This window comes from Pinus tabuliformis, chromosome 7, assembly GCF_031772625.1.
Source record: "Pinus tabuliformis cultivar Carrire ecotype Pingquan chromosome 7, CPIR1, whole genome shotgun sequence".
Lineage (NCBI taxonomy): Eukaryota > Viridiplantae > Streptophyta > Pinopsida > Pinales > Pinaceae > Pinus > Pinus tabuliformis.
In genome coordinates this window covers 680,118,307-680,262,485 of record NC_142293.1, presented here as the reverse complement: position 1 = coordinate 680,262,485, position 144,179 = coordinate 680,118,307, and positions in this window count along the sequence as shown.

Genomic DNA, 144,179 nt, shown 5'->3' with positions numbered 1-144,179 from the left:
CGCATGACAAAAGAATTTGCTGCTAGTACCAGCAACACACTAAAATTGTTGACTGACCTCAATGCAAAGATGGATGTACCAGCTCAATGACTCGGGATAAGTCATGATGATTGTGTTGGGGGACTGTTGGGTAGCGAAAGCCCCATGGAATGAGTATGGGGTGCAAAGCCTGGAATTTTGGGTAATGTTAGGGTATAAGACTCCACGGAAAGCACGGAGCACGAGCTATAGTAGGTTGAGTCAAAGGGTAGTCCACCCGAAAATAATGTAAAGAAATAGTAATAGAGTCAGGCCACGGTGGGATCGTGGGCCAAGGGAAAGTATAAATAGAGTGAGGCTCTATGAGGGAAAAGGAGATCAGTTTTTGGAGTTTTGGTCCTATGATGTAATGGGTGAATAGTCTACGAGCAGTTGTAAGTCTGAGTCAAGGGAGTAGGGTAGAAGGTAAAGGCTCTGCAGCTATGTGCGCAGAGGCCTGATAAGTCCGTAGCTGTGTGCATAGACCCCTGTAGCTGAGTGCGCAGTGTGGATCTGGATTTATTGGTGAAAATTGATAATAAAGATAAGTTTATTCTGAATTCTGTGCTAATTGTGTCTTCACTGTTTTATGATAAATGAACTATTGTGGTTTTTGCATTTGCTATGATTAAATACATGTGAACTAGGTTACTCTTGATGCACAAAGTAACCAAAAATAATAAATATTTGCTTAAAGACCGCTTTGACTAGATCAAACTAGTAATAAGTGACTCAATCTGTAATAAGCGCGATTAGGATATTTTGATCTATGTGGATTTGGTGTAGCGTGAGGCTGCAGAACAGCATGCGAGCCCCAACCTACATCCAAGACATCCCCAGGGTGCAGAAACCTGGTTCCAGCACCCTCCCCTGCTACCTCGAGTGAGACCTCAGTCTGCGCTTCACAGGTTGTTGCCGAAAGGGCCGGTAGCTGTGGGATTTGTTTGTCCAAATAATTCTTCCAAACCCAGGTCAAGCCCAAATAAGCCAACAAGGTGCTACCTTCTTTTCGCAAATTTGTGCTATCAGCATGGAGAAATCTAGCAGCTTGTGATTGAATTGCTCACAATACGGACATGATATTTGGGTCGGATTGGTACAATCTCGCGCATAATGTCCCGGTCCTCCACAGTTGTAATAGATTAGCTGCCTGCGACCCCTTCCTAATACCATTCCGCACCGTCCTCAACCCCATCCTGGGAACCCACTGTGCCCAATCGCTGTGGTTGGATCTTGACCTTGCCCCTCAGTCTACATTCTATAGGCAGGTGCCTAGTCCATCAACATTCGATAACTACAACAATCCCTTTCCTCGTGACCCACTGATCTACAAAAGTTGCAAAAGCACTGCTGGGGGGTCTAGTTGTATTTTGGTAATAGATGACAATTATCCGTGTTGTGCTTTCCTCCTACCTGACAAATTGTGCACCAGAGCGGGGCGACCATGCCCGGCTCTATTTGTGCCTCTGGTCGCAATGGTGTCAGTCCCCCTGTGACCACAAAATTCACTGCTACTAGATAATGATGCTTATCGTGTCCCTGGCCTTTGCACTTGATGCACCATACTTCCTCCAGGATTTTTGAATGCGACGTTTGGTCGTGTTTTAACTTTTGTATCTCCAAACATAAATTTTGGACCTGCACTTGGATTTGCTAAACTCCCAACCCTGGGTCCTGTACTAGGGTTTCGTGCAGTCGCATTGCCACTTCTAGCACTTCCACTTGGGTTGAGATCTTTTTTTGTGACAAAGCCGTCTTTAGATATGGCGTTAACGATGTGACGAACCAAGCGCAGTGTTGTGCATCCGTTAGGGTCATGTTGGCCTGGTGAATGGTGCTTTTCAACCTCTAATCCAGATCCCATGGAGTCTTGCCAGGCATCATCGTGATCTCTTTGAATCCTACAACTGATTGTGCTTCTGTCTTTGGCCAACTAAACTCCTTTTTCAATTCAGTATGGATATCTGCTATCCCCGCCATTGGGTTGGTGCTTGAATACTTCATGTACCATATTAGTGCCCGGTACTGTAGCGCACTGAATGAGATGGCTTTCTTGATGTTATCATCCGTGACTTGTTGCATGTTCCATACTGATGTTAGCACAAACCAAAATTGTTTCGGATCTTTGCCTCTGGCTCCCTTAAATACAGGTAATTGAATTACATTCACCATTGCTACTCTTAATATATCATCATCCCTGGTTTTCTCAAATTTTTCAACATTCTTTCTTTATTGGGTCCCCGTGATCCACAACTAAAAACCCTTTAGGCAGATCTTGGTCCTGGCAGCGGAACCATTTGTTGGCTTGTTTGGGCCTGACCTAGGTTCGGAAGAGTTATTTAGCCAAACAAATCCCACAGCTACCGGCCCTTTTGGCAACAGCCCGCGGAGTGCGGACTGAGGTCTCACCCGAGGTAGCAGGGGAGGGTGCTGGAACCAGGTTTCCGCACCCTAGGGATGTCTAGATGTGTACTGGAGGGTTCGCGCACTATTCTATAACTCCGCACTGCTTGACCTTCGCGCTGATCTAGGGTGATTATAATTTTCTTATTCATGTGCTATTCTACTTGAAGGAAGTAGTTATGATTCAGAACTATTCAACAGGGTCTTTAAGCAAACATTTAACCAACATAATTTATTTGCACACAAAATGAACCCAGATTTGCACACATTCATCACATTTGCATTAACCAGATATAGACAGATAAACCATAAAGACAGATGCACGATAATACAGAATTATAGAAGCGAACTTTTCTTTATTATTATTCTTTCACCAATACATCCAGATCTACCCTGCGCACTCAGCTGCAGGGGTCCGCACACATAGCTGCGGACTTTCTAGGCCTCTGCACACACAACTGCAGAGCCTCTACCTCCTACCTAAACCCTAACTCAGACTTACAGATGCTTTCGATCTTTCTACTTCAAGTACCCATTACATTTCATGCCAAAAAGAACTGCCCTTCCCTCATAGAGCTGTGCTCTATTTATACCCTTCCCTGGCCCATGATCCCTGCGCGGGCCGACTCTATTTACATTACTTTTATTATTTTCGAGTGGACTACCCTTTGACTCAATCTATTACAACTCACACTTCGTGCGTTTAGCAGAGTCTTTATCCTAACTTTACCCAAAATGTCCATCTTCACACCCTGTAACCATTGCGCAGGGCTTCCGCTACCCAACACCTGTCTTATTTCCTAGAGGCTCAATTGGTCCTACAAAATCAATCATCCACTTCTCAAATGGCTGTAATGATAGCTATGGATTCAGAGGTAGCTCATCCCTCCACGATGGCTTGCCTGTCCTCTGGCATGCATCACATGCTTTACAATAAGCCTTGGAATCCTTATGCAACGTCGACCATCATAACCCAATGCGTAAAATATTTTGCGTTGTTGCTTTTCCTACATAATTTCCTCCCGTGGCTTCTCCATGAGCTTCAGTGAGGATGCTTCTTCATTCAAACTCAGGCACATAACATAGCAGTATTTCATCTGACCCCATTTTATATAAGTGCCCTACAATGACAGAAAATTCTGTCGTGCGCACCACCAACTCCTTTTGTTGACTAGTATACCTCTTCGGAGCCATCCCCATCATTAGGAAGTGTATGATATCTGCAAAGTGATTATCCGTGACACGCACTGCAAAGAGTTCCATGTCAGGCAATCCTTCCTCCAAATTAGTGGGCTCCTCTCCTGTTTCAATGTGCAACAGATGATCCAGTCTGGCATTCAATCATCTTGGCTTCACAATAACTTCAAAGTCATATTCCCAGAACAACAGTAGCCATCTTCATATCCCCCCCAGCACAAGCTTGTTCACCAAGTACTTCAATGCAGAATGGTCTGTATACATCTTAAAATGTCCTCCTAGAAAGTAGTGTCTGAACTTTTGGAGCGTGTATACCATGGCCAAACCTTCTCATTCTATTGTTGAATAATTCTTCTTAGCTTTTGACAACTTCCTACTCGCAAATGCTATAGGGTGATCCAGTTCTCCCTCACGAGCTTGTGTTAGTACTACCCCGAGTGCAATACATGACGCCTCCACATGCACATGAAATTCCTTCTTCCAATCCGAGAAGACTAGGATCGGTGTGGTGACCATCTTCTCCTTTAACACATCTAAGCTTTGCTGTAATTCTTCATTCCAATAGAATTTTCTATAGGACCCCATATGCCCCAACGTTGTGCACATCTATTTCACACTTCTTCATGCCTAGTTAATTATAACTGTTATCTTAGCTGGGTCAACCATTAATCCTTGTTTGCACACCACATGGCCCTGTAAGATTATGAAAGGAATACAGAACAAACATTTTTTCAAATTGAGCATGATTTGATATCTCTGCCATGTATCCAGCATAAATCGTAGGTTGGCTACACAGCATTTCACCAACCCAAACAACGTCCAATCATCAAAGTATACCTCCAGAAACTTGTGAATGAAGTCCTCAAATGCTGTGATGACTATGCGCGAAAATATCGTCGGCGTGTTCTTCAATCCAAAAGGCATTACAGTATACTGGAAGCACCCCCACTCTGTGGCGAAGGTCATCTTACTTATATCCTTCAGTGCGATCTTGATCTGATCATACCCCAAGAACCCATCTGCGAATGAATATGCCTCTTGTCCTCCTATATTATCTAGCACTTTGTCAGTGAATGGAGTTAGAAAGGGATCATGTATGCAAGCTTCATTCAACTTCCTGAGATCTACACATATCCTTATTTCATCCTTCTACATCTTTTCCTAAAATACTATTGGGCTCACCCAATTAGACTCTTCTACTGGTTCAATAATACCCGCCACAAGAATTTTATCCAACTCTAAGCAGACCCTTTATTTATATTTTGGGTGTTAGAAAATTATATATTACAAAGCAATGGAACACCTAGAATATTGCAGAAATATAAACACAGAAAACGCATAAAACCAGAGAGACACAGATATACGTGGTTCACCCAGTTTGGGATATGTCCACCCCAAACAGCCAGTCCTTCCTTTCTATTATCCAGCAAAATGAAGAGACACAACCTACAACAGATCCGCTGTAATATTTGTCTTCTCTCATAGTCTCACCTCTCTGTTTCTCACTCGGAGAATACACATCTATTACACAGACTCAATACAATGCCCTCATACAAAGAGAAGGGTTGCCTTCTAGGGAAAAAAACCCTAAACTAAACATAAGTTCTACTGTCAAATCATCCGCCTAATAAATGGCCCAGATTGACTAGAAATTATATAGTTTTACAAGGCAATTTTACACCTGTTTTTAGCTTCGGGGGCGCTGCCCTCGAAACCCCTGCTGGGGGACCGCTGGCCCCCAGACCCCCCGATCCCCCCTGAACCCCCACGGGGGGGACAAGTCCCCCCCGTAGCCCCCCACGTGGAGGGGTGTACAAACTTCCTGGGGTATACATCCGGCTAAAACAAAGAACTCTAAACAATCACGTTCCATACTCAACAATCTCCCACTTGGAGAATGATTATAGCAACTCCATCGCTGCTTCATTTGCTGGACAATGACTCCTCTTTGGACCTGGTTGTTTCTCATCTTCATCGTCATCCTTGAAGACCAATTGAAACTAAGCATATTCTCAGTTTCTCCCTAGTTACAACTTTTGTTAGCATTTCTGCAAGATTCTGGCTAGTGTGTATCTTTTCCAGCTTCAACTCTCCATCTTCCAACACTAATCGTATGAAATGGTACTTAAGCTGTATGTGTTTAGTCCTGGAATGAAATGCTGAGTTCTTTGCAAGATGAATGACACTTTGGCTATCACTATATAATGTTCCCATATCATGCTTCTTACCCAATTCACCCATAAACCTTTGTAACCAAATCATTTCTTTACTAGCCTCTGTAGCAGCAACATACTCTGCTTCTGTTGTTGAAAGTGCAACAACACTTTGGATTTTTGAAACCCAACTGACAATTGTTCCACCTACAGTAAATACATATCCTGTAGTGCTCCTCCTGTTATCTTTGTCACCTACCATATCTGCATCAACATATCCCTGTAGAGAAATATTTGAACCACCAAAGCATAATGATTGATTTGTGGTACCTTTCAAATATCTGAGAATCCATTTCACTGCCATCCAATGTTCCTTTCCTGGATTTTTCATGTACCTGCTTACAACTCCCACTGCATGTGCAATATCAGGCCTTGTGCAGACCATTACATACATTAAGCTTCCAACTACTGATGCATATGGAACTTTAGACATATAATCCATGTCTTCTTGGATCTTTGGGCACATTTCCTTACTAAGTTTGAAATGGCTAGCAAAAGGTGTACTAACTGGTTTTTCATTGTGCATATTAAATCTTTTCAACACCTTTTGTATGTACTCATTCTGAGACAATGTTAATTTGTGATTTTTCCTGTCTCTAGTTATTCTCATACCAAGGATTTGTTTTGTAGCTCCCAAATCCTTCATTGCAAATGAATTTGCCAATTTTCTTTTGAGCACATTTATTTCCTGCATGTTATACCCTGCAACAAGCATGTCATCTACATACAATAACAATATAATATGGCTGCCATCATTTTTCTTTTTTCAGATAAACACAATGATCAGAGTGACATCTAGTGTAACCTTGTTCAGACATAAACTTGTCAAATTTTAGATACCACTACCTTGGAGCTTGTTTTAAGCCATACAAGCTCTTCTTCAACCTCCACACTAGTTTCTCCTTCCCTTTTACCTCATATCCTTGTGGCTGCTGCATATATATCTCTTCCTCCAAATCCCCATGGAGAAAGGCTATCTTTACATCTAACTACTCAAGATGCAAATCTTCAACTGCTACTAGACTTAAAATAGTTCTGATTGAAGTCATTTTAACAACAGGAGAAAATATTTCATCAAAATCAACACCTTTCTTCTATGCAAACCCCTTCACCACAAGTCTAGCTTTGTACCTCTGTTTTCCTCCATCTTCTTCCTTTAGCCTGTAAACCCATTTATTTTGCAATGTAGTTTTACCTGCAGGCAACCTGACTAAGTCCCAATTCTGGTTATGCATTAAGGAGTCCATCTCTTCTTCCATGGCTAGCTCCCACTTCTTCCTGCTTTCAACCTACATTGCTTCTTCATAACATTCGGGTTCACCAAAATCAGTCAACAATAAATAATATAATGAATGAGAGTATCATTCAAGGGGTATACTTATTCTGGTAGATCTTCTAACACCACTTTCAGGTGTTTGGGGTGCCTGTTGCTGTTGTGGTGGTTGTTGTTATTGTGGTTGTTGATTATTATTATTTTCAGGCACCTTTACCTTTTCAGTGATTTCATCAAGAACTGTGTATTCCTTGTTTTCATTTTCCTATTTCTTTTCCTGCAACTGATTCTTATACAAGACCTTTTCATTAAATATTACATCTCTGCTCCTAATGATTTTGTGGTTTTCGTAATCATATAAGTGATAACCAAAATCATTAACACCATATCCAATAAAGGTACATTTCTTTGACTTTGCCTCAAGCTTTGTTCTATTTTCTTTATTAATATGGACAAAGGCCTCACAACCAAAAGGCTTTAAAAAAGAGTAGTTTACCTTTTTACCTATCCATGCCTCCTCTGGAACACAACCATCCAAGGAACTTGAAGGCCCTCTGTTTATTAGATAAACAGCAGTATCTACAACATCTGCCCAAAATTGTAAAGGCAATCCTGCATGCAATCTCATGCACCTTGCACGCTCCATGATTGTTCTGTTCATCCTTTCTGACACACCATTTTCTTGTGGTGTTCTTGGAATTGTCTTCTCTCTGTGAATTCCATGCTCTAAACAGTACCTATCAAACTCTTTGTTGCAATATTCACCTCCATTGTCTGATCTGAGACACTTAAATTTATTTCCTGTCTCAATCTCAACCAAAGCTTTCCATTTCTTGAAAGTATCAAATACATCAGATTTATTCTTAATACAATAAATCCAAGTTTTTCTAGTTGCATCATCAATAAAAGTAACATAATAACGAGAGCCACCGAGAGATGATACCTGAGCAGGTCCCCATACATTTGTATGCACAAGCTCTAATTTTTCGCTCTTCTTTTCTTTCCTAACTATGAGAAATCTGACTCTCTTCTGTTTTCCATAAATGCAATTCTCACAGAGGTCCAAATCAACATTCTTCAAACCCGGCAACAAATTACTTGAGTGAAGAATATTCATCCCCTTCTCACTCATGTGTCCGAGCCTATGATGCCATAATGCTTCATCTACTCCTTTGGAAGTTAAAGCATTAACAGAGTTAGAAATACCATTGCATAAATACAATGTACCAACCTTTTTACCTTTTTCTATTACCAAGGCTCCTTTGGTGACCTTCCAAGCTTTATCTGTGAAAGTTGTCACACAACATTCACCGCCTAACTGCCCTGTTGAAATCAGATTTTTCTTCAAATCTGGAACATGCCTTACCTCCTTTAGTAGCCATTGGTTTCCATTCTGCTGTTTTACAAGAACCTTACCCATTCCAACAATTTTATAGGGTTTATCATCACCCAAACGAACTTGTCCAAAATCTCCTTGAACATAGTCATGAAAATATTTCTTATCAGGTGTGGCATGGAATGAGGCCCCTGAATCTACCACCCAGGAATCAGTAATATTTTCGAAAGAAAGAATCAAAGCATCTTGTAACACCTCACCCGTCACATTTGCTTCATGATTTTTTTCTTGTTGTGCATCTCCTTCTTTTCCCTTCCGAGATCTACAGTCTTTCTTTAGGTGTCCTTTCTTTCCACATTTCTAGCACACTATCCTTGATCTGGACTTGGATCTGCCTTTCCTTGATTTACTGCGATATCCTGAGCTCTTTCCTCTTTCTATTTTTCTTCCCTTAGACTCTGCACTCAAAGCATTACCCGATGTCTCACCGGAGCTTTTCCGTCGCATTTCCTCACTAAGGATAGCACCGACAACATCATCAGACTTTAAAGTACTAGATCCAAAAACAGAGTTACTAATGGCCATTACTAAACCATTCCAACTTTCTGGAAATGAGCACAAGAATAACAAAGATCTAACTTCATCATCAAAGTTTACCCCTACAGAACATAACTGACTTGTAATAGTATTAAAATCATTTAAATGGTCTGCAACATATCCACCTTCCGACATCTTCATATTAAATAATCGTTTCATAAGAAATACCTTGTTTGAGGCCGAGGGTTTTTCATATAGTTTCTCTAACGCCTTAATCAAACCCTTTGTAGTTGTTTCCTTCGAAATGTTGAAGGTGACCGACGCTGCGAGGCACAACCGTACTATTCCGAGTGCCTTTCTATCGAGAAGGTTCCATTCTTCATCTATCATACCCGTCGGTAACTTTGTTTTTCTGCCCAATGGTAGGTACAGATCTTTCTGATATAGATAATATTCCATCTGCATCTTCCACAGTGAGAAGTTTTAGCCATTAAATTTCTCGACCCTAAACTTACCATCTTCCGCCATTTCTCCCACTCAAACGAGGAACCCTTCTTTCCTGCGAGTTTATCAGCCAAATAGACCTTCGGCTCTGATACCAGTTGTTAGAAAATTATATATTGCAAAGCAATGGAACACATAGAATATTGCAGAAATATAAACACTAAAAGCACATAAAACCAGAGAGACACAGATATACGTGGTTCACCCAGTTTGGGCTACGTCCACCTTGAACAACCAGTCCTTCCTTTCTATTATCCAGTAAAATGAAGAGACACAACCTACAGCAGATCCGCTGTAATATCCTCTGTTTTCTCTCATAGTCTCACCTCTCTATTTCTCGCTCAAAGAATACACATCTATTACACAGACTCAATACAATGCCCTCATACAAAGAGAGGGGTTTCCTTCTAGGGAAAAAAACCCTAAACTAAACATAAGTTCTACCGTCAGATCATCCGCCTAATGAACGACCCAAATTGACTAGAAATTACTATACTTTTACCAGGCAATTTTACATCTATTTTTAGCTTCGGGGGCGCTGCCCCCAAAACCCCCGCTGGGGGACTGCTGGCCCCTGGACCCCCCTATCCCCCCTGAACCCCCACGGGGGGGACAAGTCCCCCCCACACCCCCCTGTGTGGAGGGGTGTACAAACTTCTTGGGGTATACATCCGGCTAAAACAAATACCTCTAAACAATCATGCTCCATACTCAACATCTGGTTGAGGCGGTAAGGCCTCTACTTGATCGGCTTTGTGTCCGGTTTCAACATTATTTTCATAACTCTTAGGTCCCCTATTATCCCCTTTAGCTCTTGATAACTTCGTAGGGAAAAAGTCCTGGTATTCGCAGAGAAATTTAGTAGCCTTATGTACTGTTGCGTCATCCCAGTAATCCCCAATCTTTGCAAACTTCGGCTTTGCTTCTGTTCCAATGTTCACTTGTCTTGTTTTTAGCAGCGCGGTGATATCTAGATTTTCAATTTCGCGGTGATCTTCAATTTCTGGAATATTAATGTTCCTCGGGTCCTCTTCCTCTTCTTCGATAGTCACATTGTAGCACTCCAACGTGTGGAGTAGCTGGGTGATCCAATCTGGTTGAATTAAGTCCAAGGGATCCTGCGATACTCTGAAGATCGTTGCCTTAACTTCCTGCAATGCCTCATTAATACTTTCAAACCCATCCTCAAAGCTAAACGTCATCAAGAATCCTTTTGCAAAATGTCTGATTCTTTAGTGCCATGGCAGAGCTTGGTTTCCAAGTACCAGTTCATCGGTGTTACATCCAAAGTATGACAAAACAGATGCACCCATTTAGGCTAAGGCTCTGCTCCATAAACGTTAGTCCATTTGGCCAGGTGATCGTGTAGGTCATTCCTTCTATCACATTTCTTTGTTAGTCAAACTTGTGGGTGATTGAACCACAATCTCATCATCTTTTTGGACATGCACCAATCATCAAAATTATCTTTGTGCATACCCCACCATCTCGCAGGCGTAGCGCCCAATCTAAGGCCTGGAAACGATGCTTCTCTAGCACTTCCCTTTCAAATGCATCCAAAAATTTATCGACATCTATTAAACCATCATAATAGGGTAGACTCCTTACCTCTGATGATACACAACGTAGTGACTTGGTCATCATATTGTAACGCAACGTATATACTGCATGTAGTCGGTTATGCCACTACTCCAACTCCTCATCTAAATCTGATGTGCAGGAAATTTCGTAGTCCCAGGAAACGCGTACATCTATTGTTAGATTCACCCAACCGTGATCTCACACCGTTATCTTATAAATCTAGTCCAGATCATCATCACTTTCATAATCGCGAACTGGTTTAGTATAGCATGGTCTTTCTACAGGGTCCAGGGGCACTACTACGTGGAGAGATTTCTTCTCAAATATCATCTTCCACTTCTTCAAATTGATTACCCCATTCATGTCAATAGCCCAATCAATCCCAAGGAGCGTAGGGTAGGGATTGTTGTCATCCATAATCTCTATCACTTCAAAATCAGCCAATGTGCTCGCACCCTCAATATCAATTGTCACTCCCTGCAATCTTCCCATGGGGATGATTTTTTGCTGATTTTCCATTCTTAACTAAATCAGAGACCACTACAGCACAGGTCTCCCCATCCTCTCCCATGTTTGTTTAGGCAAAACATTCACGTCCGACCCCAGATCTAGAATAACTTGATCCATCTCATATTCTCCTATCTGCATAGTGAGCCTCATCTCACACCCTGTTCTTGCCTTATGCTTACCAATCTTCCTGACTTTGTGCGGTCTGTCAGGAGAGTTTTCTTTTCCAGCGCATTTATTTATCAACTCCTGCAGTCCTTTCACAACCTTGTTATCATGCAATAGCTTCATACAGGTCTCTAAGAAAGTAGTAAGCATGGAAGGGTCCATCTCTTCAACTGGCTTATCCTGACTTCCTGAGGTAGAGGCCTCGGTGAAGCTTTTCTTTGCTTCCATAAACGTTTCCTTTGCACATTCTAGATCAAACCCGATCTCCTTTTCTAGTGCTTTGCGGACCCATTCACCTTCTTCAGGCTACTTCCCCTTATCTTTGCCAGTTGTCATTCCACTCCACAGCATAATATTTACCTTAGGATCCTCCTCGCGAGGCTCAGCCCTCATCATCTGCAGGTTTTGAGTCGGCTGCTGAGGTTGTGCCCCCTTTTCATGTATCTTAGCTAATAATACAGGGAAATCCTCCATCGCATGGTCAAACTAAGTACAATATCAGCATGACAGATGTGTCGGGTTTATTCAGTCATGCGCATAGTGTCCTGGTCCTCCACAGTTGTTGCAAATGACCTGTCCTCGACCTCTACCAGGTCCTCCACCTCGGCCTCGTCCGCGTCCCTGATACTCGCCTCACACTCCCCCAGCGCTTTGGTCTGGAGGTTAGGTGTTTGCCTACACCCGATATGCAGGCGTTCTATCCATAATTAGCTCATAACTATGACAATTACGCTCATCATGACCTACCGATTGACAAAAGTTCCAGAAGAGCTATTGCAGTGTTTGTACAAATTTCTGTAGCAAATGGCAATTGTCTGTCTCATGTTTTCTAGTTACCTGATAGATATCACACTATAGCACGGGCCCTATACTTGTCCCTGCTTGAGCTTCTAGCCTCAGAGGCATTGGTCTTCCTGCTGCAACATAATTCGTAAAGACTGGACAGTGAGCTTTGTCATGCCCCTGACCTCTACACTTCAGGCACCAAACTTCTTCACGCACCTCTTTCCAAGCTGTTCTATCTTTCTTCAAACTCCAAAATTATAGGCATAGGTTCTACAACTACGTGTGAATCTGCTGAACCCCTAAATTAGCATCTTACATTAGTGTCTCATGCAATCTCATTGCAATCTCCAGGGCTTCTGCCTGTGTTCCAATCTTTTTCTATGACAAAGCAACCGTTAGATGAGGCAAGAGCGAAGCCACAAACCATTCGCGGTGTTGCCCACCCGTAAGATTCATGCTGGCTTCACGGATTGTGTACTTCAACCTCTAATCCAAATCCCAAGGTGTCTCGCTAGGCTTCATCATGATTTCCTTGAATCCCACAATTGACTGTGCTTTAGATTTGGTCCTGTTGAATTCCTTATTCAGCGCAGTCTGAATATTTGCTAATGCAGCCGTCAGATTACCAGTGTAGTAATTAATGTACCATGTTAGTGCATGTTCCTACAAAGTAGTGACCAATGTTTCTTTCCTCATCTGATCATCTGTAATACCTTGAGCTTCCCATACAGGCTTCACGATGAACCAAAATTGGTCTAGGTCCTTAGTTCCTGACCCCTTGAACACAGGCAATTTTACTAAATTTTCCATATTGGATGGTGGTGGAGGTGGCGATGGTGTGGGTGAAGGTGTATGTGATGCAGGTGAAGATGGAGGTGGTGTGGGTGTATGGGGTGTTTGTGGGAAACATTGTCTTATCAGTTGAATAGTGCTCTGTGGAGAAGCCTATGCTGCTTCCTCATCATCACTCAGAGGAGATCCATTCAGCGGGCTATATTCAGGGCCTGTTTTACCTCTATCCCTAAAGATCTTTCCAATTCGCATAGCTTCAGACATCAAGGTAGCTGCATAACCTACTTTTCACACAAGATCATCTTAATCCATGTATTTAAAGACCTTAAATACTTACCTCGCGGTCCCTTAAAGAAGCGGCGCTCTGCTTCACTGTAACTAGCTGAAGTATTGACCATGAACTCTGTCACAAATACTCCTATGATACAATTGAGCCAATGATTGACATCACGTGCAATCTTGTCTTCAGAGGCTTCCAATCTTTTCACTAACTCTGGGGTCCAAACTATCGGACCGTCAAGTCTCCACCTTCCTTGGCCGTCTACCAATTTTGTATAATTCAACTGGGAAGGAACAAAAGAAGATTGTGTTTATCTCTATCCATAGATATATGTCCAACCACTGTTCTTTCATCAATCATGGATTGTTGTTCTCTTGTGCCACAAATTCATGGATATTTCTATCCAACCAGCCTTTGATCTCCTTCTTAGTTTGATTCCAATGATGAGACATCACACATCTCTTTATGCAGATCCTGATCCTAGCAACAGAACCATTTGTTGGATTGATGGGCCTTGACCCAGGTTCGGTGTTAATTAGCCAAGCAAATCCCTACACTACTGGCCCTTTTGGCATCAATATGTAAAGCATGGACTTAAGTATCACCTGAAGCAATATGGGGGGATGCAGGAACTAGGTTTCTGCACCCAGAGATGGTAGTGATGTCGTTTTATACCCTAAAACTTCCTTCGCACAGGTCGATAAGACTTTTAGGGCTTATCGATATACTTCTCTTATTCATCCTTTAGACCTCCATGAAGGTCTACGATCGTCCTTCGCGTACCCTAGATAGGCGGATCAAGCACTTACGCACCTCTATAATTACTCTTTACTTCTGTTTTTACCCATATTAGCTTAAGTATTGAATAACTTCACATGCATTAAGATGATATTCGCGTAAACAAATATTCTTACTTGCATTCATATAACAAAGAAAAACATATGGATTCACACATCAATATAGCATTAAAACATAAACCCAGTATTCATCATAACATAATCATATGTAGAAGTAAAACACATCATACACAGATAATTCCAGAATAATTCTCTTTATTTATGCTTCAGATCTTCTTTTATAGACTCTAACAGCGCTGCACACACAGCTAATAGGGGTCCGCGCTCTCAGCTGCAGACTTCTACCCTAGGCCTCTGCGCACACAGCTATAGAGCCTCTTTCCTATGCTAAGACTCTTCGCTCTTAGCTCTCACAAACCCATAAAGGAATCAAGACATATCAAGACTCAACTGAACTGAATTGCCTTAGACTCTTCTAAGACTTCGCTTTTTATACAATCCCATGGTCCGTGGACCATGGGTGGATCTCTTAAAGCTGACACAAGTTACATAAAAGAAGGGCAGAATCCCTTGTTGACTCTTTACATCTTCACACTCTGCGACCACAAAATGTGGAGACTTTACATTTCTTATACAAAAATTGGGCTATTTACCCCAAAAATTAGGCTTTTAACCCTAAAAATGACCCTATGGGACCCATTCCCAACACGTGGTATCACTTGAGAAATTGTATGACCTGCAGAACTACTTCCGAGTGCCAGTTAATGCAAAAATCCATAGCTCAACATCATCGCACGAGAAAATCAATCTTGGAACAGAGAAATATATGAAAATTTTCAATCTCAGTACTTATTGTACAACAAAGGAGCGACAATATTTCATCCACTTATTAAAGAAGTACCTAGATGTTTTCATATTGATGTATGATGAGCTCAAAACTTATAGCACATGAATAATCCAACATGTTATTCCAATCAAAGAAGCAACCAAGCCTTTCCAACAAAAGCTACGAAAGGTACACCCAATGCTTGAGCCTTTGATTCAAAAGGAGTTAAGGAAGTTGTTGGATGTTTAGATCATATATAAAGTGTGACATTCTACCTGGGTATCAAATCTGGTCCTACTAAGAAATAATTCCAGCAAAATCTACTTATGTGTAGATTTCCACAACTTGAATTGCACCTCAGACAAAGATAACTACCCTATATTGTCTATGGAGTAGATATTGCAGACAGTACCGGGGTCAGAGATGTTTTCTTTGTTAGAAAGATATTCAAGTTACAACAAGGTTCTGGTCTCAGAGCTTGATAGGCTCAAAAAACCATTCTGCACGAAGTGGAGCATGTCCTCATTTATAAGAATGTCACTTAGGTTGTTCAATGTCGGTGCGACATTTCAGTGCACCATGGACATCACATTTCATTGACTCATTAGGCAGAGCATAGTGGTCTATTTGGATAATGTTACAATGTTTTCTAAAAGGAGATCTAACCACCTACGTGATTTGAAGAAAATTTTCGAGTGATGTCGTAAATACAGGATATCGCTTAATCCCAAAAAGAGCATTTTCACAGTGTTCGAGGGAAATATCTTGGTCCACATTATCTCAAAGATTGGGATTAAGGCAAACCCTGAGAGGGTCAAAACCATCACGTATATTCTCTTCCCAACCAATAATAAATCTATGCAATCCTTCATGTGGAAGATTAACTTCCTCTACAAGTTTATCTCTAATTATGCTCAAATTGTTAAACCCATGCAAGAGATGGTGAAGAAGGATGTGATATATAAATGGGATAAAAGGGAAAATGACACATTCTCTCGTATTAAGGAAACCATTGCAGAAGCACCCACTTTGTATAGTGTAGATTTCAACAAATATTTTCTGCTCTACACCTTCGCTTCTGATACTTCTCTTGTCGCAGAGCTTACTCAGAAGAATGGTTAGAATAATGAGTGGCCAATATCTTTCATGAGTGCCAGCGTTCAGGGTCCCAAATTAAACTACCCCGCCATTGATAACTTGGAATATACAGTTTATAAGGCGGTGAAGCACTTCTGGCCCTATCTCTTAAAGAACCATTACATTATCTTTGTGCCACACCCAAAAGTTAGATCATTGTTTTTTTAGCAAGAGATGGGTGAGAGAAGAGTGAACTAGATGACTGGTTTATGAAAGTATGACTTAGAATTCAAGCCATTTGATATAATCAAGGGCCATGGTCTTTGTCGGCTAGTAGAAAAAGTAGTAGATGCGAAAGAAGAAGATTCGTCTAGTTGGGAGCATGAAATCGAAATGTACAATGTTGAGCGATCTTCCCCCACTACTATTACGAACTCTTCGTACATGGATGTGTGCCAGTATCTCGAGCATGACACCTTTCCCTCTCACTTATATGAACAGAAGAAGAGAGCACTCAACTTAAAATCATTATCTTATCAGTTGGTGCATGGGGTGCTTTTCAAGAACCACCATGACAGAGTTTTTCTCAGATGCTTGGAAGCGCACAATTCATAGAAAGTATTGTGTGATATCCACAACGAATCATCTGGGGAACACTTTGCAAGTAACACAACTGTGCACAAGGTTATCCAGGTCAATTTGTAGTGGCCCACATTATTCAAATATTCTCATGCATATGCCCTCAAGTGTCTAGTCTATCAAAGGTGTGTCAGCAGAGGAAAGAGGTCAATTGCCCCATTGCAACCTATTGTAGTGAAAGAACCATTTCAACAATGGGGCTTATATGTGATTTGTGAATTTTTTCCACACTCATCAAAGCAACACCACTACATCTTCACTCCTACATAATACTTAACGCGGTGGATAGAAGCAGTTCCACTCAAACAAGTGAATGATCAAGAAGTCATCAACTTCCTTAAGCAGAATATCATTTCCAGGTTCGAAATTCCGACTTCACTTGTTTTTGACAATGCAACATATTTCTCATCGTTAAAATTATATTAATTTTCATTGGAAAATGGAATTGTATTGAAAAATAACTAGTATCTGCAGGGAAATGGTATTTCTAAGTCTACAAACATAAACCTCATTTGCATTATCAAGAAGGCCATTTTCTCTAAACAGAGGAATTGGCACTCCGCTTTGGTGAATTCTTTATGGGTTGACCGAGTCATGAAAAAACCTTCTCTAAAAACCTCTCAATTCTTGTGTATGGAAAAGAAGCCTTCCTACCCCCAAACATCTACTTTCCTACACTTCAACTTTCAGAAGAATCCTATGGAAAGCTATGCTTATTAGTTTAGTGTAGGATAGACACTCTTCACAAGCTACAGGAAGAAAGGAAAAAAGAAAAAGAAAAATGTTCACTCACCAGAGTCATATCAAGAGGTGGTTCAACAAGAAGTCTGTCAAGAAGAATGAATTTAGTTTGGGTGACTTAGTGTTGAAGTGGAACAAATCCCATCAGGACAAAGTAAAACACTCTAAGCTCCAATCCCTATGGATCAAAACATTCACTATACATGAAAAGCTTGGCCAAAACATATTTCATCTACAATCACTAGACGAGAGGATTAATGCTCTTCATGTTAATAGCTAAGACTTAAAATACTACTTTAATGGGGTTTGTACCCTACCCTATGTACATAGTTTCTTTTCTTATTTGTTTGTTTGTTGGTCTCATTTTGTTTTCGTTTGTGTAATTAAGTGTCATGTGTGAACGTGTTTTCCAACTTCTTTGAGTGTGGCTGAACTAAAAAGAGTCTAGTCACACCACAACATTTGGCTAACTTTTTTCATCCTTATTTTTTATGGGTCACATATTTTGGTTAATGAAGTTCCAATGAAAAATATGATCCATCTGTAAGGAGATTTTTTTCCAAACAATGATCCTTGTGTCTATTGTGGAAACCTTATGCCACACTTGGTTCTTATGTTTCGATGTTTTCACGCTTATCAAATCAGTAGATGAGGAAAAGGAGAAAAAAATATAAACGAGCAAGACCTAAATTAGAGGTCTCTATATGCTTCTCTGAAGGAACAACCTCTCCTGATCTCAATAAGTCAGGATCCCTCTTCTGCCCACAAAATGAATAAGGGTCAATTTATGGTCCTCTTAAATATATAAATAAAGGCGAAAGAAGATAAAGCCTTCTTGCATAGAGAGGTGAAGTAGGAAACTCCACCAAGGTACTATGCAGGCTCATTGGCAATAGAGAAATTTTTGTGTTCTTGTAGTGACTACATCAGGGTACTGTCTAGGCCTGCTAGCAATGAAGCAACACGAGAGATGAAAAAATATACTCTAAAAATCTAAAGCTCGTGAATTTCACTACCCTTTTTAATTTTAAACATTACGATATGGATGAATCTTATGTTGTGTTTAACCAATAAAGGCACAAAGGGGGCCCTGTTTATTCATAGGGTAAGTGGGGAAGCTATAGTGATCTACATGATGAATCAATACTCCCTAAAGAAATGAGACCCTACACAAAAACATTAACCTAGACAGAGAAGTTGGAATTCCACTAGTGTGTTTCCAAGTGTTTTCGCTGCTACAACACCCTCCAAAATTTTGGCCTGCACCAAATTTTGGAGCCTACCTTGGTCTTGTATATTTTCGTTGCAAACATTGAAGTCCATTTCATGTTTCTTCTTTAAGTGTTTTGGTCCCTTTTATAAGAAAGGGAAAATGTTGTATTTTCACATGTTAGTTGTTGCATAATGTGTATAAGCTTGTTTTCTTGTTTCAAGGGGTTATATTTGTTTGAATGAGTTGATCTAACCATGTAAACATTCACCACACTCATTCACAAAGTTTTAAGCATTGTCACAAAAGTGTCATCACAAAGTGTATCATTGGTTTCACACTTGTTGTAAGTCGTCACAAAGTTGTCACACTTAGGGAAATGTGTGGTTCATGTGTCATGGATGATATATGTTTTTGTTTCATCAAGTGTTCTAAGTGTGTGGTTTCAGTGTGTGAACTACGCAATCCAGTGTCAGTGTGTGAACTGCACAATCCAGCCCTCCAGCCTGGCTTTAACTATTGCGCAGTCTTTGAGCTCAAGCTCAACCCTTGATCCCCTGAGTTGCAAAATCGTGCATTTACCCAACCTCCTTTTCCTTCTCAAACTAAGCAATAGACTGAACCAGTGTCCATCCCCTCATCTTATCAGATTGATCTCCTAAACTGTGCAATTTCCTTCCTCAATGTAGCCTGAACTGTGCATTGTGCAGTCTCAAGGTTCAAGCTTCACCCCTGATTTCTTGAGTTGCACAATTTCTTAATCACTGAGCCTCCCTCCCAGCCTACCATCTAGTTATGACTCAGTCAATGGATCAACATGTACCATATTAGATTGGGGCTTTAACAGAATAATGTTGTCTCATCCTGAGTGAATTGCAGATGCAGGTACCTTACCATACCATGACAGGATGATGATGAAGGAGATGAAGAAGGGAAACATGCTAAAGGACATATTTTTAGTTGATTATACAAGTTGATAAATCAAGAGAAGACAAAAGGGGAAAGCAGTGTGCGACCACGGCTCAAGACTTGATATCATTGAAGACTCCTTACCTCTAAGCCATAAGGAGGTGGATAGAAGAGCATATGCATGAAGACATGTAGAAAGCAACAACAGAAGTGGCTTGACATTGCCATGTCCTTAAGCAGTCCATGTCAGTAGTTTCATGTCATGAGTTTTCATATGCCACATCATTATTGTGGATTATATAATTATCTATTCAAGATATATTGTAAAGTGGAAGTCCAAATGACACATTTAGGATATGAAGAGTCATGTAAAGTCAAAAAGCATAGGAAGTCAAACCATCATGAGGGTAGTCAAAGAGTCAGAAGAAAGGTGAATCATCACCTCATTGGTTATATATACACCCTCATTGTATGAGTAGAGGACTTTTCACCTTGGCTCCTCCTGCAAGGCATTAGAGAGACAATCTAGTTCTTTTGGAGAGCAGGGAGTGGCTCCAATGCTCCAATATTGGAGCTAGTGGTGTTCATTGTATACACGTGTCTTGGAAATTTTACTTAATATAAGAACCCTCATGGACAATACTTTATTCATGCATGGATTATGAATATTTGGAAAATATTTTGTGGATGTTTGTAATTCATGTTTTCTTTCATCTATGCGAAAGTAACTGAACTATTTCGGTTATTTTAGTACTTATCATATTGAGAATGTGTTTTAATGGTTACTATTGTTGTCATGTCCTTGTGGAATATATTGTAGGATATTAGACAAATCTCTCTTGTTGATTGGTTGTATTGACTATCGCATCTTTATGGACTATTCCGCTGGATATTAGATGGATCCTTCTTGGTTACGTGTGTCTTTAATAGGGTGGTACTATTACCTCTATCTTAGAGTCTCACTTTATTTTCTCCCTCCATATTAGAAGAACCTTGACACACTTACAACCAAACACTCGCCAAACACACTCACTTGCTTTTTGAAGGTACATTTTCATTCCTCTCTCTTGTTGATTGTTAGAGCCAAGGAAAATCTTTAAGAAACCAACAACCTGACCATATCTAGGATGGGGCTCCTATCCCAAATCGTGTGATGTCTAATTGGGACCACATATCAAGGAGACCCCTTGAATGTTAGTGGGTCCAACACCGTCAATAAAATCATAAATTTTGGACAAGAAACGTGTAAATGGGTGATATTGTTTAACTATTATGCTACCTATACATATGTGTGTACACATAATGAACTCTTTCCAAATATTTATGATTGTCTGCTTGAATTTTGTTGAGAAATTGTTAATGTTTATCTATTATATAGGTGAAAAACTAATTAATAATCGGATTATGCTAGTATAATATTTTTCAAATCATTATATAAGACAAAGCCAGTTATATATATTTGTGTTTTGAAACTTTGCGTAAGTGTCATCGCAGAAAGAAACACTATTAGTTAAAATAACATATAAAGTTGTAGCTATCACGCTGAAGGATTTTGATATAAGGACTATAAACGTAATGAATAATGACCATTTTTAGAAACACCTTGGCCATGATATTTCATGTTGAATGTTGATTCATTGCTAGAAAGCATCCATAGCCCCGATGGAGTCATTCACCATGTCATAGTAGACGTGACCTATGTATTCCTTATTTGACCTTATGGCAGTGATCCTCCATTATCTATCTTTTTAGAACAATAGCTAATTGATTATATTTTCTATTTATGAATGCTTGGTTTTACCTTTTGTTTGGAAAGATGGGAAGATTTCACACCAGGAAAACCCAAGGCCACTAACATTGCTCCACTTCTAGTGGGCATCCATAGCCCTAGCGGAGTTGTTATCATACCCCATTGGAGTGACCACTGCATAAAGGGGTGGGAAGATCACACATTGGGAAAACCCAATGCCACTAACATTGCTTTGTTGCCAATGGGCATCCATATCCCCAACAAAGTTGTTAGCATACCCCACCCCAAGAAGGTATAAGCAATTATCCCAGGCATGGTATAAGTGGCGATGAAATATATCATGTGGGGAAAGAAATGGTTCACAACCCATAGTTAATATTTCAAGCAATGAATAGCACCAAAGTTGAACAAAAAATAGAGAATAATGTTGATAATTTTATAATATACCTAAGAGTATAGTTAGTTTTTGATTAAAAAGGCCATGTCTAAATAATGAATTCAAAATATTGACAAGTGATTAGTCCCTTGACTATCATAGTTGCGGCAAACAAAAGTTCAATTATTTTTTATACATATATTAATTTTCATTATTATTCATTATCATTATTGTACATATTTGTATTTATTTATTTATTTATTTATTTTTCTAAAATAATGTTTGAGGAGCTCGCCATCAAACATTTTAAGGGAGAAGTAATTTTCTCCTTCAACCTTGTCAACAATAAATGAACCAAGCCAAACATTGTTGAATTTATCGTGCTTCCTGAGATCTTCACTTCTCTTATCCCGTTTTAATACTAAGTCTCTAGGGAGAAAATTTCTCTCATTGGTTTGCTTGTCAAACAATTTTTTGACATTTGCCTGATTTTGGTTATGCTATTGTATACTCGTTCTCTCTCTTGTTGAACATAAATCAAATGATTAATTATCCTTTGTAAATCATTAGGTTCTTCATTTATTTCTTGCAGAAGTTTCATTACTTTATTTCTTAAATATAGTGGTATGCCAATGTCTATGCCATATACCAAATGAAAAGGAGATGTGGTAGTCATTCTATTATCCCAAAGGGCATATTTTAGTGTGACATGCCAATTTATTTTCTTCATATTAATTGTTTTCTTTAAAATTTTCATAATATTCTTATTTGTTGATTCAGCTAGCCCATTACCTTGAGGATAATAGGTTGTCGAATTTTCAAGGTCGATATTATAATTGTCACAGAAATTGAGAAATATGGATGAGTAGAAAGGTTTTGTGTTGTTAGAAATGATTTTTTGAGGATAACCAGAACGTGAGAAAATTTTCAACTAGAAAGTTCATAACAACTATATCCTTGGTTTACTTAATGTGTATGGCTTCTACCCACTTTGTGAAGTAATTAGTAGCAGTCAATATCCAACGATGTTGATGCTACTATGAGGATGTATTTCCCAAATAAAATTTATTCCCCATTTTTTAAAAGGGGACTCCAAAGGGATAGGTTTTAAAGGTAGGGAAATGAATTTACATTATCCAACAAACATTTGGTACATATGGCATGCCCTTATCTTCATATTAACATTAGAAAATAGAGTTGGACAATAAAAGCTAGCTCTCAAGATTTTCTATGTAGTGACATTCTAGGCATAGTGCCCTCCACAAAACCAATCATGGAACTGAGTTATCAAACAATTGATTTGATCATGCATAATGCAATTAAATAAAAATCCTACTGGATCTTTCCAATATATTTTTTTTTCTATAAAAATAATTTACAGATTTCAATTTAAAAGAACAGTCTTCATATTTTCTCAAGGGAGTTAGGCATTGTAAGGTTTGAAGATAAGAAATTATATTTTCATACCATTTAGAGGTTTCAAAACTGTGTCTGATTGGCATGTTAATAGGGTGTGTTAACAACAACCTTTATGTTATGCAACCAGATCACAAAATAGAAGAAAAGATAGATCAACGACTTCAAAATAAGCCTCTTCAAGGGGGCAACCTCCTTTACATTACACAAATGAATAATTCTTGGATGATTCAAATGACAAAGCCTCCTTTCTATATATAGGAGTCTAAGGGGTCACAATATAATCAGAGTTGACATAATAATAATAATGTAAGGGCACAACAATAATAATAGTGGGTTTCTATGGGGCACAATAATAACAATATGGGGACAACATGGGCACAAAAATAATAATAAGGGAATACACTAGTATTATAGGGGCCTATTAAACCCCTCTCCTTCAAAAAAGTGTTGTCCTCAATGCTTGAGCAGTTCTAGATGCTTCCGTATAAAATTCTCATCCTACCATGTGGAACCTTCAGTAGGTAAGTTCTTCCACTTCATGAGATACTCTGAAATTGATCAACTTCGTAGCTGTCGATTTCTTATTTCTATGATTGCTTTAGCTTCCCATATGATTTTTCCTTCCTCGTCAAATTTTGTCAATATTGTTTGAACTAGGAGCTTGTCACCTATAACCTTTTTTAAGAATGACACATGGAAAACTTGGTGCACTCAGGAAGATGCAGGAAGCTCCAATTTGTATGCCATAGTACCAATGTTTTGTAACACCTTGTACAGACCATAATTCTTTGGTGATAATTTATTATCCATCTTAGCTTGCTTGAGGGACATTTGTTTGTATGGTTGTAGTTGTATAAATACCCAGTCGCTTACATCAAAACTTCTTTCACTTTGATGTTGATCTGCCTATTGTTTCATTCTATTCTGTGCCAAAGTGAGGTTATCGTTTAACAGTTGGAGAACTTTTTTTTGATGCTCGATGTGATCTTCCACTTCTTGAACCTTAGAATTTTCTGTTAAATATGAGGTGATGCATGGTGGATGATATCCATAAAGTTCCATAAATGGGGTCATTTTTGTTGTAGTATGGAAGGAAGTGTTATACCACCATTCAGCCAGAGGCAACCACTTGACCCATTGTGTTTGTTTATAATAGACAAAGCAACTAAGATATCCTTCCAAACATTTGTTCATTATATCAGTTTGCCCATCAGATTGGGGATGATAAGATGACATATGAGCTAACTGTGTACCCAGACAAGAAAATAATTTTCTCCAAAAATTTGTAGTGAAAATGGGATCTCTATCACTTATAATAATCTTTGGGTTTCCATGTAGCTTTTGAATTGTTTCCATAAATGCAATAGCAACTGTATTGGCTTTAAATCGATGAGATAATGCACAAAAATGTACATACTTGGTAAATTTATCAACTACCACCATGATGACACTCTTTCCTTTGAACTTGGGTAAACCTGTGATAAAATCCATTGAAACCTCCTCCCAATGTTAACATGGAATGGATAAAGGTTGTAACAGACCCGGGGTCTTAATTGTCTCAACTTTATTTTGTTTTCAAACAAAAAATTCTACCACAATATTTTGAATATCATATTTAAGGCCATCCCAAAAAAAATCCTTCTTCACCTTGTGGTAATTTTTTAAAAATCCCGAGCGCCCTCCTAAGGGAGAGATGTGAAATTCCAGAAGAATATTTTGTTTGAGTTGGTAATTCTTACAGAGGTATAAGCGATATTTGTACCTTAACAAATCATTTTTACAGCTAAATGTATCAGATGTTTTTGGATCTTGCTGCAACTTTTGAATCAGTGCCCACATTTCTTCGACATTCTTCCATTCATCCCTTGCTTCATTTATCAAATCTGGTTGGATAATAGAAATGATGCAAAACAATGCTTCCACATCCTCATCCTTTCTTGATATTGCATCTACAACAACATTTTGCTTCCTTTTTTTGTAGATGATTTCAAAGTCATAACCCAACATCTTTGTGACCCATTTTTACTGCTCTTCTGAAGATAATCTTTGTTCTTAAAAGTATTTAAGGCTATCATGATCCATTTTTACCTTGAAGTGCCTTCCCATTAGGTAAGGTCACCATTTCTTAAGTGCATGTAGTATTTCCAATATTTCCTTCTCATAAATAGCTTTGTTTAAATACATTCCTTTGATTAGATGACTTTCGAAAGAAATGGGTCTTCCTTCTTGTATTAAAACAACACCAATTCCATTTCCTGAGGCATCACATTCCACAATAAAGGTTTTTGTGAAGTCTAGCATAACTAAGACGAGTTCTTGGCACATTTCTTCTTTAAGATGTTCAAAGGCCTTCGTTTCTTCTGGAGTCCAACAAAATGCATCTTTCTTCAGTAATGTTGTTAGAGGTGTTGCCATTCTCCCATAATTCTTAACAAACTTGTGATAATACCCTATCAACCCGAGATATCCTCGCAAATGCTTTATGGATGTGGGGATTGTCCATTCCTTAATGGTTTTAATTTTGTTAGGGTCTACCTTAACACCTTCATGAGATATAATATGACCCAAATATTCGACCTCTTTTACTCCAAAGAAACATTTGGAGGTTGTTGCATATAATTGTTTCTCCTCAGATAGTTTGAGCACCATGTCAACATGTTGAACATGATCCTTCCAAGACTTGTTGTAGATTAGTATATCATTGAAAAAGACTAACACAGATTTTATAAGGAAAGGGTTTGAAAATGGAATTCATCAAACCTTGAAATGTAGAAGGTGCATTGGTAAGGCCAAAAGGCATGACCAAAAATTCATAATGACCCTCATGAGTTCTAAATGATGTTTTTAGAATGTCTTCAGTCTTCATTCTGATTTGATTATATCCTGAATGAAGATCCAACTTGGTGAAGTAAATTACTTCATCTAATTCATCCAATAATTCATCAATGACAAGAATAGGAAATTTATCTTTAATAGTGAGCTTGTTTATCTCCCTATAATATGGACACATGTGCCATGATCCATCCTTCTTGTGCACCAATAAGACTGGAGCAGAGAAAGAACTTTGATTAGGTTGAATTATACCAACCTCTACCATTTTTGCAACCATACATTCAATTTCACTCTTTTGGGCATATGGATGTATGTAACACCACCTATTGGAATGGAATGCATTGGACTATTCAATAGATATTCTCCCATGGATAGCTTGATATTATGGCACTTTCCAGAGAAATTTAAGGTTCCTCTATTTGCAACCATCACTTGACACTCTGGTGCTGGGTATAGGAAGAAATTCAATTCTTTGGCTATCTTACAATGAATAAAATTATGGGTACTACCCGAATCAATCAACACTATTATCTTTTTCTTATGTCCTTCTATCTTTAGGATTTGAAGAGTGGTAATTCCTGCCAATGCATTACAAGATATGTTCGGATTCATTTCTTCTTTCTCTAAGGTTGTTTCCTGGTTTATATCCTATTCTTTTGACATTTCTTGTTCCTTTTCTTCCTCCTCTTCACAATTTATGTAAAATAATTTTTTCTCGGCATAATTATGACCTTTAATGTATTTGATATCATAATTGTAACAAAGCCCTTTTGCTCTTTTTACTTCCACTTGTTGTGGTGTCAACCTTGTAGGTTGTGGAAGTCTAGGGGAAGCAACACTTCCATATTTATAGTTGTGAGTGGTAGGTTTCCTTGTTGCCATAATTTTTCTATCAATTTTTCTTGCCAACCTGAATGTCTTATCCAATGAAACAGGTTCCCATAGGCAAACCTCATGTTGGATGGTATCCTTTAAAGTCCCAATGAACACATCAATCATATCTCCTCTTGAATATCTTTTACCCTTATATTCAATTTTTGGAAGTCCTCAATGTGCTCCACCATTGAACCCTTTTGTTTGAGATTTATCAATTAGCTAAAGAAGGTGTTGCTTTTTGTATCCTCATAATGTGCTATCATTTCCTCCATAAAAATTGACCAAGTGACAATTTGTTTATGAGAAAAAAGGCATCGATACCATACATACTGATTGGATTCTAAATATAAAGTTGCAATGCATACCTTTTGTGTGTTTTGCACATTATGGAGATCAAAATCTTGCTCCATCTGTAGTATCCATGTTACCAAATCCTTGCCATCAAAGTTCCTCAAATCAATATTTGGAATATGGTGGGTCTTCAATCCAACATTAGAGTCTATGAAATCATGATTAACATTTATGTTGTTCTCATCATGAGTTTCCTCTACTACCTTTTCTTCATTAGGAAGCATTTCTTGTAGCAACTTTGTCAAACCTCCCTTCAAACCTTCCATGTCTTTCTTCAAATACTCAATGTTGCCTTTCATAACACCCATATTTTCTTCCATGCCATCCATCTTAGTGTCCATCTTAGCTTCTGTTATTTTTTGTGAGAGTGAAATTTGTTGCACTTGGTCTCATAATTTTGAAATATCATGTTGCATTTCTTCCTCTTTCTTCATGAGTCATAGTAGAGCTTCCGGGTAGCTTACTAGGTGTTTCCATTTTCTTTCTTCAGGGCATCAATCAATGATAATTTTCTTCACCATTCCCTTTTAATTACTTCAAACTAGTTTTTCAAACAAAACTTATGCAAATTTTAAAAAGAATACACACCTTTTTTATGCTTTATAGGAGCTCAATATTGAATCTGTTGTATCTCTGTAATTTCAAATCCCCAAGGTATGAAATTTAATTTTGTGGTAGTCCTTTGAGTCTCTTTCCAACCCTAGAAGTTTGATCAAGGTTGGATTCTCCAAGAAAGAGTTATGCAAAATCTCCCACGATGACTGGATTATAGACTAATTTAGTAGAGAAAACTTGTACGAAGTGCCACATGTCACAGTTTTGACCTTCGGACCTAAAAATGATATACATAAAATTAAATTCTGTGCTATTTCTATACATTATTACACAATTTCAATTTGATGCTCAGAAATAAATTTATGATGATTTTCCCAAGGTCACCTGTTTGGGATGTAATTCAGGAGCATACAAAAACTCTAACTTTTGTGGATCATATACCCGAAAATATAGCAACAAGATCTGAAATTTGGACCTAAGGTTCATCAATATTTCAGCTCAAATGGGTTTTAATTATAGGTTTTGAAACTTCATATAAAAAAATTATAGCGAAAATTCCACAATGACCTGTTTGGAGCAGCAAAACCCTAGAATCCAAAGCTTTGATACCAAATGTTATGCATCCAGCTCACAAAACATAAGAAAAGATAGATCAATGACTTAAAAAGAAGCCTCTTCGAGGGGGAAACCTCCTTTACACTACACAAATGAATAATTCTTGGATGATTCAAATGACTAAACCTCCTTTCTATATATAGGAGTTTAAGGGGTCACAATATAATCAGAGTCGACATAACAATAATAATGTAAGGGCACAACAATAAAAATAGTGGGCTTCTATGGGGCACAATAATAAGAATATGGGGATAACATGGACACAACAATAATGATACGGGGATACAATGACAATAATAATAAGGGAATACACTAGTATTATAGGGACCTATCACTTTATTTTTTATCCGACTCTTGATATTCAACTTGAGTAATGTGGCCCAGGTGAGTTAGTTGATTAATTCCTAATGCCTCTAAATTTGCTTCAACGAGAAATTCAACAAGACCTTTCCCCTTTACTACCTTGATATATTTTAATTCTAAGTCATACTCCTAGATTTTAGCAATCCATCTCCCTCTCCTTCCTTCGGTGTCATGTTAAGTGAGGATATCTTTAACGATAGGGTTAGGTAGATAGACAACAATATTAGATTGGAGAATATAGTCCATGATGCTATATAATGGTTTACTGAAAAGGTTATGGGTTGTTCATATTATTCATTTTCTTAGAGGACTTTTGCAACAATGTTCTCAAAGGCAAAAGGGAAGACCATGAAGTCCTTTGCATAATTGGGACTCATGAGGACAGGTGCTTCCATTAATAATTTGTTAGTTTGGGAGAAGCACGTTTGGCCTCATGGGTCCATTTAATTTCTTTTCCTTTCTTAAGCATGGTATTTATATTTTAAACGATTTCTGCAAAATTGGGGATGGAACGACACTATTTCCTTTTTCTCCAAAGAATGACTGAATTAATTTTTTTTAGTCCTAGGGAATGATATTCTTTTTATTTCTTGAACTCTCTCAAGGTAAAATCAAACCCCTTTCTTAGATACCATATGTTCGAGAAACTTTCCCTTGGTTATGGAAAAATATAATTTATGTGGATTGAGAGATAGGCCATACTTTAGACATTTTCGAAACACATCTTTAAGGTGGTCCAAATGATGTGAATCGGACTTGGAGTTTACTATCATATCGTCTAGATATATAACAATGAAATGGTATTTCTCATTTGCAAAGTATATATACATGGCTAGCTGGAACGTAGCCCCAACATTCATGAGCTTTAAGGGAATCTTCTCGTACATGAACATTCTGAAAGGGGTAGTAAAGGTGGTCCTTACTTGTCCTCTTTCTGCACAACTATTTGGTTATACCAAGAAAGGTTATCCATCATCAAAATCATGCGGGACTCAAACACTGTCTAGAGAAAGTAACCATTTTAGGTAAGGGGTAATTGTCCTTTAAAGAGGACCTATTTAAATTAAGAAATTCAATGCAAAGTCTAATTTCACCATTCTTCTTCCTAATAAGAACTAGGTTAGAAGCCTAGTTGAAATACCTAAGAGAACTATGATTTTTGCGTCTAATAGTTTCTTGAATTCATTCTCAATAGAGGGGACTAAAAGAGGATTTATCTGTCTCATCTTCTGCCGAAAATGTTTTACCCCTTCCTTTAGTAGTATTCTATGTTCAATTTTTATTTTTTTTATCATAGGTCTTTAGGTCTTCATAGCTCCAAGTTAACACATTTGAGTATTACTTAAAAAGGTATATGTACAAGTCTTCCATTTCTTATAAGATATCAATAATATTGGTCCGTACAAGAAGAGCACGATGCTAGTTCATGGAGGATAGGCACTACTAGGGTTTTGCGCCGCCTGGCCTCTCCCCAAGATGCCCTCGATTCACAGACGTTGTCGCTCCCACTGACGCCACCATGAAGCCACATTCCAAAGGGGTGGGCTCATCCCCCTCTCCCCCCCCAATACAAATCCTAACAAGTCCAATAGCGCAGAGCAAAATGACAGACCTGGTTCTGATCCTTTGACAGAGCAAGACACTAATCCAGGTACCAATGCTGAAGGCGACTTCGTAACCAACCCATCGACAGCTAATGACAAAGGTACTGACCAGAACAACTCCGCGGCAAGACCCAAAGCATCCTCTGCAACATGCATCCCCAAAATGGCAGAAAGAATCAAAATAGATCTCCCCAGTTAGCTCATCAACAGTGAGATTCAATACATGAGGGATCACGCCCTCATAGGCAAGTTTCTAGGTTTCTGGCCTACTGAAAAAGCACTGCAAGGCTGGATTGCCTCCAAATGGAAGCCAAAAGGTCAAGTTACCTTGCACCTTGGACCAAAGGGCTTCTTCACCGCTACCTTCAACTGCCTGAGGGGACAAAACACGCATCTTCGAGGGTGGCCCGTACTTCTTCAATGCTGCTGGCCTGTACCTGCGTGATTGGGTTGAGAGGTTCAATCCAGACAAAGAAGACTTTAACTGGGCTCCAGTATGGATCAGAATGTACTCTCTCCCATTGGAATACTGGAAGGAGGAAATCCTGAAGAACATAGGTAATAGCCTAGGGGCCTTCATCAAAGTCGCAGAGGAAACAAAAAGCCGGAAGTACACCTCATACGCCAGGATCTACGTCCACATGCATCTAGCCAAAGCTCTGACTAACTTGGTAAGCTTATTTCATGATGATTATGAATGGGTTCAAACCATAGATTACGAGCATATTCCCTTTCGTTGTAGGAAGTGCCATGAACATGGCCATCTCTTCAGAGACTGTCCTCTGAATCTGCAGTCCAAAACTCCTGTTACGGAAGCAAGCAAAGATGCTGAGGGTTTCACAAAAGTCCCAAATAGAAGAAGGCATGCTAAGAAAACCCCAATGGATCCTGAGAATCTTAAGAAACCCATAACCAGAAACAGTTTTGAAATCCTGAATACAACGGATAACATAGATGACAACCCCTCGCTTCCCCTCTCAGATCCTTCTCCCTCATCGCCATCTCATTCGCCCAAATCTTCAGATATACCTCAGTCCTCCAAAGCCACCATCGCCCCCGCCTCCACATCCTATGCTTCTCCAGACAAAGACTCAGCTCCACCTTCATCCAACATGGAGTTAGACATAGCTCTGGCACTGAGCATGCAACAGCCTTCAAAAGAGGAAGATCAAAGTACACCGAGCCATATGGAGGAGGAACCAGAGAGTGTGGACCTGGCAGGTCTGGACATACTGAAGCTGGAAGCAGCATGTAGACAGAAGGAATACAGTAAAATACATACTCGGGAGATAGAAAGATTAGAAGAAGTGTTAACCAGAGCTCAGCATCACAAATATTTAGGCATTCAAGCAGGCAGTCCTTGGGATGGAAGGAAAATCTTGAAGGAGACAAAGAAACGTGGGCGAAAAACAGATTTGCAGCGGACTATCATCCTCGGAGAAATGCTGGTGGACTCTGGTAGATTCCCCAAGCTGACCAAGTTCTACAAAACTCTTCCCCACTGTTCCCCATGAAGCTCGTCTCATGGAATGTGCAGCCCTGCAAAACACAGGATGATAAGAAAAATGATTCAGCAGGATACACCATCTATAATTTTCCTTCAAGAAACAAAATGTAGCAGTACAGTTATAGAAAAAATTCTCAATAAAGCATGGCCAGGGTGCAGGTCAGTCTCAGTGGACGCCTCTGGTGCTTCTGGAGGGCTCGCAATTTTATGGAATCCTCAAGAACTATACCTTCAGGACTTTCATGCCTCCCATTTCTTCATACAATCCACCTTCCACCTTATTGGAACTAACAGCCATGGTCATCTTTCCAACGTGTATTTTCCGCAAGATCTTCAGAGAAAAATGGATCTGCTTGAAACTCTTTCGGAACTCAATGCAAATAGATGCTTTCCCTTCTGGATATGCGGGGGTGATTTTAATATCATTACCTCTCTGGAGGAAAAGACAGGGGGATGTCAGAGGCTGGATGAAGACAGCTATAGCCTCAAAGACTTCATTCACCGGAATCAATTGATGGATCTTCAGACATCCAATGGCACTTTCACATGGTCCAATAAAAGAAGAGGTTCACAGCAAATCGCTTCCAGATTGGACCGATTTCTCATGACGGATAATGCCATTCACATGGGGGGAGACTTTCACGCCTCCATCTTGCCTCAAGCCGGTTCCGATCACTGGCCCATAATGTTACAATGGCTGCGTCCGGGTGTCAGGAGCAATAGACCCTTTCGCTTCGAAGAATTTTGGTTTTCACATCCCAACTTCAAAGATGTGGTAATCGATGCCTGGAAATCTTACAATCCCCCAGAAGGAGCCAAAATGTACCAGTTCCAGCAAAAGCTCAAATTTCTCAAACAGGTGATCAAATCCTGGAATCGTACCCAGTTTGGAAATATTTTTAATCATCAGAAGATGCTGGAGGAGCAAATGAACACCCTGCAACAGCGCATCATCTATGAGGGAAGAACTGAAGACTATGCGCAACAGGAGAAATCGCTCCTTACCAAGATTGAAACTCGTAGGAAGCAAGAAGAAACGCTATGGCGCCAAAATTCAAGGGTCAGATGGCTCAAGGATGGAGAGAAAAACACCAAGTTCTTTCATAGATCCACAGTTCAAAGGAGAATGCATAACCACATTGCCTTTATCAATAACAAACACGGAGAACGTCTGGAAAAGCATGAAGAAATAGAACAGGCATTCAAAGAGCACTTTCAGGACATTTTGAAAGAACCCCCAGGAAGCAGAACACAGGCAATACAAGCCATCACGCAGCACATACCCAAGATCATCACGGAGGACCACAACCAAACGCTGCTCCTGCCAATATCAATGCAGGAAATGGAGGAGGCATTATCTCAATTAAAAGACGGCAAAGCGCCAGGACCAGATGGCTTTACAACAAATTTTTTCCACGCTTTTTGGGAGCACATCAAAATAGAGGTATGGGAACTTGTGGAAGAAGCAAGAGTGATGCACTGGATCCTCCCCTCTCTCAACTCCACATTCATAGTGCTTGTGCCTAAGGGGGAAGATTCCAGCACTCCTGATAAATTCAGGCCCATCGCTCTCTATAACGTAATCTACAAACTTATCTCCAAAATATTGGCAAACAGGCTCAAACCTCTCCTCCCTCTTCTCATCTCTCCTGAGCAGACAGGGTATGTTGAAGGGCGCCAGATACTGGACGACATCATTCTTTCCCATGAAGTTATTCACTCGCTCAAGGTGCTAAAAAAGCCAGGTATGATTCTCAAGTTAGATCTTTCCAAAGCATTCGATAAACTTAGTTGGGCCTACATTAATCAAATGCTTTTAGCTTTTGGCTTCAGCGCTACCTGGACGCGTTGGCTCATGAATCTGATCACCTCCCCCAGTTATTCCATCCTTTTGAATGGCTCCCCCTCCTCGCCTTTCCGGCCTTCTAGGGGCATTCGCCAAGGTGATCCTCTTTCTTTGTTCCTCTTCGTGCTCATGGCAAAAGGTCTCAGCCGTCTCCTCCACTCTGCTATTTCTAATCACTCTCTCAAGGGCATTTCTATCCATGGACTTTCCCCCCTCTCGCACCAACAGTTCGTTGATGACACCATGCTCTTTGGCCATCCATCTGTTCAGGAAGCTTCTGCTCTCCTTGACCTACTTAATCTTTTCTCTGAAGCCTCAGGCACCTCCATCAATGCTACCAAATCTCAGCTCTTCTTCTTCAATACTCCCAGTCTCACTCAAAAGAATATCTCCAGAATCTTGGGATTCCCTCTAGCCACGCTCCCCTCGAAATACCTTGGTGCTCCCCTTATAATCTTAGCCAACAAGCATGCCTCCTGGAGAACACTCCTTGACAAGATAGAATCCAGACTTTCCACTTTCACTCTCTCAATATCACCAACAGGCTTATTCTTATCAAATAAGTTCTTCAAGCCATGCCCTTGTATTTATTCTCCACATTGGCAGCTCCCAAATGGGTTCTGAAGAAAATCCGCAATCTTCAGAGGAATTTTTTATGGGATTCCATAGGTCTCAATAGAAAATGGGCGCTTGTCAAATGGACGGAGGCTTGCTTACCAAAGTCAGCTAGCAGAATTGGTCTAAGGGACCCCCTCCACAGCAACAACACCATGGGCGCCAGAATCTGGTGGAAATGGGTTTCCAATCCGCACTCTCCCTGGGCTCGCATCTGGCATGCCAAGTATACTCCAGGAAGGCCCCTGGAAGAGCTAATTCGTATAAGCATCACCAACCTGGGCTCGTTAATCTGGAACGCTGCTAGAAAACATAGTGGTTTCATTCAGGTGCACAACTTTTGGGAAATACACTCAGGTACCACAGCAAGATTTTGGGAGGACTCTTGGCAGCAGCTCCCCAAACTTGCAACTCTCTTCCACAAACCCAATTGGCAAGCTACCATGCAACACAGTGACCAAAACCAGGTGTATCAATTCTGGCAGCAGCACCCCCTTCAAGGCTATCAACAATGGAGATCAGCAGATACATGGAAAGCCAACTGGCAACAGGAAACCTATGAAGAGATCGATCAAGAGCTTGCACTAAGGAAAATCAAAGTCTCGAATCAAAGGCACAAAATCCATTGGGGATACACAACAAAAGGAACTTTCACCACCAAGGAGGCATACCAAATTCTCTATCATCCAGCACAGCTAGCAAAAGATCAGCTTTGGGACAGGATTTGGCATCCAAGTATATGGCCAAAAGTCTCTATATTTCTATGGCTTTTGAGTAAACAGCGAGTCCTCACCTGGGATAATCTTCAAAAGCAAGGTTTCATTGGGCCTTCTAGATGCCCCAATTGTAACCTCCATCCAGAAACTATTCTGCATCTTTTGGATACCTGTTCGCTAGCTGCTGATCTTTGGGAGAGGATTGCCCTATGCAATAGAAGATCAGGAAGACAAGTAGGCAACATTACTAATACTATTAGAAATTGGCCTCAGCAACCCTTCCAGAGCCCGGTCCTCAACTCCCTATGGATCCTCATCCCAGCCTTTGTCTATTGGATCCTTTGGAAGGAAAGAAACAATAGGATCTTTAAAAATCTCTATTCTCCCCTGGACTCCCTTTGGCTTCTTCTTAAACAGAACATTCAAGAAACTCTGGCATAACTCGGACATGCCATCCACTCCTCAGGAATGCCAAGTTTGGGATAATTCGAATCTGAATCTCACCTTCTCTGCTCATTCCACCCGTACTCCCTCCATCCATGCCGATTCCCCCCATCACTGGTCTCCTCCTATCTCCCAGACAATAAAATTAAATTTCGATGGTGCTGCCAAGGGTAATCCAGGGCCGGCTGGATATGGAGGCATCTTTAGAACAGCTGAGGGCTCGTCTCTCCACATCTATCATGGTTTGATAGGTAGAGATACCAACAATGCACTGAGTTGGAAGGATTATGGAAGGGTATCGGCATAGCTGCAACTAAAAGCTTCTTCCCGCTAGTGATAGAAGGGGATTCACAGATTCTAATTGAAATGGTTTCTCGGATCCAATTAGGCACCTCTGCTAGAAAAATCGCCTCTAGTTGGCATCTCCTAAGCAGACTAGAGCAAATTGAAGATTGGCTCAGGTCTCCCCGCAGTGTCACCTTCCAGCATGTTCGGAGATCTGCCAACAAAGTAGCTGACAGACTGGCTAACCAGGGGGCTGATCAACAGCTCCCATTCTTCTCTGGGCCTCTCAATCGATCTAATGATGAGCAACTCAAACAAGAATGCACTCTACTGGTGCAACAAGATCTATCCCTCCCGGATGCGGGTGCACAGGTCAGATGATCGGAGGATGGCGGCGGAAGCAGTCGGCGCGTGGAGTACGCCTCGTGCCACCTGGTTCCACCTGCAGATGGCATTCAATTCTCTGCCAAGTTCATTCAAAGCCGAGCTATCTTGGTTTGACATTCCCCACAGGTTCTCTGGCATTAAATCGATGGCGCATATCCATCTCAGATTTGTTCCCTCCTCTCGCATTTTCAGCCTCCACGCAGGTGCAGAGCTCTGTCCGGTGGAGGTTTCAGGTATCCAAGGTATTCAGGCTCGTGATGCTCCTTCTGTTAAGATTTTACTGGAACGCCTCTGCCCATTCAGCATTCTCCTCCCCTGTAAGCTCTCCAGCTCTCCTAATTCTCTGATAATCAAGTCAATTCTCCCCCTTCTCGTTGATCCTGTTCAGCCCAGTTCTGTTGTCTGCACTATTCTCCATTCTCTGGGCATAATGACCATCCTGAGACAGAGAATGGGTTGCCGCAGAGGAGGAGTTCGTGGTCGGCCCCTGCGCCATGCCTCTTCCTCCTCCGAGGACACCACAACTGAAAGTCCGCCTGTTTGTGGTCGTGGCCGTGGCAGGGGACAACGGGCTGCAATTTCGAATCCTCATCATTCTCATGAGCACTCGGCCCGCTTTCAAATCCCTTGCAGGCTAAGCAACCACTCCTTCGTCGCTACTGTCATGATTCAGCTCAGTGAAGGCGTCGCAGATGTGGCTGCTGCAACTCCGCATGATACTTCAGAGCAGAAGACGAATGATCTGCCAAGCACATCTCAGAATCATCGCCAGCAGTCTCAGGTACCTAAAAATTCTTCTCTCCTGGCTCAGCCGGCTATGGCGCACTCAAATCCTCCGGATGATGGGCATCAGCCATATGATAAGGGCCTTTCCTCTGACGAGGATGACCTCTCCAGTTATGGTTGCCGAATTGTGGAAGAATCGCCCTCCTATGCTCACGATACCTAATCTGGATGTCGTCATCTTTTGGAATCATAGTGTCTGGTCAAAGAATATGCTCAGTGGTTTTCTGTCTTTGTTTAATGGTCTACTGTCTATGTAAACAGTTCGCGTCAATAGTTTTACTTATGTTCAGCAGTTTTGGAACCTCAGTCAGTATGCGTTTTGTTATGACAGTTTGGGTTTAGTCTCAGGCAATCTGGTTTTTAGTTTTTCAAATCCTTCAGGCGAGACAACCAATATCCTGGCTAGACCTCAAGAGGCTACCGCCTCTTTCTAAAATTTTTGTATCAATAATAGAAATAGTCTGATTCAGAGAAAAAAAAAAAAGTCTTCCATTTCTTCTTAAAGAGTTTTAGAAATATTAATGAGATTAGGCTCTTTTTCCGTACCTAAATTTATTTGTTCAATTTCTACGTCCAAAGGTTTTAATAGAGAAGAGGCAGTACTTCCTTTCTGATTGAAGATATTTTTTAGGGGAATTATCCCTCATGGAATATAATTATTTTTCAACTACACTGCATCTTGTTTTCCAATTTTCTATTTAAATTTAGACATTTAAAAGTGTTGTTGATTTTAATTCTCATCACCTTCAATACATAAATTAGAGAATTCTCCAACCAATTAATAAATTTTTGAATTTGTTAGTCATCTTCATATAGCTTACAGTGTTTAACATTATCAGACATAGAAGGGTGGTAGAGGATTTTTATTTCATATTTAAGTTGTGTTTGTTCAAGAGGAACAAAAATGGTTGCAGTCATTGTTAGGGCATCAACCAACTAGTTTTTCTCTCTATGGATAGTGGTGAAATTCATAGCTAAGAAAAAAAATTCCACCAAGTCCTAGACTTGATTTCTATAAGCCTTAATCCTAGGATGTTTAGTTTGACATGTGTTAGTAACTTGTTTGATCACTAATTCAGAATCACAAAAAATAGTTAAGTTTAGGATGTTGAGTTTATGAGTTGCTTCTAGACCTATAACTAGGGCTTCATATTCGACCATGTTGTCAATCAATTTGAAATCAAGCTTTAAAGGGAAAGTAACACCCTCTTGGGAGGTAGAAATCATGACAATGCCTGCTCCATATCTGATTTTGGATGAAGTGTCATCGAAAAACGTCTTCTAGACAAAATCTGTATTATTTACAACTTTCTTAAATGCTTGTTTCTATATAGCTAAATATTTTTCTTCATACTTTAATGTTAAAACAAAATTTTTGAGATTGTCATCAAAAGCATACACAGGAAAGTTAATTGGTTTCTCATGAGAGCTTATTGTACAAGTTGGTCGTGATTCTCACTATAAGCATTGATTTACACCCCCAAAGGTAGGGATAGTTGCATAAGAGCGGTCAAGCTGAAGGGATACCCCTAACTTGGTGCCCCAAGATCTAGAAAGAAACATGTCGTAATTAGGAGGGACAAAAATTACCACAATTTCCATAACTATGCTTCTTATGGGGAGTTGGGATAAAATTACTAGTACATATTTGATCATTTTGAGGAATTTAACCTTCCCATAATCAAACGAGTAAAGATCCTTGAATTCACAGTTTATGTATAGACCTAACTAGTCCATGATTTGGTTTAGCATAAGATCATGTGATGCACCCAAATATAGCATGTGATTATGCAAGGTTAATTCAATAATCTTCACACAAATATAAAATGGGAGAACTAGATTATATTTTTTATTATTATGTAATCTACTAGTGATGATAGGGGCATCGTCATGTATGTTAATCACATCATCTACTTGTAAATCATTGATCATGTCCTCAACTTTCTGAATAAATTGATTAACATCATCCTTATAAGATGGTATTGTAATAATTTCAGTTAGAGGCATGTTTATTTTTAGTTTAGTCAATTCATTTTGCACACTAAACTTTTGCGAAGATCGTGGTTGGTTTTAAGCTTACTTCTCTTTTTCAAAACCTTATTTCTCTATTATTTTTCTTTGTTTGGGAAAGAGTTGTTTCTATAGGTTTTATTTATGATTTGGGTTATCTACTTTTTTATTATCTTTTTGTGGCCTCAAATTATGTGTGTTGGAATAGGGCTTCTAGATGTTGAGTGAATCGTTCAAGTTCAAGAGCCCAAAATTTTGTTTCGAGGTACTGGATATCCTCTTGTTTAAGATATGTTTGACCAAAGTCTACACAATCATTAAAGCGATTAACTTTAGGGTATTCTTCTTCCTCTAGATCTACCTACTAACTTGCTAACTCATCATTATAATCGTCTACTAGATTAGCATTATTTCACAAAGGGGGTTGGACGAGGGGCTCTTCCTCTCTTTTCCCATGTTGCAAAATTTGCAGGTCAAAGGGCTGATGATAACGTAGTTGATTTCAATAGGTCTATGATAACATAGTTGATTTCAATAAGGTTGGTTAGGATTTCTATTTGGCACATATTGTGGGAAATTTTGAGGAGGGAGCGAGTTTTGAGGCATTGGACCTTAGGTCCTATTTCCAACTTCGAGTCACTGGAGTTTATTGGATAATGATTTAATCAATTTTTCCATCTCATTAATTTTTTGGCCTTGGGACTCCTTAGTTCCAAAAGTCTTGAGTATAGGGTCAAATACTTTCTTTTTACCTTCTTTTTAATCTTGTTCTGTATTACACTTACCAGTGGCTATTAAGTTCCCCTCACAAGTGCATGCCTTAGCTTGATCATCTAATAAAGTAGTTGGCTCGCATTCTCTCAACATAAACGAGAGATCAAAATCTAGGGTAGTTGAACATGCCACCAAAGAGGCAATTTATAAAGGTTTTATATCAGTTGGCAATTGATTGTAGAATTTATTAAATTCATTGAAGGATTCACTGGGTCTAAGTTTTAAGGCACCAAATTTAGTTAATCATAAATTATTTCTCTTTTTAACACTGAATTGTTTTAGAAACAAATCGACTAATCGTTCCATCGTATTGATGGAATTTGCATGTAAATTTTTAAACCATTTACGTGTGTCATCCTTTGGGCTTTGCAAAAAAAATATCATACAAATATCATCATATTCAACCCCAATATTTTCATAGAAATCTTGGAATTTAATGAAATTTTCCTCTGCCATACACTCTCCTTCGTTGTCAAATCTAGGAAAGTCTTTATCATATTTATTAGGTAAGTCATGTAACTGACCAACCAAATTCAAGGGGTAGTAACATACATTAACCCATGCATTCATGATCGGAGGAGAAGGAGGAGACGTTGTTAGTGAATGATAAGGGGAGGATGGTGGGATAACCATAGGAGGGGAAGGAAAACTAGATATTGGGTTAGATTTGTTTTGGATCCCTGATAGACCAAGTGTTCCTTTAGATTCCCAAGTAGGGGTCGATGGTTGATTTTTTTTTTTCATTTTCTAGGGTTAAGTGATTTAGGATGTGTCTATCTAAATTCCTCTATTCATTTTCTTCTATTAGCAATGGTTACTAAAAATTTTGGGTCTTCAAGAGCGGAGTAGGTGATATAGATATAGTAATTAGTTTAGGGGTATCTAATTTGGAGTTGCCAAAATATTTCAACTATTATATACTTTATTGAAACATACAAAGGCATACCTATTTGGAGCACCTGATTCTGTAGTGAATATGCATATTCATAAACAAAATCAATGTCTCAGCCTTTCTTTTCGTTGGGGGAGGTTCGGGTTAGGCTACGCTTACTTCTCCTCTTAGGTTAATATTTCCCAGTTCCTCCTGAATTCTTCCTGAGTTATGGAAACTTGCAGAGTCAAAAAATATAACTCGTTTAGAATATTGCGTTAGTCATGTAACCCAAAAGAAATATAAGGTTGAATAGGGTTACTGTTACCCATGAGAAAACACAAAATAATTTGATTCCTCGATAATGGTGTCAAAAGAATGTTGGATTCCTAACTGTTCTGATGACTGAGGAACAATTAAAAAGACATTCACTAAGGACTAGGTCCTCTTGCTTTAGGATATTTGGCATCAATGTTGCCATTTTTCATTACCACTTTCTCACACTATGATAGGATCTTAACATAAGTTCTAACTTATGAGATTTTCCGGTCAATTTGTTCTGATATCTATTTTTTGGCTTCTATCAAGACCTATTTTCCTGTTGAAGTAATTTTATGATTTCTGGAAGGGATTTAATATCACCCTATTTCTCTTTCATAGTGTTTTGTATTTCCTCGATTGTCTCAATCTTTATTTCCACTTATCATGCCTAATCTCTTCCAATTTGTTCTTTCTCAGACTCCAATTCTTTAATCTTTAGCTCCAGCTATGAGTTTTTAAGATCAGAGAATTTTAAACTATCTGCATATGTTGCATCTGTTGTAGTCTTTCCAAGATCCTTATTTATAGCAGCTTTGTACTCTTCAATTGTATTAAGATGTTTCTTTTTCTTTCTTCAAAATCCTTTATGAGTTTATCCATCTTATCTTCCTTCTTTTGGAGTTGACACTCTTTAAAGTCAAGGAATTTTTTTGATGGCTTGCAATTTGTTCTCAATTTCCTCTTTCCTTTAAAAAACTCTTATCAGATTAGTTGCATCATAATTAGGGACCTTTGAAATTTCATTTAAGCTCTTTGTTTCTTTTTCTTTTTCTTCCAATAACTTCCTAATGGAATTGCCATCTTTTGGTTGTCTTTATTTCTTTATTATTTTATCATTAGGCTCATTTACTTGATTGAATTTAGTTCTCAGTGCAACTCATGCATTATAGAGTTGTTGTGTGACTCTCTCAAGCATGCCTTACAACTTTTTGTTACTAGCAGTTGAATCTAATAATCTCTTGGACACAACTTCACTAGTTTTCCTATGCCAATTTATCATATCAGAGTCGGTTAATTTGTCAAGATTACTAGCCAAGGAAGATGCTCTCGAACCCAATAATATTTTATTTCCATCTAACTTTGTCCATTTCACAATAAGATTAAACATATTAGTTTCAAAATTAGTTGAAGAAATAAATCTCAAGTCTGTGGTGGGAGTCATTTCCCCAAGCACAATATTTTCTACCATCTAAGCCTCTTTTGGTAAGAGCGTAAGTTCTTTACCTAGATTATCCACAACCCTTTCTTTAATAAAACTATGTTTGAAAGCTAATGTTTGTTCTCCATAGTATTTGGGTCGTGATTCCTCTAGGGTTTGTTGAATTTCCTTGGATAGTTATTAAGTTTCTCTCTCAAAAGATTCAATCTCATTGTCTTCATGTTCTTTTTCCTTGACTATTCATTCCATTTCTTCTAGCTCCAATGCATCAGACTTTCTTTTCAAATCATTTATGGGTAATACAATCAAGGGTTGAGCATGCTCCACATATTTAGGTTGAATTGTTCTTGTAATAATGATATTATTTGTCCCCCCTTCTCTATATATTTCTTTTTCATTTTGTTGTGTGGCCACTTGCATAATTGCCTGATATTTTCTATTTTGAGGCAAAGGGAAAACATTAGTTATATTTTTAATTTCCAATCTAGGCTCACGAACATAAGCAGATAGACCAACATGTTTCTTTAAGTTAGAAATGATGCCATGAGGATCATATTTCTAGCAAACATCATGTACTAGACCAAAATATGGCATTTCTTTTTCAATCATATCAATAGTTGTTTTATGCCTAGTAATCATAGAGAAAACTAGACAGGGAAAACTAAAAAGTTCCTTCTTATTCTTGGAAACAAAATGAAAAGCATTGACAGTAAGCCTCTTCCTTAGTACTTCATAAGAAAATATTAGGGAAGAAATAAAATTAGGGAGGTGATAAGGTTCCTATTCAAAACCATAGATTCAAATGATGGAATAGTCAAGAAAAAGGTACAAACTTCCAATATTGTCTTCGTCAATTATATGTAAAATTCTTCTTTCGTCCTTTGATATTTTATTTGGGGTTTCTTCTAGAAATTTTACACATAGGTAGAAAAATAAATGGTCAATAAATTGGACATAACTTGCATGGGCTCGCCTGGGATATAAAATATCAATCCAACAATAAACCTCTTTTTGCTTTCCATCTTTGGCTTAGACCCCTTCTATCAATCATGTAGACAGAAAATATGACGGGTAGTTAAATAGGACCAAATGCACTAAGTAGGTGTAGTTCCTATAGACCTTTAAAGTACCTACAATACTAAGGTCGAAAATTGTTCTCCTAACTAAATATCTCAAGAAATTGACAATTATTCCTGCTAGATTCGACAATATGAGCCTAATAGTCATGAATGTGGTTTCATCCATGATAGAGCCATCCACAAGACCAAAAATCACAGATAAAAGGGACATCATCATCTAAAAAATTGGTTTTAATAAGTTGGTGGAAAGGGTAACTCTATTTTCTGGTTTTCAATCAAGGCCTTGAGTAAATTTTGAAAAACATTGAGCTTCTCATCTTCGACCCATGTTTTGAAATCATCATCAAGCTTATTATCCGTAATGTCTATACTAATAGTGGGAAAATTCAACATTTTGGTGAATGCAACTTCAGACATTTCTAAGAAAATTCGATTAGCTGTTGAAGAAGTGATATTCCCAATCTAAGAGTCTAAAATCCAACTATAAGAAAAATATAATCATGGTCGAAATGATTTGCGGGTAGGGTAGCTGAAAAAAATTCCTGATACACTTAGAGTATTTGTCAAGGATAAAATATTAGTATTCTACGCTTGAGTATCCCTAATTTTAGGTAGTTCATTGATATAAACTTCCTTTGACAATTCCTCCAAAATTTCTATAACTATGTCTGTAAATTGCCTTCAAAGTGAATAAATCCAATAATATGACAACTTGGGTACTTCATATACATATCCAAAGATAAGCCTTATTAGAAAAATATATAGATCTTCGTAATTTAGTTTTTTATATCCATATTAATGATACTCTTGTCCCTAATGTTTTGATTGATCTTGGAGCCACGATCAATGTTATGACTAGACAAACCTATTCGAAATTGTTACTAGATTTTGTCTTCATAATGACCTTTTGTGATCATGACATTATATATTTTGTATAAAGAAAGAAAAAGAAAGAAAATAAATTATATTTTTATTCAAAGCATGGTTTCAAGCTCAACTCTAGGTCCAAAGCATGTTCTTTGTGCTTCTAGGTATTTTTAGGTCTTTCTAGGACAAAGAAAAGGTTATGGCATGTATTATAGCCCCATTTGGACTCTTTGTAATAAAGAAAAATAATTATTTAGAGTCACGAAAAACCATTTATTCCTCCAAGGCCAAGTCAGCTCAGGAAAGATGAATTCAGCCCTAAGGAGGGCTATTCGACCCCTCAACAAGGTTATTGAATAGAAGTAGGTCGACTCATTTGAGATACACATCCATCACAAGTTTGATTTGCAATAGCAAAGGAGGAGAAAGAGTTGGAAGGATGAAGAAAATAAGAAGAAGTTGAAGTTCCTTGGGTTTATCTCTTTTTGTCCACATGTGTGATGTTTTTAGGGTTTCTATGGAGCTATGAAGCTATAGGAGGCCAAAATTCCAGGGCCAAAATTCTGAAGTGAAGAAAAAGGCTAAAATTCTAGAGCAGAGCTATAGAAGGTTGAAGTTTTGAAGCTACCTTGAAGAGATATTGTTGAGGGACTGACTTTGTGCTTGGGAGGATTTTGGGCTTTGGGTCTTGAAAGTCTAATTGTAATAATATTCTATAAGAGGATAACTTTTCTTTAGGGGTTTTCCCCTTGGAGGGGTTTTGCCCTGGCTTGGAACCTATATCTAGTGTAATTCATCTCTTTGTGATCTTCATTGTTTTGGTAATTTCTTGATGAACAAGAACTAAATAAGAAATAAAATTCCAACTAAAATCACAAGTAATTATCAGGTTAAGAAAAATCATCTATAATCTACAAGTATCTTTATTTTCCAACATGGTATCAGAGCTAAGGTGTAAGAAGGATATTGAATATCACATCCTGGTTGGCACTATGGAAAGGATTATGAAGAAGGGTTTAAAGCTTCTTATGAATCTCACTGCATCCATCAAGGGTTACATTTTGAAGATAATTTCCAAGCTAGAATTATTGATGGAAGTTTATTTTCCACTTTATTTATGACTTTCAAGGAGTCTGAGAATGTAAGGGTTATTGACAATGGTGCTTCTAGACATATGATAGGAAAATGCATCCAACTCCAGAAATTTTTAAAAGGAACCTCCTCTCATTCAATCGAACTTGGAGACAAGAAGATCTATCCAGTGAAAGGTATTGGATCTATTTCATTGGACCTCAAGTCTGGTGGAAGTATTCACCTTAACAACATTCTATATATTCCAGGTTTGAAGAAAAACTTACTTTATATTTCATGTCTAGAGGATAATGTGGGTGACAAAATTGAATTTGTTGATGGCAAGGTTTTGGTTTGGGGTAAGGACTCTAGTATTGATCATGCTAGGGTAAATGAGATTTTTCAGGGGACATTATATAGACTATTTACACCTCTCACTCAAGCCCTAGTTCACTTAGATGTGAATACTTTCGAACTATGGCATAAAAGGTATGGATACCTTCATTATAATATTTTTCCATCTCTAAATAAAATAGTCAATGGCATCCCCAAATTGAAGGAAGAAAATGAAGGGACCTGTAAGGGTGTTTCTCTAGAAAATAATGTAAAGAAGTCATTTGCAAGAAGTGATACCAGATCTAAAGAAGTTTTAGATCTGATACACTCATATGGTCCTATGAAGTAAAATCTCTTGGGGGTATCAATATTATTGATGATTTATTAAGAAAAACTTGGTTATACCTCATAGAACAAAGATGACATATTAAAGAAGATTCAAGAATTCAATAATGAAGTGGAGAATCTGAATAAAAGAAAGATCAAGACTATGAGGTTTGATAATGGTGGAGAACATACCTTGAAAGAGATGATGGCATTTTGTAAGGAAGCAAGGATTAATAGGGAGCTATTTTTTCCCTATAATCTGGAACATAATGGTGTGGATGAAAGGAAAAACAAATCAATTAAAGAATGTGTCAGATCCATGCTTCATGATCAATATCTCCCTCAATTCATGTGGGGAGAAACATGTGTAACAATTGTATGCTTATCGAACCAAAAGCCTCATAAGATTCTCAATAACATGACTTTGGAAGAAGAATTTACAGGAAAGAAGCCAAGTGTGGATCATTTTTGAATATCTGGATGTCTTGTTTATATACATATACCAAAGGAAAAAAGGAAGTTGGATCCTACCAATGGCATATTTGTTCGGTATCATGCTTCATCAAAGGCATATAGAATATATATTAAAGAAGATATTTGGATTGAAGTAAGTAGGGATGTCAAAATTGATGAAAGTATAGGTTACAAGAAATAAAAAGATGTTCCAGTTAGTTCTGATGAAGAAGAGATACCTATCTTTGAGAATATATCAAGGGATAATGATGGTCAAGATCTGATATCAACTCAAAAAGATGTTGAAGGTTAGTGAGCCTGTGCAACAAGTAATTGTTCCTAGAAATTCAAAGAGACCTACTTGGTTGAGAACTACTCTACAAGAAACCGAAGGTCACACTGCAAAGGGTACCTTTAGAGAAAGTAAAAGAATGAAAAGGTATTTTGGATATGCAACCAATATGAAGATTGTTATGAAACCAGCTCAAGAAAAGATAGAAAAGATAGATCAACGCCTTAGAATTCAGCCTCTTCGAGGGGGCAACCTCCTTTACATTACATAAATGAACAATTCTTGGATGATACAAATGACAAAACCTCCTTTCTATATATAGGAGTCTAAGGAGTCACAATATAATCCAGTCGACCTAACAATAATAATATAAAGCCACAAAATAACAATAGAGGGATTCTATGGGGCACAGAAATAACAATATGGGGGTAATAGGGGCACAACAATATAAATAAGGGGTATAACTACAATAGTAATGGGGTAATCACTAGTATTATAGGGACCCAACATGCCCCTCTCCTTCAAAAAAGTGTTGTCCTCAACGCTTGAGTAGTTCTGGATACTTCTGCATAAAATTCTCATCCTCCCATGTGGAATCTTCAGCGGATAAGTTCTTCCACTTGATAAGATACTCTGAAATTGATCGATTTCGTAGCTGTCGAGTTCTTGTTTCTGTGACTGCTTCTGGTTCCAATATAATTTTTCCTTCCTCGTCAAGTTCTGGCAATATTGTTTGAATTGGGAGCTTGTCACCTATAACCTTCTTTAAACATGAAACATGGAAAACTGGGTGCAATCGAGAAGCTGCAGGAAGCTCCAATTTGTATGCCATAGTACCAATCTTTTGCAACACCTTGTACGGACCATAATACTTTGGTGATAATTTATTATCCTTCTTAGCTTGCTTTAGGGACATTTGCTTATATGGTTGTAGCCGTAGGAATACCCAATCACCTACATCAAAACTTCTTTCACTGCGATGTTGATCTGCCTGTTGTTTCATTCTATTTTGTGCCAACACGAGGTTATCCTTTAAGAGTTGGAGGACTTGTTGTTGATGTTCGATGTGATGTTCCACTGCCTGAACCTTAGAATTTTCTCTTAAATATGATGTGATGGATGGTGGTTGATACCCATAAAGTGCCATAAATGGGGTCATTTTTGTTGCTGTATGGAAGGAAGTGTTATACCACCATTCAGCCAGAGGCAACCATTTGACCCATTGTGTCTGTTTATCAGATACAAAGCAACGAAGATATCCTTCCAAACATTTGTTTACTATCTCAGTTTGCCCATCAGATTGAGGATGATAAGATGAGCTATGAGCTAACTGAGTACCAAGACAAGAAAATAATTCTGTCCAAAAATTTCCAGTGAAAATGGGATCTCTGTCACTTACAATAATCTTTGGGTTTCCATGTAGCTTTTGAACTGTTTCCATAAATGCAGTAGAAACTGTACTGGCTTTAAATGGATGTGATAATGCACAAAAGTGTGCATACTTGGTAAGTCTGTCAACTACCACCATGATGACACTCTTTCCCTCAGACTTGGGTAAACCTGTGATAAAATCCATTGAAACCTCCTCCCAACGTTGGCTTGGAATGGATAAAGGTTGTAATAGACCCGGTGTCTTAATTGTTTCAACTTTATTTTGCTGGCAAACCAAACATTCCGCCACAAACTTTTGAATATCTGATTTAAGGCCATCCCAAAAAAATTCCTTCTTAACCCTGTGGTAAGTTTTTAAAAATCCTGAGTGCCCTCCTAAGGGAGAAGTGTGCAATTCCATAAGAATCTTTTGTTTTAGCTGGGAATTCTTACAGAGGTATAAGCGATCTTTGTACCATAACGAATCATTTTGCCAGCTAAATGTATCAGAAGTACTGGAATCTTGTTGTAGCTTTCGAATAAGTGCCCACACTTCTTCGTCATTCTTCCATTCCTCCCTTGCTTCGTTTATCCAATCTGGTTGGATAATAGAAATGGCACACAACAATGCTTCCACATCCTCATCCTTTCTTGAGAGTGCATCTGCCACCACATTTTGCTTCCCTTTTTTGTAGATGATTTCAAAGTCATAACCCAACATCTTTGTGACCCACTTTTGTTGCTCTTCAGAGGATAATCTTTGTTCTAAAAAGTATTTAAGGCTATCATGATCCGTTTTTACCTTGAAGTGTCTTCCCATTAGGTAGGGTCGCCATTTCTTAAGTGCATGGAGTATTGCCAACATTTCCTTCTCATAAATAGCTTTGCTTAAAAACTTTCCCTTGATTGGACGACTTTCAAAAGCAATGGGTCTTTCATCTTGCATTAGAACAACACCAATTCCATTTCCTGAAGCATCACATTCCACAATAAAGGTTTTTGTGAAGTCCGGTGTAGCTAAGACCGGTGCTTGGCACATTGCCTCTTTAAGATGTTCAAAGGCCTTTGTTGCTTCCGGAGTCCATGAAAATGAATCTTTCTTCAATAATGTTGTTAGAGGTGCTGCTATTCTCCCATAATTCTTAACAAACTTGCGATAATACCCTGTCAACCCAAGAAATCCTCGCAGATGCTTTATGGATGTGGGGATTTTCCATTCCTTAATGGCTTTAATTTTGCTAGGGTCTACCTTAACTCCTTCATGAGATACAATATGACCCAAATATTCCACCTCCTGGACTCCAAAGAAACATTTGGATCTTTTTGCATATAATTGTTTCTCCTCCAATAGTTGTAGCACCCTGTCAACATGTTCAACATGATCCTTCCAAGACTTGTTGTAGATTAGTATATCATCAAAAAATACTAACACAAATTTTCTAAGGAATGGTTTGAAAATTGAATTCATCAAACCTTGAAATGTTGAAGGTGCATTGGTAAGGCCAAAAGGCATGACCAAAAATTCATAATGACCCTCATGAGTTCTAAATGCCGTTTTCGGAATGTCTTCAATCTTCATTCTGATTTGATGATATCCCGAACGAAGATCCAACTTGGTGAAGTAAATTGATCCATGCAATTCATCCAGTAATTCATCAATAACAGGAATGGGGAACTTATCTTTAATAGTGAGCTTGTTGAGCTCCCTATAATCCGGACACATGCGCCATGATCCATCCTTCTTGTGCACCAATACTACTGGAGCTGAGAAAGAACTTTGACTCGGTTGAATTATACCAGCCTCTAGCATTTCTGCAACCATACGTTCAATTTCACTTTTTTGGACATAGGGATATCTGTACGGCCTGATGTTTGGAGGAACACTTCCTGGAATCAGATGAATAGCATGATCATGATCACGCATAGGTGGGAGACCTTTGGGAGTCTCAAATACCTTGGAATGATTGTCCAGGACTTTTTGGAGATCTGGAGAAATAGATGATTCCAATGTGGAAACATCTAGCAACATAATTGTGCAATTACACCTCTTTGCTCCTTTTTTAGAAGCTTTGTCATACCATTAGAGCTGATTATATTTCTTGGTTTCCCTGCAATACCCCTTAATTCAACTTCCTTTCCTTCCGTAGAAAATTTGATGAAAAGTTCTTGAAAATTAAAAGCTATTGTACCCAAGGATTGTAGCCATTGGACTCCTAGTACAACATCAGCACCTCCCATTGGAATGGAAAGCATTGGGCTAGTCAATACATATTCTCCCATGGATAGCTTGATATTATGGCACTTTCCAGAGCAATTTATTGTTCCTCCATTTGCAATCATCACTTGACACTCTGGTGCTGGATATAGGAAGCAATTCAATTCTTTTGCTACCCTACAATGAATAAAATTGTGGGTGCTTCCTGAATCAATCAACACTATTACCTTTTTCTTCTTGATTTGTCCTTCTATCTTGATGGTTTGAGGAGTGGTAATTCCCGCCAATGCATTACAAGATATGGTCGGATTTATTTGTTCTTCATCTAGGCTTTGTTCCTGGAGTATATCTTCTTCTTTTGACCTTTCTTGCTCCTTTTCTTCTTCCTCTTCACAATCTATGTAGAATAATTTCTTCTCAGCACACTTATGACCTTTAGTGTATTTGCTATCACAACTGTAACAAAGCCCTTTTGCTCTTTTTTCTTCCAATTGTTGTGGTGTCAACCTTATAGGTTGTGGAAGACTAGGGGCAACAACACTTCCGTCTTTATAGTTGTGAGTGGTATGCTTCCTGGTTGCCATAATTTTGCTTTCCATTTTTCTTGCTAACCTGAATGCCTTCTCTAATGAATCAGGTTCCCAAAGGCGAACATCATGTTGGATATTATCCTTTAAAGACCCTATGAACACATCAATCCTATGCTCCTCTGGAATATCTTTTACCCTTATGTTCAATTTTTGGAACTCCTCAATGTGCTCCATTACTGAACCCTTTTGTTTGAGACTTATCAATTGGCTAAAAAAAGTGTTGCTTTTTGTATCTTCATAATGTGCTATCAATTCTTCCGTAAAAATTGCCCAAGTGATAAATTGTTTACGAGAGCAAAGCCATTGATACCATACAAACTGATTTGGTTCCAAATATACAATTGCCATACGTACCTTTTGTGCGTTTTGCACATTATTGAGATCGAAGAATTGCTCCATCTGTAATATCCATGTGGCGGGATCCTTGCCATCAAACTTCCTCATATCGATTTTTGGAATATGGTGATTCTTCGATCCAACATTAGCGTCTATGGAATCATGATTAACATTTCTTTTGTTCTCATCATGAGTTTCCTTTACTACCTTTTCACCATTAGTGACCCTTTCTTGTAGCAACTTCTTCAATTCTTCCATGTCTGTCTTCAAATCTATCTTCAAATCTGCCATGTCTCTCTTCAAATCTGTCTTCGAATCATCCATCTTAGCTTCCATTCCCTTTATCTTAGATTCCACGCCACTTATCTTAGCTTCTGTTAGCTTTTGTGAGCGTGACATTTGTTGCACTTGTTCTTGTAATTTTGATATATCATGTAGCATTTCTTCCTCTTCTTCATGAGTCATGCTAGAGCTTTTAGGTTCCTTACTAGGTGTTTGCATTTTCTTTCCTCGGGGCATCAGTTACCGATAATAATGCTTTACTATGCCCTTTGAATTCTGTTAAACCAAGCTTACACAAAAATTTAAAAAAAAACTACACACCTTTTTTCACTTTATAGAAGCCTGATATTGAATCTGATGTATCTCTGTAATTTTGGATCATCTAGTTCTAAAATTGATATCTGTAGTAGCCTTATGCGTCCTCTTTCCAATGCCACAAGTCTGAGCCAAATTGGATTCTCCAAGGAAGAGTTATGTGAAATCTCCCACAGTGACTTGCTTTTAGACTGGTTCAGTAGAGCGAACTTGTACGATGTGCCACGAGTCACTGTTTCAACCTTTGAATCTGAAACATACATAAAAGAAACTACGGTCCGTCCTCTTTTTGTACCTTCTTACGAAATTTCAATCTGATCCCCAGAGAGAAAGTTATGACGATTTTCCCCAGGTCACCTGTTTTGAATGTAATTCAGGAGTCTGCACAAAGACCAACTTCCTCAGATCATATCTCCGCAAATATCATGCGAAAAGCTCTGAAATTTGGACCCAAGGTTTAGCGTGATTTCTTCTCAAATGGGTTTTTTTTGCGACTTTTGAAACGTCACAAAAAAAAAGTTATAGCGAAAATGCCACGATGACCTGTTTGGAGCAGCGAAACCCTAGAATCCAAAGCTCTGATACCAAATGTTATGAAACCAGCTCAAGAAAAGAGAGAAAAGATAGATCAACGCCTTAGAATTCAGCCTCTTCGAGGGGGAAACCTCCTTTACATTACATAAATGAACAATTCTTGGATGATTCAAATGACAAAACCTCCTTTCTATATATAGGAGTCTAAGGAGTCACAATATAATCCAGCCGACCTAACAATAATAATATAAAGCCACAAAAATAACAATAGAGGGATTCTATGGGCACAGAAATAACAATATGGGGGTAATAGGGGCACAACAATATAAATAAGGGGTATAACTACAATAGTAATGGGGTAATCACTAGTATTATAGGGACCCAACAAAGATGCAACTAAACATCAAGAGTGGAGGAATGTGATTTAGGAATAATATCAATAAATTATGAAGAATGATGTTTGGGAAATCGTTCCTGGGCCAAGTGAAAAATAAATATACACTTCAAAATGGATATATAAAATTAAGCATGTTGTGGATGGGAGCATTAATAAATACAAAGCAAGGTTTGTAAAAAGAGGCTTCTCACAAAAATAAGGTATTGATTATGAAGAAATTTTTGGTCCTACAGCTAGATATATAACAATCATATCTTTCATATCTTTGGCTACTACTATGGTATGGAACATCCATCAAATGGATGTTAAGGCAATTTTTTTGAATGGGACTATTGATGAAGAAGTTTACATTGAGAATCCTCAAGGATTTGAAATAAATCAGAGGGAGACTCACGTTTGCAGACTAAAGAAAGCACTATATAGCTTTAAGCAAGCACCTAGAGCTTGGTATGCAAGAATGGATGCATACCTATTGAGACTTGGTTTTACTAAGATTTCTATAGATCCTAACCTCTACATCGGGGTGGTCCAAGGCAAACTAGTTATAATAATATTCAGGGTGGTCCAGGGTGGATCGATATTCTTTGAGGATTTAAGATTGGAAATCCAAGATAGGAATAGTCCTAAAAGAACATACACAGTGAACATATAGATGGGGTATGTTCCTTAGAGGTATTGTGGCGTCTCACGTAAATCCTCCCAGCATAATTCTCTTGAATGAAGATGAGCTTGTTTAGTTACAACCTTCCATGATAGTGTTGGTTATGATATAGATTCTTGAAAGATGGCTTATAAATATAACTCTTCTTATGATAATGCTTCAAGATTGAGATTTATTGTACTTCATGATGGGATTATGAATACCTCCCTAGTTAAGAGGGAGTGTTAGAAGTTGTAACTAGGTTTGGTCTTCATAATGACCTTTTCTAATCATGACATTGTATATTTTGTATAAAGAAAGAAAAAGAAAGAAAATAAATTTTATTTTTATTCAAAACATGGGTTTGATGGTCAAGTCTAGGTCAAAAGCATGTACTTCATGCTTCTAGGTCTTTCTAGGAAAAATAATAATTTATGGCATGTATTATAGTCCCATTTGGATTATTTGTAATAAAAATAAATAAATACTTTGAGTCAAGAAAAGCCATTTATTCCTCTAATATCAAGTCAGCCCAGGCAATATGAAGTTATATTTAAGGAGGGAATTTGACCCCTCAAGAAGGCTATAAATATAAGGAGGTTTACTTATTTGAGATACACATCCATCACAAGTTCGATATGTAATAGTGAAGGAGGAGAAAGAACTGGAAGGATGAAGAAAATAAGAAGAAGTTAAAGTTTCTTGGGTTTATCTCTTTTTTCCACACATGTGAAGCTGCTAGGGTTTCTGTGAAACTGCGAATTTCCAGGAGGCCAAAATTGTGGGGCTGAAATTCTGAAGTGAAGTTGCAGGGTTGAAATTCTAGAGCGAAGTTTTGAAGTTTCCTTGAAGAGATATTATTGGGGGACTAACTTAGTGCTTTGGAGGATTTTAGGCTTTGGGTCTTGGAAGTCTCATTGTAAGAAGATTCTACAAGAGGAGAAGATTTCTTTCTGGGTTTTCCCCTTGGATAGGTGTTGCCCTAACTTTGAGCCTATATCTTATGCACTTTATCCATCTATGATCTTCATTGTTTTGGTAATTGTTTGATGGAAAAGAACTAAAGAAGTAATAAAAGGCCAACTAACATAACAAGTAATTATCAAGTTAATGAAAATCATATATAATCTACAAGTATCTTGACTTTCCAAGAATACCATGGAGCAACTATAGTTTTTTCACCTCCATCCTACACCCATTATTTCAGAGCTAGAAGATAGATCTAAAATTAGACTGGAAGGTGCCTTAGATGACATGATCATTTCACTACAGTCTTGGTAATACCGTACATATTTCATAGCTTTACAATTTAAGAATCCTATAAGAGGGCACCCCTTGATTTTATGACAACAATGGGTTGCCACAAAAGATGCTTACATTGGTTGTCACTCTAGTGACATGCTTATCTTGCATGGGGAGTCAAGAAAGAAGGTAACCTTATATCCCCCTACCAAATCCACTCAATAAAAGCATACCACTCTATGGATTGAAGAAGGTAATAGCGATAAAGATATTCAGTCCAATTCTACCATCAATCAAATTTGTCAATTCAAAGAATGTATTGAAGATAGTGAGTGCCATGATTTTATTTTTAATATTGGTTCCTTGCAAAATTATGGTTTATTTCATCATATTTTTAGTTATAATTTTTGGAGAATTTTGGCCCTAATACTTCATCATTGTTGTAGAATTTAGTGAAAAACATAGATACATTTGAAATCATTTTTGCCTTTGTTGAGATGAGTCTGGGAAAATTCTTATACATAAATTATCAACTCTAACAATCTCAACAAGAGAAACTAATTAAATTGATACAAAAACACACTAGTTTATTTTCCTAAATTTATCAAGATATGAAAGGAATCCCTCCTAAAACATGTACTTATCATATTTATATTTAGGAGGGAGCTCGACCTGTCCAACAACCCCAAAGGTGAATGAACCTCGTGCTCAAGGACATTGTTAAAGAATAAATTCAGAAGCTCCTTGATGACAAACTGATCCACCCCATCTCCGGTGGCCAACAAGACTCCATGTTAAAGGCCATTTTGTCGCATCTGGTCAATCATCCTCCAAACTAGATCAAACAACATCCATGAACACCTCGTCATCATCCCTACACAAATCCCTAAGCACAACTCTCTGAAATCCTATAGTTTTTTAGCTTAACTTCTTCATTTCAGTGTTTTTAAGGCCCGGTGCACCCTGACCATTTATGAACCTGCATCCAACAACAAGTTTCTCAATTCTTCACCTGCTTTGATCAGTAGTAGGTTGTCCCTTGCTGGGGGTGCGTTGATTCTAGAAATTTGGGAAAAATAAAAATAATTCCAAAGCTTCCTCTTCAAAAAGATTTTAGGAGTTGTTACAACCATTTACTTTGGATAATAACTTTGAATCCTATCTGATCCTACCTTGGATATTTCACCTCTTATCCCTTGATATCATCCTCCCATAAAAAGTGGATCTCAAGCCTAGATTGGTAAATGGATAGTAATTCCTAAACTGCCATCCTCTCCTATATATTTACTACCATCCACAAGCTAGGGGTTTTCTTTTGGAGAGTACTCATACCCTCATGTTTTTTCTTTGATCCTAAGAGAGTTATCATTTCCATGCATTAGGGTGACCTTGAATAGTGCATTATGACAAGGAAGGACAAGTCAACTTGGGGAGATCTCTACAAGATAAACTTCCACTTTTGGTTGTAAACTCTCTCCCTTTCATAGTAATACAAAGAGTATATTGTTTTCCTATATGTGTTATGTTATATTTTCATTCATCTATTTCAATTTTTTGTTGATCCATTGAGTAGAGTCATTGGATAATGCTACATAGATGTTGTAGATCTTTGGCTTGTGTTGATTATTTGTGTAGGTTCTAATTATAGAGATCATAGCTATAGTTGGAGCTTACAAGCCAAGAGGAGAGAAGATCTTGTGATGGATCACAAGTAAGCATATTTCCATTCTCCAATTTCTTTAAGGAGAACTTTATAGTCTTTGCTTTATGTTGTTATAGACTAGAACACTAGGTTTAGGGAAGATACTTTTGTCCCTACTCATAGATTTCGTATAAAAAATTGGCAACCATATTGATGAAGTGTTTGATCATAATCCAAATCCAATCAATCCCACTCTCTTTGAACGTGAATCACATGAGTTCATTCCTAACCAACCATTGGTTGAGAAAATGGTTGACTCGATTCCACCTTCAGTTGATTGTACCTTTCCCATAGAGAGTGAACTTCATACCCCTCGGGTTCTTCTCGTTTCTTCATATCCCAATGAAATGGGGAAGAATCCTTCTGTTCCAATGGCACTGGGGGGAAATCCTCCCATTCCCATGGCACAAAAGAGAAGTTCTCCCATTCCCATGGAAAAAGAGGGTAGTTCTCCCATTCCCACGACACCCCTTCCAAGTAGTATGGTCACTTCCTTTGATTGGATTTGACTCACAGGATATCTTCTTCCTCCTTATGTGCCCTTCCAGATCATAGTATAGGAATGTAATATGCCCTTACCTAGCATATTCATAGATGAATGTTCATGGTGGTCTAGTTGTAGGTTTAAGGGATAATCGTTCAAATCCTTCAACGATCTTCTCAAGCACAGGTGGAAGTTCTTCTTCTATTTCCCTTGGAATTTCAATCATCTGCCTCCAAAATTAGATATTCTACTAAAATAGCCGAATTGCTAAATTTGCCCGAAAAATAACAGAACTTCACTTACCCGGAACTGAAAGAAAACAAAGCTCTAGCTTATAATTTCTCGGGTCTGAAACCTAGACTAACCCATGTATACTTTTACCACGTGACCACCGTTGGATTGCGGCCTCCACAACGGAAGGTTACGATCATCCAGACTTCAATGGAATAAAGCCACAGTTGAATTTCTCATTGGGTCCGAAAATTTTATTAACCACTGTTCATTTTTCCACATGATATCCATTGGATCTCGCTCCTCTAATCAGACAGCCCAAATCAACTGCACTATTAACCCAGTTTACTAAAACATCGCATCTGGTTTTGGGTTAAACCTCGATGTTGATTTGCACGTGACTACCATAGATCTAATGGTTCTGTCGATTGGATGGTTCTAGGCTTCTTCGGTTTTCCTCACAAGTTTATCAGAATTTTTCCTCCTTCCGCTATGATTTTATCGCTTTTGCCAGGTTTAGCTCTTCACTAATGAATTCAAAGTTTAGCTAATTAAAGTTCCAGGGGTCGAAACACATTCGAATTAACTTAATACACAGTGAATGAGGAATTTAAACACAGGAACACCAAATCATACATAACTCTAAGTTTACAAACCAAACTGGAATTCAACAATACACAGAGATATTTCAAAGGAGGCGCTTGAGATTGAAAAGAGGCCGAGTAATCTCAATAGAGATGATGGCTGGAAAATTAGTCGGTGTTGGGTCCCAGCACTCTCGACCTAGTCTTCCTTTTTTTTTTTTCTTACCATCTTCTTTCTTAACTAATTTATTTATTTATTTATTATTATTATTATTCTAATTATTTATTTATTTTATTTTATTTTATTTTTTTGTTTCATTTTTATTTTATTTATTTATTTATTATTATTTTATTTTTTTTTCTAACTTACTTTATTTTTCTCGTTTCTTGTTATTTTTAAGTTGACTTATATTATTTTTCTCATTTATTTATTCATATTTTTAACCATCTCTTTCTTTTATATTCATTTATTCATATAAGAATGGTCCTGTTTTTAACTAAATTCCTTCTAATACTAATTTAACTTATAATTTTTAATTATTTATTTTTAACTAACTATTATCATGAATTATTTTTAAATACTAATTTAACATAAAATTTTAATTATTTATTAATAATTTTTAACTAACTATTATCATAAAATTATTTTTTAAGGGATTCTAGGGTAACTTTTTTCCCTTAAATTATTAAAAAGGTTTTGATCCCGGTACCATAGTCAAAAGTAGTTGTTGGTCTTTTTAGCCGTTGGAGGCTCTGCTCTGTCTATTTAACTTGCTAAGCTGGATCTGTTTCTTCAACTTGTCCTGACGATGAACCACACTGGTTGGTTCGAAACGCGTCGACAAATGGTGTTTCATGTGATCTTCGCCGAAAAATCTTTTGTAAACATTTGAGTATTACTTAAAAAGGTATATGTACAAGTCTTCCATTTCTTCTTAAAGAGTTTTAGAAATATTAATGAGCTTAGGCTCTTTTTCCGTACCTAAATTTATTTACTCAATTTCTACGTCCAAAGGTTTTAATAGAGAAGAGGCAGTAGCTCCTTTCTGATTGAAGATATTTTTTAGGGGAATTATCCCTCATGGAATATAATTATTTTTCAACTACACTGCGTCTTGTTTTCCAATTTTCTATTTAAATTTAGACATTTAAAAGTGTTTTTGATTTTAATTCTCATCACCTTCAATACATAAATTAGAGAATTCTCCAGCCAATTAATAAATTTTTGAATTTGTTAGTCATCTTCAAATAGCTTACGGTGTTTAACATTATCAGACATAGAAGGGCGGTAGAGGATTTTTATTTCATATTTAAGTTGTGTTTGTTCAAGAGGAACAAAAATGGTTGCAGTCACTGTTAGGGCATCAACCAACTAGTTTTTCTCTCTATGGATAGTGGTGAAATTCATAGCTGAGAAAAAAATTCCACCAAGTCCTAGACTTGATTTCTATAAGCCTTAATCCTAGGATGTTTAGTTTGACATGTGTTAGTAACTTGTTTGATCACTAATTTAGAATCACAAAAAATAGTTAAGTTTAGGATGTTGAGTTTATGAGCTGCTCCTAGACCTATAACTAGGGCTTCATGTTCGACCATGTTGTCAATCAATTTGAAATCAAGCTTTAAAGGGAAAGTAACACCCTCTTGGGAGGGAGAAATCATGACAATGCCTGCTCCATATCTGATTTTGGATGAAGTGTCATCAAAAAACATCTTCTAGACAAAATCTGTATTATTTACAACTTTCTTAAATGCTTGTTTCTATCTAGCTAAAGCTTTTTCTTCATCCTTTAATGTTAAAAAAAAAAAATTTGAGATTGTCATCAAAAGCATACACAGGAAAGTTAATTGGTTTCTCATGAGAGCTTATTGTACAAGTTGGTCGTGATTCTCAATATAAGCATTGATTTACACCCCCAAAGGTAGGGATAGTTGCATAAGAGAGGTCAAGCTGAAGGGATACCCCTAACTTGGTGCCCCAAGATCTAGAAAGCAACATGTCATAATTAGGAGGGGCAAAAATTACCACAATTTCCATAACTACGCTTTTTATGGGGAGTTGGGATAAAATTACTAGTACATATTTGATCATTTTGAGGAATTTAACCTTCCCATAATCAAACGAGTAAAGATCCTTCAACTCGCAGTTTATGTATAGACCTAACTAGTCCATGATTTGGTTTAGCATAAGATCATGTGATGCACCCAAATATAGCATGTGATTATGCAAGGTTAATTCAAGAATCTTCACACAAATATAAAATGGGAGAACTAGATTATATTTTTTATTATTATGTAATCTGCTAGTGATGATAGGGGCATCGTCATGTATGTTAATCACATCATCTACCTGTAAATCATTGGTCATGTCCTCAACTTTCTGAATAAATTGATTAACATCATGCTTATAAGATGGTATTGTAATCATTTCAGTTAGAGGCATGTTTATTTTTAGTTTAGTCAATTCATTTTGCAAACTAAAATTTTGCGAAGATCGTGGTTGGTTTTAAGCTCATTTCTCTTTTTTAAAACCTTATTTTTCTTTTATTTTTCTTTGTTTGGGAAAGAGTTGTTTCTCTAGGTTTTATTTATGATTTGGGTTATCTACTTTTTTATTATCTTTTTGTGGCCTCAAATTATGTGTGTTGGAATAGGGCTTCTATATGTTGAGTGAATCATTCAAGTTCAAGAGCCCAAAATTTTGTTTCAAGGTACTGGATATCCTCTTGTTTAAGATATGTTTGACCAAAGTCTACACAATCATTAAAGTGATTAACTTTAGGGTATTCTTCTTCCTATAGATCTACCTACTAACTTGCTAACTCATCATTAGATTAGCATTATTTCACAAAGGGGGGTTGGACAAGGGGCTCTTCCCCTCTTTTTCCATGTTGCAAAATTTGCAGGTCAAAGGGCCTATGATAACGTAGTTGATTTCAATAGGTCTATGATAACATAGTTGATTTCAATAAGGTTGGTTAGGATTTCTATTTGGCACATATTGTGGGAAATTTTGAGGAGGGAGAGAGTTTTGAGGCATTGGACCTTAGGTCCTATTTCCAACTTCGAGTCACTAGAGTTTATTGGATAATGATTTAATCAATTTTTCCATCTCATTAATTTTTTGGCCTTGGGACTCCTTAGTTCCAAAAGTCTTGAGTATAGGGTCAAATACTTTCTTTTTACCTTCTTTTTTATCTTGTTCTGTATTACACTTACCAGTGGCTTTTAAGTTCCCCTCACAAGTGCATGCCTTAGCTTGATCATCTAATAAAGTAGTTGGCTCGCATTATCTCAACATAAACGAGAGATCAAAATCTAGGGTAGTTGAACATGCCACCAAAGAGGAAATTTATAAAGGTTTTATATCAGTTGGCAATTGATTGTAGAATTTATTAAATTCATTGAAGGATTCATTGGGTCTAAGCTTTAAGGCACCAAATTTAATTAATCATAAATTATTTCTATCTTTAACACTGAATTGTTTTAGAAACAAATCGACTAATCGTTCCATCGTATTGATGGAATTTGCATGTAAATTTTTAAACCATTTACGTGTGTCATCCTCTGGGCTTTGCAAAAAAAATATCATACAAATATCATCATGTTCAACCCCAATATTTTCATAGAAATCTTGGAATTTAATGAAATTTTCCTCTGCCATACACTCTCCTTTGTTGTCAAATCTAGGAAAGTCTTTATCATATTTATTAGGTAAGTCATGTAACTGACCAACCAAATTCAAGGGGTAGTAACATACATTAACCCATGCATTCATGATCGGAGGAGAAGGAGGAGAAGCTGTTAGTGAATGATAAGGGGAGGATGGAGGGTAACCATAGGAGGGGAAGGAAAACTAGATATTGGGTTAGATTTGTTTTGGATCCCTGATAGATCAAGTGTTCCTTTAGATTCCCAAGTAGGGGTCGATGGTTGATTTTTATTTTTTTTCATTTTCTAGGGTTAGGTGATTTAGGATGTGTCTATCTAATTCCTCTATTCATTTTCTTCTATTAGCAATGGTTACTAAAAATTTTGGGTCTTCAAGAGCGGAGTAGGTGATGTAAATCTAGTAATTAGTTTAGGGGTATCTAGTTTGGAGTTGCCAAAATATTTCAACTATTATATACTTTATTGAAACATACAAAGGCATACCTATTTGGAGCACCTGATTCTATAGTGAATATGCATATTCATAAACAAAATCAATGTCTCAGCCTTTCTTTTCGTTGGGGGAGGTTCAGGTTAGGCTACGCTTACTTCTCCTCTTAGGTTAATATTTCCCAGTTCCTCCTGAATTCTTCCTGAGTTGTGGAAACCTGCAGAGTCAAAAAATATAACTCGTTTAGAATATTGCATTGGTCATGTAACCCAAAAGAAATATAAGGTTGAATAGGGTTACTGTTACCCATGAGAAAACACAAAATAATTTGATTCCTCGATAACGGTGTCAAAAGAATGTTGGATTCCTAACTGTTCTGATGACTGAGGAACAATTAAAAAGACATTCACTAAGGACTAGGTCCTCTTGCTTTAGGGTATCTGGCTGGTCTCCAGTAGCCTCAGGGGGTATTCCCTATATTTATATCTAAAATATTTTCAATCTTACATGTATGATGTTGACTAGGCTAATGATAACATGTAAAAGTGATGTATAATTTGATTTTCAAGGTGTAAGAAACCAATTCACCTAATAAGATCTCAAGACATGTAATAAAATAAAAAGACAACCTGATAGATGACATGTTAATATATTAGATGAAAAATTAAAGTTTATATAGCATAAAGAAAACACTAAAAATAATAAAGAGAAGAAGCTTAACTAAAATTTAAATTATAGAGTGAAATAAATCATCTAAGACAACTAAAGGAAGTACGCAACATCAAGTGTTTCTCCCCTACAATCTAACATCAAAAATGGATTTAATGAATTCAAGAAATGTTCCAATAGTATGATATCAAATATTTTTTGAATTCATAATACGACAAATGTCAACTTATGCTCAAGTCAACAATTTAACACCAAAATATATATTATGATGCAAACAAATAAATAAAATGATGTTATTGAAGTTATAATATTGGACTCTCATCAAAAAAATGAAGTGTCTGACACTTAGTTTATTAATGAAAAATCCTTCCAATTATAATATTGCAAGTAATATAAATATACATGCAAGATTTAAGTTTCAGATAATTCATTAGCCACTCAAAAATTTCCCAAGTCAATATTTATAAGCAACTATCTCTTATTCAATAGTAACAACAAAACATCATATGGGAACTGAAAGAAAACTTATTATTTGCATGGAATGCATGTTGATGCAGCAGGTGTAGTTGAACCTTCCTTCTTAAAAATATAAGTTTCTACTACCCCAAAATTGACCGCCTCAAAATGAGAAACAAGGTCATTTATAGGAAATCAACATAATTGTTTTAAAATAACTACATTTAAGAGAAAACTAACTATTTAATTAAATAAACTAACAAAAGTATCTCCTTTGGGAAATTTTTCCTTTTGCGAACTGTTTAGTTTCCTTAGTTGACGCTTAGATCCTCCCATCTTTGTTCTAGGAAATATGGTCATCCTGAAATCTCCCTCGGCCCATTTCACATAATGTTACTGCATTAGAGGGACTGTCTGTGTAGCAATAGTAGCTTGTAAATTCAAGTTCTTTTTAACTTTGGAAATCTCATCCCACTCTTTCGGTGGAATTTTTTTGAACTTGGAAATAGCTAGAATTAACTTTTATTTAAGTTGATAACGTTTCAAGGGGGTTTGTATTAACTTATCCATTACCATGGAAATATTAAAGTCTCTTCCAAGTGAATCTATCACCAACTGTGTGGAGATATCCCCTTTAGTGACAACTGAGATCCTTCAACTTATCTTGGAAATATTCCTCTGAAAGTAGCCAATTTTCGTTTCCCCAAAAGGAAGAGATAATCTTCATATCCTTCATCTCCAAGAGACAATTATGCTTTTCCTTTACCATGGAGATGGAGAAAATACATTCGTCTATGGAAAATAAGTTCATGTCCTTAATTGTCTCATCCTCAAGCGAGTTGATGGACGTCCTTCAACCTTTCCTCCAACTGAGGAATAAAATTTTTGGCATCAATGTTTCCATTTTTCATTACCACTTTCTCACACTATGATGGGATCTTATGAGATTTTCTGGTCAATTTGTTCTAATATCTATTTTTTGGCTTCTATCAAGACCTATTTTCCTGTTGAAGTAATTTTATGATTTCTGGAAGGGATTTAATATCACCCTATTTCTCTTTCATAGTGTTTTGTATTTCCTCGATTGTCTCAATCTTTATTTCCACTTATCATGCCTAATCTCTTCCAATTTGTTCTTTCTCAGACTCCAATTCTTTAATCTTTAGCTCCAGCTATGAGTTTTTAAGATCAGAGAATTTTAAACTATCTGCATATGTTGCATCTGTTATAGTCTTTCCGAGATCCTTATTTATAGCAGCTTTGTACTCTTCAATTGTATTAAGATGTTTCTTTTTCTCTCTTCAAAATCCTTTATGAGTTTATCCATCTTCACTTCCTTCTTTTTGAGTTGACACTCTTTCAAGTGAAGGAATTTTTTTGATTGCTTGCAATTTGTTCTCAATTTCCTCTTTCCTTTAAAAAACTCTTATTAGACTAGTTGCATCATAATTAGGGACTTTCGAAATTTCATTTAAGCTCATTGTTTCTTTTTCTTTTTCTTCCAATAACTTCCTATTGGAATGGCCATCTTTTGGTTGTGTTGATTTCTTTATTATTTTATCATTAGGCTCATTTACTTGATTGAATTTAGTTCTCAATGCAACTCATGCATTATAGAGTTTTTATGTGACTCTCTCAAGCATGCCTTACAACTTTTTGTTACTAGCAGTTGAATCTAATAATCTCTTGGACACAACTTCACTAGTTTTCCTATGCCAATTTATCATATCAGAGTCGGTTAATTTGTCGAGATTAATAGCCAAGGAAGATGCTCTTGAACCCAATAATATTTTTATTGTCATATAACTTTTTCCATTTCACAATAAGATTAAACATATTAGTTTCAAAATTAGTTGAAGAAATAAATCTCAAGTCTATGGTGGGAGTCATTTCCCCAAGCACAATGTTTTCTACCATCTATGCCTCTTGTGGTAAGAGCATAAGTTATTTACCTAGATTATCCACAACCCTTTCTTTAATAAAACTATGTTTGAATGCTAATGTTTGTTCTCTATAGTATTTGGGTCGTGATTCCTCTAGGGTCTGTTGAATTTCCTTGGATAGTTATTAAGTTTCTCTCTGAAAAGATTCAATCTCATTGTCTTCATGATCTTTTTCCTTGACTATTCATTCCATTTCTTCCAGCTCCAATGCATCAGACTTTCTTTTCAAATCATATCAATAGTTGTTTTACGCCTAGTAATCAGAGAGAAAACTGGACAAGGAAAACTAAAAAGTTCCTTCTTATTCTTGGAAAAAAAATGAAAAGCATTGATAGTAAGCCTCTTCCTTAGTACTTCATAAGAAAATATCACGGAAAAAATAAAATTAGGGAGGTGATAAGGTTCCTATTCAAAACCATAAATTCTAATGATGGAATAGTCAGGAAAAAGGAACAAACTTCGAATACTGTCTTCTTTAGTTATATGTAAAATTATTCTTTCGTCCTTTGATATCCCATTTGGGGTTTCTTCCAGAAATTTTACACATAGGTAGAAAAATAAATTGTTGATAAATTGGACATAACTTGCATGGGCTCGCCTGGGATATAAAATACCAGTCCAACAATAAACCTATTTTTTCTTTCCATCTTTGGCTTAGACCCCTTATATCAATCGTGTAGACAAAAAATATGACAGGTAGCTAAATAGGACCAAATGCACTAAGTAGGTGTAGTTCCTATAGACCTTTAAAGTACCTACAATACTAAGGTCTAAAATTGTTCTCCTAACGAAATATCTCAAGAAAATGACAGTTATTTATGCGATTCGAAATTATGAGCCTGATAGTCATGAATGTGGTTTCATCCATTACAGAGTCATCCACAAGACCAAAAATCACAGAGAAAAGGGACGTCATCATCTAAAAAATTGGTTTTAATAATTTGGTGGAAAGGGTAACTCTATTTTCTGGTTCTCAATCAAGGCCTTGAGTAAATTTTGAAAAACATTGAGCTTCTCATCTTCGACCCATGTTTTGAAATCATCATCAAACTTCTTATCCATAATGTCTATACCAATGGTGGGAAAATTCAACATTTTGGTGAATGCGACTTCAGACATTTCTAAGAAAATTCAATTGGCCATTGAAGAAGTGATATTCCCAGTCTAAGAGTCTAAAATCCAACTATAAGAAAAATATAATCATGGTCGAAATGATTTACGGGTAGGGTAGCTGAAATAATACCTGATACACTTAGAGTATTTGTCAGGGTTAAAATATTAGTATTCCATGCCCGAGTATCCCTAATTTTGGCTAGTTCATTGATATAAACTTGCTTTGACAATTCCTCCTAAATTTCTATAATTATGTTTGTAAATTGCCTTCAAAGTGAATAAATCCAATAATATGACAACTTGGATACTTCATATACATATCCAAATATAAGCCTTATTAGAAAAATATATAGGTCTTCGTAATTCAATTTTTTATATCCATATTAATGATACTCTTGTCCCTAATGTTTTGATTGATCTTGGAGCCACGATCAATGTTATGATTAGACAAACCTATTTGAAATTGTAACTAGATTTGGTCTTCATAATGACCTTTTGTAATCATGACATTGTATATTTTGTATAAAGAAAGAAAAAGAAATAAAATAAATTATATTTTTATTCAAAGCATGTTCTTTGTGCTTCTAGGTATTTTTAGGTATTTCTATGAAAAAGAAAAGGTTATGGCATGTATTATAACCCCATTTGGACTCTTTGTAATAAAGAAAAATAATTATTTAGAGTCACGAAAAACCATTTATTCCTCCAAGACCAAGTCAGCTCAGGAAAGATGAATTCATCATTAAGGAGGGTTATTCGACCCCTCAACAAGGTTATTGAATAGAAGTAGATTGACTCATTTGAGATACACATCCATCACAAGTTTGATTTGCAATAGCAAAGGAGGAGAAAGAGTTGGAAGAATGAAGAAAATAAGAAGAAGTTGAAGTTCCTTGGGTTTATCTCTTTTTGTCCACATGTGTGAAGTTTTTAGGGTTTCTATGGAGCTGTGAAGCTACAAGAGGCCAAAATTACAGGGCTGAAATTCTGAAGTGAAGAAAAAGGCTAATATTCTAGAGCGGAGCTATAGAAGGTTGAAGTTTTGAAGCTACCTTGAAGAGATCTTGTTGAGGTACTAACTTTGTGCTTGGGAGGATTTTGGGCTTTGGGTCTTGAAAGTCTCATTGTAATAAGATTCTATAAGAGGATAATTTTTCTTTATGGGTTTTCCCCTTGGAGGGATTTTGCCCTGGCTTGGAACCTATATCTAGTATAATTTGTCTCTTTGTGATCTTCATTGTTTTGGTAATTTCTTGATGAACAAGAACTAAATAAGAAATAAAATTCCAACTAAAATCACAAGTAATTATCACGTTAAGGAAAATCATTTATAATCTACAAGTATCTTTATTTTCCAACATGGTATCAGAGCTAAGGTGTAAGAAGGATATTGAGTATCACATCCTGGTTGGCACTATGGAAAGGATTATGAAGAAGGGTTTAAAGCTTCTTATGAATCTCACTGCATCCATCAAGGGTTACATTTTGAAGATAATTTCCAAGCTAGAATGATTGATGGAAGTTTATTTTCCACTTTATTTATGACTTTCAAGGAGTCTGAGAATGTATGGGTTATAGACAATGGTGCTTCTAGACATATGATAGGAAAATGCATCCAACTCCAAAAATTTTCAAAAGGAACCTCCTCTCATTCAATCGAACTTGGAGACAAGAAGATCTATCCAGTGAAAGGTATTGGATCTATTTCATTGGACCTCAATTCTGGTGTAAGTATTCACCTTAACAACATTCTATATGTTCTAGGTTTGAAGAAAAACTTACTTTATATTTCATGTCTAGAGGATAATGCGGGTGACAAAATTGAATTTGTTGATGGCAAGGTTTTGGTTTGGGGTAAGGACTCTAGTATTGATCATGCTAGGGTAATTGAGATTTTTTAGGGGACATTATATAGACTATTTACACCTCTCACTCAAGCCCTAGTTCACTTAGATGTGAATATTTCTGAACTATGGCATAGAAGGCATGGATACCTTCATTATAATATTTTTCCATATCTAAATCAAATAGTCAATGGCATCCCCAAATTGAAGGAAGAAAATGAAGGGACCTGTAAGGGTGTTTCTCTAGAAAATAATGTAAAGAAGCCATTTGTAAGAAGTGATACCAGATCTAAAGAGGTTTTAGATCCCATACACTCATATGGTCCTATGAAGTAAAATATCTTGATGGGAATCAATATTATTGATGTTTTCTTAAGGAAAACTTGGTTATACCTCATAGAACAAATATGAAATATTAAAGAAGATTCAAGAATTCAATAATGAAGTGGAGAATCTAAATAAAAGAAATATCAAGACTATGAGGTTTGATAATGGTGGAGAACATATCTTGAAAGAGATGATAGTATTTTGTAAGGAAGCAAGGATTAATAGGGAGATAATTGTTCCCTATAATCTGGAACATAATGGTGTGGATGAAAGGAAAAACGAAACAATTAAAGAATGTGTCAGATCCATGCTTCATGATCAATATCTCCCTCAATTCTTGTGGGGAGAAGCATGTGTAACAATTGTATGCTTATCGAACCAAAAGCCTCATAAGATTCTCAATAGCATGACTCTGGAAGAAGAATTTATAGGAAAGAAGCCAAGTGTGGATCATCTTCGAATATTTGGATGTCCTGTTTATATATATATACCATAGGAAAAAAGGAAGATAGATCCTACCAAGGGCATATTTGTTCGTTATAGTGCTTCATCAAAGGCATAGAATATATATTAAAGAAGATATTTGGATTGAAGTAAGTAGGGATGTCATAATTGATGAAAGTATAGGTTACAAGAAATAAAACGATGTTCTAGTCAGTTCTGATGAAGAAGAGATACCTATCTTTGAGAATATCTCAAGGGATAATGATGGTCAAGATCTGATATCAACTCAAAAGGATGTTGAAGGTTAGTGAGCCTGTGCAACAAGTAATTGTTCCTAGAAATTCAAAGAGACCTACTTGGTTGAGAACTACTCTACAAGAAACCTAAGGTCACACCGCAAAGGGTACCTTTAGAGAAAGTAAAAGAACGAAAAGGTATTCTGGATATGAAACCAATATGAAGATGCAACTAAACATCAAGAGTGGAGGAATGTGATTCAAGAATAATATCAATCAATTATGAAGAATGATGTTTGGGAAATCGTTCCTAGGCCAAGTGAAAAATAAATATACACTTCAAAATGGATATATAAAATTAAGCATGTTGTGGATGGGAGCATTAATAAATACAAAGCAAGGTTTGTAGAAAGAGGCTTCTGACAAAAATAAGGCATTGATTACGAAGAAATTTTTGGTCCTATAGCTAGATATATAACAATCATATATTTCATATCTTTGGCTGCTACTATGGTGTGGAACATCCATCAAATGGATGTTAAGACAATTTTTTTGAATGGGACTATTGATGAAGAAGTTTACATTGAGCATCCTCAAGGATTTGAAATAAATCAGAGGGAGACTCATGTTTGTAGACTGAAGAAAGCACTATATAGCCTTAAGCAAGCACCTAGAGCTTGGTATGCAAGAATGGATGCATACCTATTAAGACTTGGTTTTAATAAGAGTTCTATAGATCCTAACCTCTACATTAGGGTGGTCCAAGGCGAACTAGTTATAATAATATTCAGGGTGGTCCAGGGTGGACCGATATTCTTTGAGGATTTAAGATTGGAAATCCAAGATAGGAATAGTCCTAAAAGAACATACACAGTGAACATATAGATGGGGTATGTTCCTTAGAGGTAGTGTGGCAGCTCACGTAAATCCTTCCAGCATAATTCTCTCGAATGAAGATGAGCTTGTCTAGTTACAACCTTCCATGATAATGTTGGTTATGATATAGATTCTTGAAAGATGGCTTATAAATATAACTCTTCTTATGATAATGCTTCAAGATTGAGATTTATTGTACTTTATGATGCGATTATGAATACCTCCGTAGTTAAGAGGGAGTGTTAGAAATTGTAACTAGGTTTGGTCTTCATAATGACCTTTTGTAATCATGACATTATATATTTTGTATAAAGAAAGAAAAAGAAAGAAAATAAATTTTATTTTTATTCAAAACATGGATTTCATGGTCAAGTCTAGGTCAAAAGCATGTACTTTGTGCTTCTAGGTCTTTCTCAGAAAAATAATAATTTATGGCATGTATTATAGTCCCATTTAGATTATTTGTAATAAAGGAAAATAAATACTTTGAGTCAAGAAAAGCCATTTATTCCTCTAATATCAAGTCGGCCCAGGCAAGATGAAGTTATATTTAAGGAGGGAATTTGACCCCTAAAGAAGGCTATAAATATAAGGAGGTTGACTTATTGAGATATACATCCATCACAAGTTCTATCTACAATAGTGAAGGAGGAGAAAGAACCGGAAGGATGAAGAAAATAAGAATAAGTTGAAGTTTCTTGGGTTTATCTCTTTTTTCCACACATGTGAAGCTGCTAGGGTTTCTGTGAAACTGCGAATTTGCAGGAGGCCGAAATAGTGGGGCTGAAAATCTGAAGTGAAGTTGCAGGGCCGAAATTCTAGAGTGAAGTTTTGAAGTTTCCTTGAAGAGATATTATTTGGGGACTAACTTAGTGCCTGGGAGGATTTTAGGCTTTAGGTCTTGGAAGTCTCATTGTAAGAAGATTCTACAAGAGGAGAAGATTTCTTTCTGGGTTTTCCCCTTGGATAGGTGTTGCCCTGACTTGGAGCCTATATTTTATGCACTTTGTCTCTCTATGATCTTCATTGTTTTGGTAATTGTTTGATGGAAAAGAACTAAAGAAGTAATAAAAGGCCAACTAACATAACAAGTAATTATCAAGTTAATGAAAATCATATATAATCTACAAGCATATTGACTTTCCAAGAAGACCATGGAGCAACTACATTTTTTTCACCTCCATCCTACACTGTTGGGCAGCGGATCCCCCCATAGCAGCTTTTGGGGCTTAAAGCCTGAGTTTTGGTCAATGTAATGTAAAGACCCTGCAAAATGTGGGCACGGAGCGTGAGAGTCTAGGGTTGTCCGCTCTAAAATAATGTAATTTAATATAGAATGTGCCATGGTCTGTAGACCATGGGATTGTATAAATAGAGTGAGGCTCTAAGTGTAAAAGGCAGTCTTAGCTTTGAGAAGTAATATGGGTTTTTGAATGAGGAATTCGCTCTGATTCTATAAGTCTGAGTCTTGGGTCATAGTAGTAGTAAGAGGTTTTGCAGCTGAGTGCGCAAAACCCTGGTAGAGTCTGGTGTTGTGTGCGCGGACCCCTGTAGCTAAGTGTACAGGGCAGAGTTGGGATTGTACTTGAATAGAGGATTATAAAAGATAAGTTGATTCTGAAATACTATGTGTTTATTGCTTCTGTGATATTTATGCATCTTTTTATAGTTTATGATTGCGCACACTGGTTATAAATGTTGAATGATTAATGAGAATATTGGTTCCACATAATTAATTTAAGATCTATAATAAAAGCATAGTAAGTATAAAGGATCTAGAACAACACCTCTTCGTGTTCTTTATAGAATTGCACGAAAGCAGTCGCACAAGCTGTGAATGACAGACGATTGCACAGAGCAGCGCAAGCGTGCAAGATCAGTTCGCAAACTCCCCGGACTTCATGGAGACATCCCTAGGGTGCAGAAATGGAAACCTAGTTCCAGAACCCTCCCATACTACCTCAGGTGAGACCTCAATCTGCGCACCACAGACTGTTGCTGAAAGGGCTGGTAGTAACGGGATTTGCTTGGCTAAACTCACTGTTGAACCTGGGTCAGGCCCCAAGTAGCCAACAAATGGTTCCGTTGCCGAGACCGGGATCTGCCTAAGGGATGTCTAATGTCGTGCCATTGGAACCCTACAAAGGAGGAAATTGAAGAGTGGTTGGACAAGAAGCTTCACGAGTTCGTGACATAGGAAAATAGAACTCCATAGATATTCGAGAAGAGGTGGCTGGATCGCTACGTATATACGGAAATCCATGAGATCTTCTTCGCATCCTTCCCTTCTGAACTGTATGAGTGGATCGCGAGGTTAGCTGACAGCCAGGGAAGGTATAAGCTCAATCAAATGATTGTGTGGACTCCAGAATTAGTGCACAGACTAGATACATCAGGAGATAAGATCGTGTGGGTTGTGGACCATTGGCTCAACTGGATAATAGGGGGATTTATCACTAAGTTTGAAATAGATACAACCGTGAGCTACAGCAAAGCAGAGCGATGTTTTCTTAAGGGATCGTGAGGTAGGTACATTAAATCCCTGAATACCTGGATTAAGATGTTGTTATGTGAAAAACGAGTGATGCGAATACATTAATGTTTGGAACAACACGAAGCGAAAGAATCTACAAAGGTAGCGGGGAATTAGGAAACATTCCCTTGATTTCACCTTCGTGAGAGAGCGAGGAAGAGCTCGCTCAAGTCTCTCTGAGAAGTGCGGTCAGTTTTATTAGGCATCACATTCCACAGTTACCACCTCCACTTACGCCACCACCCGCTTCACCTCCTTCACCTCCATCTCCACCCACTCCACCTCCACCACCCCCATAGTTCAGCATGGCAAGCGCGATCAAGTTACCTATATTCAGAGGAGTAGGAAATGAGGATTCGGAGGAGTTCTGGTTTGTGGTAAGAGCAGTGTGGGAAGCATAAGGGGTCACAAATGACAACATTAAGAAGGCTACATTGGTAAGTACGCTGCAGGATCACGCGTTGACATGGTATATCAAGCACTTGAATGATCACCCAAATGCAGGAATAGCGGAGATCCAGAATGCGTTGAATAGAGAATTTAGCCAGCACAAATCAGAGACACAGTCAATCATTGGATTTAAAGAAGTTGCGATGTTTCTAAGCGAGACACCCTAGGATTTGGATCAATGGCTGAAGAGTATGATCCACGAGGTTAATATGACGCTAACGGATGCGCAGCACTATGCATGGTTTGTGGCCTCTTTGGCACCACACCTGAGGACGGCACTGTCATAGCAGAAGCTTTCAACAGGCCAAAGCATTGGAAATGGTGATGATGTTGCATGAAACACTGATACAAGATCCAGGGCTAGGAGTTCAACAAATCCACGTGCAACTACAGAATCTCTGCCTGGAAATGCAGAGCTTGAAGCAGGATAGGGCACCACGGCCAAAGGCGCGCGAGGAAGTGTGGTGCATAAAATGCAAAGGATAGGGCCATGACAAATACCACTGTCCAGTATTTGTGAACTACTTGGCAGGAATGGGACCAATGTCATTGAGACCGGAGGCACAGGCAGGGCCAAGTGCGGCACCTGTGCTATGGTGCACGATCTATCAAATAGGGGGAAAGCACACAATGGACAACTGTCATTTGTTGCAGTATACACAGACTCCCCAACAATTGTTTTGTAATTTTTGTAGATCGGTGGGCCACAGCGAGAGTACTTGTCATAGCTATGAGTTGATGATGGAGCAGACCCCAGCCTATAGAATGCAGACAAAAACACAAGGCCTCAACCCAGCCGCAAGGATGGCACGCACTGGATTTCAGGGCCGCGGTTGAGGACGAGGAGGAATGGGGCCAGGAAGGGGCCGCGAACAGTTAATCTGTTACAATTGCGGAGGACCAGGGAAATACGCTCGCAATTGTATCAACCCAACGAGAATATCTTGTTTGTACTATGCTCAGTTTGATCATGAACCAGTGGATTGTCCTACATTGATCACACAGATGTGTGAGAAAGGAGCACTCCAACCTCCTCCGACTCAAAATATCCAAATGATGAGATTTGAACCTTGCGAAGAGGACCTAAATGTAAACATGATGCTCCAAAGTGGCATGACCACAGGGGAAGATAAGGGGAAGTAGACTGAGGAAGATACATGGGTTCACAAGTCTCCTACAAAGGAACCTGAGTTCGACTTAGAATGCACAAAGGAGACATTTATGGAAGCTAAGAAGAGCTTCATGTAGGCCTCCACTTCAGGTAATAAGGATCAACCAGAGGAAGGAATGGATCCTTCCATGCTTAATACCTTTTTGAAGACATGCATGATGCTACTGTGCAATAATATGGCAGTTAAAGGACTACAAGAGCTGATCACTAGGTGCGCAGGGTCGGGTGAACCGCACATAGTCTGGAAACTGGGAAAGCATACATTGCGCACTAGAAGGGAGATGAGATTGACGATGCAGATTGGTGAATATGAAATGGATCAGGTAATCTTGGACCTGGGGTCCGACATGAATGTGTTACCTAAGAAAACCTGGGAACGCATGGGTAGGCTTGTGTTGTAGTGGTCCCCTATTCAATTACGAATGGCGAACCAACAAAAGATCATGCCCATGGGAAGATTGCAAGGAGTAACAGTCGATATTGAAGGCGCGAGCACACAAACGGACTTTGAAGTGATAGAGATTGTCGATGATAGCAATCCGTATCCCGCGTTGCTAGGGATAGACTGGGCCACTAATATGAATGGAGTCATCAATCTGAAGAAGCGGAAGATGATATTCGAGAAAAAGTCCCTACGCGTAGTAGTGTCGCTAGATCTAGCCGAAGGAGTGTGCTACACTGAACCTGTGCGCGACAATGACAGCGACGATGAGCTAGATTGCATTTACCAGATAACGGCACAAGACCAGGATCGAGTGAACTCGACTGCAGATGGGAGAATCTCATGGGAGTGTGACAGTTCTTGCACTTCAGATTCAGATGAGGAAGTAGAACACTGGAAAAACCAGTTGCACGAAGTGACAACGTTGAATTTCAACATGATGACTAGATCCCTGTGTTGCTTGACAACAAAGGCAAGAGAACTGCCGACATATGATGGAGTAACAGTGGACAAATTTGAAAGCGAAATACTGGAATAGCAGCAGTATGATGCGCTGGAATGGGCACTACGTGCAACACTTGCACGATGGTGGAGTACACATCAGAAGACTATTAGAAACTGACATGAATGTAGAAGACGGATGTGCTTACGGTTTGGAAGTCCCCAGCATCGAATGAGAGCCACGCAGCCACGACGAAGTAGCTTGTGCGCCCACCTGTGTTGATGGGTGCAAATGTGTGCTGTGCAAGCACACCCCAGACTAAGGATCGAAAATCAGAACCCAATGCGGCATCAGGAAAAGCGATGCACGCCACAAATAGTCCACATTGGGGAATTCATAAAGTTATGTGGAATCATGAACTGAGTCTACCAGGAAAAACAAACTAATTGGGACCTGTGTGTGCCAGCAGTTCAATGGACCTATAGGGCCATGTACAAGAATCTGAGCACGGAAATGATCCTAAAGATGACGGGCAAAGTCGAGGCCATAGGTTTGGGAGGAAGGAATCCTCACATAATTGGAACAATTCATAAGGACCAGGATGAAGGAATTATGTCACCATGCGGGGTCAAACATATGCAGATTCAGGAAGCCATTCGGTAAGGGCACTTGAAAATTCGCGAACTCGAAGAAGATCGAGTACAACTGAGGAAGAAAAGCAGGATCTTGGACGAAGAAATCAACAAACTGGAAACCGAAATCACACAGGCAAGTTGCGCCGAGAAACTAAGCCCGACAGAACAAAAGGTAGGCAGCCATACTACTGCATTGGAAGGATTTGTGGCTTTGCTACCGTGGCTATGGCTGCACCCCACTAGACAAAGGAATTGGGGGAGTGCACCGTGTAAAGAAGAACGTGAAGCACTAATTGACGTCAGGGTAATTGTGGGGTACCCGTGGACTAGGCTGGAAGGTGCAGGGAAGCCTCGCGCAGGTGGAGTAACCACCTAACTATCCGTAGAAAGCACAGTCTCAACACTCCAAGCAGTTGGAAGAGAGCACAGGACTATAAAAGAGTCTGTATGGAAGCAGCACGATAGGAGGACTGCGCGCAAGGCCAATCGATCCCAAAGGTCGTGCCTGTGCATGGGAGGCCACGCTGTCACGCAGGTAGACTAGGAAGTGACCATTGGGGTCACTGTTCATGATAAGATATCTCATTTAAGACAACAAGGAGTGGGTGACAGGCAATTAAGACACGGAGTCAGAACTAGATTTGAAACGATCTGCTGCCAATATGGCATTAATGAGCCAAAGGAGGGGGAATGGTCAAATTTGAATTCCAGCAGGCCTATAAATCCTAGATGGTCATCCACCGAACAACCCTTGGCATCTTGAGAATTCAGTTATTGCGTATGGACTTTACGGCTTTAGAGGCTTTGAAAGCAAGTTCAGTGTTTGAAGCATTGCCGAAAGAGACACAAGACCTTCTGAGCAGAGTGATGTCGATAGTTGAGGAAGCCGCACCGAGCCCTATGTCACCGGTGGGGGATGCACTGGAAATTTCAAAAATCGCCCCGAACACCGAGGCCTAAAAATGCCCCACAGGGAGTAGGACCGATCCATATGTCTCCGTGAAACCCACGGTTTGGTAAGTTGTCTATGGAAGAGAAGGGTAAAACTATTAATATTGAGAGCAATGATGAGGAGGAGGATTTCCAGGCACTCGTAGAGGAGATTGAACCAGAGGTAGAAATGGAGGAAGACATCCAGCTAGTACACGCCGCAACAAAGCTACCCAAGTATGTCCCTCCACAGAAAGGGAGGGTAAAAGTACCTAAAGATTTGGATGCCATTAAAAGCACACTCAAAACCCCATTCCTCCCCGAGGGAATTCTATTTGAAGGTTTGGTTGTGGGTCACATACCCATGATGAAGTTTGAAGACTGGGACCTCGTGGATAGTGAAAAGTTCCCACATTTGGAAACTAGCCAATTAATGCAACAAATCAAGGAGGGGACAGTTACAGAATTGCAGCCATGGAAATGGCTATGTGAGGTGGAGAAGGTCGGGCTACTCCACCTCCTATGGATTCCACACTTTCATCGAGCACCAATCACGATATTTGTCATCAGGCAACTGCTTTGCCTAGTGCACGATGGGTACTTGTGGTTGGAGGAGCCCATTCCCATCATGGTGGAGCTTATTCATAGGATTTCTCGGCTTCCCTGTATGGGAAGGGAGCCCATGGAAATAGCTGGCACAAGTGGAGACTTGGCGATTGCAAAGGCCATGAAAAAGAAATATAAGTTGGAGAAAAAGTAGAGGCATTACTTTATTAGTAGCATTCAAGAGAAAGAAGTCCGAGTCACTACCCAGTTTATGGCAGGAAAAGTGATGATAAAATTCTGTAGCAATGAGGTACCAACAACGGTCATCGCGCTGGCCGAGCAATGCGTAGAAGGGGTACAGTTCAACTAGGTGCAGTTCCTCTGTGAGGAGTTCCTGACGAATTGTAGGGAGGCCCAAGAGCAGGGTAAGACCTTCCACTACACGTGGTTGCTCTTATCCATCCTGTTGGTTGCAGGAGAATTTCCTAAGGATAGTCAGTTTCCTCCCCTTGACCAGGACTTGCTAGAGGCAGCAAAATACACGTCGCTATGGGCGACGAAGGATGCCACGCAAATCCGTGAAACCAAGATCTTCTGGATACTGATGGAGGTGAGCATACAAATGTGGATCAACAAACAGCCGTGCCTATCCCCCATGGTATATGATAGTCTGCGGAGCTTTGCAGACTTTAAAGAAGATATGCACAATGTGTATATCAGGGCGCAGAAGGATCCGGAGTAGAAATGGACCACACTCCCCTTCATCGCAATTGATGACGTTGTTTTTGTGGTGCTCAACTCATGGCCACCGAAATGGCATGCACCAGATCTGGTGACGCACAATGAGACGACGATTCAAAGACAGAAGGATGTCGCCAAGCTACTAGCACAACAAAAGTGGAATGAGCAGCTAGTTGAAGAAGTATGGGCTTCCCATGAGGCAGCGAAGGCCCCTGCAAAAAAGGCAGTAGCAGCACCAGCATCTGAGGCAATCATGAGGCGGGAAGAAAGAGGCCCGGACCTAACTATAGGACAAGGGATAGATGACACAATGGCAGGTGCAGACCCACACACATCATCAACATAGCTAAAGCGGCCGCACAGTATGGAATGGACAGGGCCCAGGAAAAAGACCAAGGCTTCCAAATTAGATGGGGAACCTATTACACTGACCGAGGGTGACCTATACAACATCAGCGACACAGTTCGCGAAGTCACCATGGAGGCGCTCCAGGAAGCAATGACGACATAGCAGAATGTGTTGGGGGCGCTTGGGGCACAACTCCAGGAACTTCAGGTGCAGCCCCCACAACAGGGAACAGTAGCCATCTATGAGGCTATGGGTACATCAGTAACCGAGCAGTTGCTGCAAGCCAAAATGGCTAATACCATCACGTTGTCGGAAAGAGCACTAACAGTGAACAACACGGAGGACAGAGCCGCAGTAGGCCGGCTCAAGGGAATTGGCCTAAACTTAGTTTCCCTTCCGCGAGAGATATTATACCAACTGTAGGATGGAGTAATGACAGAGCTCCGCGCTAGGGAAGGATGCGCAGTACAAATGCTCAGTGAACAACGAATCAACATCAAGCAACTGAGCCTCCAACGCAATGAAGCGGTAGTGCAGACTTAGCAGTTGGAGCAAATCGTTGAGGAAGCATGTTGTCGTGTCCCCGAGTTAGAGATTGCAACATGCGGATCCACAAATTGGCCAGTGGATTCTACGAGGAAAAGGAGGAAGTAACGAGGATCCAACTGGACCTCAACCTGCAGATCGCGGAACTGCGGCTAAAGGCGCAACCCTCTACACCCCCAGAATTCAGAGAGCAGTGCCACCGCGCCATTCAATCGGGGTTGGAAGCAATAGAGCGCACCATACAAGATTGCACGGGCTTGTTAGATTAGTCACTCTTCACCCTCACTTCACTATAGGAAGACCCAATGCTACAGCGTTTAGAGACAGAAGTGCAAGAATTATAGTAGGCCTATGACAATGTCCGGGGGACTGCGTAGATGGTTGCCCTTACTCAGTGACTGGCCAAGATGAGGGAGGCCCAGGCTCTAAAGGAACAGGTGGATGCCACACGTCAGAAAGAAGCAATGCTTAAAGCACGCATCCAGCCTTGGCTCGAGGAAGCATTCACGGTCACCGCCAAGATCGAGGGAAAGTTAGCACAGATGCAGGGCATATATGCACTCAGGAAAGGAATTGCACCTGACAATGACGCATCAAAGATACGCGCACAACTAGTACAGTGGACAGCGGAAGAATGTGCTGTGGACATAAGCGAAGCGCAGAAGTTGCTAGATGGACTCTGCGTGAAGATCACCACACCAGCCGAGTGACTCAAGACGAGTCACGATGATTGTTGTGGGGGCCTGTTGGGCAGTGGATCCCCCCATAGCAAGTTTTGGGGCTTAAAGCCTGAGTTTTGGTAAATGTAATGTAAAGACCCCACAAAATGCAGGCACAAAGCACGAGAGTCTAGGGTTGTCTGCCCTAAAATAATGTAATTTAATATAGAATGTGTCAGCCTACCCATGGTCTGCAGACCATGGGATTGTATAAATAGAGCGAGGCTCTAAGTGTAAAAATCAGTCTTAGCTTTGAGAAGTAATATGGGTTTTTGAATGAGGAATTCGCTCTGAGTCTGTAAGTCCAAGTCTTGGGTCGTAGTAGTAGTAAGAGGCTCTGCAGTTGAGTGCGTAGAGACCTGGTAGAGTCTGCAGCTGTGTACGCGGACCCCTACAGCTAAGTGCATAGGGTAGAGTTGGGATTGTACTTGAATAGAGGATTAATAAAAGATAAGTTGATTCTGAAATACTATGTGTTTATTGCTTTTGTGATATTTATGCAGCTTTTTACAATTTATTATTGTGCGCACTGGTTTTAAATGTTGAATGATTAATGAGAATATTAGGCCCACATAATTAAGTTAAGATCTATAATAAAAGCACAGTAAGGATAAAGGATCTAGAACAACACCTCTTCGCACTCTTTATAGAGCTGCGCAAAAGTAGTTGCACAAGCTGTGAAGGATAGACGGTTGCGCGGAGCAACGCAAGTGTGTAGGATCAGTTTGCGAACTCCCCAAATTTCATTGAGACATCCCTAGGGTGCGGAAACCTGGTTCTAGCACCCTCCCATACTACCTCGGGTGAGACCTCAGTCTGCGCACCACAAACTGTTTCCAAAATGGGTGGTAGTATCGGGATTTGCTTGGCTAAACTCACTGTTGAACCTGGGTTAGGCCCCACGTAGCCAAAATACACTCATTATTTCAGAGCTAGAATATTGATCTAAAATTAGACTGGATGGTGCCTTGGATGACATGATCATTTGACTACACTCTTGGTAATGCCCTATATATTTCATAGCTTTACAATTTAAGAATCCTATAAGAGGGCACCCGTTGATTTTATGACAAAAATGGGTTGCCACAAAAGATGCTTACATTGGTTGTCACTCTAGTGACATGCTTATCTTGCATGGGGAGTCAAGAAAGAAGGTAACCTTATATCCTCCTGCCAAATCCACTCAATAAAAGCATAACACTCTATGGATTGAAGAATGTAATAGCAATAAATATATTCAGTCCAATTCTACCATCAATCAAAATTTTCAATTCAAAGAATGTATTAAAGATAGTGGGAGCCATGATTTTCTTTTTAATATTGGTTCCTTGCAAAATTATGGTTTATTTGATCATATTTTTATTTCTGATTTTTTTATAATTTTGTCCCTAATACTTCATCATTGTTGTAGAATTTAGTGACAAACATAGATACATATGAAATCGTTTTTTCCTTTGTTGAGATGAGTCTGGGAAAATTCTTATACATAAATTATCAACTCTAACAATCTCAACAAGAGAAACTAATTAAATTGATACAAAAACACACTAGTTTATTTTCCTGAATTTATCAAGAAATGAAAGGAAACCCCCCTAAAACATGTACTTATCATATTTATATTTAGGAGGGAGCTCGACCTGTCCAAAAACCCCAAAGGTGAATGAACCTTGTGCTCAAGGACATTGTTAAAGAATAAATTTAGAAGCTCCTTGATGCCAAATTGATCCACCCCATCTCTGGTAGTCAACAAGACTCCATGTTATAGGCCATTTTGTCGCATCTGGCCAATCATGCTCCAAGTTGGATCAAACAACATCCATGAACACCTCATCATCATCCCTACACAAATCCCTAAGCATGACTCTCTGAAATCCTTGAGTTTTTGAGCTTAACTTCTTCATTTAAGTGTTTTTAAGGCCTAGTGCACCCTGACCATTTACGGACCTACATTCAACAACAAGTTTCTCAATTATTCACCTGCTTTGATTAGTAGTAGGTTGTCCCTTGTTGGGGGTGCGTTGATTCTAGAAATTTAGGAAAAATAAAAATAATTCTAAAGCTTCCTCTTCCAAAAGATTCTAGGAGTTGTTACAACCATTTACCTTGGATAATAACTTTGAATCCTATCTAATCCTACCTTGGATATTTCACCTCTTATCCCTTGATCTCATCCTCCCATAAAAAGTGGATCTCAAGCCTAGATTGGTAAATGGATAATAATTCCTAAACTACCATCCTCTCCTATATATTTACTGCCATCCACAAGCTAGGGGTTTTCTTTTGGAGACTACTCATACCCTCATGTTGTTGCTTTGATCCTAAGAGAGTTATCATTTTCATGCATTAGGTTGACCTTGAATAGTGCATTATGACAAGGAAGGAAAAGTCAACATGGGGAGATCTCTACAAGATCAACTTCCACTTTTGGTTGTAAACTCTCTCCCTTTCATAGTAATACAAAGAGTATATCATTTTCCTATATGTGTTATGTTATATTTTCATTCATATATTTCAATTCTTTGTTGATCCATTGAGTAGAGTGATTAGATAATGCTACATAGATGTTGTAGATCATTGGCTTGTGTTGATTATTTGTGTAGGTTCTAATTATAGAGATCATAACTATAGTTGGAGCTTACAAGCCAAGATGAGAGAAGATATTATGATGGATCACAAGTAAGCATATTTCCATTCTCTGATTTCTCTAAGGAGAACTTTATAGTCTTTGCTTTCTGTTGTTCTAGACTAGAACACTAGGTTTAGGGAAGATACTTTTGTCCCTAGTCGTAGATTTCGTATAAAAAATTGGCAACCATACTGATGAATTGATTGATCATAATCCAAATCCAATCAATCCCACTCTCTTTCAACGTGAATCACATGAGTTCATTCCTGACCAACCATTGGTTGAGAAAATGGTTGACTCGATTCCACCTTTAGTTGATCGTACCTTTCCCATAGAGAGTAAACTTCATACGCCTCGAGTTCTTCTCATTTCTTCATATCCCAATGAAATGGGGGGGAATCCTTCTATTCCAATGGCACTGGGGGGAAATCCTCCCATTCCCATGGCACAAAAGAGAAGTTCTCCCATTCCCATGGAAAAAGGGGGTAGTTCTCCCATTCCCATCACACCCCTTCTAAGTAGTATGGTCACTTCCTTTGATTGGAGTCGACTCGCAGGATATCTTCTTCCTCCTTACATGCCCTTCCAGATCATAGTATAGGAATGTAATATGCCCTTACCTGGCATATTCATAGATGAATGTTCATGGTGGTCTGGTTGCAGGTTTAAGGGATAATCGTTCAAATCCTAAAATGATCTCCTTAAGTGCAGGTGGAAGTTCTTCTTCTATTTCCCTTGGAGTTTTAATCATCCGCCTCCAAACTTAGATATTCTACTAAAACAGTCGAATTTCTAAATTTTCCTAGAAAATAACAGAACTTCACTTAACTGGAACCGAACTAAAACAAAGCTCTAGCTTATAATTTCTCAGGTCTAAAACCTGGACTAACCCACGTATACTTTTACCATGCGACCATCGTTGGATCGCGGCCTCCACAACGGATGGTTACGATCATTCGGACTTCAACGGAATTAAGCCACAGTTGAATTGCTCATCGGGTCCGAAAATTTTATTAACCACTGTTCACTTTTCCACGCGATATCTGTTGGATCTCGCTCCTCTAATCGGACGGCCCAAATCAACTGCACTATTAACCCAGTTTAATAAAATATCATGTCCGGTTTTGGGTTAAACCTCGATACTGATTTGCACACGACTACCCTAGATCTAACGGTTCTGTCAATTGGACGGTTCTAGGCTTCTTCGGTTTTCCTCACAAGTTTATCAGAAATTTTCCTCCTTTTGCTATGATTTTAGCATTTCTGCTAGGTTTAGCTCTTCACTAATGAATTCAGATCTTAGCTAATTAAAATTCCAGGAATGAGGAATTTAAACACGGGAACAACAGATCATATATAACTCTAAGTTTACAGATCAAACTGGAATTCAACGATACACAAAGATATTTCGAAGTAATTCAACCCTCCGAGATTTAACCTTTCATGCATAAAATACGTAGAGATACATAGATATCCCAATTCTTTTACAGTCTAATTCTCCATAACAAAGTCTAGCCAAATCCTCTTACAATAGTTCAAAACTTACATAAATATTTTACATCCAACAATCCGATCCTCAATCAATTGATCGAATCTATCTAATCCTAGATAAACACCTAAACTGCTTGATTTTCTCCTCGATAATCTCAACTAAATCTGAACTACTTGAATTAATTAAAAAGTCATTCAAATAACTATATTCTAGCTCAATTCCTCTCTAGAAAACTTTGTAAATTGACAGCTAAAGGATCCCACTCCTTTGCTTGTAAACTTTTTTTGGATTTTTGGAATAAAATGAAGCCTTTTGTCTTTAAGCCTCATGCTCCTGCATCAGACTCTTGAGGAAAAAATTGTTCATGGGCTCCTATCCATGAGCTCTTATACAGAATGACCCAACTTCTGTAGCATGGTTTCTGTCACCCAGGTAGCATCAGCAATTGGTTGATCTTTCCATTTGACCAAGTACTAAAATACTCCTGTCCCCCTATTTTCTTAAACACTCTTTTATCCAATATCTTCTCTGGTTGCAATGTCTTTGCTGTAGGTAACTATTTTACCCAATCCACCTCTTGTTATTCCTTGTCTTCTGCTGTGTCATCTGCCTGTCCCTTTTCATACTTGTACAAATCAACAACATTGAAAATTGGAGATATTCCAATACCAGGGGGTAACTCAATTTCATATGCATTTGCAGAAAATTTCCTTAAAAACTTTGCATGGTCCAATCTTCTTGAATTTTAATTTGTTATACTCCCTTTTTTGAAATCTTTCCTTCCTTAGGTTTTCCAAAACCAAATCTCCAACCTCAAAATTTACTTCTCTCTTCTTCAAATCTTCTCTGTTCTTGTACTTTGTGTTGCTGTCCTATAACTGTTGTTTTACCTGTTCATGAACTACTTGAATCTTTGAAGCAAAATTTTCTCCTAGATCACTCCTCATTTCAGCTTTACCTAAATCTCTCAATTCAGACACTCCTCTTGGGTGCATTCCATAAACTATATGGAATGGGCTCTGCCCTGTACTCCTATTAGGAGATTCATTATAAGCATAGTCAGCCTGTGCCAGAACTTGATCCCAATACTTTGAATGTTCACCTACAAGGCTTCTTAGAAGATTACCCAAGCTTATGTTCACAACTTCAGTCTTCCCATCAATCAGAGGATGATATGCAGAACTGAAACTCAGTTTAGTACCAAGTTTCTTCCACAAAGTCCTCCAGAAATGACCAACGAATCCGGTATCTCTGTCTGAAACAATGCTCTTAGGTAACCCATGCAACCTTGCAATTTCCTTAAAGAACAAGTTAGGAACATGAGTAGCATCCCTGGTTTTATAACATGGAATAAAATGCGCCATTTTTGAAAATCTATCAACTACTACATAAATTGAGTCATGTCCCATTTTAGTTTTTGGCAAACCAAAAACAAAGTCCATACTTACCATATCCCAAGGCCTATCTAGAATAGGTAGTGGAACATACAAACCTATGTTTTGACTTCTTCCCTTTGCATACTGACAGACTTTACAATTCTTCACATACTTTTCTACCTCAACTCTCATCTTCGGCCAAAAATAAAACCGGTTCAACTACTCATAAGTCTTGTCTGCACCAAAATGTCCTCCAAGTCCACCACTATGTTTTTCCTTGATCAAATTTTCTCTCGTAGAACAATTTGGTATGCACAACTGATTTTTTTTAAATAATAGACCTTCTTGCATGAAATAATACAACCACTTACTTTTGTCTAACAAAACAGGATTACTACAAGCTTCAAATGCCTCTTTAAAATCTAGATCTTTCTCATATAATTCCTTAAGAAAATCAAACCCCAACACTTGAATTTGATTTTCTTGCACCAAAATGATTTTTCTACTTAAGGAATCTGCTACCTTGTTTGATTGACCAGTTATATGTTTTAACACAAAATTAAAACTTTGAAGGAATTCTACCCATTTTGCGTGCTTCTAGTTAAGCTTTGGTTGTTTCATAATCTACTGTAATGCATGGTTATCTAAATACAGTATGAACTCCTTAGACATCAAGTAATGTCTCCACTTCTTCAAAGACTGCGCCACTGCATAAAACTACTTGTCATAAGAAGAATATTTCTTCTTTGACTCATTCAGATTTTCACTAAAATAAGCTACAGGTTTGTCCTCCAGACTTAAAACAACTCCAATGGCTTCTCCACTGGCATCACACTTCACTCGAAAAGGTTTATTAAAATCAGGAAAAATAAAAATAGGTTTCTCAGTAATCTTTCTCTTCAACAGTTGGAAGTTCCTTTCTACCTCAACAATCCATTTAAATGGTTGTTTTTCCTTCTTTATAGTATCAATAATATAAGCATTGATCTTACTAAAATTCCTTATGAATTTCCTATAAAAACTAGCAAGATCGTGAAAACTTCTTACCTCAAAGACACTTTTGTTGAAGGCCACTCCATGATTGCCTTGATCTTCTCAGGATCCATCCTTAACCCCTCAGCAGAAACAACAAAACCCAAATACACCAACTCCTCCTTCATGAATGAACATTTCTTTAAATTTAACAGTAATTTCTCTTGTTGTAGCCTCTGTAAGACATAAGTTAGATGTCTCACATGTTCCTCTTTTGATCTGCTATAAACTAATATATCATCCAGATATACTATTACAAATTTACCTATAAATTCTTTCAAAACTTCATTCATGAGTCTCATAAATGTACTGGGAGCATTTGAAAACCAAAAAGGCATTACCATCCATTCATACAATCCTTCATTTGTCTTAAAAGCAGTTTTCCACTCATCCCCTTCTCTAATTCTAATTTGATGATAACCACTTTTTAAATCTAACTTTGTAAAATATCTTGCTCCACTCAAATAATCCATCAAATCTTCAATTCTAGGTAAAGGAAATATGTACCTGATTGCTATCTTATTGATTGCTCTTGAATCAATGCACATTCTCTAGCCTCCATCTTTCTTTGGGCTCAACACTGTTGGCACTGCACAAGGACTCAAACTCTCTCTGATCAATCCCTTGTATAATAGTTCCTGAACCTGTTTCATGATTTCTTAATTCTCTATGGGAGTCATCCTGTAAGCTGCTTTATTATGTAGATTTGCTCCTGGAATAAATCTATATGATGGCTGACTTTTCTAATGGGTGGTAACTCATCTGGCAAATCATCTACAATGATATCACAATAACTGTACAACATCTCTTGAATTTCAAAAATCAGAAACTTTAGTGGAAGTTATTATTCCCTTGGGTTTGCAAACCAATGCAAAACTTACCTCATCTTCTTCCATCTGTTGCAAGTACTTCTTTCCACTCAGTAAAAGGGTCTTTGGATTAGGTTTCTTTGATGCATCCTCTTCTTCCATAGGCAACAATGTATGATTGACACCGTCTTTGCTAAATTTGTATGTGTTCTTCTTTCCATCATGCATAGCTCCTTTTTCATATTGCCAAGGCCTTCCTAGCAATATGTGGCACACATCCATGGGCATCACATCACACATAATTTTGTCTCTATATTTTCCCAACTACAACTCCACTTCACATTGCTCATTCACTATCAACTGATATCCCTTTTGAAGCCATGACACCTTGTAAGGTGTTGGGTGTTTCTTTGTCTTCAATTTCAACTTCTCCACCACATCTGTGGAGACCAAATTATATGTACTACCACTATCAATTATCATTTAACAAAACTTCCCTTGAACCTTGCACATAGTCCTAAACAAGATTTTTTTCTATGTCGGTTCAACAATTTCCTTAGCTGGCTTTAGTAAAAATTTGTTAACTACCAAAGACTCTCCTTTCTCTAGTACATTTTCTTCTTCTATTACCTTTGTTGCTTCCTCTTCAGTCTTATCAACAATTTCATTCCTCTGATTCATTCCAATGTTTTTCTGGGCACTCATAGGCTCTGCATCCCAGCTTGTTACATCTGTAACATCTGACTTCTCTTCCTCTGCCTCTGCCTCCTCTTCCTCTAGAAAAACTCCCTCTGCCACTTGCATCACCTCCTATGTGTGCATGTTGGCTTGAGCTTCTGCTAGCTCCATCTCTAGGTGTTGTAGACCTTCCTCTACCACCTTGGCTTCCCCTTCCTCGGAAAGTACCTCTATTTCTGGAAGACTGCTTCCTCATGAGTTTTTCTTCAGCCTTCAATAACACCTGATAAGCCTCTTCTACTGTTTTAGGAGATAGTACACTTATCTCATCTTGAATCTCCATTCTGAGACCATTCACATATCTTGCAACCTTTTCATCTATATCTTGAATTTGTCCTGCTCTTATGCTCACTTTGTATAATTCCTTTGTGTATTCCTTTACTATCATAGACCTCTGTCTAAGATTTTTTATCTATCTAAATAATGTCTGCTGATAGTCACTTGGAAAAAACTTACTTTTCAGCTTTGCCACCATTCTCTTCCAATTCTTAATTGGTTTTTTACCAAGTCTTCTTCTTTCTACCTACACTCCATCCCACCAAAGTGTTGCATGTCCTTTTAGTTTTGTGACAGCAAAGTTCACTTTCTTTCCTTCTTCTATTTTTTCATAATCAAATAATTTATCCATGTCATTAATCCAGTCTATCTATTCTGCAGGGCTTAAGCTTCCTGTATAGATTGAAACTTCAAGTCTAGGCTTAGATGTGGATCTCAATACTGACTTAAAGAATCTCATTTTAGGAGTTACATCTGCAGGTTCCTCATCTTCTACAGCTCCAACTTCAGGTTCACTGACATCTCCAGCATCTTCATCTCTTTCCATTTCCATTGCTTCTAATCTGGCTTGCATCTGTTGCATAGATTCCAATACTTCAGCATTTGCAACTAGTCTTCCTCTTCTTCGACCACCACCTATTCCTCCAACTCTGAAAGCCATGTTGGATTTCTTTTTCTGATCCTTGAGATCCTATTCAATTTCAGTAAATTGCTCTGATACCACAAATGCTAGTCTAGTTGCAGGTTTAAGGGATAATCGTTCAAATCCTGAAATGATCTCCTCAAGTGTAGGTGGAAGTTCTTCTTCTATTCCCCTTGGAGTTTCAGTCATCCACCTCCAAACTTAAATATTCTACTAAAATAGTCGAATTGCTAAATTTGCCCCAAAAATAACAAAACTTCACTTACCCAGAACCGAAAGAAAACATAGCTTCAGCTTATGATTTCTCATGTCTGAAACCTGAACTAACCCGCATATACTTTTACCACGCAACCACCATTGGATCGAGGCCTCCACAATGGATGGTTATGATCATCTGGACTTCAACGGAATTAAGCCACAGTTGAATTTCTCATCGGGTCCAAAAATTTTATTAACCACTGTTCACTTTTCCACGTGATATCCATTGGATCTCGCTCCTCTAATCAGATAGCCCAAATCAACTACACTATTAACCTAGTTTAATAAAATATCACATCTGGTTTTGGGTTAAACCTCGACACTGATTTGCACGTGACTATCGTAGATCTAACAGTTTTGTCGATCGGACGATTCTAGGCTTCTTTAGTTTTCCTCACAAGTTTATTTGACTTTTTCCTCCTTCCACTATGATTTTAGCGCTTCTGCCAGGTTTAGCTCTTCACTAATGAATTTAGAGTTTAGCTAATTAAAGTTCCAGGGGTCAAAACACATTCGAATTAACTTAATACACAGTGAATGAGGAATTTAAACATGGGAACACCAAATCATACAAAACTCTAAGTTTACAGGCCAAACTGGAATTCAACGATACATAGAGATATTTCGAAGGAATTCAACCCTCCAAGATTTAACCTTTCATGCATAAAATACACAGAGATACAAAGATATCCCAATTCTTTTATAATCTAATTCTCCATAACCAAGTCCAGCCAAATCCTCTTACAATAGTTCAAAACTTACATAAATACTTTACATCCAACAATCCGATCCTCAATCAATGGATCGAATCTATCTAATCCTAGATACATACCTAAAATACTTGATTTTATCCTCGAGAATCTCAACTAATTTTGAACTACTTGAATTAATTACAAAATCATTCAAATACCTATATTCTAGCTCAATTCCTATCTAGAAAACTTTGTAAATTGATAGCTAAAGGATCCCACTCCTTTGCTTGTGAACTTTGTTTGGATTTTTGGAATAAAATGAAGCCTTTTGTCTTTAAGCCTCATGCTCCTACATTAGTTCACCTGTTAGTATTATGTCCTCAACTACTTGGCAAGATTTCGGTTCTCCATAGCTTGTGCTCATTACCCGGAATTTGTTGTCCTTTAACAGAGGAACTAGTCAACGCTAGGGATCCTTCCTTAGTTGCCTATTACTTTGGGAGGAAATGTTGTCTATAAATATGTGATGGTAGTCCAAGGCCCTTTGGATTTTAATTTACTCCTTGGGCGTGATTATGTTTATGACATGGGAGCTCTTGTCTCCTCTCTCTTTCGTGTGACTTGTTTCCCGAATGAAGGAAGAATCATGGCCATTGAACAACTTTCATTCAATAGTCCTAATATAAATCTCAATCAACCAACTTCCCTAAATGATCCTTATATGCTAGTGGTATCTCCCCCGCCACATATTAATTATGTGGCAACCTATTCCATACTCGCATCTATTGATGATATAGTAGGTGATTTAGTGCATCATGTATTGAGGGCATTAGAGGCTAATATTTCCATTAGATCCCTTGATATGTATCCCTTCCAAATCATTGTTCTCACATCTAATGAGAACCTATTTGAAGCCATGGCCTTTTGGGGGGCATGATCAGGTTCCTTAGAAGAGTTCATTTTCTTGTGTCAAGCTCATTAATATTTGAAACAAGGTCCCTAAGCAGAGTTCATTTTCTATTGTCAAGCTCGTTAGAAAATGAAACAAGGTCCTAGAGCATAGTTCCTTTTCTTATGTCAAGCTCATTAAAAAATGAAACAAGGTCCTTGAGCAGAGTTCATTTTCTTGTGTCAAGCTCGTTAAAAAATGAAACAAGGTCCTTGAGCAAAGTTCCTTTTCTTGTGTCAATCTCATTAAAAAATGAAACAAATTTGCAGAGTAGAGTGCCTTGTCTTGTGTTAAGCTCATTAAAAAATGAAGCATATCCCCTTCCAATTTGAGTCGTTGATTCGATCTCATAAATTCCCAGTCGATTCTTTCTCTTAATCTCATAAATTAACCTTCGTTCCATCCACCTGTTAGTAACTAGTAGTCTACTTAAGTGAATGAAATGAAGCTTGGGGGGCACATTCCTAGAATTGAGTCATTATGCTAGGGGCATGCCAACTTATTTCAAGCATAGTTTTTCTCATGTTTCAATCTTGTGTAAAAATGAAACCTCTTTCAAGCATAGTTTCCCATGTTTCAATCTTGTGTAAAAATGAAACCATTCTTATTTTATCCTTAGTGATTACCATTTTCATCAACCTATTTCTACCAGATGAGCCTTGTTTTTCTCATTCCATCATCACCATCTACTTGGGTGATCATATGCTTTCACTTGGTTTTTTTACCCTTTCTTGAGGAACTGCTGCAATGAGTGGTCTCATTAGACAACCTCTTCACCTTTGTGTGTTTTTAGAAGTTCCATCATGACCAGAACTAGTTTCTAACCTTTATACCACTCGTTCCTCTAGGAGGAGTTCTCTTTAAGCTCTTTTCAAACTCCCAAAACATGAAAAGATTGTCGAGCACTTGTCTTTTCAAACTCGTTAAAATAAATGAAAATATGTATACTTAGTATAAGTTTAACCCTTTTCCAGACTGAGCTAGACTATTTATGAAAAAGGAATACCTTAGTCGAACATGGCTAAAAGTTTCTCCCAAGTTTTGCTTTCTACCTTTTAGATTCAATAGACTATTTATGAAAAGGAACCTTTGGAGGATTTTTTTCACCTCTTTTTCAGACTCTCTAAACATGAAAAAGGATCCGAGTTAGACCTTCATTGGACTCATAAAAACATTAAACAATGATGGATTTGTCGAACATGATGGGACCAAACCACTCCTTCTTAAGGTTCATTAAACATACTCAGAGGAATTCATCCAAAGGATGAACTTATAGATCAAGCATTTGTTATCCTCCTCGAGTTTGTTAAAAAATAAAGAGGTACTGACCAACAATGGTTGGGGAAATTAGGAAAATGGGATATTCCACCTATTAATGGCACTGAGTTGCTCTTGAACACAACACTCTTCCACTTCATCTCAGTGGTTGTTGGGATGGGAAATATGCTTGTCTTTTGGTTCATCATACCATATCAAAGCCTCCACTTCCATTTTTGGGTCAATGTTAGAAATTTCCATTTAGTGTCACCGATGTGTTCAAGAGAATTCATTCAGTTGATATCTACTACGATACTCTTAAGCCTTCATTCCATGTCTTCCATTCCTGAAACAGTTCCACATCAACATCATTCTATCTCAAATTGTGATACTCGTTTCATATCATTGATGAGGGATACATTAAGGCCCTCTTGTGACAGATCGCTTCATATCGACATTAGCTCATTATTGAGGAAGTTGACTTACAAACTCCCATTGGTACCTGGTGCTTGCATACATCAATGACATGTTTCCTCACTCTTGGCGACAAGTTTACATCAGTGGCCTTTGACCGATACATTTTGTGTGGTGTTTGACTCCAACTCATTCATTCATACTATATAGATTGTATTGTTGTACCTTGAGAGCCATTAACATCATCAGTGGTTTTTCTCACATCTGTTAACAATTTACATCATTGGACAGTAACTAGATGGTGTCTTCCATGTTCGACTTCAACTCCTTTATTCACATGGTTAGACTTGTACATTGGATGATCGAGTGAATGAGATAGAAGACCCCAGATATAGTTCCATCCATATGGGTTGTGACTTTTGGATTAATGCAATATTTCAAATCATGATGGATATGATCATATAGTCATTCAATCATGGATCCACACTTCATCATAAGTGGACATGACTTCTTGATCATTGTACATGTAATGTTAGCTTATGTGTTGAGTATGGGTATGCCTCCCTCAACAAAGATATCATGATGAAAATGTATTGTAACAGATGATTATCCGACTAGTTGTTATTGATTCGAAATTGTCACGAGGTAAAGAAATTCAGTCATTAGTTTCCATTTCTAACTTTGCGCTTTAGGGGGAAATATCATATAGGCCATTTTATCGCATTTGATCAATAGGCCTATAAATTGGATCAATCAACATCCATGAATACCACATCATCATCCCTACACAAATCCCTAACCATGACTCTCCCAAATCCCTAATTTTTTGAGCTTAACTGCTTCATTTTAGCACTTTTAAGGCCCAACACACTCTAATCCTTTAGGGACCTGCATTCAACAACAGGTTATTCAGTTTTCCACCTGCTCTGATTAGTATAAATTTGTCCCTTGTTGGGGGTGCACTGATTCTAGAAATTCAGGAAAAATAAAAAGAATGTTGAAGCTTCCTCTTCCATAAGATTCTAGCATTTGTTACATCCATTTACCTTGGATAAGAACTTCAAATCTTACCTGGTCCTACCTTGGAAATTTCATCTCTTGTCCCTTCAGCTCATCCTTCCATCAAGAGTGGATCACAAGCCTAGATTGGTAAATGGTTAAGAATTCCTAAACTACTGTCCTCTCTTATATATTTACTAACATCCACAAGCTAGGGTTTGGATTTCGAAGATTAATCACACCCTCATGTTGTTGCTTTGTGTTATAGATCTGATATAAAAGTATAAGATAATGCAAATAAACCCAGAAATAATATGAAATGCTTCTTTATTATCAAGACCCTTAAGGTAGGGCAACACGATACATTCACTCCTTAAGGAAGGAGAGCACTCCACAAGCCATATGCCTGTTCATACAATAATACTTCTCTTCATCTTCATCTTCATATCTCTCCATGTGGAGTCTCTAGCCTTTATATAGGCCTCATACATACAATACCATGTATCATTACCATGGTTTCCTCATACCATCAACTAATACCATGGGCCCCTTACATTATTATTAACTACTTGTGGTCCCTTACATGACATGGGTTAACCACCTTATTTATTACTATGGCCCATCCCATTATTACATTATTACCTTGGGTACCCCCCCTAAGTACATAACATTCCACCCCCCTTAAATAAGGTGGTTAACCCATGTCATGTAAGGGACCACAAGTAGTTAATAATAATGTAAGGGGCCCATGGTATTAGTTGATGGTATGAGGAAACCATGGTAATGATACATGGTATTGTATGTATGAGGCCTATATAAAGGCTAGAGACTCCACATGGAGAGATATGAAGATGAAGATGAAGAGAAGTATTATTGTATGAACAGGCATATGGCTTGTGGAGTGCTCTGAGCGATGTTGGTCAGCCTGTTGCTTCATACGGTTCTGAGCTTGATGAAGATTCTCGCGCAAGTGGGCCAGCATGGTCGCACGGTGTTGTAAGAGTTGATCCACTGCTTGTACTTTAGAGCACCCCGTGAGGTAAGAAGTAGGGGACGGCGGAAGTTGTCCATAGACTGCTTCATAGGGAGTCATTTTGGTGGTGGCATGATAGTTGGTGTTATACCACCATTCCGCTAGAGGTAGCCACTGTGCCCAAAGGTGTTGTTTTTCTGAAGTGAAACACCTAAGGTAGGTTTCTAGACATTTGTTGACTGCTTCTATTTGACCATCTGTTTGCGGATGATATGAAGTACTGAGTTTGAGTTGAGTGCCTTGTATTCTGAAGAGCTCTTGCCAAAAATTACTGGTGAAGATTGGGTCACGGTCGGACACAATCGAAGTGGGCATGCCATGCAATTTGAAGATTTGATCCATGAAAGTTTGAGCAACCAAAGTAGGGGTGAATGGTTGGGGTAGAGCACAAAAATGAGCATACTTCGATAGTCGGTCCACGACCACCATGATGACTGATTTGTTCCCAGACTTTGGAAGACCTGTAATGAAATCCATGGAGACCTCCATCCAAATTGACGCCGGAATGGGCAATGGTTGTAATGTGCCTGGTGTGTTGACAGTTTCCCCCTTGTGGCGTTGACACATGTCACATTCTGCTACAAAAGTAAGGATGTCCTGTTTCATGCCGGTCCAAAAAAATGATCGTCTGGTGCGAGCGTATGTCTTCTGAAAGCCCGAATGTCCTGCAATGGGGGAGGAGTGCAATTCTGCCAAAATGCGACTTTTGAGGGTGGAGGTTGGTGATATGACGACTCTGTCCTTGTAGTGAAGAATATCATTCTGCCACGAGTAGCCCTTGCTGGAAGTAGGATCTGCCTGTAATTGAGAAATGAGTTGGGAGAGCTCAGGATGCGAAAACCATTCCCTGCGAGCCTCTTCAATCCAGTCTGGAATGGGGAGGGATATTGCGAGCAGAGTACTTTCCTCCTCAAATTGGCGTGACAATGCATCTGCTACCTTGTTGTCTTTCCCTTTCTTGTAAATGATCTCATAATCATAACCCAGCATTTTGGCTAACCATTTATTTTGTTGGGGGAAGATAGGCGTTGCTCCAAAAAATATTTGAGACTGTGATGATCTGTGCGGATTTGGAAACGTCGCCCCAACAAGTAAGGTCGCCAGGTCTCCACTGCATGTAAGATGGCCATCATTTCCTTCTCATAGGTAGATTGGCCCAAGTTCTTCCCACTTAGTTGTTGGCTGGTGAAGGCCAATGGTTGCCCTTCCTGCATTAAGACTGCTCCAATACCTGTTCTTGAAGCATCAGATTCGATGACAAATGTTTTGGTGAAGTCCGGTAGTGCTAAGACCGGAGTGGAACACATGGCGGTTTTGAGAGCGTTAAATGCCTGTTGTGCCTCGTCGTTCCAGAAGAAGGAATTTTTCTTGAGAAGTTGCGTCAGGGGCTTCGCTATGCGGCCATAGTTGCGGACAAATTTACGATAATAGCCTGTGAGACCCAAAAATCCTCTCAAGCTTTTCAAGGTCTTAGGTTGAGGCCATTCTTGCATTGCCTGGATCTTTTTGGGATCAACCTTGACACCTTCACGGCCCACAATGTGGCCTAAATACTCAACTTCTTCCATGCCAAACGCACACTTAGACATTTTGACAAATAATTTATGCTTGCTGAGCAGTTGCAAGAGGATATCTACATGCTTAAGATGTGCCGCCCAAGTGCCACTATAGATGAGGATGTCATCGAAGAAGACCAGGACAAATTTTCTGAGATATGGTCTGAGGAGGTGATTCATAAGGCTCTGAAAAGTGGAGGGGCCATTACAGAGACCAAATGGCATGACCAAGAACTCATAATGGCCTTCATGAGTTCTGAAAGCTGTCTTGGGAATGTCAACTTCCTTCATGCGAATTTGGTGGTAGCCTGAGCGAAGATCCAATTTAGTGAAGAATTGAGCCCCATTGAGTTCGTCCAGCAAATCGTCAACCACTGGGATGGGAAATTTATCTTTGACTGTTAACTTATTGAGGGCCTTGAAGTCTGGACACATCCGCCACTCCCCATCTTTCTTGAGGACCATGACGACTGGAGATGAGTAAGGACTAATACTAGGACGAATGACACCTGCTTCCAACAATTCCTTGATGATTTTTTCTATTTCATTCTTTTTGGTGAACGGATGTCTGTATGGCCGCACATTTGGGGGTTGGGCCCCTGGGACCAATGTGATGCTATGATCATGTTCCCCTCACGAGGGTGGAAGTTCATGAGGTTTGTCAAAGACCGTCCGATGTTTATTCAAAATCTGTTGCATCTCAGGATGAATTGGCGAAGACATGGTCTCTACTACCTGGATGGCATTAAATTGAGCTACTACTCCATGATGGCCCTTTTTTAACAATTTTTCCATACGATGCGAGCTTATGATAGAAGGGGCTCCTGCTTGTAGCCCACGGAGGGTATGTGTGTAGTCGTTCCGCTTAAAACTCATATATAACTCCTGGAAATCCATTGTGATTGGCCCAAGAGTGCGGAGCCATTCCGCACCTAGGACAATGTCGCAGCCCCCCATGTGTATTGCAAACATGTGGGTTTTCAATTGATAATCCCCCATTTGAATTTTGACATTTTCACAGCGACCTTCACATTTCATTGTGCCTCCATCTGCAATCTGGACTTGGAAGTTAGAAACTGCTCGGACATAACAATGCGCTGCTTCAGCGATCTTTTGGTGGATGAAATTATGGGTACTTCCACTATCAATCAAAACTATTACTGGCCGATGTTTAAGAAAACCCCTGATTTTGAGAGTTTGAGGTGAAGAGATTCCAGCCAATGCATGCAGCGAAATCATAGGTTCATCAGATACCATCTCTTGTTGGTTATCTTCTTCGGTCGCCTCTGGTTCCTCAAGTGGTGGATCTTCCTCGGTGGAGCTGTATTCAGTGGCATCGATTTGAAAAAACTTGTGCTCTTTGCATTTATGACCCGGGGAGTATTTTTCATCACAGTAGTAACATAGTCCTTGCTTCCTTCTTTCGGCCATTTCTGCAGGTGACACCTTTTGAATCTTAAGTGTTTGGGTCATATTGGGAGCCTGTGAGGGACGACCTTTAGCGGGAAAGTTGAGGCGGCTGGATTGAGCTGTTAATGCCCGTTCCGCCTTACGGGCTACCTGGCAAGCCTCGTTCCATGTGGGGGGGTGGTGGAGTAGAACCTGAGCTTTGATGGCTTCTTTAAGACCGCTGATAAAGCATTCCATGTAGAATTCATCTGTGAGACCCTGAGTGCGGAAGGCTAAGGCTTCAAAAGCGGTAATATATTCATCCACTGTACCCGTCTGTCGGAGCTTAGTGAGACGCCCCAAAAAAGAGTCTTCCTGTTCAAAGCGATTTCGAAGAGCTTTGGTAAATTGGCCCCAATTCCGAAATTGTCCATTGCATCGCTGATACCATTCCTTCCATTCCCATCGTTCACTGTCCAAGTACATGGTGCCCACCATAAGCTTAGTCCCCTCATCTATGATATGATTCAATTGAAAATACTGCTCCATTTGTGCTAGCCATGCGGACGTGTGAGAACCGTCAAATTTATTCATATCCAACTTGGGAGGTCTCTGATTGGGTGGTGGATGGGTGTGCCAGACGTGAGGAGAGTGGCTAGACTCCCCTTCATGGTATTCATGACCCTTATACTCCTCCTCGCGGGCTGGCATCTTGCCCTTGTCCGTTAGTAGGCCATCTAATCCTTTAAGATGAGTTTCGATCCGTGCCACCGTAGAGCTGAGGGAGTGCACCTCTTCTTCTATTTTTTCTATCCTTTCAGTGGCCATTGCTTGAGCGCGAGTTTCTACCATACACCTGTCTGACGAAAATTTGGGACCGCCGAAAATTTTTTTACTAAGAATTGAATGGTACCACCTTGCTCAGCTCGTCGTCCTGATTCTGATGGGCTAGGTCACCAATAAGCGCCCCGGAAGATCTCAGACTTTTTTTTTTTTTTTTTTTTTTTTTTTTTTATAGAAAACTCCTAAAAAGAAAACTACAATTGTTGTAGCTTCTTTATTATCAAGACCCTTAAGGTAGGGCAACACCATACATTCACTCCTTAAGGAAGGAGAGCACTCCACAAGCCATATGCCTGTTCATACAATAATACTTCTCTTCATCTTCATCTTCATATCTCTCCATGTGGAGTCTCTAGCCTTTATATAGGCCTCATACATACAATACCATGTATCATTACCATGGTTTCCTCATACCATCAACTAATACCATGGGCCCCTTACATTATTATTAACTACTTGTGGTCCCTTACATGACATGGGTTAACCACCTTATTTATTACTATGGCCCATCCCATTATTACATTATTACCTTGGGTACCCCCCCTAAGTACATAACATTCCACCCCCCTAAACATGTTTCGTCCCGAAACATGGGAAGAACATAAATAATAAGATCTACTCAAAAGAGGAGTCCACTGATACCATGCACGTGCATCTAGCCATCCAAGAGAAAGGTGAACCCTCGATCTCGCTGGTGCCTCGCTCGCTTGAGATGGAAGTTGACCGTGGCAGCTCTTCTGTGTTGATGTGTAGTAGGTGGATCGTCTCTCCTTTCTATCCGTCATGTGACTACTTGGTTTCCATCTTGATGGTTGTCTTGCGGGGTGATGTGGGTGATGATATGTTGAAGTTTTAACCCACGATGGATTTTGCTTGACTTCACCCTGCTGTGGTGCCTGTTCTGGTGTCTTCTTTTTCAATATGACTTCAACCATTGAACCCTCATCAGATGTGTCAGCACCTGTTACCTTTTCTGCTTCCGCCTCTGTTTGTGTTTGATTGTCGATCATCACTGGCTCATCATCGGATGTGTAAGTGTCATTCCCTGGAACATCTTCTGCTTCAGCCTCCATGTTCTCTACCTGTTTATGGATGGAAATATCCTGTAATGTAATTTTCTTCTTTTTATACCATAGCTTCAGGAATTTCTTCTGCACATTAATATTGATAGTACCCACGGATTCCATCCAAGGATATCCCAAAACAACATCCATATTATCCATCTCTGAAGCATAAAAATCACCATGCAACACATATTTATCCATAGAAATCTTCAAATCCTTATAGATTTGAACATCCTTATCATCCACCTGTGTATGTTCAATTTGTTTTGCTGGTACTTGCAATTTTTTTGCCAAGCTAACATTGATAAAATTATGTTTACAACTAGGATTGATAGAAACAATGATCTTCTCCTTCTGAATCAAGCCATGAACCTGCAATAAGGAGACACCCGTAGCAATTAACCCCTTATGTGTCTCATTCTCCTTTTTTCTAGCCCTAGACCATTTGTCCAAAAAGACTTTTTCAAATTTTGCATCTGAAAGTTTGCTCAACTGCTTTTGGTCAAGTGATGACCACCAATTTATAGCCTCATCTCTCAGATTAAGCGACATTGAAACCTTCCAATATTGCCCTTTTATGGACTTGTGTGTCTGTATGAATTCTTCAATAGTAGGATGATCATCTTTCCCTGTAAAATATAGCATCTCCATGAAGAGGGTTTTGAAAAAACTTGGCGAAAATTTGAAATGGCCACAAAACCGTCAATATTGCTCAGAATCTCTATTATAACCTGTTTTTGGAAATGTAACAACCATTCTGCATCTTCCCACGTGATAGAAATCTTGATCCAGGCACTTGAAATTTCAGATCTGTGCTGCAAATCTTCCGCCGTCACCAAAATTTCTGCAAAAAAGAGCTGATTTTAAATCAGCGATATCTCCCTCATCCGGACTTCGATTCGACTGATTTTTTTTTTGAAGTTGGGTATTTTTTCCCAAAGAATCTAGATCTACAATTAGATTTTGCAGATCTTGTTCCAGGACGTCTAGATCTGCGCCACAAAATCGCTGCCCTGAAAATTGTCTACAACCCCACTGATTTTTAGATCAGTGATATCTCCTTCATCCGGGCTCCGATTCAACTGATTTTTTTTTTGAAATCGGCTATTTTTGCACAAGGAATACAGATCTGCAATTAGATTCTACAGATCTTTCACCAAAACGTACAGATCTGACCTGCAACTCGCCGCCCCAGAAACCCTGCAAAAATGAAAAAAAAAAATTCTCCACGGTTTGCCCAAGAAAGTGCTCCGATACCACTTGTTATAGATCTGATATAAAAGTATAAGATAATGCAAATAAACCCAGAAATAATATGAAATGCTTCTTTATTATCAAGACCCTTAAGGTAGGGCAACACCATACACTCACTCCTTAAGGAAGGAGAGCACTCCACAAGCCATATGCCTGTTCATACAATAATACTTCTCTTCATCTTCATCTTCATATCTCTCCATGTGGAGTCTCTAGCCTTTATATAGGCCTCATACATACAATACCATGTATCATTACCATGGTTTCCTCATACCATCAACTAATACCATGGGCCCTTTACATTATTATTAACTACTTGTGGTCCCTTACATGACATGGGTTAACCACCTTATTTATTACTATGGCCCATCCCATTATTACATTATTACCTTGGGTACCCCCCCTAAGTACATAACACTTTGATCCTATGATATTTATCATTTCTATGCATTAAGGTGACCTTGAGGTGTGCATTGTGACAAGGTAGTGCAAGTCAACTTGGGGAGATCCCTACAAGATCATCTTCCACTTTTGGTTGTAAACTCTCTCATTTTCATATTAATACAAAGAGTATATTTTTTTCCTATATGTGTTATGTTATGTTTATGCTCATATATCTTAATTATTTTTCGATCCATTGAATAGAGTGATTGGATAATGCTACATAGATGTTGTATATCTTTAGCTTGTGTTGATTGTTTGTGCAGGTTCTAATTATAGTGATTAGAGCTATAGTTGGAGCTTACAAGCCAAGAGGAGAGAAGATCTTGTGACAGATCACAAGTAAGCATCTTTCCATTCTCCAAATTCTCTAAGAAGAACTTTATAGTCTTTTCTTTCTATTGTTCTAGACCAACCCACTAGGTCTAGGGAATATACTTCTATCCACATTCGTAGATTCCATATAACACGCCCCCCTTGTAGTAGTCTCAAAAAAGGATGGTAAGTGGTGTATTTATGTAGACTATAAAGAACTTAACAAATCCACCCTTATGGATAACTTTCCTCTCCCATTTATAGATCAGGAACTAGACACCTTGGTTGGTGAAAAGTATTTTTCCTTTCTCAATGGCTTCAATGAATACAACCAAACACAGATCACACCTGAAGATCAAGACAAAACCAACTTTACATGCCCCTAGGGGACATAATCTTAAAGGGTGCTTCCCTTTGGTTAGTGTAATTCCCCTGCTACCTTTTAGTAGGTTTTATCTTGAGTGCATTGAGATATATATGGATGATTTTTTTTATTTTATTTTTATGGTAATCCGTTTCCTGAAGCCTTAGAGAATTTTGAAAAACTATTAATAATATGTCAGGAGGCTAACCTTGCTTTGAGTAATTTTAAATTTCATATGATGCTCAATGCAGGAATATTTCTTGGTTATCTTATTTCTAATGTGGGTATGTAGCTAAATGCTACTAAGGTTGAGGTTAATGTGCATCTGCCAATTCCAAAGTCATAAAATGAGGTGAAAAGTTTCTTAGGGCATGTTGGCTATTATAGAATATTTATTGAGCATTTTTCTAGGATAGTCTCTCCTTTGTTTCATTTTCTTTCTAATGATACTAGTGTTTCCTAAAATAAATATTGCCAACATGTTTTTGAGGAACTTAAATTAAAACTTACTCAGGCACCCATTTTGAGGGGGGGTAATTGGTCTCTTTGATTTCAAATTTCTATCGATGCCTTAGTGACATTGCTGGAGCAACCTTGGGACAACAGGAAGGGAAGTCTTCTTCACCATTTATTTTGGTAGTAAAAATATTACACCAACTGAGTTAAATCACACAGTATTAAAGAAAGAGTTTTTATTTTTAATTTATACATTCAATAAGTTTAGACATAACATTATAGGATACAGGGTGTTTGTGCAAATAGATCACTCCACTATTAAGTACTTTATGATGATGATGATGATTAATGTCCACAATGAACAATATGGTTTATCGGACCTAAAGAAAGTAAGATATTAATTTATATTCTTTAATATTTTATTTCTATGATAAAAAATAAGGGAAACAAGAATTCCTCGATCATCATAATTTTGTTGACTTAACAAGTCAAGATGGTTGGTAGTGTGGAAAATACTTTTAAAATTAGAATGGATGTGAGTAAGAGTCAGGCAATCTGGGAGAAAGTGATTTTCCTCTTCAACCCTCTTAGTACAACAAAGGTGATAGAATCTTTTGTCCCATGCTGTTTTGGGAATTGACCAATCCCTAGTTTCACTTTGAATCTCATGAGAATTATTTATTATCTTGGAAATGTTCATTTTATTTTTAGCATTGGTTAAGACAAAAAGATAATTCTAGCTATCAAGAATGGGGTTGATCACCTCCTTATAATATCTTAACTTCCTTTCTACTTATAACTCTGTATCCTCCCACAATTTACTCATAAATTTGGAAGTAATAAAAATTTTAATATTATCCTTATTCTCCACTATGATCCCCTCCTTTACCCCCAATGGTCTAGCCAAGACTAGGTATCTTTATGTTAGCCTCACTTGAGTCAGAGGTGGGGCTTTTGTCTAGAGTTAGTAGAAAGTTTTGGGAATTCTTGGATTACATGTTGTATAGCTTCTTCTTATACATGATATACCTAATCATAACCATTCTTTAAATGGAGGAAAGGCTAGATTCAATAAAGAGGATAGGGTCAGAAGTATTTCCTTTAATCTTGAGGTTGAAGTTTATAAATTTCCTTGGATTGGATCAATCTTCCTCCACAATTCTCTAGATATACTACAATACCAAACCTCACATCTTTATAAAATAATAGGGATGATGATAGTTTCAAACAAGAACTTATTTTTACTCCATACCCAAAGATATGCCAACTTACAATTGTTTTCAAGCCCATAATAACCTTTCCAGCCTCCAATTATCCTTTTCTCAATGCTAAATTCTAGTTGAGGTAATGATGAATGTAAATTTCTAGATACTTATATGAGGAAACTTTCTCCATGTAATTATTATCATAAATTAAATTATCTTAGTTGATATTTTTGGATTTAATTATCATGACTTTGGTCTTGTGGATATTAACAGTCATACCCATCTTGGAGAATTTTTTTGTCATATTAACAGTCATAACTTTGGAAGAGAGGGGAATTTTTTTGTTGCATGTTTCTCCTCACAGACAGAGCATACCTCTATGGCATTCAATGGGCACTCATTTCTTGGACGCCTCATAGTACATCTAGGGAAAAATATGGTTAATGCCCTTTCTACTTCCTCTTGCTTTCTTTTGATCTGCATAGTGAACATCTGGAAGGAAAAGATATGCAAAATTTCACTCTTAAATTCTTCCAACATACTCCCTATCTCATGTTTGATAGTTGATGTAGAGGGAGAAGAGTTGACCAGGCCTTGACTGGACCTACCTTTCTTCCTAGCATCCCTAGAATGATTCTTGAATATTGTCTTTATGTCATCATTGGTCAGCTGGTAAATATATCCTCCATACAACATATTGAGGGTATCAATTACATCCTCCCTAATCCCTCAGAGAAGTACAAGCTAGAGTGATTCAGGATCGAGGGCACAATTATCCCTCTGATAATTGAGTTGGAACCTTTCCTCATAGTCTTCCAAGGATTCATCTAGCCCTAGGGGCATTCTAAATATTTCTTCTTTTGTCTCCTTAGACCTACAATAGTCCTTGTAATTATCATTAAAGGCTTTTCTCATTTGTGCCCAGGTGATGTTATTGCCTCCAGGCAGACTCATAAGCCAATGTAAGGTTGCATCCTTGAGGGTGGAGGGAAACAATGTCATATTTTGTTCATTAAAGGCATAGTCATAGGTCTTACAAAATACAACAAACTCTAACATAAATATGTCAAGGTCCTCAGAGGCTAATCCATGGAAATGTGGAAGGGAAGTAGGGATTATATTCTTCATCCTAGCCTCCCCATTGGTCTCTCATATAGGAAAGAACTCATTTTTCCTATTTTCAGCCATGTTTTGGGTAGGTGATATGGGCTCTTCCTCCCCTATGGGTTCTTCAAAAATTTCAGGTTGCTCACCTAAAGGATTTTCTAACTCCCCTATGGTCAAAGAGGGAAGCTCACAGTCACCAAAGAAGAAGGATGGTTGACTTCTTGATGGGGTGGGGGTTTTTGGTAGAAATTTCCCTTTATTATCCCTACTCCTATGAGGCATGAAAGAACTAGTTTTGTTTTTCTATGTTTTTTTCTTTTTCTTTTTCAAATCATCAATGCTAATGCAAAAAAATGATGAAGAAATAAATCAAAGTAACCTGTAAGTATTAAAAACACCTACTTGGACACATCCCCAACAACAACGCCAAAAAGTGATGAGCACCAGTATCACAATACGATTGTTGAGACTCCCAAGGCTACTAACTTTAATTATCAACCTGGGGTTTGTACAAACTTAAGAAGTGACAGTGTTGTATGAAAAGTAGGTCCAATTTATACTTATTCCACCTTCAAGAAATGGACCATATCAAGGCATGCAAAGACCACTCTTTTAGCTAGCTCAAGGAAGGGAATTGCATGAAAAATAAAGTTCTACTCTAACTGCAAGAATGGAAGACAATTGCTCTACTTGCATAAATGGAAAGTGTCATTCATCAAATGTAAAGTATAACCCTAGTTCTAGGAATTTAAAGGCTATGCTAATTTCAGGAATGAAAATTACTTTTCTATTTGCATATTGTAAACCTTGTGCTACTTATAACAATGTGAATCATTAGTCTAATTGCAGAATGTGAAAAGTTGCTTTGAAAAGAAACTAATCCTATGCAAGAACAACACTTTTGTAATTGAAATCCTAAGAGCATGAATTCAAGAAATAGGCCTAATCTAATTTACATGGGAAAACCATCCTCTTACTCACTTTTTTCAAAGGTACTTGGCTAGATTAACAAAAATCGTATGCATTTCATGAGAAAATCATCATTATCATTCAATTTAGAAATATGCCATCTAATCCTAGTTGAAGAATTGTTTTTGTAGTGAGAAGAAGGAAGGTTCAAAGTTTTATTGGGTCTTTCTCAATCATGGGTTTAGAGCCTAAGGGTCATTATTCAATCCTAAGGGACAAAAACCAAGCTTTTGGAGAAAATTTGGTGAAGTTTTGAAATTGTTATAGGATTGCTACAAGATTTCCTTATTTTGCTACAAGATTGATTTTGTGAGCATCATGAGGGTGAAAAAGGTGGTTTGAAGGTAGGAAATGGTAGGTAAGGGTATATCAGGTCTATGTGAGGCTTTTTCCAATCTCAATACCTCTCAGAGGCCCATCTTGCAAAAAAATACATGAACACTATATCCCTCAAATAACCCATAAATATGGTCTCGGTGGTAGAATTTTAAGGATAGTGTGGGGTGACAAGGAAGGATTTGATGATGAAAAGGGGGTGTAGGATGAGTGTGCCAACCCTGCAAGCCACTGGTAATACCTGTAAACCAACAAAAAACCATTTTCTTACACTCAAAATGATGATCAAATTGTAGAAAAATAAGCTAAGCAAGAAAGGATGAGTCGAATTTTATGAAATCAAACAAAGAGGAATCTGTTTTCATTAAGAATTAATTTACCTTACAACATGCATCTAACCTACATACATCCAAACTTGAGAAAGATGATTTTAACTCTTAGATTGTAGAAACATAGTATACAAAAGACAATGAGCTAAAGCCTAACAAATTTCAAAGGAACGAAACCACATTTTTTGGCTTCCTGTTGTAGACTCCTCAACCACACTTCATACGAAAGAGGTGATAATCAAGCCCGCAACCACAATTTTCTAGCAAATAAACTTCTACCCAAACAAGGAAGGAAATTTTGATACTAAAACAATGCATAAACATGATAGACAAAGATGGATTTTAGCCTCTGGGTTGGGCCATAACCCAAGGAGATTCAATCCTTTGAACCAAACATAGGTTTGAAGCAACAATATACTTTTCATTAACATTAAATAGAGTTTAGATACATCATGCAAATAAGAATACAAATGAAAATCTTGAGCACTTACCTCTTAGTAGCCCTTCTTGCTTCCAAAATTCTAATCCTAATGAGCTCTTGGGATTATTGATTTATACAAATATTACTAAGGGGAAGCCTCCTTGGAAGGAGGACTGCTTCCCTCCAAAATCTTGAGAAAAGTGGATCTAGCTCCCTTAGATCCTTGCATTCACTTGAGTTCATTGGCTTCCAGTAGACCTCGAGCTGTAGATGAGTGATTCTAGGGATCACTTCGAGTCAAAGGAGAGTAAATTCAGGGGACATGCCTCCTACACATCCTCTAAAATCTTCCAGCATGCCTCTGCATCACAAATGTACTCAAAAATGCTCTTTTTCCTGCACATTAACCACATTAGGCCATGAAGCATGACACAAATCCTTTAATCTTCCTATTAAACACATTATGGCCAAAAAAATGTTAATTAATGTGAGAGACAGAGAAATTATGGGTTGGAGGGTGGAAAATGACCTTATAATATACCTTTTGGTGGTACCCATCAACAAAATCTTATTGCAATTTCATTCAAACCAGAAAGGGCCATGACTTCTAATTAACTTTTCATTCAAGCTTGAAGGTGTTATGCAACCTACTCACAAAATAGAAGAAAAGATAGATCAACGACTTCAAAATAAGCCTCTTCAAGGGGGAAACCTCCTTTACATTACATAAATAAACAATTCTTGGATGATACGAATGACAAGGCCTCCTTTCTATATATAGGAGTCTAAGGGGTCACAATATAATCAAAGTCAACATAACAATAATAATGTAAAGGCACAACAATAACAATAGTGGGCTTCTATGGGCCACAATAATAATAATATGGGGACAACATGAGCACAACAATAAAAATATCGAGCTACAATGACAATACTAATAAGGGAATAAACTAGTATTATAGGGACCTAATATGCCCCTATCCTTCAGAAAAGTGTTTTCCTCGATGCTTGAGTAGTTATGGATGCTTCCATATAAAATTCTTATCCTCCCATGTGGAATCTTCAGCGGGTAAGTTCTTCCACTTAATGAGATACTCTAAAATTGATCGATTTCGTAGCTGTCGAGTTCTTGTTTCTGTAACTGCTTTAGGTTCCAATATGATTTTTCCTTCCTCGTCAAGTTCTTACAATATTTTGAACTGGGAGCTTGTCACCTATAACCTTCTTTAAGCATGAAACATGGAAAACTGGGTGCTACAGGAAGCTCGAATTTGTATTCCATAGTACCAATCTTTTGCAACACCTTGTACGGACCATAATACTTTAGTGATAATTTATTATCCTTCTTATCTTTCTTGAGGGACATTTGTTTGTATGGTTGTAGCCATAGAAATACCCAGTCACCTACACCAAAACTTATTTCTCTACGATGTTGATATGCCTGTTGTTTCATTTTATTCTACGCCAAAGTGAGTTTATCCTTTAAGAGTTGGAGAAATTGTTGTTGATGCTCGATGTGACCTTCCACTACTTAAACCTTAGAATTTTCTCTTAAATATGATGTGATGGATAGTGGATGATTCCATAAAGTGCCATAAATGGGGTCATTTTTGTTGCAGTATGAAAGGAATTGTTATACCACCATTCAGCCAAAGGTAACCATTTGACCCATTTTGTCTGTTTATCAAATACAAAGCAACGAACATATCCTTCCAAAAATTCATTTACTATCTCAGTTCTCCTATCAGATTGAGGATGATAAGATGAGCTATGAGCTAACTCAGTACCTAGACAAGAAAATAAATTTGTCCAAAAATTTCTAGTGAAAATGGGATCTTTGTCGCTTACAATAATCTTTGGGTTTCCATGTAGCTTTTGAATTGTTTCCATAAATGTAGTAGCAATTGTACTTGCTTTAAATGGATGGGATAATGCACAAAAGTGTGCATACTTGGTAAGTCTATTAACAACCACCATGATGAAACTCATTCCTTTGGACTTGTGTAAACCTGTGATAAAATCCATTGAAACCTCCTCCCAATGTTGACTTGGACTGGATAAAGGTTGTAATATACTCGGGGTATTAATTGTTTCAACTTTATTTTGTTGGCAAAACAAACATTCCACCACAAAATTTTGAATATTAGATTTAAGGCCATCCCAAAAATATTCCTTCTTAACCCTATGGTAAGTTTTTAAAAATCTTGAGTGCCCTCCTAAGGGAGAGGTGTGCAATTCCATAAGAATATTTTGTTCGAGCTGGGAATTCTTACAGAGGTATAAACAATCTTTGTACCATAACAAATCATTTTTCCAACTAAATGTATCATATGTAATGGGATCTTGTTGTAACTTTTGAATGAGTGCCCACTCTTTTTTGTCATTCTTCCATTCATCCCTTGCTTCGTTTATCCAATCTGGTTGGATACTAAAAATGGTGCAAAGAAATGCTTCCACATCCTCATCCTTTCTTGAGAATGCATCTACAACAACATTTTGCTTCCCTTTTTTGTATATGATTTCAAAGTCGTAACCCAACATCTTTGTGACCCATTTTTTCTTCTCTTATGAAGATAATCTTTGTTATAAAATTTATTTAAGACTATCATGATCTGTTTTTACCTTGAAGTGTCTTCCCATTAGGTAAGGTCACCATTTCTTAAGTTCATGTATTATTGCCAGCATTTCCTTCTCATAAATAGCTTTGTGTAAATACTTTCATTTGAGTGGATGACTTTTGAAAGCAACGTGTCTTTCTTCTTGCATTAAAACAACATCAATTCCATTTCCTGAGGAATCACATTCCACAATAAAGGTTTTTGTGAATTTTGGCGTAGCTAAGACTAGTTCTTGGCACTTTTCCTCTTTAAGATGTTCAAAGGCCTTTGTTTCTTCTGGAGTCCATGAAAATGCATCTTTATCCAATAATGTTGTTAGAGGTGCTGCTATTCTCCCATAATTCTTAACAACCTTGCGATAATACCCTGTCAAACCAAGAAATCCTTGTAGATGCTTTATGGATGTGGGGATTTTCCATTCCTTATTGGATTTAATTTTTCTAGGGTCTACCTTAACACCTTCATGAGATAAAATATGACCTAGAAATTCCACCTCTTGTACTCCAAAGAAAAATTTGGAGGCTTTTGTATATAATTATTTCTCCTCCAGTAGTTTGAGTACTTTGTCAACATGTTGAACATGATCCTTCCAAGACTTGTTGTAGATTAGTATATCATCAAAAAATACTAACACAAATTTTCTAAGGAAAGGTTTGAAAATGGAATTCATCAAACCTTGAAATGTAGAAGGTGCATTAGTAAGGCCAAAAGGCATGACCAAAAATTCATAATGATCCTTGTGAGTTTTAAATGATGTTTTCGAAATGTCTTCAGTCTTCATTCTGATTTGATTATATCCTAAACAAAGACCCAACTTGGTGAAGTAAATTGATCAATGCAACTCATCCAATAATTCATTAATGAAAGGAATGGGAAATTTATCTTTAATCGTGAGCTTGTTGAGCTCCCTATAATCTGAACACATGGGCCATGATCCATCCTTATTGTGCACCAATACTATTGGAGCAAAGAAATAACTTTGACTAGGTTGAATTATACCAGCCTCTCGCATTTCTACAACCATACGTTCAATTTCACTCTTTTGGGCGTAGGGATATCTGTAAGGCCTGATGTTTGGAGGAACACTTCCTGGAATCAAATGAATAGCATGATCATGATCATGAATAGGTGGGAGGCCTTTGGGAGCCTCAAATACCTTGGAATGATTGTCCAAGACTTTTTGGAGATCTTGAGAAATAGATAATTTCGATGTGGGAACCTCTAGCGAACATAATTGTGCAATTAGGCCTCATTGTTCTTTATTTAGAAGATTTTTCATGTCATTAGAGCTCATTATCTTTCACGGTTTCCTTGCTATACCCTTAATTCAACTTCCTCCCTTTTCGAAAAAAAATTAAGAAAATTTCTTGAAAATTAAAATCTATCATACCTAAATATTGTAGCCATTGGACTCAATATACAACATCAACACCACCCATTGGAGTGGAAAGCATTGGACTATTCAATACATATTCTCCCATGGATAGCTTGATAATATGACACTTTCTAGAGCAATTTATGGTTCCTCCATTTGCAACAATCACTTGACACTCTGGTGCTAGATATAAGAAGCAATTCAATTCCTTGGCTATCTTACAATGAATAAAATTTTGGGTACTTCCCGAATCAATCAACACTATTACCTTTTTCTTCTTGATATGTCCTTCTATCTTGAGAGTTTGAGGAGTGGTGATTCTGGCCAATGCATTACAAGATATGGTTGGATTCATTTATTCTTTCTCTAGGGTTTTTTCCTTCTGTATATCCTCTTCTTTTTACATTTCTTGTTCCTTTTCTTCCTCCTCTTCACAATCTATGTAAAATGATTTCTTCTCGGCACACTTATGACCTTTAGTGTATTTTCTATCACAACTGTAACAAAACCCTTTTGTTATTTTTTCTTCTAATTTTTGTGGTGTCAACCTTGTAGGTTGTGGAAGGCTAGGGGAAAAAACACTTCCATCTTTATAGTTGTGGGTGGTAGGCTTCCTTGTTGCCATAATTTTGCTTTCAATTTTTCTTGCCAACCTGAATGCATTTTCCAATGAATCAGGTTCCCAAAGGTGAACCTCATGTTGGATGTTATCCTTTAAATTCCCTATGAACACATCAATCCTATGTTCCTCTGGAATATATTTTACCCTTATATTCAAATTTTGGAAGTCCTCTATGTGCTCCATACTGAACCCTTTTGTTTGAGATTTACCAATTGACTAAAAAAGGTGTTGCTTTTTGTATCCTCATAATGTGCTATCATTTTTTCTGTAAAAATTTCCCAAGTGACTATTTGTTTATGAGAGAAAATCTATCGATACGATACAAACTGATTGGGCTCAAAATATAAAGTTTCAATGCATACCTTTTATGTGTTTTGCACATTATGGAGATCAACATATTGCTCAATCTGTAGTATCCATGTTATAGGATCCTTGCCATAAAACTTCCCCATATCGATCTTTGGAACATGTTGGGTCTTCAATCCAACATTAGAGTCTATGAAATCATGATTAACATTTCTTTTTTCCGCATGATGAGTTTCCTTTACTACCCTTTCACCATTAGTAAGCATTTCTTGTAGAAACTTTGTCAAATCTATCTTCAAATATTCCATGTTGCCTTTACGTTTGGATTTTATACCATCCATCTTAGATTCCATGCCATCCATCTTAGCTTCCACATCATCCATCTTAGCTTCCATGCCATTCATCTTAGCTTCCATGTCTTTCTTTAAACTATCCATCTTAGCTTCTGTTACTTTTTGTGAGAGTGAAAATTGTTGCACTTGATCATGTAATTTTGATATAACATGTTGCATTTCTTCCTCTTCTTCATGAGTCATGGTAGAGATTTCAAGTTTCTTACCGGGTGTTTCCATTTTAGTTCTTCAGGGCATCAATTAATGATAATTATGCCTCACTATGCCCTTTGAATCACTTCAAACTAATTTTTCAAACCAAACTTATGAAAATTTTTAAAAAACACTACACACCTTTTTTCGCTTTGTAGGAGGTCAGTATTGAATCTATTTTATATCTGTAATTTCAAATGTCCAAGATTTGAAATTGCATTTTGTTGTAGCCCTCCACACCCTCTTTCTAACCCCACCAGTATGATAAATATTGGATTCTTCAAGAAATAGTTATGCCAAATCTCCCACGATGGTCTAATTATAGACTGGTTCAGTCGAGCGTACTTGTACGACTTGTCACATGTCACTCTTTCAATCTCCAGACCTGAAAATGATAGAAAGTAAACTACAGTCTGTCCTTTTTTGTAACTTCTTACATAATTTAAATTCAATGCTCAGAGAGAAAGCTATGACGATTTTCCCAAGGTCACATGTTTGGGATGTAATTCAATAGCTTGCAAACACCCTAACTTCCTTGGATCATATCTTCGAAATTATAGTGATACAAGATCGAAAATTCAGACCCGAGGTTCATCTAGATTTTGGCTCAATTGGGTTTTAATTTCAGCTTCTAAAACATCATAGAAAAAAATTTATAGTGAAAATTCCACAATGACCTATTTGGAGCAGTGAAACCCTAGAATCCAAAGCTCTGATACCAAATGTTATGCAACCAGCTCACAAAATAGAAGAAAATATAGATCAACGACTTCAAAATCAGCCTCTTTGAGGGGGAAACCTCCTTTACATTACATAAATGAACAATTCTTGGATGATACAAATGACAAGACCTCCTTTCTATATATAAGAGTCTAAGGGGTCACAATATAATCAGAGTCAACATAACAATAATAATGTAAGGGCACAACAATAACAATAGTGGGATTCTATGGGGCACAATAATAAAAATATGGGGACAACATGGGAACAACAATAACAATAAGGGGCTACAATGACAATACTAATAAGGGAATACACTAGTATTATAGGGACCTAACAGAAGGGGCCATATTCTCTGGTATCTATAGTTTTCGTTCACAATGTTCACTTGATCCTTGAGGGACTTTGATACATTATTCACCAAATTTTAAGGAACATTGTTGAGTTTGATTGGTTCCATGGATGGAATATGTTAGCACGTGACCCTAACACATTCACCAATGTTTGAATGGTTTAATATATATAGCAGGTCTACATCCTCACCTCGGTTCATATTCAAACTTATTACAACCTCTAACTGATAGATATTCAAGCTTCATCATGCAACTCAGTTCGTGGGGCGTCAGTAGTGGATTGGCCAACACCCTAGTTCGATGACCTGTTTGGAGCAGTGAAAACCGTAGAATCCAAAGCTCTAATACCAAATGTTATGCAATCAGCTCACAAAATAGAAGAAAAGATAGATCAACGTCTTCAAAATCGGCCTCTTCGAGGGGGAAACCTCCTTTACATTACATAAATGAACAATTATTGGATGATACAAATGACAAGACCTCATTTCTATATATAAGAGTCTAAGGGGTCACAATAGAATCAGAGTCAACATAACAATAATAATGTAAGGGCACAACAATAACAATAGTGGGATTCTATGGGGCACAATAATAAAAATATGGGGACAACATGGGAACAACCATAACAATAAGGGACTACAATGAAAATACTAATAAGGGAATACACTAGTATTATAGGGACCTAACAGAAGGGGCCATATTCTCTGGTATCTATAGTTTTCATTCACAATGTTCACTTGATCCTTGAGGGACTTTGATACATTATTCACCAAATTTTAAGGAACATTGTTGAGTTTGATTGGTTCCATGGATGGAATATGTTGGCATGCGACCCTAACACATTCACCAATGTTTGAATGGTTTAATATATATAGCAGGTCTACATCCTAACCTCGGTTCATATTCAAACTTATTACAACCTCTAACTGATAGATATTCAAGCTTCATCATGCAACTCAGTTCGTGGGGCATCAGTAGTGGATTGGCCAACACCCTAGTTCGAGTCTCAATGGTAACCAGGTCAGATTATTTTTTATTATTAAAAATCATTTTTTTAAATGGATAACCAATCAATAACATACATTACATAGCATTGCTGTTGAAAAGGATAATTTTGTAGAAGTGAACCTGAAAAGGGGCAATTTATAGAGCCTTTAATTTTAAATAGTGTTTTCTATGGTTTTTATCAATTTATGGACTCATTATTTGTCCAAATTGAAATCTGGAAGAAGTATGATGATCAGTGCTTAGAGGTCGATACTTTTGAAGCCATAAAAATCCTTGTTGACATACATTTGATGGATATAATATCTATTACATGGTTTTGAGAGTTTATGAGCAGGGTGCACTATTTTTGGATGTATGGTGAAAACAAGTTTTAAGAAGAAGTGTTTGTGACCATAGTAATGAACTAGTTAGAGCAAAGTATGGATAGTAATATGAAAACTAGTGATAGTGATTGATGTGATAGTTTATGGAAGTAATTGCAATGATAGAATTTGAAGGTTGCAATGATAGTGATTACAATGATAGTGTGTGTAGTTTGTGATGATGGTGACAATATTTACAGGTTGTGATGATGGTAATAGTGATTGCAGTTTATGATTATTTCTCTTTATTACCAGATAATTATATATGATGATAGTGGATCTATTTTGGAAACAATATGAAATAGCGGTCCACAAGGAGTTGAAAAAGGAGGCGGGTTCCTCCACTAAAGTTGGAGCCTCAATCAAGTTGGAGCCTAGAGAAAGTCAAAGCTCGCTCGTCATCAAGGTTGGTTCCTCAATAAAGGTGTAGCCTACAATGAGGAGTTTCTTGCATACTTTCAAGGTTGGGGCCTTAATCAAGTTGTATCCTTTAGTGAGTAGTTATTTCCATACTTATGGGGTTGGTGCCTCAATCGGTTTGTAACCTACTGCAAGTAGTAGCTTGCATACCTTGGGGGTGGTTGCCTCTAGTAGGTCGTAGCCTACAAATATATGTAATGAATTTGAAGATAAGAAGAAGAAGGATTTGTAGTTTTCTCTTGTATGGGTTTCCACATAACAGCTTGTGTCTCTTTGATGTGATGGCCTCTCATGTTTTGATAGCTTTATGATGCACTATTTTACATGTTGATATGTTTCTTATGGTTATGGTTCATTATATTATGATTTATTGATTATGAAAAGTTATGAAATGGTAAAATTTCTCTCACACTAATTTAACCACTCCACCACCCCCCCCCCCACACCCCCCCCCCCCCACAAGAGTGATCTTTGGTCCAACGTTCTATAGATTGGAAGGGAGCTATGTGATAAGTTATAGAGGCATACTAGTAATTAGATGGTTTCAGAATATTGTATGGGTAATGGTATGATATACATTGTTCTATTTTATTTTGTATTAATCAATATGAATTGTAAAAACACCACGTAAGGTGAATATTTGTAGGTAACATGACCACCCAACTGAATAATTATATGACAAGAACCCAGACCCAATGCCATAGTGTGATCCATGTTAAGGTGTTAACCCTATTTCTTTGAGGAGGGGTGGAGGTATTTCATACTATGTAATATTCAAACCTAGTGTCACGGTAATAATGGACAAGATTCCCTAGATGTTTAATAACTACTATCGATTTCTCACTCAAGAGGTTAGTTCGATATAGTAAATGCTTCTACCATTTTGGTTCTATCAGTAGCTAGATCGGTATAGCTGATTCCATAGCATATTGAAACATAGGACAAATAGGATGGGATCAGAAGTGGGTTAGGGAGGATTAGGGTTATAGGTCAGGTATGAAATTTATATGGGAACTAATTTCTTCATATGTTTTACTTAATTTTGTTTACTACATATTCCTCCCTATCTTAATCATGTGTGATTTTCCTATTACTCCTTGCCTATTTTTATCCTCTTGACTCTAACTTTAGGATGAATTTTTCCGAAGGAGGGTTACATGTAATGCACACCCCTTAATCCTATTACGCTTCCTAGTATTATTAGCCTACCTACTGTGATATTGTTTCCATGATAAATCCTTATTAGTGTTATTAGTATGTGTACAAGATATGTGTATGCTAGTTACATACCCACACCTCACATGTATAAGCTAGTATTATATGATTTATTATTCTAGACGATTGATTAATGATTAAACTTGTGATTAGACTTAAGCTTGATCAATGATTAATCTTGATTAGACATTAAGAATAACCTTATGATCTACTTAGTATTAAACTGATTTGGGGCCCTTTGGTGACTCTTTGACTTTGATTGTATTTTCAATTGTTTGATCAATTATTTTATTATGTATTATTTAAACTTAGAAGATTTGTATCATGTCTTACCTTGGAAAAAGTGAAAGAACTGGGCATTTATTTATGGGTTAGTAGAGTTAGTAACATAGTAAGTGGCTCAATATTTTATGGTAAGGAAGTTGGGAAGTTTAGTAAATAGATTTAGGTGGAAAATAATGAAGGAATATATTTAGGATTTGATCATGGGGAGCGTGAGTATTGGGGAGAATATTGGGACCTTTTTGGGGGTCATTTTTTCATATTTTATTTGAGGAGTTGGAAGATGGAGGGTTTTGATTCTCGATGGATATTGAGAGAGGTGTTGGGTACTTGGTAATTGGAGCACTCAATTTGAACACACAAATTAAGCTACGGTTCTGGACTTATTCTTGGAGAGCTAGGGAACCTTTGAAGGTTTCCTAGGCTAAGAAGCCAAATAAGTTGTTTCTAGTTAGCAAGGTGGCATATTTAGTCAAGCCTGATCTCAGGAGGGGTATCACAACAGAGCTATAGTAACTAGGTTTTATTATTATTCATTACGTTTATTTAAATCATGTTGAAAGAGGGCCCTGTAGCGCCCCTTTACCTCCTTTCTCTTTATCGACCCCTCCATTCCGCTGAGCCGCGCATTACTTTTATTCTGCATCCTCCCATTAGGTTTTACCCTCTCTTTTTACCTCGCAGTTTAGGGTTTTTACCTGTTTAGGTTTTTACCTGGTCACGGGTTCACCTGCACGTCCGCATTTGGGGCTCCCTGCTCAGCCGACAGCACACGACAGAACCTGCTGTGGCGACCTGGCGATGTTCCTATTACCTTCTGCGCCTCTCCTAACGGGCCTCCACTACGGCCAGAGTCGACCCTAGGCGGTTATCAGTTTCCGAGGACGTTACAAGCGGCAGTCGAAATGGACATCGACGAGGTAGATTTTTCGGAGTCCCCGCTGGCTGAAAGCTCCATCTGGCGCTCTACTTTCTCGACCTCCGGAGGTATATACAGTGATAATCTTACAGCTAGTTTTGAAGACCCATCCCTATCGACTGAGCTGTCCATACCGGCGTCTTTGCACCCTGGCGAACCCTCCTCCTAGACCAATTTCTCAGCGCCTTCACCGGCCACCCTCGGTTTCCTTGCAGACTGTCTTCATCCCTCGCCTCCGGTCGCTGGTCCCCCCTTACAGCCGGGCCTCCCCGACAACCTCCCTCCGCTCTCTGGGCCTCAGGAGGTTTCCGTCCCCTCTGCATCAAACCCTCCCCCTCCCCCCCCGGTTTCTTCTGGGAGCTACCACCCCATCCCTCCTCTCCCGGAAGCTTTTCCCCCTCCCGGCGTGACCCCTACCCCTCTCCCTGATCCCCCCCAGGCGACTCCTGGGGCTACTGAAAACCCTAGACGCATGTCCTCCCGACCCCTGAAGAAGCAGCGCTGTTACAAATCGAGGTCTGAGGACGTCTTCCTTAGACTTGAAGAAGACATATAGTGGGGAGATGCTATGGATCTAGCAGACAGAGTACTCGTGGGCCGCATTAGGGGTCGACATATCTCCGCAGACAAATTGAAGACATGGGCAACGGAGATCTGGGGCAAATATCTGGCGGAGATCCCCTCCGTCCAGACTTTCGTCAGAGGATGGTTTGCTCTGAGATTTGCAAGGGCGGATCATACCAGTTGGGTGCTATCTTCTTTCTGGCACTATGAAAAAGCTCCGGTCCTCCTCAAACGTTGGTCGCCTCTCTTTGACCCAGAGACGGAACAGATTGGAATCGGGCCGGTTTGGGTCAGACTTCCAGGACTGCCTCCACAGTACTGGTCCGAGGACATATTCAGAAGAATTGGGAATACTCTGGGTACCTTCATGGAGTCGGATAAGACATACATTCAGACGGGGATGATGGCATATGCCCGGATACTGGTCCATCTTGATACCAGAGGAGGCCTGCACGAACACATCAACATTCAGTGGAAAACATCCACTAGGAAGCAGAAATTGGACTACGAGGGCATCCCATATCGATGCAGAAGGTGCCATCAGGTGGGACATCTCTACAAAGACTGCCCCCTTCTTCAAAAGGCACAGCAGCCTCCCACTCCGCAGGATGCCCCGGCAACTATGGTCTTGCCTGATCCCCAGGCTGCGGAGGAGCCCCGAGCAGAGCACAACATTACTTTAGACACGGTGGAAGCTCCATCGGCTCCTCGGCATAGGAAGCAAGGAGGGAACTCGGCTCGGCCTCCATCTCCCCCAATGACGCGTTCAAAGACTGCAAAAGGAGCTGTTTTCTCATCGGGATCGTCTCTCCCCTCAAATGTTTCTGCTTCGCATATACATTTGTTGAATTTTACACACCCCCTCCCCTCATTACACCCTATCAAGATCCCCCCCCCCTTCTTCCCCCTCTGCACTTGACCTGGTCAAGGCCTCCAGTCTGTCTCAACCCCCCTCCCAATTGTTCTACCCTACCTGTCCTATCCCCCAACCTTCAGGTTTCCTATCCCCCTGCTCCCTCCCTTCCTTTCCCTCCCTCCCTTCCTCCTCGCCCTCCCCCTCGGTAAACTCCTCACCGAGGTACGCCACCCGCTCGTCCTCAAAGCGCCTGGAAGCAGACGTTGTTGGGCTGACTGTGGAGCCTTATCTCCTCTCACCTAAGCAAGGCAGAGGCCGACCCCCAAAATTAAAAAAGGCAAAGGATCAAGTTGGGGTTGATGTCATCCAGGGCAAACAACAAACCATCGACAAGGCACTTAGAGCATCGGCTACCCTCCCCCACCCCCCTCCATGAAAATTATATCCTTCAACTGCAGAGGGCTGGCCAGCCCTGAGAAAAAACTGGCCCTGAAGCGACTCTTATTTTCGGATCCGGTAGATATTATTTTCCTACAAGAAACTTTATGCAAAGCAGACTTGACTACATCCATTCTGGGCTCATGGCTGCCAGGCTGGTCTTTTTTCGCCTTAGATGTCTCAGGACGATCGGGGGGATTAGCCATCGGTTTCAAGAACACTTCCATCAATCTGAAGAATATCTGGGGTGGTTGGGGTTACCTGGGGGCAGATGTCTACTCAATGGAACTAGAGGAGGATCTTCGAATCCTTAATGTCTATGGGCCATGCACAAACAGGGAGCAATTCTGGAGCAAGCTTTTCACCTCCCCTCTCCTTCTAGCCGAGAACACAATCCTTGGGGGAGACCTGAATTTCTCTAAGGGTCATGCTGAATCTTGGGGACATCTGGGGCAGATTGACCCGCTATCAGATTTCTTTGAGCACCTGCTGGAGGACCACCACTGGATAGACATTCCATCGGCAAAGATTCAGTATACATGGAAGAATAATAGAGTTGGGGAATACAGCCTTGCCAGAAGACTGGATCGGTTTATTATCAAGGAGGCTTTCCACTGCAATCATCCCCGATCCAGGCAATGGGTGGGAAGCGGGGGGATATCGGACCACCGGCCGATATACTTCGAAGTTGGAGCAAGGCTTCTGAACCATAAGGCCCCTTACAAGTTCAACTCTACCTGGCTTCGGGATCCTGGATATATAACTCTTATATCAGATTATTGGAAATCACATCCTCTGCCAGATGATGTTGATCCGGTCCCCTTCTTTATAAGGAACATCACTGAAATCAAGGTTCTTTCCAGGAAATGGGCGCACCAGAAGAGACTACAAGATGATCAGACAATCTCTCTAGCTGAACAAGCGATTGCTGATCTAGAATCCCAATCAGTGGGTACCTTCATCTCCCCGGAACAAAAAACTACTTATGAAGGCCTCATCCACCAGAGAACACAAATCCTAAGAGACCGAGAAGCTAGTTGGAGATTAAGAAGCAGAGCTATATGGCTAAAAGAAGGGGATGAGAACACAAAATTTTTTCATCGCTTCGCCAATGGTCGGAAAGCGAACAATACCATCTGGGAACTGCAAGATGAACAGGGACAAAGGATCAACAAATCTAGGGAACTTGCTTTCCTAGCCTCCTCTCACTTCAGGAATATATATAAAGCCCCAAGAGAAGCAAACTTGCTAGAAATCATGAGAGTAGCTGAGCATTTCCCCAGATTTGTGGATGAAGAGGATGCGGCTGAGCTCACTAGAGAAATCACTATGGAGGAGATGGAAGCCACAATGAGGGGATTTCAGAGGGACAAAAGCCCGGGACCTGATGGCTGGCCCATTGAGTTCTACTTAGCTTTCTTTGAGCATATCGGCCTGGACCTCCTCAAAGTGATCAAACAGTGCAGCCACTCTGGCATTACCCCAGCCATCAAATCCACTTTCATTGCCCTGATCCCTAAATCTGATAAGCCTACTTCCTATAATGACTTTCGGCCTATCGCGCTCTGCAACTGTCTCTATAAGATCTTGGCCAAAATTCTGGCCAACAGACTTAAGCCCATCCTCTCGGCCCACATATCCCCGGAACAATTTGCTTTTCTTCATCGCCGCCAGATTCATGAAGCTATTGGTACTGCTCAGGAACTTCTTCACTCGATACATGTTAAGAGCTTGAAAGGCATGATCCTAAAGGTTGACCTATCCAAAGCCTTTGATAGGGTAAACCTGCTCTATATCCGTATGCTTCTCACCCACCTGGGATTCCCATTCATCTTCATCAAATGGATAATGAGCTGTATTTCAGAGGTGGCGTACAGTGTCCTCCTCAATGGGTCCCCCACCCCTTTCTTTACTGCTGAAAGAGGCCTTCGCCAAGGATGTCCCTTATCCACCCTACTTTTTCTTCTCATCATGGAAGGGCTTAGCAGATTGATTGCAACAGAACACAGAAGGGGAAGGATAAAAGGGATAAAAATCACCGAGAACTGCTCTCTCACACATCTGCTATTTGTGGACGATGTGCTTATCTTCTTAAATGGTAGTTTGGCCGATTCCTCTGCCTTACGACATGTTTTTGACCTCTTCCAAAAGGCCACAGGTATGATCATAAACATCCAAAAATCTACTCTCACTGCTACTGGTTGTTCGGCCAATGAGATCAGCTTCATGGTAAACCGCTTCCCCTTCCAAATTCACCAGATGGAGGCAGGACTAAAATACCTGGGCTTTCGGGTAAAACATGGGGGATATAAGATTGCGGACTAGACCTGGCTTATAGCTAAGGTGGAGAAAAGATTATATGTATGGTACAACAGATATCTTACCAGGGCTGGGAGACTTACCCTCATAAAAGCTGTCCTGGAGGCTACTCCAGTGTATTGGATGTCGCTGGCATGGATTCCCAGAGGAATCTTAAACCGACTACAAAGGATATGCTGTAGTTTTCTATGGAAGGGGAATAAACAAGGGAACCTCTTTGCATGGGTCAAATGGGATTCTATAGCGAGGCCAAAAAAATGGGGAGGATGGGGCATTAAAAGACTGGATCTCTTCTCAAAAGCTCTGGCAGCAAAGCTAGGTTGGCAGTTGCTTACAACCAACAGTCTTTGGAAAAGGGTCGTAGAGGAGAAATATATAGCCCCAGAGAGTATTCACAGCTGGATCCGCAGGGAACAAAGGGAACAGGGAAGACACTCTAACATCTGGAAAGCGGTCATCACATCCCTCCCCCTCATTCGGGAGGGCCTAACTTGGCGAATACACCAAGGGAACACAGTCCGTTTAGGGATCGACCCTTGGATTGGATGTGGCAATACCCATCAGCTTACAGAACAGTTAAGGGAACATCTGACGGAACGGGGTATCACTCATATTGCACATATAGCTGACAATCAAAATTCCAGCCTTTTCCAACAAGCCTGGAAGTCAGCTCTAGACCTACACATCCCGGAACAGTGGAGGACAGAATGGGAGAACTACATTGATGCTCTAAACCAAGCACACATCAGGATTACAGAGGAGGATGATGTGTTGGTATGGGCTCATGCAAAAAATGGTTCATACACTCCGAAGGAAGGGTACCTACAGCTTATGCAACATCACCAGCCTGAAAATACACAGCAGTGGTGGAAGGCCATCTGGCAGCTCAAAGCAGCCCCCAGGACTCGCATGTTAATGTGGGCCATCCTATTCAATAAAATTCCTACTGGATCAAATCTGAAGAAAAGGTCTTACCATGGACCCTTTTGGTGCCACTTATGTAGAAACAGCGATGAAGATACAGAACATCTTTTTTTAGATTGCCCTGTGGTAATGGAGCAATGGACCCTTATCGCCTCTCTTCTCCCCTCCCCCCACAGATGGCAAGGGCAAACCATCATGGAAGCCTAGATGCACTGGTTAGAACACCACTCGAGCAAGGTAAGGAACATCCCCCTCCTCGTGTGCTGGTCTATCTGGATGGCAAGAAATCGCTCCATATTTGACCAAAAATCCCCTTCCTGGCCTTCCATCAGAGCACACATATTGGTAGATTATGCTCTCCTCCCTGATGATCCCCCACCGGCCCCGCCCCGAACCATCACCCCAGAGCTCATTGATAAATCCTACACCTGGGCCTATTTTGATGGCTCAGCACAAGCCATTGGCTGCGGGGGGGGCGCGCTTCTCTACCTCCGGGAGGCCCACTGTTTCAAACTACAGATGTTCTTGGGAAGAGGCACAAACAATTTCGCTGAGCTCTCCACAGCCATGAACCTGATCCATTTTGCACTTGAAAAACAATGCTCAAAATTACAATTATTTGGAGATTCTCAAATAGTCTGTAATTGGCTCAACAGAAAATCTAATTGCAATGTTTTTTCTTTGAGTCATCTACTGGAGGAAACTCACAGGCTAATAGCTGCTTTTGAAAAATTTGATTGTAAACACATATACAGGGAGCGCAACTCAAGGGCAGACCAATTGTCCAAGCAAGCAGCGCAAAGGCAAGAGGAAGAATGGCTAGTTGAGGAAGAAATGGATGGGACCATCTACCGCCATTATCATAGGCCTTTTATAGACCTACGAGCTCAAAGAGAAAATCTACAGTAGAATGGCACCATCCCACATATTCAGTTATATGTTTTTCTCTTATACGGTTATCATGACCACCACAGTTTTGCTGCAACATGGTTTATATTTTAAATATGGCATATTTACAGACTTGATTACTCACGGTCGACACAGGCCGAAACATTTACAAACTTTTTTGGGTTTTATTGCTCCGCTGTTCATGCGCGGAGCTTAAAACAGTAAATGATAGGAATTATAAATGGTATTTACAGAACTTGGATCTCCCTACGTGGAGGAAAAAGACAAGTATATTTTTTTGGCTTTCATTAGTGCTGAATATACATGGTGGCTACACTATGTATAAACTATGATACTGAACAGAGAGGAAGATGGCCTCACTTGGCATATGTTATAACATCTACAGAATGTAACTTTCTATTGACTAATGGAAATTACGACTTTTTTCTATGTGAAAAAAAAAAAATCATGTTGAAAGAAACAATATGTTGTTGAATCAAACTATGAAATAATAACTGTGTAGTTGTATAAAATCTTGTTTTAGTTATATATAAATAGATGACTGGATAGATTAAATCCTTTTTTACAAGCCATGGGCCCTAAGTAAGGGCCTCACACTTTTTATACCTTGAATACCTATAGAAACCCCTGTGCACATCCCATGCCCCCAATACCTACAATATATTGACTATGTATTTCATAATTTGAAAATCCCTATTATGAATGAGTATGGTAAGATATTGATCAACAAAGTGAAGCCTTCATGTGATGAACTTATTAATTATTACTTTCATTATAATTATATTAATAATTTCTATATAATTCATTTAAACTTTAATTAGATCATTGTTTCCTACTATTCTTTATTTTAATCCAGTAGTAAAATGTTATTAAACAAAGTGAGAAGATTTAATAATAAATATTCAAATTTAAAAAAAAAATACTTATTGTGCCTATTATAAAATTTGTTAACTTTCGAGAAAGTTAACAATCAAAATGAGAAAAATGAAGGAATACCCACACACAAAACCAAAAAAAGATATGTGATATTACAATACATTTCCAAAGAACAACAAATAAAATTTATAAAAAAATAGCCAAATGATCAATGGTGTAATTTAGGCTATTAATTCCTCCTCCCTAAAGACCATTATAAAAAGGGGCCTTCTATATCATAACCCTTAACCCAAAAAAAATGTGAAAAACCCATAATAAAAAAGAAACTTAACCATGTCGAACCAATTGTTAGTGCAATCGGTGCCTTTACATGTGCCTTAGCCAAGTTATTATAAAATAATACTCAATTGTTTATGATAAAATCCATTATTTTATAAATGATTTCACTAAATTCATTCAAAAAAAATCATGATCTCCATCTTGATTAATGAAATTTCTTATTTACCTTTGATATAATTTCCTTGTTCACCAAAATCCTTATTCATAAAGCTCTTTCCCGTATTTGTAATCTAGTCAACAACGAAACATTAAATCCTATAAATATTTTCCTCACCTCTATCTTCTTTAGTTTCAAGGGTAAATCCTACGAAAAAATTGAAGGTAAAACCATGCATGATATACATTGTACCCAATAATGGGAAAAATTTCCATGGAAAACTTCAAAACATTAGCCCTCAATAGTTCACCTCTAACATATGAATATTGGGTTTTATTTGTTAATGAAACCTTCATAATTTAGCCCCATGGTCAATCTTCTCCATTTTTTTTTCTTAATCATCTCAATAACTTATTCCCCCATATTAAATTTATCATGGAAACCTAACAAGATAATTCTCTCCCCTTCTTAGATGTTTAATTTAGTCATCAACTTGATGGCTCCCTTCCCACCAAGGTTTTCATAGAAAGCCACGTATTAAAATATACCTCCATGTATAATCCTATCATCGCCTTTCTAAAAATCTCTTGTTCTCAAAACTCTTGTATCTAAAGATATTGAAAGTGTTATCCCATAACAGCTAAACAAAAAATAACCCACCTTACTGATGCCCTTAAATCTAATGGCTATTTTATTTACCAAATCATTTTTTTTCTTTGTCTTCCTCTGAAAACTTAAGAACCCTTTATCCACTTCTCCCTCTTCAACCCAAATTTCGCTCCACTACATTCACAACATCACAAACCACATTTCAAGATCTTAGCCAAAAATAACATCAAAACTTTTTCAAACCTCACAAGATACTCAAACAATTATTTAGAGGTGTCAAGACTAAATTTGACTAATTTTTTCTTAGATGCTTATTGAATTCCCTCTTTTTATGGTATATATTACATTGAACAAACTTTATGGTTTATCCAATCTCATCTCAAATAACATATCATTAACATATTTCGTAACCTCTTCATAAAACTTGTTGTCATAGAAATTTCTCATAACACCAACCACTAGATTTGATTTTAACTAACCAATATCTTAGCATCAACTCCCCATTACTCATCACATAGTACTGGCAAATCCTTACAAATTGAAAAAAAAGTGAACAAAATTAATAGTGGGGATGGCTAGAAATTCAACCACTCTTGAAAACCTATCATCCATAATCTTTGTCATTAACTTGAATTTGTATCACATCTTATTTCCTTACTGATTTCTCCAATGACCCTTCTCCCTTGACCCATATTTCTTTTGTTATAGGGCTTATTTGATAATTATATCTCATATTTAATTATTATATTATCATATATATACATACTCTTTTATTATTATCTATCATTTATTATCTCTCAATATTCATTCATTTATTAAATAATTTTTTAACTAAACATAATTTTAGCTTTATCATTTTTAGTAATTCATTATTTTTATACTTTGTCCAAGCTTTTTGTTTGATAATATTTTTTGATTTTTCAAACCAGGAGGTAACTCCACAAATTGAATTGTATTTTTCATTAAGATGAAACATGGATATATACATGGAGAGGGAGAATATTGGGTTTCATCTCCCAATGTATTTTCATCTTCCTATTCTATTTATTTTTCTATTTACAATATTTACATGGATTTACCTAATCCCAAAGATTAGGTGTCAACACCCCCCCCCCCCCCCCCCACTAATCTAAAGGGATGTTGGTGAGTCCAAGAATCATTCTGAATCTTTCAAACTTTTCTCTTCCAAGCGCTTGGTGAAGATGTCTACAATCTACTCATTTATAGAACAATGGCATAGGTGGACTGTCTTGGCCTCAACATGATCTCGGATCAGATGGTATTTTGTATTGATGAGCTTCGTTTGATCATGGAATTTTGGGTTCTTTTCAAAATTTATTGTAGAAGTGTTGAATGCACTTGTTTCTCCTACAAATCTTCTAAAATTTTCTCGAGCTAAACAATTTCCTTTGTTGCTTTAGCTGCTGCCACATATTTTTCCTCAGTTGTGGAATCTGCTAGAACTGATTGTTTTCATGACCTCCAAGAGACATCTCTTGATCCAAGACTCATAACATAACCTAGAGTAGATACCCCAGTTTCTTTATCTCCATCGAAGTCTAAATCAGAGTATCTAATCAATATGAATTCACCCACATGTGTATACTTAAGTCCAAAGTCTTGAGTGTAGAACTCTTTTTACAGTAGACCAATGACCCTCACAAGGCTCTTGCATAAACCTGGAGAGGATTCCAATAGCAAATGAAATGTCTAGTCTCGTAGTAGTCAGGTAGTTGAGACTTCCTATGAGTTTTCTATACTTCGTTGCATCCTAAAATTATTTTCCTTCAATGGATGTGAGATTTAACTTTTGTTCCATTAGAGTACTCAAAGTATTCCGCTCATCCATGCCAAACATGTTCAAAAAATATCCAATGTACTTCTTCTAAGAGAGGAATATAAAGTTTGGATGTTGAGTTACTTCAATACCAAGATAGTAGTGAACATAGCCCAAATTTTTCATTTCAAAACCTTTTCTAAATTCCTTCTTTATGGATACAATGTAGCTCTCATTATTCCCTGTCATCAGAGGAACATCTACATACACCACAAGATATGCAATTATTTTTCCAACTTTCTTGAAAAACAAAGTTGCATCATCAAGATCATAATGTTTGAAGTTGAGTTTCAAAAGATGCTCAGTTAAATTCTCGTACTAGGCTCGTGGTGCTTGCTTGAGGACATACAATGATTTTACAAGCTTTCATACTTTATGTTCTTGACCCTTCATAAAAAGTCGACCCCTTCCTTTTGTGCAAAACCTTTTTCCATAAACATGGCTTTATGCTTGTCAAGTGAGCCATCTGCTTTGTACTTCTTTTTGAAGACCAGCTTGCAACCAATTGGTTTGGTTCCCAATGGAGGATCAATGAGCTTCCAAGTGCCATTCTTTATCAAAGCATCATATTATTTCTACATCGCTTCTTTCCTTTCATCATGATAAGCGTCTTGTTTGAAGGAAGTTGGTTCTAAATCTGTAGACAGATTCAATTCACAATCATAAGAAACATCCATATCAACTAGTGAATCAGGATTGTCCACATCACCTCCATTATGTCTGGTTGAGCTTCTTGTTCCTGTATTTCCAACCTCATTAGGATGAACACTTCATTAGGGGAATTTTGAGGTCTAAAATAGGCCTCCTAAGAAAAATGTACAACCAAAATTAAACTTTATAACAACCATGAGGGATGATTCACCACTTTTGGAGTAAAAAAGTAAAATATAAAAAAATATAAAAATAGTAAAACTACTTTTTCAACTCATTTTCAACTTATCCCCCTAAGTTTTTACTCAAATTTCGAGTGGGAGTACACATTGGATGAAAAATTTAATTCCTCATCCAAGGAGTACCCATGTTCCATACTTTCGATGAACCCTGCTACATGAAAAATGAGAAATACATGAAAAAATGTGATTGCAATCACATTTTTCATGTATTTCTCATTTTTTGTGTAACAGGGTCCATAAAAAATATGTCACATGGGTACTCCTTAGATGAGGAATAAAATTGTGCATCCAATGAGTGTTTCTGCTCGAAATTTGAGTAAACCCATAAAGAGATAAGTTGAAATTACGAGTTGAAAAAATGGTTTTTTTTTTTCCCTCTAAAATTTGATGATGTAGTCTAATATTATTTTATTATTTCCACTATTATTTATAATTTCCTTAGGAGGCCCATTTTAGACCTAAAAATTCCCCTAATGTCAAGTGTTTTTGTCAACCATTTTGGAGGACCTTTATGAGATGGCACAGACTACTCAGTTGACTGAGTTGGGTTTGAATCAAGATTTAGTCTCCCAATTTTGTCAATAACATCACTCAAAGTGTCATCTGTATCAGTGGTTGGAGCTTCATGCTAGGGAGAGAGTGCTTCAGAAGAAGATTCCATAGATTGATCTAGTATAGGAATTTTCCCTTCAAGATGTGGAATCTCATTATCAAACTCTTGAAAATATTTTTCATGTTTGAATCTATCCAAGAAATCAAGATTTCGTTGAACAACATTTTCAGCCTTGGAAGATTCAAGATAGATCACATCTCTAGATATTATAAACTTCTCCTTTACTTCATCATAGAGATGATGTGCTTTGGAGGTATTTGAGTACCCCAAGATGATACACTTGTGACTCCTTGCACCGAGTTTGTTTCTTTGTTCCTTAGGTATCAAGGCATAACAGGTGGAACCAAAAACCTTGAGATGTCTCACCAAAGGAATGTGGCCATACCACATTTCACAAGGAGTCTTGTTTTTTATAACATTACATGGACACCTATTCTTTATATACACAACACATAGAACTACATCAGCCCAAAAGATCAGTTTGACATTCTTGAAAAACATAATGGAACGTACCGTATTTACGATTGTCCTATCCATTCTTTCAGCTACTCCATTCTGTTGGGGGTTATAAGGCACAGTTGTTTGATGTTTCATCCCATGTTAGTGAAGATGTTTTTCAAATTCATTTGCTGTATATTATTTTCCATTATCAGTACGAATAGATCCAATATGAGATTTTGCATCATTTTCAATCCATGCATGAAAGTTATTGAATGTTTCAAAAGCTTAAGATTTGTTCTTCAATAAATAAACCCAACACATTCTGGTGTAGTCATAAGAAATGTCATCATATATTTATTACCATTTGCAAAAGGAACATGCATTGGCCCACACAATCAGAATGAATGAGTTCAATTTTTCTATGTGCTCTGAAATGAGAATCATGAAAAGCCTATTTGTTTTTCTTTTCTAATATACAAGCATCACATTGCTTAAGTTTCCTAGTAATTGTAGGCAAACCAATAACACCATTTTTCTTCAACAAACGAAGGATGTCATAGTTCAAGTGTCCAAATCTATCATGCCATAAAAGACTTTATGGAAATGTACCTTGATCATAGTGAGAACTGTATGAGAAGTTTTTTGCACAAGCAGAGGTTCCTTGTAGCTTCAGAAGTCTTTCTTCTTCTATCCGTGTCATGACAAGTGAGTGATCTGATACTTTTCTAACCTCGACCTTTCCATCAAATATAAGAATTGAGTGTCTTTGATGGTGGATGTGGACCAAATACAACAATTTTCTCCTCATCTCCATGAGGTATAGAACATCATGTAGAAGAAAGTATGGAAGACCATGCAGTTTGAGTCTGATGGTGCCAAGCCCCGATGCCTTAAGTTTTGTCTTCTTTGTAAAGGTTACTACTCCATCAACATTGTTAGTGAATTCTTCAAAGAAATATCTCCTAAAAGTCATGTGGAAAGTTGCTCCTAAATCAAGCAACCAATCATCCTTCCATGAAGCAAGTGAAGGATTGAATAATTCTTCAGTTACTCGAATGTTTCAATGCGCCATGACATAATGAGTGGGTTCAAGTGCTTTACCTTCCCCTTGTTAGTTGTTTTGCCTTTTCCTTCATTTCTTTCTTGCTCAATTTTGTCCCAAGGCAACTTACATGTAGAATCATCATGTCCATCTCTATTGCATCATATGCAATGAAGATTATACTTTTCTCCTTGGAACTGTATGCCCCCCCTGCCTCTAAAATTCCTCCTTCCTCTTCCTCTCCAGCCACATCTTCCTCTAAAAGAATCGTGTGCATGATTCTTCTCCTTTTGTGCAAGGAACACAGCTTCTTCATAAGACTGAGGATTTGTCTTCTTCCCAAAATACTTCTCTCTTTAAGCAAACTTCTTCTCAAGGGAGTCAGAGGTGATCTCCTTAAGGTTGTCATTTGCTTGCAATGACTCAAGATAATGTGAATAGGTGGGATATAGTGCTTTGAAATAAGCTATGAAAGAAATATGTATTTCAACGCCAGTGGATTTTATGTCATGCATAATGGATCTTACTTCTGATTCTAAGGCAAGAGGGTCATCATTTTTCAACTCAAGACTGAACAACTTAATCATCAATTTAACAACTTCAAATTCAGAGTGTGAGTCATACAATTCCTTCAACTTCTTTAAAGCTTCAAAAGAATTTGAAAATGATGAAATATGTTTACTCACCTCTTCATTTACTGATGTTGCAATCAAGGCATAGGCCTTGTTGTTCTTGTTTTCCCAAATGACAAGCTCCTTATCTGAAGTGGGCTTTTTAGGTGCATTGTATCATTCCCCTTCACAAACCCCTTTCCATAACTCATTGAAAATGAGGGTGAATTTTATCTTCCAGGACCACTTAGGGTAGTTATCCTTGCCAGAGTGAACTACTCCTACTATGGATATTAGTAAATGCATCATATAGTCTAATCTAGCCTCACAAATATTTCAATAGATGCAAAAAAATTAATGTATTTGTAATAAAATTCAGTTGCTATTTCTTTAAAAAAAAAAAAAATACCAAATAAAGAGGGAGACTCTCAATATATACCTTCCACCATATGTCATACCATAATCACTCATGTCCTCAACCCACATATGGAACATGATACCATACTAGTCATAAAAACCTCGGCTCACAAACAATTTTTTGCACCCAATTTAAATTAACACTCCAAATAATGCATTACATGTATACTTTAGGGTTTTCATATTACTTGAGAGTACACATAAATGCATATGTCTTAAAAACATGAACATAGACCAACAATTAAAAGGGCACACAAATAAAATACTTAACGCACAATGGAGTACACATATCGGCCTTCATACAGTCTTCAAAACAACTATTCATTGTAGCAAGGTATACTAGCAACGCACCAACCATCATATAGGATACGACTATAAAAAAAACTTCAACACATAAGATATCCACGATACACACAGTCTCACACCATCGTATATATAACGCAGCATCGATGCACATATGTAGTACAAATGCCTCAATTAACGCACCGAATAGCATAACGAACATCACATGCATACCACGTGTTTTTCAGAAGGGAGTTATAGCATACAACCTTCAAAGGCTGGTGTTTAAAAACATTCCATGCACAGAATTGATGCCATACATATGGCAATCAATGTATTAACGCATTAATGTAGAACGCAACACCATACGTGTCAACATAAAGCATATGCACCACTCAACGAACCATCCTACTCATGATTAGTGCAACAATCATAGTTTTGTCACAGTCCAGCATATGCACCACGTTAGTAGTCTCAGTGGCACTATTACACAACGCCACTCTCAATAGACACATTGTTAGCAATCTCGGTCATAGCAGGAACCAGTTCAGAGAAGACAAAGTCGAAGGGAGATTAGTAGGTATTTGTCATGGGACTCGGAGAATGGTAGTACGAAGAGAATCCATGTCAGGAAGATAGAGAGGTAGCGAAATTAAAAATTATAGTACACAGGTTAATGGCAGAAATAGAAGATAACAGAGCTGCAAAAAATTGTAGAAGGGAGTTATTTGGATAAAAGGATTAAATTGGAAGTAGGCTCTGATATACCATGTCAAGTTAAGAGGTAATTTTATGAATTGAATTGTACTTTTCATTAAGATGGAATATGGATATATCATGCAGAGAGATTATTGGGTTCCATCTCCTAATATCTCTTCCTCTTCCTATTCTCTTTATTTTTCTATTTATAATATTTACACGAATTTACTTAATCTTTGAGATTAGATGTCAACATGATTATTTAATCTTATAACTAATAGCTAACCCTCCTTTTGAATCTATTTATTCTTACCACCATCTCACTCTTCTCTATTATTTAAGATTACAATTTGATCTCTTGATGATAGAAAAAGAATCCACTAAAAATGTTTCTAAACTTTAACATAATTTAAATCCATAAATTATGAAAACCATAAAACATAAAATAAATAAATTAGTTAATTAAAATATAATGCATTAATTTTTATATCATTATTGTTTCTCAATTTTTTGAAATACAATTGAAAAAACATAATATATAATAATTACTACAACCTAAAATACCATACCAAATCAGTGATTATCCATATAAACAAAGTAAAAGATTCTCTATATTTTATCTATTTTTGAAAAGTACGTTATCATCCACACTATTTCTAAAATTGCATATTGTTTCTCATAATATTATATTTATAAAAAAAAACAAATACATTATTCAAAATCATCAATATCTCTACCATTGATAACATTCCTTTCATCATACTTCTAACAACATGTTGTACACTAAACTTTAGCAAACTTACTCTTAGCAATAATAAATAATGCATTGTAAAGATAAACTTAAAATGTTACAAAGTTTTCCATATCCTCTATCACACTAAATACACCAATGAAAACATACATAAAGGTCACCAATTTTGATCTTCATTTTACCTATGCCTTTCCATGTAATTATATATTAATAATTTTCAATTAGTTTAAATAATAATAATAAATTATTTTAAAAATATTAATATTATTAAATAAAATTTAAAATAATCATTTAAATAAATAAATAGAAAGAAAAAAAATAGTTGAATATTATAAATTTCATATTTAATATTTGATTTCAAGAAATTTTACTCACGGTTTCTCAAACCTAGAAGTCATGAGTATCTCAAAGGTAGTTATTGACTAGATCAATGACAAAGTCAAGATTCACATAGTAAGCTTACAATCATTATGCAATTTGATTTATGAATCAATGAGACGCTTTGAATAATTTTCCAATCATTTTTAGCTTGAATTTAACAATAAAGCAATAAAGGAGATGTCCTCTCAAAGGATGACATGTGACTCCAGCATGAATCCTTGATTTCACATAAAGTTTTTGATATTCAAGGATTCATAGCATGTCTGGGTTGTTTTTAGTTTTCTATTTCTCTCCTATAACCATGCTTTTATATGTTTGGCTTTAATCGTTGATATAAAAATTTCAAAATGTAATTATATTTAATGATGAATAAAATTCACTTTCTAGAATATTGTAAATAGTTTTTAAAAAAGAAAGAATATCTTAAATAACATAAACAAATTTTACAATGAAAGGATATACTAAATATCAAGTTCTCTTCTCCATTTATTTTTTTACAATGGAACAGGTTCATGTACACTCTTTCCATTTACATATATAAACATTTGTTGTCTTTAAATAATAATAAAAAAACAATAATCCATACTTACCCTTTTCACCACTTATTATACTGGTTGAAAAGAATGGTATATGGTGATCATTATCGCTTTGACTTTGAATTAATTTAGTTTGACTTATTTGTATAAGATCCATTTAACAAATGTTTAAATAAACATGATTTTTAAAAATATATAATTTTTTATTATTTTATGTTTCGTTGGTTCATATAAATTAGGGTTTTAGTGTTGGCTAATGTCAAATAAAGTGACAAAATTTTATAATATAATTACAATAAAGGGTGTTGAAATTTATTGATGCTAGTTTTGGAGCTAGTATTAATCTAGATATAATATGTTTTTTTTCATAAAAAATATTGAATTTATTGTCTTATTATCTCATAATCTAAATGGTGTTGTGCAACTTGTTGTTGGCATGTTAGCTATCTATTAGGCTTCTCATAGCTACTAAAACAACAGAAGGTCTGATTCATCTTATCATCTCATGTTGTTTATTGTTTGCAGACTTTGTACTTGGATTTGCCCCTATTTGAAGCTCAGTTCAAAGTGGCTTCGCTCTTTGAACAACCCCCTGTTGAGGCTCAAAGTCAAAATTCTCTTGTCTTTGCATGCCTTTGGTTGAAAAGATGATGGTCTCTCAATTTCACATGCATTTGGTTGGACCATTTGCATTGGGTTTCTTCTTGTCTTATAGGCAGATTGCATACAAGTGTGGTAAATTCCTTCACTTGTGTGAAAAACTCCAAGCCAAGTATGAGGCCAATCCTAGTCAGCGAATAAAATGGAGTAAGAAAAATACAAATAATGAAAATGCTTATGCGTTGCATTGATGTATGGGTGCTCGATTAGGAATAAGGGGAGGAACAACGAAGCAACAAGTCCTGGAGGTGGGAAACAAATTAATGCTTTGTTATACATATGGTTATAGGTAATTCTTCTGCATAGCTTATAGAGTGTACTTGTTTTTGTATTTCTAAAACAATGTGCATTGTGTATGTCTATAGTAAAATCTCATTCTTGAAGCTTTTTGTAGTTCAAAAACCATCAAAAACAACAATTCCATGTGACTCATAGAAATCCTTATATCTAAAACTTAAGATTGGTTATAATGATGGAGTTGAGTCCACCAAACAGTTTTGTGCATATGAATAATTTGGAATTTTTCTTAGTTCGCTAGAATTTGAAACCCTCACCCTATGGATCAGGTGAGCGACTTCCCCCTCACGCTATTCTCACATAGCTTAACTCCAAATCACACAATAATATTATTATTATTGAGAATCATCTCTCTTCCCTTATTGGTACTCCTCCCTTCCTTCCTTTGGTATTATTCATTGATGGATTTCACTAATATTTATTATCCTACTTGCATCAATCCAAAATCAACTACTACAGCATCAATGCATCGAGGGATTTTCATGTAGTTGAGATGATATTTACAACTAGTTGGCTGCATGGAAGGCAAGACCAGGACTCTTCCCACTAAATAGTCCATTTGGTATTGGGGGCTTCCTACCCTACACTTATTTGCAAGGTTTAATAAAATTTGTATGAACCCAGATGTGGAGTCTTGACAAATAGTATGTATCTTGCAACCCATGGCAAAGCATCGGTACCTAAAAACTATGGAGTCTGTATCTTAGCTAAGTATGATGAAATCAAAATTAACATAAATTAAATGTTAGTTGAGTAAAAACTAATCTTTGTACAAAGTAATATTTTGTAGAATTATTATATCATTGTGCATCATTGCATAGTGTATAATAATATATCTAATCTCACCTTGCATTCAAGATTTAGACCCTAGGGTTTTCAAGGTTATAAACTATATTTTATGTTATTAATGACTAGTTTGTCATTTATTGTGTTCAAACTATTATCTTACTTGTTTGTTTTCTACATGATAATTCATCACATAGAATATTTAACCACTACATATGTTAGAAACCAGGGCAATACTGAGAGGGGAGGTAAATGAATATTGTGACGATTTTAAAATTTTCTTTCATAAGTAAAGAATACTTAGGCACCAATAAACACTTCAACAACTATTTATATAAGCATCACAAGAATCAACACAATAACCACATATTAAATACCTAGATTATTCAAACTTCTGTTAAATTACTTTCAGAAAGGCAAGCTTCGACTTGTTGTTACAAAGTTTTCAAGCACCAACCAGAAGGAAGCTACTACTCCCTAATTTATCAGCTACTACTGAAAGGAGAAACTACCCCTACTTTATCATTTACCACTAAAAGGAGCTACAACCCCTGATTGTTTACCAACCACTACTGAAGGAGCTACAACCCCTGATTTGCAATTTGCCACTTTCTTGGCCTCCTTGATTCATCTTTCATTCCATTTTCAAAATCAAAGCATGAAGGCCACTTCCTTTCATAAAACAAATAAATTCCTCCTCAACCACATACCTCAATCACCATCAAAATCACCTTTAGCATCCTCTAATTTCTTATCTACACACACAACACCAACACCAATAGCAATAGCAAAAACCTACTTCTTGCAAATTCAATTATGATTATAAAGAATAAGGAGAGATGTTTTTATTTTTTAGAACTTTAGTTAAGTTCATCTCTTTAACATGCATAAATTCTTATTTTTGCTTATGTCCCATTTTTTTCAAGTCCTCTAGATGTGTTCCTGAAGTAATTAAACTCTACTTTGTTGTCTGTGTTAGAGAAAATGAGTTAAACTACCAATTTCCTCAATTTTGGTGAGTTACAGGATTTAGCAGTAACTTTCAAAATTTGGTGAACTGCCAGATTTGGCCCATTTTCCAAAGATGTTGCTAAATATGTTCATGCTACTAGAAATGTTTCCAACTTGTTCATGTCATGTTATCTCAGCTTTAGTGCATTGTCGAATTTGTGGCAAATCACCAAATATGGCCCAAAATGACAAATTTCAAAGGTGTTGACTCATTCGTGAGATAGGCCCTTGGTATAAGTGCATAGGTGCTTAAATCATGACAATGGAATGGAATAGACCCAAGGTATTTACACTGTAAACCTTCACAAATAACCATTTGCTAAGCCCCATTTACGTTATAGCTCCAAGGGCTTAACCATTGTTTTAAACCTCTTGTGCCCTCAACAACCTTACACATATCACTCAATCATGGAGAAAACCTTTAGCCCCCGGCTTTATTTCCTCATAAAAAACCAATGAAGCACCTTTGTTTACCTCAAGGGTCAAACCTCCGGGTTTACATGTCCCAATGGGATTGTGCATGTATACATGGACCCATTGAAACATCACTAAGATGACGTATTATGTTTACTCACATACCATTGTGTCTCAGTGCTACATCATCCCGGTGAAATTATTCGTAGTAAGTACAAGAATCATTGGGGTGCTTGGACTTCCGAGGTTTTGGGTGACATGTCCTTATGGGACCTCATGCCAGACTCATGTACCAATAAGAATATTTTCATGGTTACGTCAGTGCCACCATGTATCCCACTTATACAAGGATGCCACATGTCACTCACTAAGTGGTGCCATGTGGCACATAATTTTGGCCCACTTGGTCACACAAATATGGCAAATTTGCATGTCATGTGTCACATCCTCATTGGTACCATGTATCATGGTGACATCACCATGCCACCATGGCTCCATGTCACTCCATGCAGCCAATAAAATCATGCCACATGTCCTCCCGTAGTTTGTCCACATTTCTTATCTTCCACGTCATCGTATGAAGTTAGGGAGTCCTAGGCCTATGTTTTTCAATGAATTATTCATTAATTTTAAAAGGTTGGGATGGGCATTTTCTGTGGCACCTGATAGGAATTTTCTCATTTCCCCAACTCTCTTACCCCAGACCTTTTTCTTTGCATACCCTTTGGAAACTCCCAAGGAAATACTTCTAGGTTGACCTATCCTATGGGCTCCTTCGCACACTTACAATTGGTCCACCACTTTATCATTGCACAAAATCACCTTCCTGCCTCTCCCGAGACTATTTCCCTAGATGTTTTAACCTATGTATGTTGGAGAAATCCTAGGGAAAGACTTACGAGGTGACATGTCTAATATGGGTCTACCTGGTTTACCACCTATGGGTTTTTTGGACCCACCCTTTATGGTTTCATGGTAAATGGGGGAGGGGGTCCACTTTTAATAAGGACCATTAATCTCATGATCGATTGTTTGGGAAATATTGCCTATCATGTACCCCCTATTGTTAACCCTTGGGCAGGCATGGTCCACCACAATTTGTTTTATTATCTAGTGTAGACACATGGCGCCTTATCCACCCATGTATATTCCTAGGCTTTAAATCCTATTCTCCACCAAGTACTCCATCATTTTTGGAAAACACCAAAACAACATAAACTCTAGAAATAGATAACCCCAACACCAAAGCTAGTTCTGCACTTTGACCTGTAAATTCAACTGGCCATATCTTTAACTCCAGTTGGTTTTTATTCAAACTTCAATATACCAATGGAAATCTCTTTTTGAGCTCTATCTATTTGATTAATTTCCAAGTGCACTTGAGCTAATCTTCTGAAAACTTATGTCTAACAATTCTCCCCCTTTGGCATTGATGGAAACACCAAAAACATAGTCATAAAAGCAAAGCGTACTCTCACTTCTCATACTTCTCCCATGCTACTCCCCTAATTCTCTTACTTCTCCCCCTTTGGGTACTTCTCCCCCTTTTATATCAATGGGAAAGAGACTAATGTGCTCCCCCTACAACTTAGCTATCCCTGTCTTGTTGATCCTGTGGACTTGGAAGCTTACTTTTAATATGTTTGTTAGTATGAAATTTCTTGGAAGGTTTACCAAAAAAATTCTACTTAAGTCACAAGTGACACATGACCCTAACAACAATTTGTGGTTTCTTACGCTTCATATCTACAATAATAAAACTAGAAAAACCTGCAACAAAACAACATATGTGATCCAAAACAACAAACAACAATATATATCCAATGTAATAACCCAAATGGAAAGACTTTTTAAAATCAATAATAAATCTTTATTGATAACCTATATTTAAGGATATCTACAAAAGCATCTGTAAATCCCCCTCTGTGGGACGAGTCATTTTATGTCCTTGATGCTTCAATAATCGATTCTCTCTCTCAACGTGTGAAAAAACCAAAACAATGTGAAGAACTCAAGTGGGAGCTCAGATAAAAAAGGAATATAATGGTGATGATGATAATGATCATGGTGAAGAATGAATGAAAAACCCTCCTATTTATAACAAAGTATTGAGTTAATTTTGAAAATGGAGAATAATAAAATAATATTGACCAAATCAAGATCTAACCGTTAGGAATACTTTATTATATTTTTTGGAGAGGGAAAAGATATTTAAAATGGTCAAATATCTTTATTTAGAAATAATTACAAATGAAATGATTTATTGATTATTTCACAAGGATCAAGAATGGTGTGAAATTGAAATAATTATTAATAGTGATTTAAAAATTATTCCAATAATAGAATTAAGGAATAATAAATAAATAATGATTTATTTAATTATTCCCATGGGATTTAGTCAAATGTGACAAGGAATAATTATCAACCAATGATTTAATAATTATTCTTAGAGAAAAATAAATAAATAATGATTTATTCAATTATTCTCATGGGGTTTTTAAATTTTAATCATAAAATAATTTAATTAAAATGGTTTACTAAATTATTTCCCACAATGAAAGTTATTTCACTATGGTAAAATTAATCCTACGTGGTGTATTTCGATCCACCTAATTAGAAATGGCTAGGTGATCATTTTTTGGTGATAACATATTTCCCCCCAACATCTAAGTGTTAGGAGAAAATCGTATGACTTAAATATGATGTAGGTTACACTTCCACGAGACTCAAAAGGGGAGTCAGAGAGAGGGATAGAGAGAAACAACTAAACTAATGCAAGGAAGGACAAAAATGGAGGGCAGAAAACCTACTAAACTAATAGAAGTCTCCTTTTATGTTGGACTACATGATCTCAAATGATGCAGGGGAGGCATACCCATAACTGCCAAGATAACTGAGTACAAAGAATAATGGTGAGCCCAACAATGTGGGACTGAGCTACAAAATACATGATACATGATATGCTAGCATCAATGGGCCAAAAAATAATAAAATGAATCCCATATTCATAATGTGTCTGGAAATACATAAGCCAGGATTGAACACAATAACATCTAATTACATGAGACATAATGCCCCACAATATAACACGGTGGGGAGGGTTGTAACCAAAGAAGCCCTGCTAAATAGGAAAGGGCTCTGAAGATCTAAATGGATCATCTAAAGGAGGCATGCATGTTGTTGGCATTGCAAGAGGCAGAAACCAAACCCATCATATCTCTGGAACTTCATCTGAGGTTAGATCAACATCTATGGACATTCAAGCATATGGGTGGCTACCTAAAGGGCCACCCCCTCATGAGGCCTGGAACATCTCACACACACCCGAGAATCAAAGGTACAATGTTATGAAACCAGCTCACAAAAAGATAGAAAGAGAGATCAACACCTTAGAATTCAGCCTCTTTGAGGGGGAAACCTCCTTTGCATTACACAAATGAACAATTCTTTGATGATACAAATGAAAAGACCTCCTTTCTATATATAGGAGTCTAAGGGGTCATAACATAATCAGAGCCGACATAACAATAATAATGTAAGGGCACAATAATAACAATAGTGGGCTTCGATGTGGCACAATAGTAACAATATGGGCACTACATGGGTACATCAATATAATAAGTGGGTTGTACTAATAACAATAAGGGGTTACACTAGTAGTATAGGGGCCTAACATGCCCCTCTCCTTCAAAAAGCATTGTCCTCAACGCTTGAGTAGTTCTTGATGCTTCTATATAAAATTCTTGTCCTCCCATGTGGAATCTTCAGCGGTTAAGTTCTTCCACTTGATGAGATACTCTGAAATTAATCGATTTCGTAGCTGTTGGGTTCTTGTTTCTGTGATTGCTCCAGGTTCCAATATGATTTTTCCTTCCTCTTCAATTTCTGGCAATATTGTTTGAATTGGGATCTTTTGCAACTTTTGAATAAGTGGCCATACTTCTTCGTCCTTCTTCCATCATCCCTTGCTCCATTTATCCAATCTGGTTGGATAATAGAAATAACACAAAAAAATGCTTCCACATCCTCATCCTTGAAGAGTCTTCCCATTCAGTAAGGTCGCCATTTTTTAAGTGCATGTAGTATTGCCAACATTTCCTTCTCATAAATAGCTTACTTGAGATGTAGCAGTAAAAATACCCAATCACCTACATCAAAACATTTTTCACTAAGATGTTGATCTACCTGTTGTTTCATTTGATTTTGCACTGAAGTGGTGTTATCCTTTAAAAGTTGGAGAACTTGTTGTTGATGATCGATGTGATATTTCTCTGCTTGAACCTTTTTCTTCTTGATATGTCCTTCTATCTCTAGAGTTTGAGGAGTGGTAATTTCTTCCAATCCTTTACAAGATATGGTTGGATTCATTTCTTGATGCTCGATGTGATCTTTCACTTCTTGAACATTTTTCTTCTTGATATGTCCTTCTATCTTGATAGTTTGAGGAGTGGTAATTTCAACCAATGAATTAAAAGATATGGTTGGATTCATTTCTTCTTTCTTGATGTGATATTTCACTTCTTGCACCTTTTTCTTCTTGATATGTCCTTCTATCTTGAGAGTTTGAGGAGTGGTAATTCTTTCCAATGCTTTACAAGATATGGTCTGATTCATTTCTTCTTTCTCTGGGGTGGGGTCTTGGCATATATCCTCTTCTTTTGATGTTTCTTGATCCTTTTCTTCCTCCTCTTCATATTCTATGTAAAATAATTTCTTCTCAGCACACTTATGACCTTTAGTGCATTTGCTATCACAATTGTAACAAAGCCCTTTTTCTCTTTTTTCTTCCAATTGTTGTGGTGTAACCCTTGTAGGTTGTGGAAGGCTGGGAGAAACAACACTTCCATCTTTATAGTTGTGAGGGGTATGTTTCCTGGTTTCCATAATTTTTCTTTCCACTATGTCACAAAGCCCTTTTACTCTTTCTAATTGTTGTGGTGTTGCTCTAAAGAAGGTGTTGCTCTTTGTATCCTCATAATGTGCTATCATTTCTTCCGTGAAAATTGACCATGTAACAAGTTGTTTACGAGAACAAAGACTTTCATACCATAAAAATTGATCCAGTTCTAAATATGAAGATGCAATACATACCTTTTGTAATAGTGGTACACCATGTATATCAAAATATTGCTCCATCTGAAGTATCCAATTTACAGGATCCTTGCCATCAAACTTCCTCATCTTGCTTTTTCTTGATTTTAGGAGCTCGATCTTGAAACCACTGTAAATCTGTATTTTCGGATCTTTAAGTTCTGAAATTGTGATCTGTAGTATCCCTCTGCGTCCTCTTTCCAATGCCACCAGTCTGATCCAAATTGGATTCTCCAAGAAAGAGTTATGCACAATCTCCCAAGAAGACCTGATTATAGACCTTTCTAGAAGAGCAAACTTTTATGAAGTGCCACGTGTCACTGTTTCAACCTTTGGCTCTAAAAACAATATACAAGAAACTACAGTCCATACTCTTTCTGTACCTTCTTATGAAATTTCAATCCGATACTCAGAGAGAAAGTTATGACAATTTTCCCCAGGTCACCTGTGTGGATTGTAATTCAGGAGTCTGCAAAAAGGTCAACTTCCTCAGATCATATCTCCACAAATGTAGTGCGACAAGCTCTGAAATTCGGACCCAAGATTTAGCGTGACTTCTTCTCAAATGGGTTTTTTTTTAGCTTCCGAAACGTCGTAGACAAAAATTTATAGCAAAAATGCCACGATGACCTATTTGGAGCAACGAAACCCTAGAATCCAAAGCTCTGATACCAAATGTTATGAAACTAGCTCATAAAAAGATTGAAAATAGAGATCCACGCCTTAAAATTCAGCCTCTTCGAGGGGGAAACCTCCTTTACATTACATAAATGAACAATTCTTGGATGATACAAATGAAAAGACCTCCTTTCTATATATAGGAGTCTAAGGGGTCATAACATATTCAAAGCCGACATAACAATAATAATGTAAGGGCACAATAATAACAATAGTGGGCTTCTATGGGGCACAATAGTAACAATATGGGCACTACATGGGTACATCAATATAATAATTGGGTTGTACTAATAACAATAAGGGGTTACACTAGTAGTATAGGGGCCTAACATACAATCGCCTGGATCACTGAATCGTCAAGTGTACGATTCTCAATCGTATGATAATGAGTTGGCATTGAGCACATGAGAAACAACCAAGTCAAAGGGAAATGATTATTCCCTTTACTTGATCTGAGGCACCGAATAAATATGAAGGTTGGAACCAAGCTACACTGACCCCTAGACCACACTTCTAGAATAAATGTGCTGAAGTTGACAAAAGAGGGTCCGCTAGAATTAAGGCAATGAGGAATCCTTAACAAAGGCACGAGGTATCATAGCATAGTGATTGATAGACTGACACTATGGATGATGATAGAAGGAAACAATATGAGTGGCAGACTGGCAACTTCCCTTGTCAGAGCATGATATTTAGGTTTACCTGGCACTGACTGATTCGATTCCAGAGGGGATGGTAAATTACTCAGATGGGAGCTTTTCAAAGATGGAGCAGTATAGTTGGAGGCCAAATATGAATAGGATGGGATGGATACGACCCAAATATGTATGGAACATTGTGACTAGACTCAAGGGGACTCAAACAGATTCCATAGATGTAAGGATGACTCATCTCAAATTCTCTTAACAAGGGTGACGTGATGATGTTGCCACATGGGGGAGGCTCGGAGGAGACCATAAAAACATGAGTATATGATGGTTACTCATGATGAAAATATACACGTGAGACAACCAATGCATAGGTAAAGTGGTACCAGAGTATGGGTGGCGTAAATGAAGAAATTAGATTTTAATAGGCGGCAAAGTGAGACCTCGTGGAAAAAATGGCTTTCTGGTGAAGTGTCAAATTACTAAAAACAAAGAGAGACACATTATATAACTCACTGAGAGCATTTCAACGGTGTTGACGGTTCATCAAACCGACCTACGGTTTCATTGCAATGGATGACAGAACAACTATGGTTTTTCCTATATAATGGTTTCTTACCCCCTGAATCCAATTCATTTTCATAGTGAGTTGTTTGAGAATTTGGAGAGGAGGTTAAGGCCCTAAATCTTTGGGAGATATTAGTAGACAAACTGACCATTAGAATTCTGATCTGTGATTTTCGGGTAGGTGACCTTACTTGTCTAAAAATGGCCTTCATGCTTCTTGGAAGGATGGTTCCTGGTGAATAATCAAGATAAGAAAGGGCTACAGGAATGAACTACTAGAGAATTTCTAGGATCACTCGTACCCTCCAATTAAAACATTGGGACTAGATGGTAAATGTGACATCACAGAGTATTTTTTTGAAAATATGGCATCAATGATCTACAATATGCAATGTGTATATGACTCATCGGAGAGGCTAGTAGGACAAACTATCCAAGAAATGAAAGGATAATCACCATACCTAGATCATTGGAATGATATTAAGCAAGTGTTAAGGTGGTGAGGGGTGTAGTCATGCCCCCAAGCATGAGATACTACTCCCTAGCATAAGTGGATGGAGGGGACTAATCAAGTGGGAATGATGCCCCCTAGTTGGGTGAGTTTGTGGAGTGCCATGGTGTTCCAAGTGCTTCAATAATGGATTCAAGAATTTGACCCTATTGGCACAAGATCCTACAGAGGATTATGAGGATATATAGGGGCATAGGTGCCCCCCAGCATGTAATGGACATACTATATGTATTTAGAGTAATGGACTACAAACACATTTTGATGACATGGTTCGTTGTTTTTTATGTATTGGATGACTTCTTGTGGGAAGTGTTGTGGAGGTAAATCCCCTCTACGGACCGCCTCCCCCTCTCGGCATCAGTGCCGCCCAATGAGCCAGCCTCGGCTCTCGAGGTGCCAGGTCAGGAACAAGGGCCCCTTGGCCCTGGAAGAGTGGCACACGTTGCAAGAAGAATGCCACCAAGATGGAGTCGTACCCAAACTGCTGCAGCTTGCCGCGCTTGTCCTTCGTTAGCTGCCTCTTCATATTGGTCGTCATGGCTGACGCCAAATTGAAGACCGTCGGGCAGAGGCAATC